Source organism: Culex pipiens, chromosome 2 (genome assembly GCF_016801865.2).
Source record: "Culex pipiens pallens isolate TS chromosome 2, TS_CPP_V2, whole genome shotgun sequence".
Classification (NCBI taxonomy): domain Eukaryota; kingdom Metazoa; phylum Arthropoda; class Insecta; order Diptera; family Culicidae; genus Culex; species Culex pipiens.
This window is the reverse complement of record NC_068938.1, coordinates 154,815,046-154,952,446: the sequence shown is the minus strand read 5'-3', so window position 1 is coordinate 154,952,446 and position 137,401 is coordinate 154,815,046. Positions and strand designations below refer to the sequence as shown.

The 137,401-nt window shown below is 40.4% G+C and overlaps 15 protein-coding genes and 1 long non-coding RNA gene across 22 annotated transcripts in view; 6 read left to right on the top strand and 10 right to left on the bottom strand.

The window, feature by feature from the left end:
- The window catches only part of LOC120425285 (uncharacterized), a 2,635-nt gene extending 849 nt beyond the window's left edge, over window positions 1-1,786 (bottom strand). The window contains exons 1-3 of the long non-coding RNA XR_008212241.1: window positions 1,714-1,786; window positions 1,479-1,645; window positions 1-1,418 (exon numbers count right to left, since the gene is read on the bottom strand). The exon at window positions 1-1,418 is cut by the window's left edge and continues 849 nt beyond it. This is a non-coding gene — a long non-coding RNA (uncharacterized LOC120425285). The remainder of the gene's footprint in view (window positions 1,419-1,478; window positions 1,646-1,713) is intronic.
- A 14,021-nt stretch (window positions 1,787-15,807) lies between these two features.
- On the top strand, window positions 15,808-19,079 carry LOC120425279 (protein regulator of cytokinesis 1-like). The gene is made up of 5 exons (XM_039589730.2): window positions 15,808-16,095; window positions 16,206-16,600; window positions 16,658-17,970; window positions 18,032-18,157; window positions 18,221-19,079. Exons 1-5 carry the CDS (start codon window positions 16,052-16,054, stop codon window positions 18,530-18,532), a joined length of 2,190 nt encoding a protein of 729 aa, XP_039445664.1. The 5' UTR covers window positions 15,808-16,051; the 3' UTR covers window positions 18,533-19,079.
- A 6,348-nt stretch (window positions 19,080-25,427) lies between these two features.
- On the bottom strand, window positions 25,428-26,451 carry LOC120425273 (oligoribonuclease, mitochondrial). 2 transcript variants are annotated; one of them, XM_039589721.2, is made up of 3 exons: window positions 26,329-26,451; window positions 26,198-26,267; window positions 25,428-26,108 (listed from the first exon to the last, which is right to left on the bottom strand). In XM_039589721.2, exons 2-3 carry the CDS (start codon window positions 26,244-26,246, stop codon window positions 25,513-25,515), a joined length of 645 nt encoding a protein of 214 aa, XP_039445655.1. In that variant the 5' UTR covers window positions 26,247-26,267; window positions 26,329-26,451; the 3' UTR covers window positions 25,428-25,512. The 2 variants fall into 2 exon arrangements, with proteins under 2 accessions (XP_039445655.1, XP_039445656.1); XM_039589722.2 differs by lacking the exon at window positions 26,198-26,267 and having other exon boundaries at window positions 26,329-26,449.
- A 251-nt stretch (window positions 26,452-26,702) lies between these two features.
- On the top strand, window positions 26,703-28,784 carry LOC120425281 (uncharacterized). Its single transcript, XM_039589732.2, has 3 exons — window positions 26,703-27,177; window positions 27,232-27,937; window positions 27,996-28,784. Exons 1-3 carry the CDS (start codon window positions 27,063-27,065, stop codon window positions 28,141-28,143), a joined length of 969 nt encoding a protein of 322 aa, XP_039445666.1. The 5' UTR covers window positions 26,703-27,062; the 3' UTR covers window positions 28,144-28,784.
- On the bottom strand, window positions 28,576-29,508 carry LOC120425282 (succinate dehydrogenase cytochrome b560 subunit, mitochondrial-like). Its single transcript, XM_039589733.2, has 3 exons — window positions 29,428-29,508; window positions 29,319-29,348; window positions 28,576-29,210 (listed from the first exon to the last, which is right to left on the bottom strand). The coding sequence occupies exons 2-3, from the start codon at window positions 29,336-29,338 to the stop codon at window positions 28,715-28,717; spliced, it is 516 nt and encodes a 171-aa protein (XP_039445667.1). The 5' UTR covers window positions 29,339-29,348; window positions 29,428-29,508; the 3' UTR covers window positions 28,576-28,714.
- Window positions 29,509-31,882: 2,374 nt separating this feature from the next.
- On the top strand, window positions 31,883-83,130 carry LOC120425283 (dnaJ homolog subfamily C member 11). Its single transcript, XM_039589735.2, has 9 exons — window positions 31,883-32,092; window positions 32,203-32,884; window positions 32,947-33,154; window positions 33,224-33,340; window positions 33,397-33,853; window positions 33,909-34,038; window positions 34,097-34,340; window positions 34,409-34,479; window positions 82,825-83,130. The coding sequence occupies exons 1-7, from the start codon at window positions 32,024-32,026 to the stop codon at window positions 34,117-34,119; spliced, it is 1,686 nt and encodes a 561-aa protein (XP_039445669.1). The 5' UTR covers window positions 31,883-32,023; the 3' UTR covers window positions 34,120-34,340; window positions 34,409-34,479; window positions 82,825-83,130.
- Window positions 39,887-41,289, bottom strand: LOC120425263 (GPI mannosyltransferase 1). Its single transcript, XM_039589707.2, has one exon. The coding sequence runs from the start codon at window positions 41,287-41,289 to the stop codon at window positions 39,952-39,954; it is 1,338 nt and encodes a 445-aa protein (XP_039445641.1). The 3' UTR covers window positions 39,887-39,951.
- LOC128092268 (uncharacterized) lies at window positions 41,360-41,691 on the bottom strand. Its single transcript, XM_052708885.1, has one exon. The coding sequence runs from the start codon at window positions 41,689-41,691 to the stop codon at window positions 41,494-41,496; it is 198 nt and encodes a 65-aa protein (XP_052564845.1). The 3' UTR covers window positions 41,360-41,493.
- Window positions 41,360-41,900, bottom strand: LOC120425268 (uncharacterized). Its single transcript, XM_039589712.2, has one exon. It carries the CDS (start codon window positions 41,898-41,900, stop codon window positions 41,703-41,705), a length of 198 nt encoding a protein of 65 aa, XP_039445646.2. The 3' UTR covers window positions 41,360-41,702.
- LOC120425266 (cx9C motif-containing protein 4) lies at window positions 41,360-42,557 on the bottom strand. The gene is made up of 3 exons (XM_039589710.2): window positions 42,407-42,557; window positions 42,218-42,291; window positions 41,360-42,093 (listed from the first exon to the last, which is right to left on the bottom strand). Exons 2-3 carry the CDS (start codon window positions 42,282-42,284, stop codon window positions 41,909-41,911), a joined length of 252 nt encoding a protein of 83 aa, XP_039445644.1. The 5' UTR covers window positions 42,285-42,291; window positions 42,407-42,557; the 3' UTR covers window positions 41,360-41,908.
- Window positions 44,315-47,594, top strand: LOC120425262 (zinc finger protein 583-like). The gene is made up of 2 exons (XM_039589706.2): window positions 44,315-45,749; window positions 45,808-47,594. The coding sequence occupies exons 1-2, from the start codon at window positions 44,376-44,378 to the stop codon at window positions 46,798-46,800; spliced, it is 2,367 nt and encodes a 788-aa protein (XP_039445640.1). The 5' UTR covers window positions 44,315-44,375; the 3' UTR covers window positions 46,801-47,594.
- LOC128092684 (uncharacterized) lies at window positions 48,247-48,755 on the bottom strand. Its single transcript, XM_052707027.1, has 3 exons — window positions 48,676-48,755; window positions 48,520-48,563; window positions 48,247-48,440 (listed from the first exon to the last, which is right to left on the bottom strand). The coding sequence occupies exons 1-3, from the start codon at window positions 48,753-48,755 to the stop codon at window positions 48,247-48,249; spliced, it is 318 nt and encodes a 105-aa protein (XP_052562987.1).
- LOC120425261 (dynein beta chain, ciliary) lies at window positions 55,600-92,452 on the bottom strand. Of its 3 annotated transcripts, none has more exons than XM_039589705.2 (32): window positions 92,272-92,452; window positions 75,856-75,986; window positions 75,341-75,796; window positions 75,105-75,257; window positions 71,186-71,359; window positions 71,071-71,108; window positions 70,354-70,869; window positions 70,034-70,299; window positions 69,528-69,979; window positions 69,113-69,473; window positions 67,841-69,050; window positions 67,507-67,779; window positions 66,873-66,902; window positions 66,412-66,750; window positions 64,884-66,082; window positions 64,577-64,825; window positions 64,318-64,519; window positions 63,552-64,264; window positions 62,641-63,383; window positions 62,045-62,478; window positions 61,615-61,976; window positions 61,401-61,557; window positions 60,000-61,349; window positions 59,775-59,944; window positions 59,218-59,715; window positions 59,082-59,160; window positions 58,417-59,019; window positions 58,042-58,358; window positions 56,560-57,976; window positions 56,336-56,484; window positions 56,024-56,156; window positions 55,600-55,966 (listed from the first exon to the last, which is right to left on the bottom strand). In XM_039589705.2, the coding sequence occupies exons 1-32, from the start codon at window positions 92,322-92,324 to the stop codon at window positions 55,805-55,807; spliced, it is 13,389 nt and encodes a 4,462-aa protein (XP_039445639.1). In that variant the 5' UTR covers window positions 92,325-92,452; the 3' UTR covers window positions 55,600-55,804. The 3 variants fall into 3 exon arrangements, with proteins under 3 accessions (XP_039445639.1, XP_039445637.1, XP_052564844.1); XM_039589703.2 differs by lacking the exon at window positions 92,272-92,452 and adding an exon at window positions 82,897-83,032; XM_052708884.1 differs by lacking the exons at window positions 66,873-66,902; window positions 92,272-92,452 and adding an exon at window positions 82,897-83,032.
- On the top strand, window positions 76,028-78,666 carry LOC120425264 (uncharacterized). The gene is made up of 3 exons (XM_039589708.2): window positions 76,028-76,974; window positions 77,029-77,489; window positions 77,550-78,666. Exons 1-3 carry the CDS (start codon window positions 76,734-76,736, stop codon window positions 78,042-78,044), a joined length of 1,197 nt encoding a protein of 398 aa, XP_039445642.1. The 5' UTR covers window positions 76,028-76,733; the 3' UTR covers window positions 78,045-78,666.
- Window positions 92,453-102,136: 9,684 nt separating the features above from the next.
- Window positions 102,137-103,236, top strand: LOC120425272 (uncharacterized). 3 transcript variants are annotated; one of them, XM_039589718.1, is made up of 5 exons: window positions 102,137-102,289; window positions 102,348-102,451; window positions 102,501-102,576; window positions 102,639-103,001; window positions 103,061-103,236. In XM_039589718.1, exons 1-5 carry the CDS (start codon window positions 102,188-102,190, stop codon window positions 103,139-103,141), a joined length of 726 nt encoding a protein of 241 aa, XP_039445652.1. In that variant the 5' UTR covers window positions 102,137-102,187; the 3' UTR covers window positions 103,142-103,236. The 3 variants fall into 3 exon arrangements, with proteins under 3 accessions (XP_039445652.1, XP_039445654.1, XP_039445653.1); XM_039589720.1 differs by lacking the exon at window positions 102,137-102,289 and having other exon boundaries at window positions 102,342-102,456; window positions 102,515-102,576; XM_039589719.2 differs by lacking the exon at window positions 102,137-102,289 and having other exon boundaries at window positions 102,369-102,456.
- Window positions 103,237-126,614: 23,378 nt separating this feature from the next.
- LOC120425270 (adenylate cyclase type 2) overlaps window positions 126,615-137,401 on the bottom strand; it is a 126,755-nt gene continuing 115,968 nt past the window's right edge. For both annotated transcript variants that reach the window (XM_052707252.1, XM_039589716.2), the window contains one exon: window positions 126,615-131,145. In XM_052707252.1, the coding sequence (XP_052563212.1) occupies window positions 131,014-131,145 (132 nt within the window). In that variant the 3' untranslated portion in view covers window positions 126,615-131,013. The remainder of the gene's footprint in view (window positions 131,146-137,401) is intronic.

Genomic DNA, 137,401 nt, shown 5'->3' with positions numbered 1-137,401 from the left:
TTAGATATTATTTTCAATTATTTCTGTTTTTTTTTTTATTTGAAATAAGAATATTTTACTTCCAAAATTTCTGGGGGGGCACAATGTATGGGCTGCCCCCCCAGCCAAATTTTAGGGGGGGCAAAAAGTGCTGTGCCCCCCCAAAGTCGGCGCCCCTGAAATATACTAAAATTAAAAAAATAAATTTTCAGAATTTTAGAATTGTCAAATTTTAGATTTTTCATATTTACAAATTTTTAATTTCAAATTGCAAAATCGTAAGATAACAAAATTTTCAACCTGTCTACTTTAAAAATTTCTAAGTTTGCAGTTTAACTAACTCAAAATTTCTTAATCTCACAAATTTTCATGTTGAAAAATTTCTAAGTTTACAAATCTCCAAATTGCAATTTAGAAATTGGAAATTTTCGAAATTCACAAATTAATCTATGTCCATGTTTCAAAATTATATTTGCAAAATTCCAACTTTACAAATTTCCTTATTTTCTATGCTCAAAATGCCTAAATTTTAAAATTTTCAAATAGCACAATTTTTTTTCAATTTGCAACTTTTCAATTTCCAACCTTTAGAATTTCAAATCTTTCAATTTAAAAATTTATTTTTTTTAGGTTTCCAAATTTGAAATTTTAAATTTTCTTAATTTCCAACAGTCAATATTCGTAAATTTCTAATTTTTAGATTTTTATCAAGTGTTGACTTGAAATGTATGATTTTATGCTACAAACAAATTAATCAAATCAAGTGTTTGAAATCAGAAGGAAAGCCTTTTTAAAACATTATCATGCATATTGCTATACAGACTTAAATATTTGTTTAAACATTAAATCAAAAGAAAAACTTTAAACATATAAGCACAGACATAAGTCTGTGATATAAGTATATGTAAATATAACAAACGAACAAAATCACTTACACTTGCGGCTCAGAGCAGCTGTTGTTGTACTGGTGAAGATAATTCGGCCAGTCATCTCTTAGACCAGCCGGTACCAAGTTTCTGGCCGCTCGTGAAGAATGCGATGGTCCATCGAAAGTCCGTAGAAGTCGAGGTGGATGCGCCCGACAGCGTTCGGAAAGAGTTCTCGCTGTACCTTCTAGGCCTTTGCTGGTCTGGGGCTATATGTCTGCGGTTAAGACACGGTTGCCATTGATGCACAGTAGATCAGCTTCTCATCATTGATGACATTGGCCTTCGGGGGACCATTTTGCTGCTGGTTGCCTCTGGTACGGAACGGGGTTGGAGATTTTAGTTGGAAACGATCCTCGCTGTTGCAGCAAATCCCGGTTTAGGTTCTTGGCGGCCGAATTCATTCAGGTTCCGTTGGCCTAAGCACTGTTCTGGTTTCCGCCCATCGGAGTTCCACTTCCGGATCCAGCTCTGACCTTGTCCAGCATCCGGCTCATACAAAATGGCTTGTGTCTAGAAATGGAGAGTTAATTTAATATATATTTTGATGAGGTTATATCTCCAGAGCACTACCGTCGATTCTATTCCGGAACACCAACAACCAGTGTAAATCCTCGATGTCCGCGCCTTTGTGAGCTGGGAGGTGGTTCAACTGACTGGTTCCAACGGTTTGTTGTGCAGCAGCTAGTCGATCAGTTCCCCCAAAAAGGCACTTCGATTTGTGGATAGTGCGGGAAAAACTGATGAAAACACGAAATAAACTGTTTTGGTGAATGATCCTAAACCTCAGAAACGCAGCGGAACTCACCAGTTCATTTTTTTCACAGCAAAAATGTTTTTTTCGAAAACCACATGGCGCAAATGAAAACAGGACCGAACAAGTTTTCCTGTTTATTTTTTCCTAACACTTTGACATTTGATTGCCAAAAATCAACAAGAAAACCGCTTCGGCGAAACGCGGCGAAATGTCATTGCAGTTCTGTCGTACACCAGCAGATGTCACTATTGTGCTAAAATGGCTCAAACGGAATCTAAACGGAGTCCAACCGGAGATTCCGTTTAGAAAATTTCGAAGCAATTTTCGAAGCGGAATTCGAAGCGGAATGAACCCGTCAAGCGGAGAACGGTTTGATTGGGTATGCTTTCAAAAGAAAGGGGGTCAAGAAACAGCTTTACGAACGGCAGAACAAAAGAGAGGGGACGTTTTCTTGGGGCTTTTTTCGCCCTCTCTGGCTTGCTTTCGCTACCGATGCATATCAGAATGTGCCGAATAAAATTTCGATTTTCTTTCGCTTCGACTGACAGGATAGAAGGTTGTTAAATTCAGTAAGTTGAACAATAGAGTTCTGACCTAAACCAAATTTTCAGATTTTGCTTTTTGGGTGTTTTTCAATACCCCTGACTCAAGGCGGTTTCAGAAACACCCAAAAAGCAAAAACTGGAAATTTGGTTTATTGGACCTTTAAAAAAAAAACTCCAGAGTTGATCAATGAAACCTAACATTTCAAAAGGGCACTTACACCCTTACCAAAAATCATGACTTTTTGAGTTCCAAATCCCACTTTTCATACGATTTTTTCAGTTTAACCCATATAACCATTTTTATGGCTGTAGTACCTGAACTCAAAAAATCGTATGAAAAGTGGGATTTGGGCGAGGATTTGGGACTCAAAAAATCATGATTTTTGGTAAGGGTGTAAGTTTTGTCCTAAAGCATTTGTCAATTTTTATGTACAACGATAAAAAAACTCGACTAAAGCCAAATTAGCCACCTTGTAAAAACTCCGCCATTCCAATCGCTAGGGTAGCAAATTGGGTCCTAAAATGAAGCTTAGATTGCTGATATTATTGTTTACAGCGATAAAACTTATTTTTCTGAGTACAATGACCCTTTGTACGACCACAAAGAGTTTAAAATGGATTTTTAAATCAATTTTGAAAAATTAATCTCGCGGTCCTTCTTGACAGAAAAGCTGCTACTTGACAGCTCGTTCCAAGGGGACCATAGTTAATCCATCGAAAAAAAGTTGTCTTGTCAAAAAAAAAATTTGCATTAAAATGAAAAAAAGTGATCAGAAATGGTTTTTAATCGTGTTTTTAAACGTTGTACATAAAAATTGACATAGGGCTTTAGTACCAAGGGGAAAACCACTCTCATCAAAGAGCCCTGGGCACCATCGGGCACGTTCTCGGGCACTTTCGGGCACCTTTGGGCACCTTCGGGCTCATATGGGCAAGTGTTCGGGCACATTTCTTTCAATGTGAAAATCCAAATCAAAATATCAAAGTTTTCAGGATTCTGTCCAAAACATTTTAAGTTTTAAGAAGTACTTTTCCTGGGTGCAAGCGCATTTGTTCATTTAAATGAGTTGTGTTCTAAACCATTGTATTTTTTCGTAAAATCATTATGTTAACATTGTTTAGATCATGTGTGTGTAATGAAAACATGGAAAATATTTATTCTTCAGCTGAGGAAAATCTTACAACAAATCTTCAAGATGAATTACTAATCTGGGCATTCTTATTCAAGATCAATTATGGAAACAAATTTTATGTATGTTCAAAGGAAAGTAATTTTAAACTATGACTTTATAATTATTTAACCCGCATATCTTTTCTAGATGCAGGAAAACAGCTCGGTCCTGAGGATCAATTGAAGCTAAATTTCCATATTTCTGAACTCGGCTTTGGAAGAGCTTCATTTTGAAATATGACTTTTTATTTGTACTTGAATAAAATTAATGGCAAATTTCTGATGTAGTTTTTTGTGGGAAAAATTAAAAAGAGTACGAACGAGGTTAGAGGTCTAGAAATTGTTTATGTCTCGTTACACCCTGTTGCGTTGCGAAAGCCTGTTAATTGGAACGGATTTCCGTTTCGGATTAGTGAAAATTAGAGAATTCATCACTAAACCATTATTAAAACAAGTTTTCTTTTATTTTCCATAAAATTTTATTGAATTGATAAATATCGATAGGTGATCATTTCGTCGAAATACCCAATAAACAGGGCGTATTTTTGGCCACATGGAACAACTCTTGAACCAGCCAGGGTCATCGCCGAGTTATTTGTAAACTTCCTTCGGGGGATTGGTTTCCTAGCTTCGAATATAATTACAAACTTTTCCAGTAAGTTTATTCCACGGTTTATTCCAAGTGTGTTTGGTTTTACGAGATTTATTCTATCTTTTTTCCTGAAAGGGCAAAGTACCTTATTAAATAACATTCTATAGTTTATTTAATGCTTCTTACCAACAAAGAAATGAACAAATTCCGCAGCACTAGAACTATAACGTCCAGAATAAAAAAACATGAAATTGATTTACTCGTTAACGCTGACAGGATTGTAAAACTATAAACAAATATTGTAACATGGTTGCTATGCACCGTCTTGTTTTTTTCTTGGCTTCAGGGCTCTATCGGGCACCTTCGGGCACATTTGGGCAACTTTAGGGCACAGCCTACTCGAGGGCAATGAGCAGAGTGGTTTTCCCCTTGTTTAGTACCCAATTGTCGCCGAAACAAATCCACCACGGGGAGCAAGTATGTTTTTTTTGCGTTTTTTGTCCTCGTTCGCCAAATTTGATCTCAAATTCTTCTGTAGAAGAAAAATCTGTAAAAAAAAAAATCTGCCATCAAATCCAAGATCAAATGCCATAACGCTATACCACAGAGTAATCCAGAGGACGCAGTCCGAACAAATGTCATCGAATTTTGTGGTTGCGTTACGGTTGCTGTTGTTGGATTTTCCTAAAGGTAGCATGCGTTATATTTTTTTTCAGGCGTTATGTTTTTGAACGGATATTTGAATTAAATCTAGTAGCCAATAATTAAAAATAATTTTCTGTCAAACTGACTTTCGTTTTGTTTAGCAAAAAAATATTCGACGGGCCGATCGTGAAAAAATGGGAAAGTGTCCTGTTTTGGTGAAGGAGACCTCGAACTGACCTCGTCTTTGGGCCATCGGAAAGTCGGCTTTGAAGAAGTGTCCTGTTTTTCTGAAGGAGGAAATCCGCCAAGTTCGGAATGCGAAGAAATGTTTATGTGTTTTTTTTTTGTGTATGTTTGAATATATTATGGCAAATAAAACTGTTATTGGCTATAAATTTAATTTATATAATGGAAGTTGTTCCTTATTTCAAATAAAAACCAAACGAAGGAAGTATAAAATACGAGGGGCATGTTTTTTGGGAGCTGCGGGGTTTTTGATAGCAAGAAAACTGTTTAAATCAGTAAACATTGGTCACATCAACTCCCCCTCCCCCCTCCAAGGCCGGGAACACAAATGCAATGTATCACAAATCAATAGAATTTGGAACTTCGAGCGATTGTACTTTTGAGAGTGGATTGAAAGATGGGCTGTGAATCGATAACTTAATTCACAACTCTGGTCATTAAACGTAAGCCAACACCTACTCGGAATTAATCTCTCGGTAGCATTTCAATCAAGCAATTAATCAGCCACTGGCGACGTACGCAAACCTGTGCAAGCCAACTTACCCATCTGCATGCATTCAGCGGTGTTTTTTCCTAGACGTTAAGACGTCCTGCGGCTCGGGAAACGCCTTATCCAATATTTACCGGAAAAACAGATAACAGTTCGAAAGCAACCTAAAAATTATGAATTTTCAACTGATTGAGTCGGATTGAGTAATGTTTTGAATGTCTGACAAGGAAAACTGTCATTGAAAAACGTAACGCCTCTGAAAATCCAGTGAACTAAGATAGCAAAGAAATAGCTTCTCATGCTAAGTTTTTCCTGAAAGGGGGATGTACCACGATGTACCGCGTAACGCAACCATAAATTAAATGCCAGTGCTCCCTCTGGATTACTCTGTGGCTATCGAGGTTTTTAAGCGAAGATGGCGTTCGAATGGTGAACGCCCGAAATGTCAAAATCACACAGTGGTACCAACATTACGGAACAAGTGTGCCATGGCATGACAGCCACATTATTTTTCTCAAGGTTTGTGCTACTGCGCGATTTTGACATTTCGGGCGTTCACCATTCGAACGCCATCTTCGCTTAAAAACCTGGATACAGCTCGAGCCCAGTCAAATCAATCCGAATCCTGAAACGGAATCTAATTAGAATCGTATACAAATTCCGTTTCAAACTCAACAACCGGTTCGAACACGGAACCGGTCAAGGGGAAAACCACTCTGCTCATTGCCCTCGAGTAGGCTGTGCCCTAAAGTTGCCCAAATGTGCCCGAAGGTGCCCGATAGAGCCCTGAAGCCAAGAAAAAAACAAGACGGTGCATAGCAACCATGTTACAATATTTGTTTATAGTTTTACAATCCTGTCAGCGTTAACGAGTAAATCAATTTCATGTTTTTTTATTCTGGACGTTATAGTTCTAGTGCTGCGGAATTTGTTCATTTCTTTGTTGGTAAGAAGCATTAAATAAACTATAGAATGTTATTTAATAAGGTACTTTGCCCTTTCAGGAAAAAAGATAGAATAAATCTCGTAAAACCAAACACACTTGGAATAAACCGTGGAATAAACTTACTGGAAAAGTTTGTAATTATATTCGAAGCTAGGAAACCAATCCCCCGAAGGAAGTTTACAAATAACTCGGCGATGACCCTGGCTGGTTCAAGAGTTGTTCCATGTGGCCAAAAATACGCCCTGTTTATTGGGTATTTCGACGAAATGATCACCTATCGATATTTATCAATTCAATAAAATTTTATGGAAAATAAAAGAAAACTTGTTTTAATAATGGTTTAATGATGAATTCTCTAATTTTCACTAATCCGAAACGGAAATCCGTTCCAATTAACAGGCTTTCGCAACGCAACAGGGTGTAACGCAACATAAACAATTTCTAGACCTCTAACCTCGTTCGTACTCTTTTTAATTTTTCCCACAAAAAAACTACATCAGAAATTTGCCATTAATTTTATTCAAGTACAAAAAAAGTCATATTTCAAAATGAAGCTCTTCCAAAGCCGAGTTCAGAAATCTGGAAATTTAGCTTCAATTGATCCTCAGGACCGAGTTGTTTTCCTGCATCTAGAAAAGATATGCGGGTTAAATATTTATAAAGTCATAGTTTAAAATTACTTTCCTTTGAACATACATAAAATTTGTTTCCATAATTGGTCTTTAATAAGAATGCCCAGATTAGTAATTCATCTTGAAGATTTGTTGTAAGATTTTCCTCAGCTGAAGAATAAATGTTTTCTTTCATTACACACACATGATCTAAACAATGTTAACATAATGATTTTACGAAAAAATACAATGGTTTAGAACACAAATCATTTAAATGAACAAATGCGCTTGCACCCAGGAAAAGTACTTCTGAAAACTTAAAATGTTTTGGACAGAATCCTGAATACTTTGATATTTTGATTTGGATTTTCACATTGAAAGAAATGTGCCCGAACACTTGCCCATATGAGCCCGAAGGTGCCCAAAGGTGCCCGAAAGTGCCCGAGAACGTGCCCGATGGTGCCCAGGGCTCTTTGATGAGAGTGGTTTTCCCCTTGGAACCGGTTGTTGCGTTTGAAACGGAATTTGTATACGATTCTAATTAGATTCCGTTTCAGAATTCGGATTGAGTTAACTGGGAGCTCGTTCATTGTTTGCATCAGGCATCAGGACACTGTGACGAGGAGTTCGTCATTTTTGTGTTAAATTATATTTTTCACTCGGCCTAGAAAGACTTTTTACTACTCGATTTGTTTTTGTTGATCTGCGAATCGCCTGGCATTGTTGCCAGGTATATTTTTATTGCACAAAAAGTGCAGAAAATCGTTGGCAACAATGTTTGCGGAGCATTCTGAAATGCTACTCAGAAAAATTAAGCTTCAGCTTGTGAACAATAATATCACCAACTCAAGCTTTTTTCCAATTGGGTCCTAGAATTATGTTTAGATTGCTGATAATATTGTCCACAACGATAAAGCTTTTTTTTTTTTTTAGTTCAATGACCCTTTGTATGACACACAATGTTAGAAATCGATTTTTAAACCTATGCAAAAAAATGAACCTCGCAGTCCTTCTTGACAGAAAAAGTCCTACTTGACAGCTCGTTCCAAGGAGATCATAGTTGATCCATCGAAAAAATGTTGTCTTGTCAATATTTTTTTTGCATTAAAATGAAACAAAGTGATAAGAAATGGTTTTCAGTCGTGTTTTTAACTGTTTTTTTTTTAATTTATTTTCTGTCATATTTCTAAACAAATTCCCAACATTTTTATGACACACATTCTTTTTTCAAAAGGTTCTATCAACATAGAAAACCCATGGCGCATAGGACCTTTTGAAACAGTACTCTAGAAGAGCCTCGAGAAGAGCATTATTGGTGTCAGGTTCAAGCTGAAAATCCCAAATAAGCCAATGAAAAAGAATTATGTTTCGGTTATTGCGCGTATTCCCGAAAAGGACACGCGGCATACCAGCCTCGAAACGACGCGCCGCACTTTCGACAAATGCGCGCTGTCAAATCCCATACTGTGCGTTTTGTTTTTGTTGATCTTCTTCTTCGAATTGCATGGCATTGTTGCCGGGAATGTTTTTTATTGCACCAAAAGTGCAGAAAATCGCTGGCAACAGTGTCTGCGGCACATTCTGAAATGCCGCGCGGCGTGTACCTTCGAGAGAAACGGACAATACACGAAGTATTGCGCGTATTCCCGAAAAAGACACGTCCCAAGTAACCAATCAGCATTAAATAAAGTCACTGTTTAGCATTAAAAGCGCTTTTACAGCTACAAGCAAATGCTTAAAAGTTTTGAAATCTGCACCAAATGCGCTTTTACAGCAGATTTGCTGCTGGTTTTGGACTTTATATTTCTGTTTTACAGCTGGGCCCCTACTGTTGTTGTTCCACCCCTGCAAAATGTCAAAAAAAAATCGGAGAGGCAAAAATTTTGCTCTCTTTCTCCGCCTTGCTCTTTCTCATCACGCTATTTTTGGTTTGTTTACTACCTTTACCGACTCAGCTGATCGAATTGCGATTTTTTTTGAATGAATTTGCGGTGTTGGAGATGCGATGCCAGATGCTAATGAAGTAGTCGTTGAAGCTTTCTTGTGGTTCCTGCGCCCTTGCCGTCACGCCTGTCTTGAGGTTAGGTCACAATAGTTGATTTCACAGCTACCAATGGTGCCAGTGTTGCTCTTTAATGCCAGTTATGTACCTATCACATGATCTCTTTCGGAAGAAGTTTCTTTCAAAACATTACACTAAATGCATTTATCAGATTCATAGTTGTTTATTTAGTTTAGTAGCATAAAATTGGTGAAAAACATTCGAATCGCTTATGTTTCCATTTTGAACCATCTTCCTCGAGGGTTTCCGGGATTCTACCGTCCTACTAGGCTGAATCAGAATGTCCCGGTTGCATTCAGAAAATAAAAATGCCATTTCTGTTAGATTCCTGCAGATTTTTCTTTCTTCTGCCGGATTTCACGGTCGCAGTGGTTCGTGAAACGTCGTTGCTTGCAATTCCTGTAATTTAAAAAAAATGCTGTTAGGATATTTTATTTTGAATGTATGTTACACTTACATAACCGGTGGACTCTGTCTCTCTTCTTTTCCTGCGTGTTGAATACTTGCAGAAATCAAAATCACAACTGCAAACGCTATCCGGCAGCAAAATAATTAAATATGTTTAAGAATTTGAAGATGGATGGCGAAGAGTGAGCGAGAACTTTGTTTGCAATCATCCTCTCTCTTTCACCTTCCTGTCAAAGTCATGACCGCGTTGCCAGTTTGATGAAAAACGACGACAGTGTTGCTAGTCGTTGCTGGTAATCAGCATCATTTCAGCATCACACAGAGCAATTCTTTTAGAGCTGATTAGCTCTGACATATGCTGTTTTATGGCTGATTTGCAATGAAATGCTTATTTCTTGCCGGTTTATGATTTCTAGTAATGCTGGATGGTTACTTGGGGTGGCATACCCAGCCCGGGAGCATGTTGACAGCTCCCATACAAACTGAGCGTACCCCGTTTTGTGGGCCCAGTGTGCCTAAGATGGCGGCCTTCGATATTATCTAGCCAAACTTTTGAAAATGGCGAATAGTTTAAATAAATATAGTTTTTGCTTTGTTTTGGTTTAAAATGACAAAATAAGCATTCTGGAATAATTTTCTTGAAAAACTTGTTTAGAGATACGCCACGTTCAAATATTAATCTAGAACAGTTGAAGTGAGCGTGCCACAAAAGCCGTTACGAAAAAAAAGTTTCCTATGAAAATTTTGAGTTGCGTATTTGGTGGACGGACTCCGACGAGGCCCACGTGCCATCTGTCGGTGAATACGCCCAACTCACGGAAACTGTCATCTTAGGGTCCGGTTGGGCATACCAGCCTTGAAACGACGCGCCGCACTTTCGGCAAATGCGCGTTGTCAAATCCCATACTGCGCGTTTTGTTTTTGTTGATCTTCTTCTTCAAATTGCATGGCATTGTTGCCGGGTATATTATTAGTGCACAAAAAGTTGAGAAAATCGTTGGCAACAGTGTCAGCGGCACATTCTGAAATGCCGCGCGGCGTGTACCTTCGAGAGAAATGGACAATAAAACCTTACGAGGGTTTCGGACATTTGAGCCTGGAATGTATGAGTGTGTGCATTAGGGTGTTTCAACCAAACAAAAAATTTCTCAGAATCAGGCAAACCGAGGTTTTCCTAGTAGAGGATACCCATAGGGACTCTCATGCCAAATATCAGCCCATTTGGTTGAGAATTGGCCTGTCCCCAGCGGTTTAAATTTAACATGTAAATTACTATGGGATTTTTATGCTTTTCGCTCAATCGTTCCTACAGGTCAGGGGACAACATAGATTCACTCGGAATAAAGACAGGTGTGTAGGGGATGGTCCAATGAACACAATTAGGCTTGTCCATTCTGTCCCCAAGGTGCGCATTGGATCGACGTCCGGTGTTTCCAGAATCAACAATTCACCCTTCAAAAGCATCGATTTTCCTTAGTATGCTATGACGGCTTTGTGTAAATCTCGACGCCACATATCAGACGGCGACCTCGTGGATAGGCATCGATTGCATTATTAATACAAAATCATCATTTTACCTTATTCAGAATAGTTGAAATTCATCCAGGAACATCAATAATTATAATTTTATTGCTTTAAAATATGTTTCTGAGCCAAAACATGAGTGCATGCTCTGCACGTGATCGCCGTCTGATCGGTCTGATGGTTGAACTTTTTGAAAAACCTTGGCAAGCTTCACAGCAACTGCACAGAAAGTTTAACTCCATGTTGCGATTTGACACTCGATTAAGTTATTTCTTAGTTCTTTACTGTCTGTTTCGTTGGTAATACTGCGAAATTGATATTAAAATTTGAAAATTGATTGAAAATCGTTAGTTTTAAATTTACAATTCAATTCAATTGGTGTTTATTAGAATTTAACAGTTCTGCTCCAGGATGTTACATTTGCAATTCAGAGATTTGGAGAACCTTTCAACTGAGATCAATTCATAAGCCTTTACAGGGAGGGTACATGTTTCTATGTTTAGATGTTGCTAGCTGCGTGCTCTTTTAGGGAAAATAAATTTTGAGAAAAAACCCTAGATCTATGTATGGCTTAAGACTAATATCACAGTTGTTGACGGAGGAGTGCTTCGATGAGCGGATTCGTTGACATCCCACAAGAAGTCCTGAAGGTTCTCGTTGCCTTTTCGATGCTTGCGTCGATGGTGTCGACGCCGGCCAGCTCGTGTAGATCGTCGGTCGGGTACCACGGGTCCAAGTTGTGCACCATCTTGAGCAGCTTGTTCTGCTTCACCTGGAGTCGCTTACGGTGCGATTTGGCGCAGTTGCCCCAGACCGCAGCAGCGTAGGTCAGCATTGGACGGATGATGCACTTGACCACGAGCGACTTGTTCTTAATACTCAGCTTCGACCGCCGATTAAGCAGGGAGTAGAGCGCCTTGGTGGAACGATCCACCTTCTCGATGATGTTGTTCACGTGCTTGTCGTACTTCAGCTTCTTGTCATGCACCACACCCAGGTACCTGACCTCGTCGTCCCACGACGCAGGCTGGCCGTTGACGCTGATCGATCTGCGGGGAAGGTGCCGAGCAGCACGCCTCCTGGTGAAGAAGATGGACTGGGTTTTCCCAGCGTTCAGCTTGATGCGCCACTTCCGCTGAAACTCCTCGAGGTTGTTCTGTGCCGCTTGTAGGTGGGTGACTACGATCTTCGGGTCCTTGTCCGATGCCAAGTATGCAGTGTCATCCGCAAAGAATGCGTACGACACTCCATCGATCATTGGCACGTCGGAGGTGAGGATGTTGTAGAGAGTCGGGCTCAGCACTGATCCTTGGGGCACGCCGAAGGGGATGTTGTGGACGGAAGAACGCTCGCCATTCACCATCACCGTAAACGACCGATTCGTCAGGAACGACTCGACGATCTTGACCAGGAACAGCTGGAGGTTTGAGCGGAAGAGCTTGTAGACCACGGCGTCCTGCCACACGGAGTCGTAGGCCTTTTCGACGTCGAGAAGGATCATGCCGGTCGATTTCCCCGCCAGGAAGCCGCGCTTCACCATCTCCGAGATACGGGCGAGTTGGTGCACCGTTGAGTGCCCCGGCTTGAAGCCGAACTGCTCGTGTGGGATGAGTTGCTCCGTCTCCAGGTGACGGTTTATCCGGGCGAGGATCACCCGTTCCAGGAGTTTGCTCAGGCTGCTCAAAAGGCTGATCGGGCGGTAGTTACCTGGATTGGTTATGTCCTTGTTCGCTTTTGGGATGGCGATCACGTTTGCGTGCTTCCAACGAGCCGGAAAGTAGCCCAAGTCAAGGCAAGCGTTAAAGATTTTGGTCAGGACGACCAACCCTTTTCTTGGCAGCTGCTTGAGGCACGTATTCCGGATTCCATCTTGCCCTGGAGACTTCATGTTTTTGAGCGTGCGGATGATCGCCTTGACCTCTTTCGGCTTAACAAGGGCGGCCGGAGGCACGGGAGGCGTTGTCGCTCGGATGTGGCCAAGCGCGTGCTCCACAGCGGCCGATGTTTCGGGATCACCTGGTTGCTCGTTGTTGTGTGCAGCGGCGAACGCACTCGCGAGCGCTTCGGCTTTCGCTGAAGGGCTCACTACGAGGTCTCCGTTGACGTTCAGCGGGGGGCTGTGCTTGACCGTGTTCCGGAGGTTGCGGGTAAGCTTCCAGAACTTGTTGCTGCCGTTGTCCAGCGTCCTTAGCAAGGAGCCGAAATTTTTGTAGCGGTGTTCGGCGCTTTTGGTGCTGATGACGTTGTTCAGGTGGGTCACCACCGCTCCGATGAGCGGGTCCCGTCTTCGGATGAACTGTCTACGCCGCACGTTCCTCAGCCGGATTAGCAGCTTCAGCTCGTCGGGAATGTCCTTCTTCTGAGGTAGGATCCTACGCGAAGGGACAGCGGCTTCCTCAGCAGCTTTGAGGATGGCGGTGAACTTGTCGATGGCGTCGTCGATTTTCTCCGAGCGATCTAGAGTGTTGATCCAGCTAGCGTTAAGGTCGACCTCCCGCTCGATCGAGCGAGCAAAAGTGCTCCAGTTCGCTCTGTCGAAGCATCGCACGAGTCTTCCAGCCGGGGCGACTGGAACATCAACGTCGATCGTAAAGGTGACCGGCAGATGGTCCGACGACAGTTCAACGTGCGTTATCGGCTTCGACATCTGCACCTGGTTGTTTGAGATGACCAGGTCCAACGTGGAAGGCCTCCCTCGTCCAGCGGGGCAGCGGGTGGGAGTATCCGGAGCATGTATGTAGATGTCCTTGGACTCGTACTCTTGGTGCAGGATTTGCCCTGCTTTGTTGGCCCTGGCACAGTTCCACATCCTATGTCGCGCGTTCAGGTCACCCACCAGGAAGAATGGCCCATCGATACTGCTGAGCTGGCGGATATCGCGTCGAAGCTGGCTGAGCGCTGCCCTGCGAGGAGAACCGGGGTAGTAGACGGCAAAGATGTTAACTGGTGCCGGGTCCGTCTTGACCGTGATCCCAACAGACTCGATTGCACGGGTCGAGGTTTCCAGCTTGGAGAAGTCGATGCCGTTTCGCACCAGAAGTGCCACTCCTCCCCCCCGGGTGGCCTCCGTCGATTCGCGATCCGCACGCACAATAGTGTAGTGCTCATGATACATCGAGTTTTTGAGCTGCAGCCAGGTCTCTGTGATTGCAGCGATATCAATCTGGTGAGTTTCAAGGAAGTGGAAAAATTCCACAACCTTGTTGCGGATGGAACGGCAGTTCCAATTCAACACCTTCAGCGAGCTAAGGTTGGCCATTATAAACAAATTTGATGATGAGCTCGCTGAGGGCGAGGAATTGCATGGCCTTCGATTGGCACTTCGAAAGCCTAGTGAAGAGTTCACTGGCTAGGCACATGAACTCCTCGACGGTGAACAAGGTTGACGACTCGGGCTGGCCCTGCACGGCTTGTGAGTACGAGACCCCAGGATTCGCGATGCTGCCGAGCAGCTGGCTCAAGTCACCACCCGGTGGCCTGGGAGCAGGCGCAGGAACTGCAGACACCTTCGGAAGGTTGCTTCTGCCGGCGGGACTCGTCTTCTTTTTGGCCTTCAAGTCCTGCAGGTACTTGAGGCGGGTGGGGCAACCCTTGTAGTTCGCTGTGTGGTTTTGGTTGCAGTTAGCACAACGGATTTGCGAGCGGTCGTCGTTGACCACAACGTCAGCACGCGCGGGGAGTGCGCATGCGGTCGTCTGGTGGCGCTCACCACACTTCACGCACTTGGCCTCCAGATGGCAGTTTCTCATCCCGTGGCCGTATTGCTGGCACCGGAAACACTGGACGACGTCCGACTTCTTCTTGGAGTAGTGCCTCCAACGGACGATCACGTTGAACAGCGCCTTGATTTGTTGCAGCTCCTGAAGTTTCACGGTTCCCTTCTCAAACTGCAGCAGGTACAGCGCGTAATCGCCGTGCTTCGATTTCCCCATCTGGCGTACACTTGTGGGACGAAGGAACACATCTTCGAGTTCCCGCCTGACGTCTTCTACCGGAAACACTGGTAAACCGGAAAGGACGATTTTCACCGGGGTTTCGTCACTGGTCCCGTGGGTGTAAAACTGGACATTTTCCTGCTTCAAAGTACTCACCACAGAAGTAAAGTGGGATTTAGTCGACACCCTGATCTGGATGTACCCTTTGTTTACCCGCAGGTGGTAATCGTCGGCGCCCAGCTGGGTTGTTGACATCAGTCGGTTAAGCGCTGGGACACTGGAACCGTGGACGAAGATTGGCGGACATCTCACCTTGGCGGACGCGGGAGGTACGTTTTTCACAACTTTACCGGTGGCATTACCACTAGCAGCACCATCACCAGCGGGCAAAATCTCACCAACGCCGCCATTGTTGACATCCTCCTGCTCGTCGCCGGAGATGTCGAAGTCCAGCATCTCGAACTGATTCGCCGTCGGGAATCCCCCGGAGGACCCCCCGGGTTGGGTCAGTGGCCGACGTTCGTTCAGCTGGTCCGAAATCGATGAGATACCACCGGTCGAATTTCTTCGGTGGCGTCTCGAAGATGGCGGCGTCATCACCTTTTCCTTCTGCTGTTTGCGGGCCTTCTTGTAGTCCACCCGCTGCAGGATCTGCGATGCACTGTCCCGGCCGGAATCGCCTTCGCCGGGCAGCGGCGGCGGCTTGGGCTGCTTTCGTTTCCCCAGGTTGCTGGTGAACACACCGGGAGCACCAATAAATTAACTTTTCGCGAGAGCTAGAATTTGACGACGATGTTTACGCGTCGACGGTGACAGCTCCAGTTTTAAATTTAATTTTATTCTTTTATGTAACGTAAATGCTTTATGCTTGCTTTACCCAAATCCCACCCCTGCGCCATTTTGTTCTGGCATGCACTCAATCGGGCAACACCACTTTTTCAAAAGCTCTCGCAGAAGCTTCCCCGAACCGGTTCGTCCAACGTCTTTTAACGTCGCGCTCTGCACATTTTTACCTGAAGGCAGTGAATTTTTTAAACGGTCGCCCAAAAAGTGAAATAATTTCGTAAAATCTTGCTGCAAATGTGATTTGCTTTGGGTGGAATCGACGCCGCGTAGTTTAGACCCCCGGGGGACAGTAGAATTGGAAGAAAGTTACGTGTTTTTGGGGCGGGTAGAGGAAGAGTGCTGTTTGGTGAAAAGTTGTCTGAATCTGGATGGATGCGTCCATTGTCGTGATGGAATCGTTGGAGGAAGTTGAGTGAGTGTTGTGGTGAAATCTTTGGGTTACTGCGATTAAAGGGAATCGCCGATTCCTGGAAGTGGCGTCGCGCGATTTGTTTATTTATGTTGAGATGTTTTGGTTTGCAGGCAAAATGTTATCGAGCAGGCGCACACAATCATGGTCGGTTCGGTGCGCCGGATGCGCGACCTTTGGGTGGAGATCTTCGACGAGCAGATCTGCCAGGACCACATGAGCCGGCTGCCGGAGCACATTCAAACGTTTTTCGACGAGGTGTACGAGGAGAGTGAGAATCGCAAAACGAAGATCCTGCAGACGATCGACGGGCTGCGGCGGGAGGCGGCCAATTTGAGGCGGCTGCTGAAAGAAGATACGGTTGATGGGGTGGACGAGCAGCCGGGGATGCCGCTGCACCTGGTGCAGATAACGCTGGATCGTAGTTTGGAGAAGATGCGCGAGAAGCTCAAACATCGCCACGAGCTGATTGAGGAGTACCTGTTTGAGCAGGAAACGCTGTGTGAAGGTATTTTTTGTTTGCGGATCTTTATTTTTATATCATTTAATATCATGACTCTTGCAGAACTCGGCGAAGACTTGCGCAACCTGCCGAAGGACCCACTGCCCTCGGAGGCCACCATGTGCGAGTTCCGCACGTACCTGGACAATTTGCGCGCGGAGAAGCTGCAGCGGTTCGACGACATAGCGACGATGCGCCGCGACATAAAGATCATGATGAACCACCTGGGGATCGTTCCGCAGACGGAGCGCGAGCAGGACCTGACCGAGGCGTTGAACTTTCCCCCGACGCGGGTGAATTTGCACGATCTGCGCTGTCTGCACGAGCAGGTCGGAGCGTGGTACGACGACCTGAAGGAGAACATTGACCGGGCGAGGGCAAAGCTGGCCAACTTGTGGAACGTGTTGGCGGTCAGTCCGTCGCACGTCAAGCGGTACGAGAAGTACAACGAGTACACTCAGGCGACCTACGACAAACTGTTTGCGGAGTTGGACCGGTGCGAAACGCTGCGTCGGGAGAACATTCAGAACTTTATCGAACAGACCCGGGTGGAGATCGTGCAATGGTGGGACAAGTGCCTAAAGTCGAACGAAGAGCGGTCCCGTTTTTCCACCTTTAAGAGCGAAGTTTACAACGAGGACTTGCTGACGCTGCACGAGATGGAGCTGAACGACTTGAAGGACTTTTACCGGACAAATGAGACGATTTTCGCGCTGGTTGAGCAGCGAAGAGAAATGTGGGACAAGATGATCCTGCTGGAGCAGAAGTCAAGCGACCCGTCCCGCTACAACAATCGCGGAGGAAAGTTGCTCGAGGAGGAGAAGGAACGCAAACGTATAAGTATTCAGCTGCCCAAGATCGAGACGCGACTGCTGGAGGCCTGCAAGCGGTACGAGGAGGAAAACAAGCGCAAGTTCACCGTGTTTGGCGAATCCATCGAAGAAATCATCCAGGAGCAGTGGAAAAAGCGCGAAGAGGGCAAGCTGATGGTTTCGAGCGCCCGCAAGAAGGCGAACATGGCCACTCCAACGGCGGCGAATCGAACTGCGGCACTCACGCGAACTCCGCGCACCGCCGAAACCATGCTCAAACACACCAGTATTGCGAGCCGCACCAAGCTAACGGTCGCGGCCAGCGAAAGCATGAAGCACTCCGCCAGCAAGCAGCTCTCGACGGCCGGCTTGAAGCGCAAAATGCCCTCACCCAAGGCCGGCGTGGTCAAGCGATCGCTGCTCAAAGACCTCAACAGTCCGCGGGCGTTCGCCAAGCCAAACGCCCCACCATCCGCCAGCAAGAACCGACTCATGCCGCCGAAATCCCCCGCCGGAAAGATCCCCACCATCAAGGTGTACGACACCAAGAACGGAACCAAGCGGGTAAGAATGCTCTTGCAAGTCCGATGACTTTGACTCTAATCTCTAACGTTTGCTCTTACAGCGCTCGCGGCGAAAGTCACAAAACAAACACCGTCGAAGCACCTCCAGACCCGTCCCGGAAATCCACGTCACGTCCAGCTCAAACTCCACGATCCAATCGGAATCAGTGTCCTACGAGCACTTTGAGGTAAGTTTCTTCACCCAACAATCTCCCCAAATCCATCCTAAAACTCAACCTCCCCCTTCGCAGAACTTCTTCGAGCAAAACACCCCGAACCGGTCCTCCCTCATGCCACCCGGTAGAGCTGCGGCGGCAGCTGCCGCAGCCATGGACGCACCCGGTCCATCGTCCCGGCGGATAACGTCCCGACGGAACGCCACCGCCAACAACAACAACCTGCACACGCTGATCAAAACCCCGTCCAAGGTGACGCTGCGCAATCCGGTGGCCTCGTCGACGATGCTCGCCACCACGATGCGGTCGCCGTCGGCCGTCGGCAATCTGACCGCCAGCGGCAAGAAGCTCATGGCGGCGTCCAAGAACTGCCCGATCATCTTCTAGGGGGGCGCAGAACTCACTTTTGTCTCGTTTAACGATCGGATTTTTTTTTTCTTCTAGAGAATCGGCAATATTTTGACCCCTTTTTTGTTGGCATTGTTTTTTTTTTTGTATCCTTTTAAGCTTTTTGTTGCGGATAAGCTCATCTCAAGGCAGGGCAGTAGAACCGCGCAAACCTTTTTCTGTTCTTTTCAATTATTTGTATTTTCGTTTATTTTTAAATAAAGTCGATCGAACCTTCCACCATCAATTCATACGAACACAGAGATATCAAACACGCTTATTTTTAGCAAAATTTTTGCGCGTCTCGTCGATACAAAACGTAAGCTCTCTCTCCCATTAGTTATTGATAAGCAACACTCACAAACATGCATTTAGTGATAAGATTGTTTCAAGATGTTTTAATAAAGAAAATAAAAATAACGCATTTCTTCCAGCTTGCAGAGTTGCTGTTTCGCGAAATAAAGAAAACTCTGCGCCTTTTGTACAAAGTCTGAGCAGTATGTTGGTTAAGTGCTATTAATAAATCGCAAAGTATAAATAAACAAATGTTTTTTACAGTTGTTATTAATTTCCGAAAAATTACAAAACTGGTTTCGCTGCTCTGATTTAATCTTTTCAGAAATTTGAGCAAATTATAATAAAAAAGTTGCTTTGTTTTAATCAGGATTTGAATTTAATTTGGAAAAGTCTTATGTGCAATGTTACACGAATTAGGTCCAATGTGCTAAGTCCTATGTGTAAAATTTGTCCTATGTAACGTGTCCTATGTGCACTCACAGGTCGTATGAAACAAATTGCTTCAGAAATCAGTTTAAACTAGACTTTTGATAATTCCCGTTAAGTACACATAAAACGCATCGATTTAGGTCCATTTTGGCGTTTTTAGAATTCAAAAATACTCAAACGTGTTTAAATGGGATTTAAAAATGTTACACAAAACTTCAACATGAAATTTCTCAGAATGAGGATTTTGCACATAGGACCTTTTGAAAATTTACTCTAGAAATAAAGATATTTCTCGAATCTAAATAAAATGCTCAAATCATTGCTCACAGCTACACTTACAGTTAATAAAGTTGGCTTCCCAACCACGGACGTAAACGTCAAGTGCCTGTATGTAGAAGGGGAAATATACCTTTTCTAATCAACACCTATCTTCGTCATATGGAGAGTTTGATGCTCGATTAAAGCTTCAAAACTACTATTTAGGCCGAGATTTAGGCTATAAACTCACCAGCAACAGCACCGCCTCGAGTAAGCACGCAAATTTATGCCATTTATTGGACAAAAAGATCAAATTTAATGCAAATTAATGCACTTTTGATCATAATTTCTATTTTGCGAGACCATTTCTCATCATTTTGGTGGCACACACACATCCACACGCAAGATGAGAGATTAACTGCTTAACGAAAGTCGCCATCAATATCTTTTCACTTGCGCTAACGATTTCAAAGCGCCGTACACGGCCGAAAAAGGCCAATAGAAAAGAAACAAATTGATTCCAGAAAAAATACAACTATGTAACTGAAGATTGTTTACCGCGTACCCGAACATTAAAGCAAGACGAAATTTGAACTGAACTTCAAAAGAACAAAAAACAGAAAAGGTTGTACACGGCATCCGAATACCATACAATGAAGAACTTGTAGAAATACTGCGAGAAGCCTAAAGGGTCACGCTTTGTTAATCTTTTGCAAAACGTGGTTTGAGTTTACCTCATTTTTGTGGCTCGATCGTGTGCTTCTCCCAAAACGCAACATCGTCGATTAGAGAAAAGTCTATTTAAATCTTTTCAAACCATTTTTAATAAGATAAGATTTCATTCAGTTTAAGTGCTGGTAGCTGCTGGTGGCCGTGGCGAGATTAAATCCCATCTCAAAGAGATACTGGAGCTTTAAAACCTTTGCTCGGATTCGCTTGCTATGTTGGCGCTTGAACAAGTTGCGAACATTGGTTAATTCTAAAAAAATAAAATTCGCAGAAAACAAGAACCACGAAAGAAAAACTACCCTGACTGACTAAGTGTCATGTGAAAAGGTTTAAAGCAGGCCATTGGATATTTCTTAATTTTGCAACAGTAACTGTTGTACTCACTAACCAGTGGAGTGCCGGAATCTTGCCAAGTGATTCAAATAGCGTGAGTCGGAACATGTTTATAATGTGATTTAATGTGGCAGTTGGTGTTTACGTCCGTGATTAGGAAGCCAGCTAAATTTACTTGAAAGCTATATAAGTCCTCGAAATCCAACCTTCGCATTATTATTTATCTACTAGAAAACTGAATGCCTTTGTGGATGAGTGCAAAGATTTTGCTATTATTTACATTCGAGAAATAATCGATATATTTTATTCAACCTTATAGTCAGCGTAAGTTTAAAATCTCAAGTGAAAACAATTCCTCTCGAAAAAATCCCAGAAGTGACCACTTTGTTGATTTCTTTCTGGCGTCAACGACGTCTTGCGTCTGACCAGCAAGATGAAGCCAGTATACTGCTATAGCATTTCATTCGTATTTAATTTGTACTTTTCATTTTAAGAAAAACATCTCAAACCTATCAAAGTCACCCCGGCAATGAGAAACTTTTATATTAAAAATCCATCCCTATAGGTAAGTATCTGATGATTTCTGTTCATGGAATTTTGAACAAGGAAATGAAATGAATACCACTTTTCAAAACATTACTCATCAAACTTTCAAGCAAACAAGATGAAGACATTAGTTAAGAAAAGAACAACTTAAACGTTGGAGAATTACGGAAAAAAAGTTCAGAAGGAACTGGTAAGTCGTCGGGCAGAAGGACGACCTCCTACGCCGCCAGGACCTCCTCCTAGCTTTGCCGGACGTTCTGGGCCGATGAGACCCGATCCCTCCGCAGCAGCGCAGAGACCACCTTCTAGAGTCGTTCCATCGTTTTTCTCGTACTATTCTTTTGGTAAGTCTGACAAAAAAAGTTTCCTTATTTACAAAAGGATTATTTTTTATAATCTTCTAGGACCATTGTATTATTAGTATTGTTCAGTGGCAAAAACACGCTTCTCAATCGTGTAAGGGTCATTCCACCTGAAGTGTGCAAGAAAAAATGCAAATTTGAAAATTACCATCTCCGATTCTGCTCAAATTTGGCAGAGCTGTTGAGACTATCAAAACATGCAAAAATCCCGAATTTCATCAAAATCGGACCACCCCCTCCATTTTTGTACCCTCCCAAAAAATCGACTTTTTGGCGATTTTTGAGCGAAACCCCTATCTTCAAACGACGATAACTCAGGAACCACAAATCTTAGAGGGTCGGTCTTAGACTCAATTTTGAAGGAAATTGGACGTAGAATCCATTTCCGTGATCAAAATTTAGATTAAAATATGTTTTCTACCTGTATTGCGCAATTGAAAACTTTAAATGGCCGTATCTCAAAACAGCCCTATTTATTTTTTGAATTTGATCTCACCATCGTATTCCCCGTCCGATTTTACATAAGAATCACTTATCGACAGAAAGGAATATGTTTCGTTCCAGAGATATCGAATTTTAAAGTTTTTAGTTTTTGAGATTACCTACATTAGCTTAATTCGCCACATATGCTAGAAGCACTCAGAAGCGCTGTTCAATAACTGCTACCTGGTTATTTATTGAATTAAGATTTCATCCCAAATAATCATTAGCAAATAAGGCAAAAATGTAATGTACACCACTGTAGGAAACTGCTGTATACGGTGAATTTGTGTGCTAGCCCACAGTACAAAGCAAGAACGACACGCAATACAGGGCAGAATGGAATTCCCGCAGAGCTAGCAGGAAATTGTAATTGATCTTGTAACTTAAGAAAAAGTGTACGATACATTATCGTGTTAAAAATTATGAATTAATATGAACCAAACTCTCGTGAAGCATGATTAAGGAGGAGGATTTCTGGAAAGTATAAAACTGGAAAAAGGTAAGAAAATCACAACGATTAATCTGATTTATTATCTAGTTGTGTTATTATTCAGTTGTGTTCATTTTGACACCGTCCGAACAATAATCTTTTTTTTGTTTGCCAATCATTTAGAAATCTTGGAAGACGATACAGCTGCTATCCACATTAGGGTGGGTACGTTTTTCAAAAAGTTCTCAGATTCAGTTTTAGTATGGTTCCCCTTGTAGGGCATGCCCGTAGGGACTTTCATGCCAAATATCAGCTCATTTGGTTGTAAACTGGCTGCGCGCATTAGGGTTAATGTTTACATGGGAATTACTATGGGAAATTGGAACTTTTTGTTCAAACGCTCCTACAGGTCTGGGAAAATCACGCGCCAACTTCTGGTGTGGTCAGGCCTGTGGGGAATAGTCTGGAGAACACTTTTCCCGAAGAGAGCATATGGATTCGTTGTCCCTAGACCTGGTGCATCGGCAAACAATCCGATGTCTCCAGAATCAACGGTTTTCCCTCAAAAAGCATAAAATTTTCCTTAGCATGCTATGAAAGCTTGATGAACACCGCGACGCCATACGTCAGACAGCTACCACGTGGGTGAGAAACGGCTGGAATATTCAATTGCAAACCTTCTTTTAACTAGAAAATGATCATTCCGAGCAATCCTGATATTATTTAGTCGAATTCAGAATCTTTGCATAGCAAATTTGTATTTTTTGCAAATATTTCAACCACGTGGTAGCTGTCTGACATAGGGCGTCGCGATGTTCATCAAGCTTTCATAGCATGCTAAGGAAAATTTGATGCTTTTTGAGTGAAAACCGTTGATTCCGGAGACATCGGATTGTTTGCCGATGCGCCAGGTCTAGGGACAACGAATCCATATGCTCTCTTCGGGAAAAGTGTTCTCCAGACCATTCCCCATAAGCCAGACCATACCAGAAGTTGGCGCGTGATTTTCCCAGACCTGTAGAAGCGTTTAAACAAAAAGTTCCAATTTCCCATAGTAATTCCCATGTAATCTTTAACCCTGATGCGCGCAGCCAGTTTACAACCAAATGAGCTGATATTTGGCATGAAAGTCCCTATGGGCATGCCCTAGAAGGGGAACCATACTAAAACTGAATCTGAGAACTTTTTGAAAAACGTACATGGCAAAAGCTCTAGAACCCATGAGAATTATTTCATCTACTACAGCCAGCTCTACATTTGTTCTCGTTTCAAATAAAAGAAGAAATAAAAGAAATAATTTGAGAAAGTGGGAAGAAATGAAAATAATAGAATAATGATAAATTTTCGAAAATTGTACTGTAAAAACTCTGTAGCATTTGCAAATAAATATAAAAAGTTCAAATTTTACTTATTATGGTTCAATGACACTGAGATCAGGAAAAATAGTGCATTAAATATTACCCAATAAATATTCCTTAAACAAAAAATAGATTGTTCAAGGTATTGATTATCTCAAAATCGTATAAAATTGAAAAAATAATTCATCTTACAGAACACCAGGTAGTTATTATTGATCAGCACGACTGAGTGCTTCTAGCAGATGCGGCGAGTGTAGATATTATAATTATAGGTAATTTCAAATACTTAAAACTTTAAAATTCGATATCTCTGGAACGAAAAATATTCCTTTCTGTCGATAAGTAATTCTTATGTAAAATCGGACGGGGAATACGATGGTGAGGTCAAATTTAAAAAATAAATAGGGCTGTTTTGAGATACGGCCATTTAAAGTTTTCAATTGCGCAATACAGGTAGACAACATATTGTCCGTTTCTCTCAAAGGTACACGCCGCGCGGCATTTCAGAATGTGCCGCAGACACTGTTGCCAGCGATTTTCTGCACGTTTGGTGCAATAAAAAGCATACCCGGCAACAATGCCATGCCATTCAAAGAAGAAGATCAACAAAAACAAAACGCGTAGTATGGGATTTGACAGCGCGCATTGGCCGAAAGTGCGGCGCGTCGTTTCGAGTCTGGTATGCCGCGTGTCTTTTTCGGGAAAACGCGCAATATTTTAATCTAAATTTTGATCACGGAAATGGATTCTACGTCCAATTTCCTTCAAAATTGAGTCTAAGACCGACCCTCTAAGATTTGTGGTTCCTGAGTCTTTTGAAGATAGGGGTTTCGCTCAAAAATCGCCAAAAAGTCGATTTTTTGGGAGGGTACAAAAATGGAGGGGGTGGTCCGATTTGGATGAAATTCGGGATTTTTGCATGTTTTGATATTCTCAACAGCTCTGCCAAATTTGAGCAGAATCGGAGATGGTAATTTTCAAATGGTGTTCCGCTTCAGGTGGAATGACCCGTAAGTCATGTTTCTAAACAAAACAGAGAACTAGGAATATAGAGCCGTATATGGTGGCAAATGCTTCCTTTTTTGCCACAAGTGACATCATTCCGGGTACCTCGAAGCAAAACATTACGATTATTCTCCGGTTCTAATTCTAGCCATTTTGTTTTACAAAAAATTTTCTAGCAGTTCTCCTGTAACGAATCGTGTACTAAAGAGAGATTAGATGAAGGTCTAACTGCTCTTTTTTTAATGCAAGTTTAATCCGTCATTCCATTTATTAAAAAAAAATAACAAGCTTTTTCGTCGACATCCGAAGTCAACGCTATAAAAAAGATGTTTCTTAGCGAATTTTAACACGACTGAAATAAACTGAAATAATCGCAAAACTAGCATCTGTTCAAATTTTAGGGTTCCGAATTCGCTTCTCTTTTTACTCTCTTGAGACCAGTGCAAAATCAACTGTGCAGTCATGAACACTGGAAATATGCTTCTATAATTAATGTGTTATAACCTCGGTTATAACTTATCCCAGAAGAAACAGTTGTGTTTTGTTCAGATAATAAACTTGTTTCCAGGTTTTCAAACAATTTAAAAATACAAATTAGACATGGTGTTCTGGACGAAATGTCGGATGTTTTGGGTGACTACGATTTTGTTACGACTGTTGTAGAAATTACCTTTATTAATCATTTCTAAATTATTTCGAGCATAAAATTTTTTTCCTACAATAAATTAACAAGCAAATCCCAACCCACGCTTAGCGACTTCCCTGAAACATGTACTGCTTGTAGTATTTAAGCTCCTTGATGCTCTCCTCAATGTCCTCCAACGCTCGATGCGCCAGCTTCTTGGGCGGCGCATGGCTAAAGATCGACCCGTTCCAGCGCTTGCACACCTCCTTGATCGTACTGACGTCCACTATCCGGTAGTGCAGGTAGTCGTTCAACCGGGGCATGTACCGGTTCAGAAACATCCGATCCATATAGATCGAATTTCCCGCCAGCGGGCACGCCTTCTCCGGGCAGTGTCGTTTGACGAAATCCAACACTTGCTGCTCGGCCTCCGCCAGGGTCACCTTTGAATCTGCGACCGCCTGGGTGAGCCCGGTTTTGGCGTGATTCACCTTGCACCACTCGTTCATCGCTTCCATGATCTGGGCTGGTTCGTGAATGACGATGTCCGGGCCACGCTCCAGTACGTCCAGGTTTTTGTTCGTTACGATGCAGGCGATCTCGATGATGCGGTCCGTTTCCACGTTGAGGCCCGTCATCTCGAGGTCGATCCAAACCAAGTTGTGCTGGGAGGGCGGTTTCGGGGGTGGTGACGCGGTGGACATTTTGATTCGGTGGGCAACTGAAATGGGGGAGGAGAGATTGAGTTTATTTGGTGGCTTGTTTCAGAATTTCTTCAGTAACAGCCAGGAAGGTTGAGCCAACACCTACTTATTCTGGTCTGGAAGCCCAGGATTTGTCTCAACGGAAGCCAGCCCATCCTCTAACGAACTCAACTAGGCTGGAAATTAGAGGACAAATCACAGGAAGCAAGCTTGTAATAATTATGGAAACATTCTTACCTTAAACTTTTAAAAGATTGACTAATTTTACTTTAAAAAACCTCTTCCAGAATTTTACCAAAAAATGCCGCAAAACTGAAGCCACCATGTGATAATACGCGACCGTCAGCACCAACCCCTTGCACTGACAGCGGTTTGTTATCAAACAGTACTGCCCCAGCGAGTTTCACCCCGCCTGGTCAACGTTCGTGCTCTATTCTAGTACCTCCCTCAACATTTTCAAATTTTCGAAGCAAACCTCAACCGTCTTGTCCCCCGCGCTCGCGTAAACGTCACTGTTTGACAGTTTCGAGATGCATCGTTTTTTTTTCCTCTTTCCATCAAAGCTGTGGTGCATTTTGTTTTCGTGCGTGCATTTTCGGTTGAGATTTTTACGGCTGGGTCTCACTTGAAAGCAGCCAAGCTTTGGAGGCAAATTTTCTTTGGGGGAGGTCGTTTGAGAAGTTTTACAGAGCAAGTCTTCCGTGACGATAGTCATTTTATGGTGTGAAGGTAGAAGTTTTGCTGAAGAATCTAGTGACGCTCGGTAGAGATATTTTTTTTTTGAAAATCAAAGTTTTCTGTTTACTTTTGTGCCAAACAAACAAAGTAAGCGTCTTCCGTGGAAGAGTAAACCAAACGAATCGGATTGTTTAGTTGAAGCGATTTCAACCGGAATAAATGAGCGAAACAATTGAAAGAAGAAGATTTTTAGCAGATTAAGGCCCCACAAAAGTCAATTTACAGAATTCAAGATGATGACCAGGAGAAAATCGATTCACGAATCCCTTGTGACACAACAAAATCAAAACAAGCAAAAAGAGGGACAGCCGGAAGTGGCGGACGGGAAGAAGACTCCCGGTCCAGGAAGTATGTTTTGTTGAACCATTTTGGTCTAGAGATTTTAATGAATTTAATTCGTAGAACAAATGCAACCCCGCAAGCGCATCAACCAGCGGCGAGTCTCGGAAGCTGCTCCGGGAACCCTTCAGAACGGCACTAATGGCCACCAAGCTCCCGTTAACGGGCTGGACGCCGACGACATCCCCAAGTTCAAGGGCTACCGCATCATCGAAATCGATCACTTCCTGCAGTGGTCCGCGTACTCGCAGTTTATGCACTCCAAGCACTGCCCCGGCGGATTGCTGAAACCGTACCAGGAGTACGTGAGCGGCTGCTACTCCACGTTCGCCATGAAGTGCAGCAAGTGTTCGGCCATCATCACGCGCTCCTCGGAGAACTACATCCACCACAACAAGCTAATGAACCGACTCGTCAAGGGCTCCGTCCAAATGGGCAAGGACTACGACGAAATGTCCAACTTTATGGAATCGCTCGAGGTCCCGTTCGTCACCAAGGACGAGTTCAGCTCAATCAAGTCCCAGATGCAGCTCAACTCCTCCCTGGACGATCAGTCCTCGCTGCAGAAGGCCGTCGAAGAGCTGGAGCGCGCGTCTATAGCGTCGAAGCGAAAGCGGCACGGCAGCTGCAAGTACCACTACGAAGTGCTGAAGGTCTACCTGAACAAAAAGATGCGCAAAATCGAGGAGAACCTGCAGCTCTCGGTGAACGACTCGGTGGCGCTGGCCGTCAACGCACACCTCAAAAACGTCTCCCACGTCCAGCTTGCGTGAGTTCTCTTCAAATCACAAAACTTCTCAAAAATCAACTGGATTTCACAATTTCAGCCCAACCAGTCCAAACAACGCCACGGCCGGCACGAGCGGCGCGTCCTCCCTCGCCGCCAGCCAAAGCAATCGCTTCGGGGCGGGCTTCTCCAATGGACCTCCCGCGACCACCAGCTCCTCGGGGAATCTCTTCATACAGCAGCCGTAATCTTTTACCCAGTCGAAACGCATATTTTTCTACACGATCTCCACAAAACAGTTCGATTAAGCATTTTTTGTACATATCGTCGAGATCTATTTTAAGCAAGTCGTAGCGAGTTTGAGAAGTTGTGCCACACAAATTATCGTTCAGCAAAACCAGCCAGTATTCCTAACCTAGAATATCGTATACTTCCTCAGGATTTGCTTCCCAAATATGATTAAATGTTAGACCGGACGCGTCGTTTTCAGATGAGAATTTAGGTTTAGAGACGTGTCCCGACTTTGCATAGTGAACGATGTCGTTGCATTTGTATTTTTTTTGCTTCTTTTTTTTTTAGAATGCGCGCGCGAGATTTCCTAGGATTAGCGCTTTGATGTTGTGTACAAACCACGATCGGAAGAGAGTTATTCAATAAAATATTGTGACAAAAAGCGAATATCAAGTTCGTAGAATCAAGTTTTATTAATCGTTCAACTCTGCCTCAAATAAATAGTAAATCTTCAATTTTTATGTACGACTCTTAGATCATGCTGCTTTAGAAGCCACTCCTCTCCCATCATCGCTTCGATTGCCTCGCTCACAGGAAGGTCAGCCCAGCGGCCAGCACGCCCGAAACCAGCAGCATCGTGTACCCGGTCGTGTACACCTCCTTGATGGACAGGAACTTGCCCAGATCCCAGAACAGATGGCGCACGCCGTTCACCGTGTGGTACGAGAACGGATAGGCCATCGTAAACTTGAGGGCCATCAGCGTCGGCGCGCTCAGTCCCTCCAGCATCGTCAGATAGTGGGTGGCGTCGTGGGGCATGGCCAGCGCACCCAGCCCCAGGGCGGTCGCGTAACCGGCCAGCGCCATTCCGGTCATACGGTGCGTAATCGAAAGGACCGCCGTCAGCTGGAACGAGTAAATGGTCAAGTGGGGCGACTGAGGCCGCTGGAGGCGCGCATTCCGGTCGTCGTGTGATTCCCCCGGGCGGTTATCGGCCTGGACCGTCTTCAGCACCACCGTGCGGGCGGCCAACATCGGCGAGGCGACATTCTGGCTCTGCAGCAGGGCCCGACGGCAAGCGGATCTGCGCGTTAACGAGTTCATAACAAATAAATTACATAATGAAATGTTCCAAAAATATTCCCCACCAAATTAAACCGCTCCAGCGCCCACTAAACCCCACAACAATTACCTCAAAATCAGTCCAGCCATTGTTCGATCGCTTTGGGGTGGAAAATGGAACGAAATTCGAGTGTTATTTGCTGCAAAATTCGATTTTATTGTTATTTTTCGCCACTCACACACCACACGGATACGTTTGCTCGCACAAAACGAAAACTCGAGCCGCGGAGTGACAGATCGATCGGGGTTTTTGCAAAAAATTGGCATTTCGAAGCAAATTCTAAGCACACTGGTTCGGGAAGTACTAGATTAGAATCTGGTAAAATATCAAGCAAAATAATGTAAATAGGCCAAAACCGAAGATTTAATACCCTATCCAGGTTTTTAAGTGAAAATGGCGTTCGAAATGGTGAAAGTCCGAAATGTCAAAAATCGCGCAGTAGCACCAACATTAGAAAAAAAATGTGGCTGTCATGCCATGCTACACTTTTTTCGTAATGTTGGTATCACCGCGTGATTTTGACATTTCGGGCGTTCAACATTCGAACGCCATTTTCGTTTAAAAACCTGGATTCGCACTACAGATTGTCAAGGTAAACAGATTTGTCGATGCAAAATAAATCGACACTGGCAACGTATGTTTTGCGCTTGCAACACTGCCAGTTTTGCTGGGCGGTTGGTGCAACCCTCTGGCACCACTGTAAATGGCTAGAACGTTTGACAGTCACCAAAACCTCGAAGAGCGTAGTATTAGTTGTTTATCGTGGGCTCTTCACTAATACGACTACGTGGGCTCTGTGAGTGTCGCAGTATTGGTGTTGTCTGTTTGTTTACACCAAATCTTCAAGAAACATCAGTTTTTGTGTGTGCAAATCTGTTACGAAAAATGGTGAGAACTGTTGCTTCCGATTGACCGGGAAGATTTGCCGGGTAGTAGTGGACCGGGGACTGGCCAATTCCCGCTGTTGATCCTTCCGAACAATTCGCTGCAATCTCCGGCAGGGAGTAACCGACCAAGTGCAGAAACATCCTGATTCCGGAGATTGTGGCGGAGTTGGTCTTTCCGAACATCCTTCGATAATCTTCTCCGAGGACTGGCCCACTCCCGCTGTCGACTCGCACAGGGAATCGAAGGAATCGCGTACTTGTGTAGAATCCGACCTTTTGTGGACTCACAAGAAGTTCATAGCGAAGTGGTCCGAACAAATAATTTGATTTGATTTAATTTGAACTTTGAACTTGCAAAAACCGTCTTCATCGCCACTTCGCGGGGCATTTATCCATACTCTCTGGCGGATAGTGTCCTTCGGGAACTTGTGTTTAGAAATCCGTCCCGAGTCGTTATTTTTTCATGGAAATCATTTCAATATTATGAGATTATGCCTTTTTTACCACGCGGTTTGCTTATTTTCAAATTATGACAGCAAATGCGTTCTTCATCTTCTTTGTTGTCTTCATGTTCGCGTCAAACATTTAGGTTTCATAAACATGGCTGTCGTAACAGAGGGCTGGGTTGAATTGAATCAATAAAAATTTAATGTTGTAAACTTGTCCGATACCGTACGAACTGTCACTTTTTACGCGGCGCTCACGCACACTATCAAAACAAACGTTTGGTAGTGTGTGTGAACTCCTTGTAAAAAGGGTGTCAACTAGGGTTGTCAAACTAAAACGTGACCCCGTTCGTTTGACAACAATTGGTGTGTGTGTACTTTTTGTCAAGAGTGACCGCGAAATTGGTTCTTCATGATTAATTACAAGATCCATTGTAAGCCCCAGGGCCCCGGCGATGACCTGATATGAGCTACCGAACAACATTGGCAATATGGCGTCGTTTGTTTACAAACATGAGATTGTTTGTGGACGAACTGAACAATTTACTTTTTTGTAATTAAATCTATAACCATTGTGCAATAACATTAAGTCTTACAAAACAGACAAAATTTTGTTAAGTTCTAGACTAGAATTTGTTTTATTATTATTTTTTCAATTTAAACCTCTTTTAACGCGATTCTGATCATGATTGCACATCAAATCATCGTGCCTTTAGTGTTTCTTTAGTTTTCACATCGATTCGCTGTAGATTCGTGTTTAAATTTTGAGTTTAGCATAAATTAAAATAAGTTGCAAAATTCCCAACTTCAGCCATGTGCAACAACTTCCACATCACCCATGCGGGAAACCGATAATGGGGTAATTCATGCGTTCCAAACTGTCAAAATTCCGAAACGTCATTGCCAATCTTCGGTTCGCTGCTTTTGTTCGTGTTTGAAGTTTCGGGCCGAGACTCTGGTAAGCCCTGTGTAGTCGTGAAAAGTGTCATTGTGCTGAGAAAACAGCAATTTAAGCCCAATTAGGACCCTATTTAACCCTTTCGAGCCTGAATTTAAAAAAAAATATTTTTTAATCTAATGATGGGAAAATGATTTTTAAGACCATACGAATATTATAGGCTAGTTTCGGAAATTTTCATTTTTGGGTCATATATGACCCATCAGGCTTGAAAGGGTTAAAACAAAATGATCTCGAGCGCTTTTCAAAACATATTCCAGTCCTGCTCCACTCTAATCTATTACTGCAGAAAATTCACCTGTCAGCTCACTGGGCTTTCCCACATTTTGACAGTTTCGAGCCGAAATCATTCAAAACACACCGTCGTCGACTTTGCCGCAGAGCTGGAAAAATATTGCTGAAATGTGAGCAGAGATTGCAAAGGTTTAAAAAGACGAAAAATTTTAAATTAATTGTGAAAATACGCCGGAAAAAGTTACCACCATGGATGACAACGATGAGCTCGAGTACGTGGAGGAGGATTACTACGCGTTCCTGAACGTGCCACGCAACGTAGGTTTGAGTTTTGGGGTTTTTCGGTTACGGTTCGGGGTTGTTTCGTAATCTAACCTTTTGGTTGCGTCAAAATTTGATTTGGGAATGTCCGTTTGTTTTGGTTGTAGGCTTCGCAGGAGGAGATTAGCGCCGCGTATCGGACGTTTAGCCGGATGTACCACCCTGACAAGCACCTTGATGTGGAGAATAAGGGCAAAGCCGAGGAGATGTTCAATCGGACGAAAAAGGCTTACGAGGTGCTGTCGGATCCGCACCAACGGGCAATTTATGATTCGCTGGGGAACAAGGGCCTCCAGACGGAGGGCTGGGAGTTGATCCACAGGACGCGGACACCGGCGGAGATTCGCGAGGAGTACGAGAGGCTTGCGAGGGAACGAGAGGAGCGGAGGATGCAGCAGAAGACGAACCCGCGGGGGAACATTACCGTTAACATAAATGCCACGGAGATCTTTAGCCGGTACGAGGATGAGTACGACGACGGGAGCCTGTTTCCGGCGATCGAGGTGTCGGGCATGAGCATGTCGCAGTCGATCGAGGCGCCGCTGTCGAGGACGGACACGGCGACGTTGTCGGGAAATTTGCAGCTTCAGAACGGGGTTGGTGGTGGGAACTTCCTGCTGTCGGGAAGGCGCCTCATCAACAAGGGCTGGTTTGAGGTGGATTGCGGCGCCGGCAGTGGGCCCGTGCTGGGGTTGAAGGGATCGAGGAACTTGACGAACCGGGTGTTTTTGAACGGCGGCACGACGGTTAACTTTAGACAGAATGCGATCATTCCCGGAATTGCTGGCAGTGAGTTGATCAAATTGAGTTGAAATTTAATACAAACTTAAAATTTACTTAATTTATTCTAGCGTTAGCCATTCAGCTCGACAAGCACACGGTGGGCTATTTGACGTACAACGCTGGTCTGCAGAGCTCGATGACGACCACGATTGAGCACAACACGGATCGGTACCACTGTAACGCGAGTGCCACGTTGGGCATTCCGCACTGCTACATCACTGCCAGTTACACACGCAAGCTAGTCGAGCAGCAGCTGAAGCTGCGTGTTGCGTTGAAGTGAGTAAAAATTTGTTTTTTTTTTTGTTTTTTTTTTAAATTGAATAATAAAATGAAATAATCTTTTAGAGGTGGAACGTTCGGCTTCCTCGCAGAGTACGGCGCGGAAAAGAAGGTCTCCAAGTACAGTTCCATTGTCGCAACGGTCAGCTGCGGCGTGCCAACCGGGGTCACCCTGAAAATCAAGTAAGTTTCACTAAATGTACTATTGAAGTTGAACTAAAATAAAATCGCTTTTGTAGAATCATTCGCTCCACGCAGACGTACCTGTTTCCGATCCACCTGAGCGAGGAAATTATCCCGGCGGCCGTCTTCTACGCCACGGTGACCCCCCTGCTAACGTACTTCATCCTCAAGAAGACGCTGATCGACCCGATGAACGAGGCCGCCAAGCAGCGCAACATCGAAAAGGTCAAGGAGACGAACCGGGCGCGGATGGCGGAGAAGCGTCGGGGCGCGGAGTCGGCCATCGCCCTGATGGGTGCCATGTACGAGCGGATCCGCACCGAGGAGCAACGGCGCCAGGGGTTGATCATCGTGGCCGCGCTGTACGGCAAGTTTGGACCGGACGAGAACGTGGCGGCCGAGCAACGCGACGAGATGGGCTTTATTCAGCACAATCCGAATGTGATTGACGTGAAGGTTCCGCTGCAGTGTTTGGTGAAGGACGCGCGGTTGAACGTGTACGGGAAGACGAAGGTAGATTTTTGGTAAATCATTTTGTGAATTAGTCAAACTAAGATTCTGCTTTCAGAGCGAACTGCCGGGCTTTTACGACCCGTGCTTCGGCGAGGACAAGCTGCTGCGCGTAGACTACGAGTTTCGGGGCCAGTCGTACAGCGTGACGGTGGCGGACAACGAAGACCTGTCGATACCGGCCAGTGGTGCGTGATTTGAATCTACTCTAAGAAATCGTCTAATAAAATCAGTTTCTCATTTCAGCAAACGGAACGGCTCAGAACTAAACCTAAATTAGCGCAAACCAGTTTCCAAAAATAAAACCTTGAGTGTCGCATGGCCGGGAATTGAGTCAACCAAAATAGGCAGTGCATTTTTGTTTTTTGCTTTTTTGGAAAGTAAACTATGAGGAAAATGGAGTTGTTTTAGTAGAAGAAACTCGACAAAGTAGTGTTGTTGGTGCCGAAAGAAATAGAAATGTTATATGACGAACATCGTTTTCCAGTGTGTAAGATTATTTGCGTTTGGAAATTGTGAAAGAGAGACCTAAATTGTTATTAATTTCTTTAATTCTAGAGTCACCAGGAAAATATTCCTGTGGAGCTGTATCACAACGTTGTGGAGCTTCGATGTTTTGCTGTTAATCGGTAAGTCAAACACATTTTTTTTACTAGATCTGATCAGATTTAAAATTTACACGGTTTGCGGATGAAAAGAAACAAAACTTCAAATATTACAGAGCGTTTTTTATTTGAGAGGGTGAATGATTACATATTCAGCATTCGTTTTCATGAAAACATTTTTTAAACACATTTAACCATGGCAGCATTGCTGAAAAGCGAAATTATTTATTAATATATTTTAAAACGAGTCCTTACCATGAACAACCTATCCAAGTCCACCTGGCGCAGGTCGATACACCCAGATATCAATTTCATCAAAATGATGCAGCCCCTAATATATAAAATTTGGGTCATAACCTCTCTTCCCTCAGTGAGATTTCCGAAAACATTGTTTGCAAACTAGACAAGACTCACACCTAGAGCGTCCTCACTAAATAATCCCGGAATGTTCCGTTTTTTTGGAAATTTCCCAGAAAAATAAAAACTAAAAACTAAAATCTAAAAACTTCATACTTCAAACTTAAAAACTTAGAACATAGAACTTTAAACTTAAAACTATTACGGCAATTTTCCACGACAGCATTTCTCCGGTCGCTTTTTTTGCTGACCATTATGGTGATGTACGCCATGTTAGGGTGGTCCAAGAAATGGCAATTTTCGTCGATTGTCGATAGGGTGGTCCAAAAAAAGGGAATTTTCGTGGATTTTTGCAAAAACCACATTCTCCGCGTCATTTCAACCGGTTTCAGCTGCCTTGTATGCTGATGAAAGGTTATTAGATTGGCTTCTAAGGAAAAATAGTTCAAAGGTTCAAAAGACTAACCTGACATTTGAAAAGGTCGTATGAAAACTTAAAATGCTTAAAATTTTGTTAACATATCAAAAATGGTGAAGTTGTAATAACACGATTCTCAGATATGCTTTATTCAAAATAAAAACTAAGCTTTTTGACGCGCGTTGCGCAGAAATGAGAAAATGACGAAAAATAGAAAAATGCAACTAATTTTACTAAAACAGAGATAACTATAAAATTTAAGCGATGACCTTTACTTTTTTGGGTACTAAAATGTCCGTAATTGAAAGACGCAACTTTTTGATTTATGGTCAAGTGAAATAATTTTCAGAAATTTTATTTATTCAGATTTTATAACCCTCTAACGCCGTGGTTACTCCAGAGCACCACGAATTGTTGTCTTCAAAATTGAATTTCTCTGCAACCATGCATTTTTTAAACTTGGTTCAACTTTCATTAGTTTATACACTCAAACCCCGATGGTTTGACAACAACTGTTGTTAAACAAACGGGGTCACTTTTTAGTTCGACATCCCTTTTACACGGAGTTCACACACACACTACCAAACGTTTGTTTTGAAAGTGTTCGTGAGCGCCGTGTAAAAAGTGACAGTTTGTCACTTTTTAGTTTGACTTTGGCCAACCAACGGGGTACAAACTAAAAAAGTGTCAAACGAAATAGTGACCAACCATCGGGGGTTGAGTGTATACAATGTTAACTTATAACCATTAAAAACCAAAACAAATCTCGATTTTGCTTTGGGCGGGAAAGGGTTAACGAAGATGGCCTTACGAATGTTGCACGACCGAAATGTCAAAACCACGCAGTGATGCCAACATTACAAAAATGCCATGGCATGACAGCTACACTTTTTTTTTTTCTAATGTTGGTACTACTGCGCGATTTTGACATTTCGGGCGGCCGCTAGCTTCTGCTCCTTCTACTCGACCGGTTGTCCCGCGGACTTGATGGTTTCGACGCGATGGAAAAGGATAGATAAACGGCGTTGAATGTCGCTCTTCTCCCAAAAGAATCTACCTCACGGCACGGAATCGACACTAAAACCAAGAGTTTATTCCGTCGAATTTGTCAGTGTCAGCGTTCAAATGTCAATGTCAAAATTCGTTACGTCGTTCATGAAGATCAAGTTGATGATTGAGAAATTCTGAGTAACTTGAGTGGCTCAATTTAACTCAATGTTATTCAAAATTTCTCAAAATCCCTCACTGTCTTACCCCTTGGTGTGCACCATTCGTAACGCCATCTTCGCTTAAAAATCTGGATTATTTAAAATGTTTTGGCCCGTGTTTCACATGAAATTAACATAAAGATGTTTGTACTGAAGAATGCACTCTTGTAAGTCTTGGCTAATTTGTAAACACAGTTTATCAGAAATGGAATACAATCCTTTCTATACCTGTTTTAATTCAATAACTTACATCGTCTATTATCACCACGGGAAAGGCTGAAACGGTCACAAATGTCACAACCAAGCAAATTAAGAAAATTTGTGTTTTCGGTGTATTCATGTTATAAGCAATACTGCCTGAATTTTTGTGAGCAAACTTTATATAGACGATAAAGTTTGCTTATCGGCAAGGTGTCTTGTGAAGTCGAGAAATTGAAAAAAATCCCGGAAATATCAATTAACGGCAAATACTTGTTTAGCTTGATATTATTTTTGTATTAACATTTTTGGGATTTACATAAAAAAAAATAAAGAAATATTCATAAAAGTGAATGTCTAGAGTTTTTTTTAAAAAGGTCCAGTAAACCAAATTTTCAGTTTTTGCTTTTTGGGTGTTTTTTACCCCTGACTCAAGGCGGTTTCAAAAACACCCAAAAAGCTAAAACTGGAAATTTGGTTTATTGGACCTTTTTAAAAAAATACTCCAGATCAGTGTTGTAAATGAGTGATAAAAAAGCTATCAATAGATTATCTCTGCACCAAAAATATCCGAGAGTATAGCTGCCGTCACTATAGAGTTATCTACGTGCGCATGTATTGCGTGTACGTACACAAAAAAGTGAGGTTAAAATTTGTACCAGCCAGCAAAACAAATGGTGTGCTAGTATGCGTGAGATCGGGCTTAGATAGCTCTATAGCTTGTGAGATCTCTTCTTGTGTCTTGTGATTCCCAGCGATGGCATTCTCTCTCTATCACTCCTCCCCTTTTCCACGACTATGCGCTCTCACCGCTGAGTCTCTCAATCTCTCAGAAAACTGCAATGAGAGAACGCGAGATGGCAATTAGGAGCCGACCACGCATGACGTCCCGTTAAACTGCGTTTGCGTAATTGGTTTTGTTTCGGCTTTTGTGGTTAAACGCTTTTGCGGTAGGATGATCGTGGAAGCAGGAATGAGAGAGAAAAGGAAAATGTCAATCGCGAGTGTGTAAACACGAAAACGTGTTCGGCTATTTTCGGCGCAGAGAGATTCAATAAGGAAAGTAGAGCAGTTGTATTTGAGGCATGAATATTCAGGCGGGATAATTGTAGTTGCTGAGAGCTGATATTTTGATATTTTAACAACCCTGCTCCAGATGTTTTCAAAATACGACAAACAGTAACGATTAAGAACTTTAAAGTTGGATTGCCACCCTGCCTATCGGCTTAAACATTATGCCCGTTATAAACTGCATTTAGCACACTTTAGGAGGTATTTATTACTGCAAACTTTGTTTAGAAACAAGTGAGAGCAGTTCTATAGATTTTCGCAAATAGGTATGTAAATATATGAAAATGTGTAACTTGTGATCTTGTCTGATCGATTTGGTGTCTTGCACAAAGGGCAGGTCGTCAATACAAAAGAAAAGCCACGATTTGTTTATTCAACTCAAGTCACTAAAAGTTTCACTTAATTAAGTGTATGATTTTCATGTCATTAGCTTAACAATTCAGTTTGATCAAAACAGCCATATTTACCCTACTTTGGATAGAACACACGGGACATTTTTTTGAGATTACATTTATTTAACAAATCACTTTGAACCTAAGCAGCATCTCATTTTCTACGCAATCCGCAGGTTGGATGAAAAATGCACTTTTGATCCTGAAATTTTTAAGCCAAATCGTTTGCAACTTTCGTGGAACTAAAAAAAAGGTTTAAACTTACATCTTCTAGCGGTGCCTCCGGAAAGGCAGCAGTGAACACGGCCAGAAATGCCACCACCAGACCGATTAGGACAACGAATGATTTCATGTTTCGGTAGGCCCTGGTAATGTTTTGGGGATTTGTTTTCCTAAGCTTCTTTTATACTTCAAGACTTTGACTAATTCCGAGCAAATCTTTGCTAATTTCTGCTCAAATCAAGTTAATTTCCGTGGACAAATGGCATTTTACACAGTTTGATTTTGAAGGAAAAATTTTGGATGGTTTAATTTAAAAGTATACGCCACTTAACTAAAAATTACAAAACTAATGGTGGATGACCTGCTAGAACTTATTTCAGTAGATGGTGCCACCTCAAGCAGAAAACATTTATCGATGCCAATAGAGTTATCTACGTGCGCATGTATTGCGTGTTTGTACACGAAGGGTTTTTAGGTTAAAATTTGTACCCGCCAGCAAAAACAAATGGTAAGCTAGTGTGCGTGAGATCGGGCTTAGATAGCTCTATGCCATCAGAGTAACTTTGCTATGGAAAGGACTAGTTGAATCGCGTTTCATCCCTGCCACGCGAGGAAAAGGTGATTTTGGCGGATTGCAGACTACATTTCTAGAGATTTTTTTGAAAAGGTCCTATAAACATATGAAACACAATAGCTTCTAGGACCTTTAAAAAAACTCATGTTTATGTGAGTGAGTTATCTAAGCCCGAGCTCACGCACACTAGCACCCCATTTGTTTTGCTGGCGGGTACAAAATTTAACCTCAATCTTTTTCGTGTACGTACACGCAATACATGCGCACGTAGATAACTCTGTTATCGCAGTCCAGGTTGAGTTCATAATTGGAAATAGAACCAATTCTCAACCTTATTTTTAATGCTGTGGGCCGTTTTCATAGTCCTTTTCACAGGGATAAGGGAAATTCTTCAACGGTTTCCTTGGGAAAGTTTCGCTTGGAGTTGGATGGGTTTTGGGATGGTAAATGTACTTATAGGTTATCTACAACCACTTAGCTTAGAAAATTGTACTTAGCTTAGGCATTTGAATGAATGTAAATGCATCCGATCTTCTTCAATGGAAAAGTAATGAAATTAGAAACTTGACGCTTGTACTGGAAAATCTCAACGGTAACGGTGAGTTGACGTTTCTATATCAAAGGTAAACAAACAACTGCATAGCAACGTACATCAGCCCAGCAAATTTTCTAAGTTGATTGTAGATGACGGCCATAAGTTACGTACTTTTTTAAAGTAACTTATCAATTTTACTTTGCTTAGATGTGCTAAGCTAAGTGGTAGTGGATAGCCCACAAGGAGGCGTGGCGAATGGTTACGACCGTTTGCACTGTTGTTCAAATTCTTCGCGTGTTTAACCAGTTAACCACGACTATGAAGTGAAGACACTTGTTGAATCGTGTTGAATCTTAAGATTAATAATTCGCCGACGTGCCCTCCGAGCAGCAATGCTATGGCAAAATGTCAATTCAATCTAAAAAAGGTAATTTCTCTAAAAAACTAAACAAAAACTTTAAGTCAAAAGTGCAAATTTTATTGGTTACGAAATCTATGTACAACCATTCCATCAAAAAGCTTCACTCGATCTTATAATTATAACTCACATCATAGTTTGCCACCAGCATCTGCAGCGTCAGTATATTAGAGAAGAAAAATACCACACTCTGGATCCAGATGAACTCGAACGTGTTCCAGCCTTTGAACTCGAGCAGATAGGCCGGCAGGAGCCATCCCCCTTGCGCGATGAACCACATGACGGGGATGAAGACCGCCTTGCGCAGGCCCATGTTGCGAAAGTTCTTCACGCTGAGCGGCAGCAGCGAGAGGAACCACACAAAGTACTGGGACGTGACGACCGGGTTGTACGTGACCATGACGAAGGCGATGGCAAACAGGGCAAAGCCCAGGGTTTGGCGGTGCTTTCCGTAGCGGAGGGTGACCATGAGGATGAGGATGAGTTGGGGGAGGAAGGTGAGGATCTTTTCGATGAGGGTTGGCGAGAAGTTGGAGCCGAGATATTGCAGGTAGAAGTAGAGGGAGAAGTTGTGACGGGTGTCCTTGCGGATGAGGTGGTAGAGGGTGGACTCGTAGAGGAACTGGTAGCCGTAGAGGTAGTAGAAGAAGGCGGTCGTGGTGGCCAGGGAGAGGCACGTTCCGATGACTAGAGCGAGCTGTTGGGCGCTGGGGAGCAGGATTGCACGGAGGTAGTCCTTGACGGTGGTGAGCGGTTTGTCCAGGGTTGCCAGGTAGAATGCTAGGCAGAATCCTATGGGGTAGAGGCGGAAGTGGATTGCGAGGCCTAGCAGCAGTCCTGCGGTGAAGTGCTGGGTGAACGTTTGTTCGTTACGAAGCAGGAAGAAGAGGGATAGCAGGACTAGCGAGCAGGATACGCAGTCGCCGTTGCCTCGGGTCGCGATCACCATCGTGAGCGGGTTGTACAGCCAAAAGTACGCGCTCAGCTCGGCCATCCGGATGTACTTTGGTGGCAGTGTTTCGTTGCTGTTGTTCAGGATCTCGTTCTTGCGCTTTATCAGGTATTTGTTGCGATTGTTGAGCGTTTCCAGCTTGAGAAGCTTCTTCTCAATCGAGATCTTGTTCCCGCGGTAGCAGTTGAGCAGGATCCACTTGATGAGGACCCCGATCAGAATGTCAAACAGCGAGAAGAGAAACTTGCCGAAACTTCGATGCAGTAGTACGTTTGGCAGCACCAAATAGGCCAGCAGTGGCGTGTAGCGGTACGTGTGCCTCTTGAAAGGCGAATCCAAGCTGAGTACGTGCGCAGCTCCGTCGGTGACCACTCGGTAATCGATGTCCGTGTACTGCACATCCGACAAGCTGTCCTGAACTTCGCCATAGTAAACCAGGAATATTCGGATGGTGATGCTCGCGATGAGATGCTTCGTAAAGGTCATCATGGTTGAAATGCTTTGGTAATGATCTACAAAATGAACGCGCTATCGCTAAGTGAAAACCCAAACCCAAACGTGAAGATACTTACATATTTAAGTTTATTACAATGATAAGTTGTTAGTAGATTGCTTCCTTTCGTTTTCCCCACCGAAACTGTTAGTCTAAATATCGTTCACTATTCACTAAAACGCATTGTCCACAAAACAATTTCACAGCTTCGTGCCCATTTCCCGGGCGGCCTTCTGCAAACACAGCTGAAACTGCTGAAACTCCTTCTCGCACACCCGATGGGCCACGTTCAAATCCGTGGTTACACACGTGGCGTACGCGGCGGCCGCCACCGAACACTTGGCCAACAGCACCGGATAGTTGCGCAATCTCTGGTTCGCCTTCCGCACCGATTCCATCCTCCTCCACTTCACTTGGGCCCAATCCGGAACGACCGAAGCTCGCGTTTGTTCGGGTTCTCCTCCGCGATGAACGCGTCGTACAGGGGCTTCGAGAAGAAGACCAACAGGGCCGACACGGTCAAGGCCGACGACCAAACGCGCGGATTGCGCTGGAACCAGTTACGCTTGGGAACGAGAACGCGCCGCCGGGGATCGTAGTTGATCATCACCGCCGCTACTCCTGCTGTTGCTGCTTCTTTTGCTGTTGTTCCCGTTCGCGATCGGCGGCTTCCTTGTCCGCCAGATAGTCACGGTCCAGCTTGATTCCGGAACAACACAGCGATACCTGGTGCCACTTTAGACAGCACTGGCGCATAGCCTCCAGCACATCGTAGCAGCGCGTTTCGTCGAATTTGTGTTCTGAAAAATAAATTACGTTAGTCGCGAATGGTCCCCTGGTTTGCTAAACAAGCCGGCTAGGTTAGGTTACGTAAGTTTTTGTGGAGATTTCTCTTGGGTTTGGAAATGATACGGACTCACGTACCTTTTAGACAGGTTTGGATTCTGCAGGCCGAAACTTTACACGGATCTTTGGACTTCTTGCTGGACATCAATAGCCTGGAAGGAAGGATACAGTTTAAAGGGCGGAGCACTTGTTCATACATTTCGCAGCAATTACTGCTTGTAAGAACGTTCTGAAACTTCTAAAACTATCAAACTTGCTAAGGCTTACCTTTCGCATTAGTTTGTACGGAAAAATGTAGCCTTTGAATAATTTTCATTCGATTTTTCACCAATTTGTCACTAAAGCACTTCTGATGTTGACAAAACGAAAGTTGCACCTGAATGCTGCGAATGTGACAGCTGTTGTGAGTGATTCAGCGCAGCAGGCCGGTTTGTCGGAGCGGTTTCCCACCCAAAAGGGGAGAGTGGCTAATAAAATTTGGCAAAAAACAAGAGGGCATTTAAAAAATAAAAATAAATAAAATATAATAAATAATTAAAGTCTAGAAATATAAAAATTTAAATTACAAGCCAAGAAATTGACAAACAGGCATTTTTTTGTAATTTAAAAATGCATTTTTTGCTACAAATATTTTTTCAGAAGTCATATAAAATTAATAATTTAAGGTGCCTTACTTATGTTTCCACTCGGAAAAGATAAAAAAATTGCTTCGTTTTAAGGTTATTGTGTTCGGTCAGGCATGTAAATATTTTGTTTTTGAGTATTAAAATGAAGAAATATCACCCTTGCAAATTATTTTCGAATAGCAGACAAACTTACAAAAATTTTATTTTGTCAGTGTATATGTCTCCGAATCCAACTCCGGATTCTGGAGATTTATTGACGCTCTCAGCTTCCAGCTCCCACTCCCAGCTCTCTAAAAAAACAAAAATCCAATCAAATGTCTCAAAATGGATTAGGATCAAAAAGATTGAGATATTGGTACTAGAAAATTAAAGTCTGTTTGGATGAGACTTCAAAAACATCAATTTCTATATTATATAAAACTTTTCAAAAATCGAAAAACTAGAAATATTCAGTTAACGTGAAGACTTCCATCATTGTCATGATTTTACGTTCAAGATTTTTTCCTTCAACAAGTTGTTTAGAATATCTATGTACCTTACACATGCTGATTCCTTTTGGTAACGATTATCGCATTCCTTGTAAAGTTATGGAAACCGTCATTAATCAATGATTGCCAACTAGGACGTCAATGAATGTGCCACAAAATTATATAAATTTTGAAGCACATTTGATTTAGATCAAAAATTCTTTCAGTGGCTTCAAGAAGGCAACAACTGGCACATGCTGATTCCTTTTGGTGCAGAAATTCGTTAAATTGAATTAAATACAGAATATTTTATAGTGATGATCAATTTTCTTCGAAAATGATCAACGGCTTCACCTTAAAGTGGCTATATCTTACGGTGCACTTGATCAAAAAATCCGCGAAGAACTTTTCGAGTAAGATTTTTAGTTTCCATTTTTTTCCTTCAAAAAATCATTACTCGGCGGCAACATTTTTGTTCATACTTTCCTAAAACCAGCGAAAGAAGGCATCATCATCAAAAGAAAACAAAATTGACGCTCAGCAAGAAAAAAAGGAAGGGTCCAGAAATAGTAAATGGAAATGAAAAAATTAATCACTGCTTCTACCAACAACACAAAGAATCCCATTTTTTGATTGATACATTCTGAATCAAGATTTGAATGTTTTTCTAAAACAAACATGGTCACCGAATAGTCGATCGGGAATGATGCCTTTCAGCTGTGAACTTGCTATGAACGATATCATTCCCGATCAGCCATGTTTGTTTTAGAAAATCATGAAAAATTTATTCAGAATGCATCAATAAAAAATAATTGGCAACGTATTGTTTGTAGAAGCGTTTTTTAACCGCTATTATTTTTTTTTTCAATTAACTATTTCTGAGCATTATGTCTACAAACATGAAAAAAAAACATTATTCGGTGGTTCTAAGATTATGAATCTGAAAAAAAAAACATTTAAAAATTATTTTCTAAGGAATTTTATTTCCCAAAGAATCGGCCTCAATTTAACTCTTATGGCAACACGGCTAAAACACAAAACAAAAAACAGGTACAACAATATTGACACTTCGATGTTGTTTGTAAACAAGTTCAGTTTCTACAACCGACTTCAAGTCGAAAGCACTCTAGCAAAGCTGCTCCAATGGGCCGCAAGTGTTGTGTTCCGGATTGTAACTCCAACTACGATGCCATCCGGCGCAAGGGACAGTCGGCCATCAGTACGTTCAAGTTCCCCGTGGACCAGGAGCTGCGCGAGCGTTGGATACGGGCGGTCAACCGAGAGGAGGGATGGCAACCGGGCAGTACGGCCAGCATCTGCATTAATCATTTTCAGCCGGAGGACATTGTGCGGTACGATAAACCGGCCAAGCTGAAACAGGACGCCGTTCCGACGATTTTTGGAACCGTGCTGCGGAAGGAAGGCGAACCGCTGATAAAAAGAGGGAGGCCGAAGAAGAAGAATGTGGTGGAACGTGAACCTGAGGTGGAAGAAGAAACGTTGGAATCGGAGCACGAATGTGTGGAGTATTTGGAGGATGAGTATTTGAAACCGGTTGAGCTGTTGGAAGAGCTGATACTGGATTTTGAGGCATTCCAGAGGACGATTGAGGCGAAAGGAGCTTATGAAAATTGGCACCATCATCGTAAAGGAGACGTGATACATTTCTACAGTATTCTGGATGAGCAAGCAGAGCAAGCGATTGCTATTGAAAATAGCATCAAAATCTTTAAAGACATGAAAATGAACCTATTCCTGAAAGGAGTAATACAAACTGAAGAATCGTTGAAATGGATTCTGGGACAGGAAGTCAAGTTGTGTCGTTGGTCACAGTTTGAAACAATACTTCAAAAGTATAATCCACAATCCTATTGTTCGAGGAGTGTTGAAGATGATGTTGAAGAAGATGCATCACAAACAGAGCTCCGTATTGATGACGAGCAGGATGCAGGAGGCGATCATTCTCGTGTTGCAAGAAAAGAGGTGCTACAGATTGAAATAGTAGATTCCCTAGTGCCTTCAGAACAAATTGAATTTTTAACAGTTGAACCAAAGAACGGCTCGATTGATATTGAAACCAGCTCGAACGTTAGGCGAAATCCATTGAAGACAAAGAACGAGCGGATGTTTACCCGAGAAGATCGGGTAGAACGAAAAAATGTCCGGGAAACGGTACGAGCCCTCAAGAGAGCTAAACATAGGTGCTTCATATGTGAGAAGGAACATGAAAGTCTGGCAGCTTTCGAACAACACCTGCCAGATCACATTGATATGTTGCCGTACAATTGCGAACGATGCGTTACGCAGGACGTGACCATCAGGACGCTGGCTGCTTTGAACAAGCACTTTTTCATGCACTTGAAACCGCTCAAGTGCCGGGTTTGTGATGTGAGATTCTCGAATTATGGAACGAGATTGTTGCACGAGCAGAACAGTCATGAGGACAGCGGTCCAATATCGTGTGAGGTTTGTGGGAAAGTTCTGCGATCAAGGCGTGGATATCAACACCACTTCAAGGTAGGTTAAATAAGAGTTAAATGCAATAACAATTACTTAACATGAATCTTAAATTCAGATGCACAGCGATCCGGACTCAATGAAGTGTAAACTATGCGAAAAGCTGCTCTCCTCAAGCTACGAATTGAAGCTGCACATGCGAGTACATACAAAAGAAAAGCCAAATAAATGTTCGTTCTGCCCGGCATCGTTCAACAGAGTGTCCAACCTGATCGAACACAAACGACGGTTTCACTGCAAGGAACGACCATTCGTTTGCGGAGTCTGCCAGCTCGGCTTCCGGTCAAACGCAGAGCTCAAACGGCACGAGCTGACTCACGATGCAGACAAGGCCGAGATCAAAACGCTCCGGAAGCCAGTGACGGCCGTTTCAACTAGTGACGGAAGGAAGGACTATCACTGCAAGGTTTGTGACACGACATTACCATCGGCCACCAGCTATCATTCCCACATGAGGAAGCACCGGAAACGGTTTCAGTGTAGCTATTGTGGCCTTCAAGTGGGTCAGCTGCGGGATTTTATTGATCACGAAAATACGCATACAGGAAATCGTCCCTACGAGTGTAAGATTTGCTCGAAAAAGTTCAAGACATCCTCCACGTACTACGGCCATCTGGCGGTGCACTCGTCCCAGAAGCGTTTCGCCTGCGAGGTATGCAACCGGCGGTTTACTCGACTCCGACACATGGTTCTCCACGCCAAGACACACTCCGCTGCGACAAACGAGAAGCCCTATTCATGTACCACGTGTGGCAAAACGTACTCCGATCGGAATTCGTTCAAAAGACACGTTTATTTGCATCTCGAGGAAGATGGCGCATCCAAACAAGAGGAACAAAAACGGATAGAGACGGCGACGGTACAGGTTCCCCAGGAAGTTCGGTTGGTTCCGGAAGGTGCTACGTTTACGTTGGCGGGCGCTATTACCGAGCAAGTTCACCAGTTGCCACAAATCATACAGACGGCCGATGGTCGGGAAGCGATTTTGTTGAGCGCTGAAATGCTCAATCCACAGAATATTATCATACTGCAGCAGCCGATTGGTAGTTAGTGTTAACATAGAAATAAACGTAACAGAGCAATTCTCTCAGATTTCGGTCATTCAATTTTTTCCGGCTGAAACTTTTTTGGTGCCTTCGATATGCCCAAAGAAGCCATTTTGCATCATTAATTTGCCCATATAAATTTCCATACAAATTTGGCAACTGTCCATACAAAATTGATATACACACAAAGAAAAAATACTCTAAATTCAAAAACGATCGTTCGTTGGATTAAAAGTTCGCGTTGGTGAATATTCGTAGAAAGTTCAAACTTTTTAATTTAAAAGTTGGAAAGTTGTTGATACTACCATGCATTTCGCAATTCGCAATTTTCAGTGTAAGAACGGGCCTTGACCGATCTTATGCACCAGGTTCCCGACGAACACGCACTGCCCTTACACCTACATCTCACCCTTGCTCTGAGTCAGTACGAGCAACACACTAGAACACGCTTTGAGTGTTCGTGCCAGGCATGCACACCTTCTTTTCCGGTTACGCATTTTAACTCGGCCGGGGGTGGTACATTAGGTAGGGTTTGATGTAAGTATAAGCGCCTAACCATTTATAGTGTGTCTATCAATTTTCATTAAAGCAAAAACTGTTTTATTTTAGTTTGAATTCAAAAACTAATTGTTATTTTACTGTGTATTGTTTTCTCCTGAAATCTTCCCTATTGTTGAGTCTGTTTATCTGTTGCTATTTCTTTTGTCGCGGTGTTTTGTTACAATTTTTGGTCCTAAGCATGTTATAAAAGTTTACCAAAAATACAATAGTAATATTTGTGTTAATTCTTTAACCATTCCATAAATTGAGTAAGGGCTCAAACCTCATTTGTTTGAAAAAAACGGGTGAAGATTGAAAACAATAGACATTAAAAGAGAGTTTATTTTATAAAAAATCCAGTAACAATAGTAAGAGAATGATGAGCTCGATGATGAGCGTATTTTGAAGAATAAATATGAGAAGCTAGATGTATTAGATGTAAAATTAGACAATAGGTAATAAATAGAGATACAAAACAAGCTTAGATTATAGTAATGATAATTTATAGGACAGATAAAGAATTATTCAAATAAATAAATTCGCAATAAAATAAAAAAAAGAGATTAGGCGAATGATAAATAGACTTGATATTACTAGTACATTAAAGAAAAGTATATTTTAAGGAAAAAAAAAAAAAAAAACAAACAAACAAAACAAAGTCTGTTACAGCAGTAACTACCATGCATCTCTGGAACAAAATCGTTGTATCGGTAAAAGTTTTTTGCTTTTAATTTTAGAAGAAACTTTTTATGGCATGAATAAATAACATTTAACATTACAGTGATGATTTTCGAAAAATGTGATGGATTTTATTTCAATATTTTATTATTAAAACAGCTGCTTCCGTTTTTTTTGTATTCAAAACATCTGCTTATGGTAGGCTAACTTCCGCGTCCAAGCTGAACCGATTCTTACGGTACGCCATCGGTCACGTCCGAAGGCCCCATGCTGAGCAGGTTACGGATGGACGTTTCGTTGGGCAGCAACATCGCGGCCTTCATTTTGGAGCGCGACTGCGTTGTAGAGAACAGGGTGGTCTCGTTGCCGGTCATCATCAGGACAGGCTTGGAGGAGTTGGCCGGGAAGGGAAGTCGACTTTTTCCGGCTGGGAAGTAAAGCGCCTGAACGGATAGTTCCCGATCACTTCGTCCTCCTTCGAGAATGACACAGATGTTCCAACTCGCCGTCAAAGTTCATCCCGCTGAAGCTGCGTTTTGGGCGGTAGTTGCTGAAAGAGTTTGAAAGTAAATGAAATTGGTGAGACACTGAGCACATTCGCAATACCGGTGACTTCTTCGGTCACCTTTTCGGACTCTTTCGGAGTACGTCAACTCCAGGACTTGCAGCTTTCGTACAGACGGTCCATCCAGAACTGGTGCAAACTGTTCTTCTGGATCGTCAGGTAATAATCGTCAAACATGTCCCGCAACGAGAAATGGATGCGGACCCTCAGGACATCCCACACTGTCCCGTCATCACTTCCGGCACATAATGCTGCTGATGGTCGTAAACCGCCGGCACCGAGTGCAACATCCGCGCTGACCACCTCCGATTATGGTGCTTCTCGTCGTTTCCCTCTTCCGTCGGATCCTTCACCTCACCGTTAAAATTTACTTTATCGTACTTGTTCGAAAAGCGGATGTAAATCTGCTTCAGCTTCAACTTCGTCCACCTGGCCACCACCACTGAATACAACCGGTGCAAATCCACATCCCGACCTCCGATCTTCGGCAACCGCATAAACTGCGTACTACAAAAAAACAAACAAAATTAATCACAAACGCCACCAAACACCCAAGCTTCCTTCTTACCAACTCCGGTCGTGAAACAGCTGCAGGTCCTGCAGGAAGCTGGCCTTGTCCTTTTTCGAAAACCAGCTTTCCCCCCGACCTCGTCCCGCACCGGCACCACCCACCTTCCGCTGCTGCTGTTTTGGCTCACAAAGGTGTCCGCGTCCGACTCCTGGCTGTGGCCGCGTCCGGATTTGATTCGCTTCGTGGACAACTCACTCACCACCGGCACTACCAAAATGTTTGTTTACATTTTGTACTTAGGAGTACACGGTTACACGAAAACGACGAAATGAAAGAAATTATGTATAGTCGAATTGAAAGTAAAAACTTTTAAATCAGTTAGCAATCAGATTTCCAAAAACTGTAGCAGTAAAAGTTTTCATATTCAAAACAAGAAAAAAAAACTTTAAATTGAGCAAATTTTGTCCACTTTTTATTTCAACAGTAAGTTACTTTTGCCATTACAGTAATATTTTTTTGTGTGTATGAAAATTCAAAAATCTGTATCTTTTGAAGGAATTTTTTGATCGATTTGGTGTTTTCGGCAAAGTTGTAGGTATGAATTAGGAATACACTGAAATAAAAATGATACACGGTTAAAAAAAATTTGGTGATTTTTAATTTAACTTTTTGTCACTTAAATTTGATTTGCAAAAAACACTATTTTTATAGCTAAGTTAGAGCCATTTACCTTTACCTAAAACTTTTTTGAAAATAGTCGCAGTTTTCCAGTCTTTTTAAATTATTGCACATGTTTGCCCACTTTTGAAAAAAAAATTTTGAAGAGCTGAGAAAATTCTCTATATTTTGCTTTTTTGAACTTTATTGATAGGACCTCTAGTTGCTGAGATATTGCCATGCAATGGTTTCAAAAGCAGGAAAACTGATGTCTAGCAAAACATTGTAATAGAGCCCAAGCCGGAGTGTAAACAGTGCCCATTACAATGTTTTTTTATTTTTTTTATTTTTTCATTTTTTCAAATCAGGACTAACATTTCAAAAGGGCCAAACATTTAATATGTTAGTCTCGATTGGAATGTTAGTCTCGATTTGAAAATTTTGAAAATGTTGTCAGTCGAACAATACAATAGTTTTAATAAAGCAGTCAATCGATTACTTAAGAATCAAAAGAACTTAACTATTATTCAGTTTCCTTTCAACCATCTTGGACGAATCCTCTCCAGGTTTTACAACTCTTTCTTAAGAAATTTGGTGGGTCTGAAAAGGACAAAAACCATGATTTTTTGGTACCCATATTGCCTCAACCATATGGTTTGGTAAATGTCCCCCCGGGAGAACTGTCCCCCAAGGCTCCGGCCACTCTAGGCTATGGCCAATACTGTCAACATGGCCAATGGCCATGCCTGTTAGTTTATCCAGATTTTTAAGCGAAGATGGCGTTCAAATTGTGAACGCCCGAAATGTCAAAGTCATGCAGTGGTACCAACATTACGAAAAAAGTTTGCCATGGCATGACAGCATCATTTTTTTCTAATGTTGGTGCTACTGAGCGATTCTGACATTTCGGACGTTCACAATTCAAACTCCATCTTCGCTTAAAAACCTGGATAAGTATCGCACCCCACACGACATGTTGCTACTTCCACGCAACAGAAAACTTTTGCGTTGCAGACATCATCTCTGCTTGGGGCGTAAGATTCAAGCACCTAGAATGTCACGCCGAGTGCATGTGATGGCAACGCACGAAATCTTCAAAAATGTTGTATTGACACCGCCCATAGAGCTTTTAGAAAAAGTTCTTTGTCATAACTCTCCCGTTTAAACTGTAGCCAGCACGACTAAAGGTCTCATTCGACCAGTGAGACCCGAACCTCCTTCACCACTCTCACCATCACCCAAAGCTCCTTCGTCAGTTCCAGCGGCAAGTTCAACGTAGATTTTTGTCCAGTCTAGATTGCATGCCGGAAACCTGGAAGCATTTCTCGCAGATTACTGTTTTGGCAATGGTGAGCATGTTGTTCTTTTCCATGTCTATCTCTGCCATTCTTCGTCACGAAAATTTTGCTGTAGCACGCATATGAAACGGATAACGCAGTTTTTTTTTCATTTCGGTGGCATACGACATAAGCGTTTGGCGGACTCCGGTATAAATACTACTTCAAGTGCCAAAACTCCGTCTGGAGACGTAGTACGACTTGTCTCCACCTGTTATATTGGTACCATACCAACCTCGTGTTGACGTTCCGTTGTCCTGACTTTCATCCATTGGCCATGTAGTTCAACTAGAAACAACAGCTGATTAAAGTTCACCACCACCACCAGTTGGCCACCTGCAGAACTGTAAAACGATTTGTTTTGTCCCCAATGTTCATCTTCGATGCCGATGTTGAAAGCGTCCATGATGAATCGGCACAAAAGGTTCTCATTATGCACTAACTGGAATTCTAGCGCATTTTGTTGTCTTTCGAAATGCAGTAGAGTTGTGTCCGGAAGCATGCTGGAATCCCGTTCAGGTCGTTGAGAATCGTGCTCGTATGGGATGTATAAAAACTGATCTTGAATTTCGTTGACAGTTTTTGGGCAAATACAATCAGCTTTGACACGCGGCACTTGGTTGGTAGAAAACCAAACAATGTCGTTTCCGCCAAAATAACCAGTCTGTAACCTCTACAACCAGATCACTATCTATTGTTCAACAGTTGTTCTTGCACGAAGTGATTTGTTTACCTTTTTTCGGCACCCTCCGCAAACTTCAATCCATAAAAAACCGCTGTCGGATCTTTTTCGGGAGTTTAAACAGTTTAAAAGTTTGTTAGTTTGAAAGTTTAAATGTTTAAATGTTGTAAAGTTTTAACACAGTAAAGCGGTATACGCACTTCGGAAGGAACCGGTCAAGAAAAAAATCAAATGGGCAGCAGCGGCAGCGCAAGCAAGTCAGAGAGGGTGAAGAAAGGCCCCAAGAAATCTCCTTTGTTCTGCTGTTCGTAAAGCTGTTTCTTGACCGCTTTCCTTCCGATCTGCATACTAGCCTTAACGCTCAACGCATGTTCAACTTACAGGGACGCCCAAGCCTCGCAAAAAAGTTGGAACGGTATTACGAAATTCAAGCGGAAGTATACATTTTCTTATTTTTTTTGGAACCATTTTTTGAAAAATGCTCTAAAAAAATAGAGAAACTCAATTTATTATCAAGATTTATTTCTGATAATATTGGTTTCTGAAGCAACTGGAAATAGACCTAGCTTAATGAAAATATGACCGAGCCACGTAGCCCAGTGGTAACGCTTCCGCCTCGTAAGCGGTAGATCGGGGTTCAAATCCCGGCTCGGACCAACACAACTGGTGATCTTTTCTCTTCTGGAATCGATTGCTTAGTAAAGGGAAGGTAGTGTATCGTCACAAACTGGACCTTATCACGACACCTTAGGGAGGCGAATTATGGAATGTTAACATTAACCTTAACATGTTAACATTAAGTTGAGAATGCAACTGCCACTGAATCCGCTTTGTAAATGCCGGCCCCGATACTCGTCAAGGGTCCCAAGCAACACACTTTGTCAGATAAACGTATTTCCTCACTTGTTGTATAACCGAACGGCCTCGTTACCACAACTTGTTCTACAACTCCTGTGCATTGGAAAAAGCGCACTTTTTTCTGTTGTATAACTTGCCAGAATAAGATGCAAGTTATCAGAGTAAGTTGTACAAATGTATCTGACAACACTGTGCTAGCTAACAAGAGATTCAACGAAAAAAGGGGGCGTGGTTAACGGCTGTGCTGTCAAATCAAAGCGCACGCTGAAAAGGAAAGATAGATTGAAAACAGTTGTCTAACCGTTACCCAACTTACACGTAAACAAACAGTTCTTATCAGAATTTCAATCAACGACGAAGCCAATATGAATAGTATCTCTGACTATTTTGGTACGCTTGTTTCTGCCCGATTTATTTAGAAAAAAAAATGAAATTGCATGAAAAAAAAATAAAATAATATTTTCGCGCTCTCTAACTGCGATTCATGTGAAACCTTCTTCATGGCGAACTATTAGATTTTCATTTTTTTTTTTTTTGATGAACTTCGTCTTTCCCAAGATTCGATCCGATGACTTTGACGACTTCTTGTTATCTCCAGGCAGGTCCAGGCGCGCTTCCACATCTCTCCACGAGGCTTCATAGTAAACAAGCTGGCCTAAACGTCAATAAGAAGGCTGCTGTCAGCTTTGTTATACAGCAGTGAGCTATATAACTTAACTCCAGAAAAGGCTGTCATTGGAAATAAAGTTATATAAGTTTGTTTCAAGTCAGTTTTTATAACTCCATTATGTAACTTTGTTATAACAAACCGTTTCAACTGTCATTTCGATTACCGTACCACGGAGTAACATTGAAAATTGGTGTGATTTTAATTTGTTGTTTTCTCTATCATGAATTCCGTAAGCGGATATTTTTTGTAGCTTTTACCGGAGATATTTTTATAAATAATCGGTCAACAATTAAAATTATTGCAATCTTCGATAAATAAACATTATTGATACTCTAAAAACCTCACGTACAAATTTACACCACCTTACAACACGCAATGTCAAGTTGAATATGTTTGTTGAATATCAGTTATATAACCTATTCTCCGATAACATTTGTGCAACAAAGCGAGAAAACCTAAGGTTATTTATAGAATGGTTGGCCACGCCCATTTTTCAGAAGATGCCGTCACATGACAATGTTAGATAAGCAGTGAAACAAACAGTGCAATATTATTCTTATTCAACAAACTGTTTTCGAGGAAAACAATGCAGATGAGGGAACAGCATCATGGCATATCAGGATTTTGACGTTTAATTACAGCTCATAAAAAGCGTTTTCGACTGAAATCAAGTGATAAATACCCTAAATGGTAGTGAGCAAGCAAGTTTCTATCGAAGGTGTTCCAAAATAAGTTGTTTAAACAGTGTAAATCAGCAAATTGGATGGAACCCTCCAAATAGGTGAGAATTTTTCCCATGTTGTGTTTTGTTGGAAAAGAGTGAAGTTGACTGTGTTTTAACACTTTTGTGGCACAAAACACGATAGTTACACAAGTCAGTTATACAAGCAGTGAAACAAACTGTTATTTAAGTTATGTTCAGATTTTTTCTCGTATGTTTATCAAAAACAATTGTTTAACTATTATTCAACAGTCGACAAGTTATGAGTGCTACTTGGGGTGTTCCCCTCAGGAACTGGGAAAGATTTACTTTTAATGAAAATAATCTTTTACAATTCAGGTAAGCTTTTTGAAGAATAATTGGATACAGAATAAAGAATACGAATAGTTTACGTTTTTGTTTACCATGATTAAATTAGATGAAAATTGAATTGGTTTCATTAAATATTTCAAATAGGTTTTTGCAAGAACAATTACTTCAATTCGTTAAAAAAAATCAATTTAAAGTAAAAGAATTATGAAGCACTGGTGCAACAGAAGGTTAACTTTGTATTGTTTAAGAGGTGCCCGAAAAATGCAAACATGGTTGAATAACTTGCTCTAAATATTTAAAAACATTGAGTTGTTTGAAGTAAAACAAACACGAGAAGTTAGATTTTTAAGGAAAAACTTAACTTGGTTTAAAGAAGTTATTTGTTATGAAAAAAAAAAAAAAAAATCTGAATGATTTATTCGTTTCAACTTAATGTGTCAAACCATACTTTCTCAAACTGGTCACAGAGGTAAGTTTTAAAGAAATTTAAGATTGCGGAGTACGGATTCATTTTACTTACTGTCCAAACACTTTGATGAAAAAATACTTTTCAACAAAAATACAAGAGATCATTTTTTGATTTATTGTATGATTTGAGCTTAAACAATTAGAAAAATATACATTTTCTTGTAGTTGTATGAATTTTTACATGCAGTCAAGCTATTAGTTGATCTTTACACTTATTTTAACCATTAAAGTCGCTGTTCTATTCAATTTTGGTGCAAAATATGATTCAGAACTAAGATCAGAGCAATCTTCAATAATTTTAAAATTTGGTTGAAAATTTCCCGTTTCCCGGGAAAATGGCGCTCTAATGATTTGTAAGAATGTCTAGGTGATCCTAAAGTTTTGCAGAACTTGATTTGAACAAATCTGTAATTTCGACCGAAAACATCGTTCCAACTTTTTGTAAACAAATGCCCCCGCGGAATTGTTGGCAAATTTTGTTTTACCAACACGCAAAAAAAAACGTTGGAACGTTGTTTTTTATATCACAAAAATTACAGATTTGATCAGATTGAGTTCTGTAAAGTTCGAGGATCATCTAGACATCCCAACAAATCACTAGAATAAAAGAATTGTCCCGATTGCTCGAGTTATCCTCATGAATCAGCGAGGTGAATTTATCGTTCAAACTTTTTTGTGGGCTTGGGAGTTGGAATGTTAACAACTACTTCAAAGTTGTAGAGTTTAATTTATATCTTTGAACAAAACAGATAGCAATGATGGAAGTCGTCATCTTAAAAGGAAATAAAACTTCATCACATTGTACTTGCAGTGAAAAATGGGTGCAATTTATTTCAAAATGAAGCGATGAAGACGATATTACTAGCTTAAAGTATGGTTATTTATTACACATTTACATCAAGAACAAGAAGAATTTGGTGCTATTAGAATAGTTTTGCAAACGTAACATATTTTTGCTAGCTTATGTTTTTAAAACAAATCCTAAAATATTATAGAATAGAGTAGAATTTTTAAACTTGTAACAATAGTGCTGCGCCGGCTAGGGTCCATTTGGCCGGTTTGTCTTTGGTTTTCAGGTTGAACGTCCAGATGTAGGTCGGTCCTCGGGTTCTCGTTTTGTACACCGGACATTCGTACATGTTGCGTAGATCTTGTTTGTCTTGGGTGAGAGCCTGTAAGAAACAGGTTTTGAGCAGTTAGCTGACACTAAGGAGTTTGCCGAAAATTACCCTGATGTTAATCACGGGCATTTGCGGGTATAGTTCTTTTAGCTTAGATTCCATAATAATTCCCTGCTGCACATCCCAGCGGGCTCCTTCCATGAAGATACCGTGCACGTATGCGCCTTCACGTGGTCCAGCTCTGTAACAAAAATCACATTTTAGATCTTGTGTGATGACGAAGTCAAAAAAGCATTTGAAACAGCTCGTGAAACTTCCAAAGCCAATCTTAAGAAATCTCAAGAACCACATCTCGCGAGACGAATTGCAACCCGTAAAAGCAGATAGGTCACTTAAGGTAATGTGGATGCTGATGCATACGTGAAGTCATCCTTCTGCTTTTTGGTTACATCACAGTGCAGGCACATCTTGTCCAGGGGAAGTTCGTTCTTTCGCGCCGTCGACTGCATGATGGCAGTCAGCAGCGATTGCGGGTTGAAGAATCCGGCCAGCCAAACCGAGATGGGAAGCTGGAATGTAAGAATGAGAGGAGAAGAATTAAACTTTTCCTTGAGTATTCAAGGTAGTGTTTCACGACAGCTTACGACAAAGTCGGCCGACCAGGTTTCCAGTTCTCGTAGCCTGAGCAGCAAATCTACGAACCAGGCGGCGAGGCCTAGCAGCGAGGGATAGGCTCGCGACGACCAGCTGGTGGGGACTTGGTCCAAGAATAGCGAATTTTCCAGTTCTTCCATGTCTGACGTGATCGTCAGCTCACCCTTCATACCGAGATCCAATTCCTTCAGACTCCTTTTTAACTCGCCCGTCAGGTAGTTCATGCGTTCGCACTCCTGGAACGCTACCACGACGTACGGCGTTCGTTCTTCAACTTTGCCCATGATTTCGGCCATGTTGAACTCTTCCGGTAGTTTCTCCACGATCTCGTCCAGTACTTGCTTGACCTTGTCTTCGCGCGTCACGGTCGTTCCCGAGCCGGCTCCTGCGTCTCGTGGTTGCATCTCGAACACGGTTCGGAACAGATTCTCCGAGGTTGTGGTTAGGAAGCCGATTTCTGCATTCGGGTGCAATCCGTACAGGTACGGAGACTCTGGAGGCATTGCATCGTCTATGTAGGCATGATACCCAGCATAGTCAGTATTCGGGGGAGCGGCGAATCCCGGAGCCAGGAACAGTTCACCATCGACTAGATCCGGTTGCATCAGTTCTTCCAGGTAGGTGATACAGGTTCGGCGGTCCCAATCGTCGGTAATATGTCCACCGTACATAATTTCACCAAACAGGTAGCGAAGATCTTCCCACGGAACCTTGGTGTTTGCTTCGAGATAGTTGTACAAAACCGACACGGAAATATTCAAGTCGCCTACGTTGAACGGATACGTCTTGTTCCAGCCCTGGGGTCCGAACTTGCGACGTTCGGCAACCACGGCGTGGAAGTAACACAACGAGAAGAGAATCACTTTGAACTCTGCTTCCTTGCCGCACATCTCCAGCGTTTCCTGGGTAAAGTTGTCGAGCGCCTTGTGGATGTTCGCTTGCATTCCAGTTGGTGGTTCGTTGGTAATTTTGATGGACGATTCCAGGATACCTTGTGGGATGATATGTGCCGAGGCCGTTGCAGCAGGTTCGGCACTCATAAACACGCGGTAGTTTTCGTGGGATCCTTCCGAGTAGTATTCGAGCTTCTTCTCCAGCGATGGCAGCCATTTCTTAACCAAATGGATGTTCTGCAAAATAACCCAGTGTCCCGAGGTTGCTGCCTTGTCCATAGCTGATTCGGCGACCACTTCCTGGCCCTGCCCTAGCGATACATTATAAAAGTTTCCATTATCCAAAGAGTACCCAAGCTGTTTGCCCAGGGCTTCCACATCCTTTAACGGATTCACGCCCGGCGATAGGATGAAGAAGATCGGCGTCGAAGGGCTGGTTTCCTCGAACGACTTGGCGAACTCCATGGTGCGGTTCTCCACGTATCTCGCGCCGAGCTTTTCCTCGATAAAGTCTCTGGTGATAAACAAAACGGACATTTAAACAAGTATTACCCTTACAATTCAAGCAATCCCGCTCACGTCATGGCGTAGGTCATCCTGTCCGGTCTCAACGCTCGCATCATACACAGCCGCTGCAGTGCCGTCTTGTTCTTCCACTCTTGTGGGAACTTTTCCTTCTCCGGACATTCGGACTCTATCAGTTTCTTCCACCGCTTCGAAGACGTCTCAATATCCCGATCAAGATTACGGAATTCGTCTTTAGAAGCCAAACTACAAATGCCACCCCAGGCTGTATTGGTTAGAAAATCGACCGGTGAGGTAACGTGTGGTTTGATAGGGAAACGTAGTAGGAAGTCCACTTCTGCCGGGGTAATTTCTTCGTTCATTAGTAAGATCTGAAAGTAAAGCAGTTGTGTTTGGTCAAAAGGGTCGGAAGCGCGCAAAGTCTAATACCTGAAACGTCATTTGCGACATGAAAATCAGCTTGTCGCACTCGAAAAGACCTCGAGTGGTGTACTGGAAAACTGAGAAAGAGATGCAATCGATAAGGTTCACCACCCGCTGGGCAACGGTGTCGGCGGGATCTGCGCGGGAAATCGCCTTCTGGAACACCACACTGAACGCCTTCAACGAAAACTGGTAGATCGGATTAATCGTGTTGAGATCGTTCAAAATGAAGTAGAGCAAACTGGCGCGTGCCGCCGCCGGGCGATAGTACTCGCGTGCTTCATCGATCTCCTTAGATGTAACCTTAGCTTCAGTGACTTTCTCCTCGATCTCAGCGGCTGTTTTCTTGGTGGTTTCAAGATTCTCAACCAGCGCTGTATCGCCCAGGATATTTCCACCAGCTGAGGAAAGACGCGAAAGGAGGTCGTCTTCGAGACGTTTGAGCATGATCTTGAAATCATTCTGCTGCTTCGTCAAGTCGGCCTTCAGCTCCTCCAGGTCGGGACGTTCGGCTTTGACCACCTCGGCTAGCAACTGGTCCTCGAGACCGTCTCTGGTTACGGTAAAGTTGATCAGCGTTGTTTGGGCTTGCATTTCCGGTTTGTAGTGCTGAAATTGGTAGTGCATTTTAGCAAAAGTTGGTTAACGTCACTTTTTAGAACATATCCTACCGGGTTAGCCAGCTTGGTGTGAAGAATCAAACGGAAGCGATGGTTGTACTCCACCTCCTTGTCACCAATCTTGATGGCTCTGAAAGGTATCGATTCCGGTTAGACCAAAAGCAGCCCTACCCTAGCAACTACTCACTTTCCCTTCTTGATCAGGTTCCTACCCAGCAGTGGATCCAACACCGGGTCGACGTTCTCGCCAATATTCTCAATCAGCACGGTACATCCCTTCGCCAGGGCCTTCTCGAGCACCTCCAGGTATCCCTTGGACCCCAAGCGAATGATCTTCAGGACGTCGCCGTACTTTTGCTTGATCCACTTGATGCCCTGCAGCTGCGGGTCGATCATCAGCGGCCACCGGTCCGAGTTGGACAGGATCGTGGCGTTCTCGATGGACATCCGATCGCTGGGCAGACCCTCGTTCTGCCACGTCGCAATCTGCGTGTCGTCTGTGAGTAGTTTCAGTGGGTCGATGTTGTCCGTGATGGCGATGCCTGGTTCCAGCGCTCGCAGGAACGGCAGCCACATTTTGTTCAGCAAATCCATCCGGAACTGCTTGGTGAAGCAGCCCACGTAGGAGATGAATGCGGTTACGAGCAGGATATCTCCCGGCAGGGTGGTCGCTTGCTGCATGAATCTGAAAAGGATTTACGTACATGGGGTTGGTTGATCTGTTGTTGCAACAAACAAAATTACTCTGCCACTGCTTCTGCCCAGCGAACATTCTCGCTGGCCAGGCCACCCACAAGCCGGTTGGCAAGCTGGATGGTGGCTTGCGTTGCGTCCGCTTCCTGCTGGCAACGGATTTTGTCGGCTATGGCTTTCTCAAAGTCGGCCGTCAGTGTTGCTAGTTGTTCCTCGAGGGACTAGACAATGGTATACCGGTTAGATTTTTTAAGGGGACACAAGCTAGATACTTACGGCAACTTTCCGCTTGATCATGGCAAGTTTGTCCTGTGACGCGCACAGCTCGGCGTTGGCCGCAGCCAGGGCACGTCTTTTCGGTTCGACGTCACAGTATACGTCGTAGAACTTGATAATGTTGATAACCCAGGCACAAAGACCGGCAGCGGCTCCCGATTTGGTGCGCACAAACTCGGGATCGAACTCGGTGTCCTTTAGGTATGGTTGAATGGCCTTTATGATCTCCGGGTGGATGTGTTCCTTGTCGTAGTTGACGAGCATGTCCAGAAAGCCGTCCACTTTGGCCATGGTTATTTTGGCCGCTTTCCAGCTGCGATCTTTGGGAATTTTCCCGTTCGGAGCGAGTAGAACCATAACGGCAGCCGTCACGTTGGTCACGGCACCAGGAGGCGAACCGAACGACTTCAACTCGGTTAGATTGGCCTTGTTGAGGGTGTTCAAAGCTTCCTGGGCCGCAAGCAGTGCAGGTTCTGCCTTCACAAGATCTTCCTCGCAGTCGCGTTGCTTCTTGGCGACCTCCTGGGCGATGACGGCCACTTTTTGCTCCTCTTCGTCGGCAATGGCTTTCTCAGTTTGGACCTTTTCCGTCTCCACTCCGACCATTTCGATGAGTGCATCAGCAGCATCGTTTTTCTCCTTTAGTTCGATCTCTTGCACGGCTAGTTTCTGTTTCAGGCTAGCGACTTGATCCGCTGTGGTACGTAGCTTCTCTAAACCATTTTCAAGACGTTCCACTTTCTGTCTCAAGTCTCCGTGCTTGTCCTTCAACAGCTTGTCGTACAGACTGATCTGCTCCAAGTAGGACTTGGGCGTTGTGTAGTTGTAGCGACGCTCGTTTTGCAAGTATATTTTTGACATGGAGTTGACCGAGGTGTGTACATAAGCCATGAACCGTGCGATCGAGTCTCTGCAATCGTTCGGAAGGATTGTTAACTCTTGTAGAAAACGCAACGACACGGACATCAAAGCTTCCTGCGGCCACTCGTGGAACCAATTGATCTGCGTGCAGGTAATTATCGCAGGGAACTTGCGCGATCGAACGCGGAGTGTCACTCCAACGGGGGAGAAACATAGCACGACTTTAAGCTGGCGTCGCACTCGGTCGATGAAGAACTTCCAGCAGTTCTCGCGGGTGTCGACCAAACCGGCTCCTTTCACCTCGTTGCGCACCCCGGAGATGATGTTCTCCACCTCGTCGTCCGGGAAGAGATCCGCAATCTCGCCCGACGACAGCAGATCGTTGATGATCACCAGGAAGCTCTCGTTGGACACCTGGGCGTCGGTCATCAGGAACATGATGCCGACGTTTTTCATCCCCGCCTTTAGGTACAATCCGGAGAGCTCATTCTAGGAGAAAATTTCAGCTTAGGAACTCTAACTCAAAAGTAACGGTTATACCTTCAGATCCGCCACACTGTAGCCTTTTTTAAGTTGAATCTGAGCCACTTCCAAGCTGGAGATGAAGGCCGCCAGTCGGCTCAGAGACTGCTTGCCACTGCCTCCGACACCAACGAGCAGGGCACTTCCACGAGGTGATTCCAGAATTCGATTGATTCTTGAAAGAAGCGCCCATTACAATATGCAGTGTATAGAAATACTCGCTACCACAAACCTGCACACGTGCATCATAGCATCCTCGAACAGAACCAGATTCATCGCCGCGATCAGATCGTTGTAGGACATCATAGCCTCCTGCAGCAGCTTGGTCAGCACACCCCAGTCCGAAATGGGCATGTACTTGGGCTCTCCGATACCGCCCGCAAAGTGGCAGTAAATGTTCGGTTTGTCAAACACGATCGACTCGTCGATTTCCTCGAACGACTTCTTGACCAGGTCGTTCTGCATCTTGGTGAAGCTGTCAATATCCTTGTCGTCGAGCAGCTTGTCGCCGTACACCCGCTGTGTTTCGTGCAACCACAGCCTTATAAAGTCACTCGAAGTCGTCAGACAATCGTTGGTGCTGAACAGCAGCCCCTGCGAAGATTGAGGTAGAAGTAGTTACGGCCTGTATTGATGCGCTCGTGTCAGCGATCGAGCGATACCTGGAACACGTTGGTCAGGTCGCGCAGATTGAAGACGTAGTGAAACTTGATGGCCGTCGGGAGAAACACTTGTGCCACTTTAGAGTGCAGAGCCAAACTTGCTGCGACAATATTTTGTGATATTTTAGTTACAGCTATGTTGAACTTCTGTTCAGCGTTCGCAAAGTGCTGAAGAAGGATCGAATGATAGATGGTGGTAACGGCCTCCGAGCCTGGGAAACTGACCGCGAACACGCAAAAGTGTCGCTGCAGTCGGGGATTGATCGTAAAACTGCCCGAGGTTGGGTTCATGCAACTGACGTACTGGCAGTTGTGAATATCTTTCAGGGTCAGTTTGTTCCGATCGTACCAATGGGTGTAATCCATGTGCTGTCGAATCAGGGTGTGGGGTTGAACGGTACCGTAAGCGTCGACCTCAGGCATGTTCATATCATCTTGGAGGGAGGGTAGAGGAAAGATTACACGTTTGAGGTTAAGTGCCATTGGGTTGAAGGTCGTCAAGCCGCGAAGCCAAAAGGGGAGAATGGATCAGACTGACCCGTTCCGTCTTGTGGTCTTTGGGCTGTCGGACCAATCAGCCTGCAATGGGATACTACCTATGAAGTAAATAAGGGTTTTGCTGCCAGGAGGACCATAGTTACGACCCGCTTTCTTTTCTAATGGTTTCTCCATAACTTTTTGAAGCATCTCAGAAGTTGTATAGAAATTAAAGGGGATGTTAGCAATGGCAAAGTTTTCATTCAGACTGCCTAGTTTTTCATTGACCACGACCGTCTTTCCGCAACCGGCGATGCCGACGAGCATCACCGGGTTGCCACGTTCCATCAGCAGGTCGAGGAAGAAGCGCAAACGGATGGACTCCGAGGTGTGCACCAGTACCGCTTGCAGCGGTTGGTCACAGTCCATCTCGAACTTGGGCAGAATCTCCGTCCACGGCGTCCAGTGTTTGGTTTCGGTGTCGATGAAGTAATCGAACACCGTCCCGGTGGGGGGAAATTTAACGGTCTTGAACTCGTTGACCCACCACTTACTGAACTCCACGCGGTAGTCAATGGCCGCGTCTTGGAACATAGCTGAACCGAACGCCCAAACGCACGAGAACACAAAATATAGGTCATGCCACTCCTTCGGACAATCAGCGGGAGTATTGATTGGGATCAGTAGACACTCCAATAAGTGACACAGCATTTGGATGTGTGCCATCTCGGCGATCGGGGTGATCTTCTTGAAGCGCGTCCGGATGTTGTCCAGACAGGCCGGGATGTACTTGTCGAACAGGATGACCAGGTTGGACTTTTCCGCCGGAATCGTACGCGTCTCGATCCAGCTGGTTACGTATCTGCGAAAGGGAATCGAGTTATCGACTGCCAATGCAATGAGGTGACCACACCCAAACGAAAGAATCCTAACACTCTGACAAGTAATTCAGGTAATTCAGTATTCTTTTCAATTTGGGTGCAGGGAACTCAACGGAATGCCTGCTGAATTAGTGTTTTTCTAAGCTTACGGATTCCAGCCCAAATCCTGCGGGTTGATGTACAAAATACCGGCGCGTGATACCGTGGCCGGCGTAGCTGTGCGCAGGTTGGAAATCTCAAAAATCAATCGCATCAAAGGTGTGAGCGCGATGCGTTCGTTTGACGCCAGCGTCAGCACCTTATTGTCATCCATTACGGTGTTCAAACTCTCAATCCACATGGGGTCAATGTCACCATCGAGGATAATCCATTTTGGGTTGTCCCCCGGTAGATTGGCCTGCTCACGCATGATCACGGAGAATAAACCGTCTTTCCACTCGCGGGTCGCCGGATTGATGATTCCAAACAGCTCGTCGTTGGTAACCGCTTTCGGGTTGAGATCGTTGAAGACCGGTTTCTTCTTGATGTTCTGGTAGGTTTTGTACAGTGTTTTCCAAACTTGGGTTTTGCCCGTACCGGCGTTGCCAACGATGAAAACCGAGTGCCGCACCTCGAGCAGTTCCTCCAGCTGTACGACCTTTAGGATAAAGTTGTCCTCTGGTTGCAGCGCAAGATCCAGCGTGGCTTGCTTGACCGTCTTTTCAAACTCCATGTCGCGCTTTCGGGGGACGTCGAGCGCCGGGAATAGATCACCGATCAAACCCATAAACACAGGCATGTCATCTGTCACAATTTTGGGAATGTTGAAATCACGCAGCGCTCTCATCAGCACTTCCTCTTCCGGGCGTCCGGGATCGCCACGCTACAAGTAAAGTTAGTAATTTGAGCGGTTAGTCCGCGACTTGGTGAGCTTACCTTCAGCGAACCGGCGACGACCAGCACCGATTTGATGGCACGCAGACCCCAATCGTAGTGATCCTGCTTCGAGAGCAGCTCCTTGCACAGCGTGTACAGAGTGATGAACTTGCGGGCCAGTACGCGGGCGTCCTGGAAACCTTCCGCTACCAACATGATCTCGCAAATGAGCTCAAAATCGGGAACCACCATAGCGCACGGTCTGAAAGGAGGAATCTAGAGTAGTTACGTAGGTAAGGACCGCTCCAAAACGACATACCTGAAAAGAGCCTTAAGATTCTCCGGCAACTCGGTACGACCAGCGTAGCCGGGGTTCATGGTGATGAAGATGCCCACCGTTGGGACGCACGCGATTATCTCGCCCATAAAGTCAAAAGTGTCCTTTTTGTCGCGTATGGCATCCTGAACGGATTTGACCTGTACAGCAACGACGGACAGCACCTCGACGGAAATGCGGTTGAACTCGTCGAAGCAACCCCAGGCACCGGTCTGGGCTAGTCCTTTGTATCTACAAATAGACAAATATTATATATTTTCGATATTATATACGACTTATACGATATTACATATTTCCGCAAGATTTGTAGTCCATTTGCTCGCTGCAGTTGAACACGTACACCATGATGCCGAGGGCACGGCCCAAATCTTTGGTGGTTTCGGTTTTGCCCGTACCAGCCGGTCCAGCGGGACCTCCACCCATGACCAGATGCAGGGACTGCGTTAGCGTAATGTAGCATCGATCGGTCAGTGGAGTGATCACCAGACGGGGTGTGTTTCCCAGATATTCGTGGCTATAGACGAACTGGGCATCGCAGATGTTGGCGAAACAGTCCTTCTCAACGTCGTCCCAACGGTGGCGCAACTGCGACTGCCACTGGAAAGCGGAGGCAGTCTCGACCTTCGATTGAATCAGCTTGCTGACGACGTCACGCGAGTGTACGTCAATGGTACAAATGGTCATGATCTTTTGACGATCGCCTCTCGTCAGTTCGCCTAGCAGCAGCGTTATAAGTGTGCTGAGTTGGGAAATTTGTTTCTTGTAGTAATCTTTGATGGCGTTGTCGTAGCCTTCCTCTAGTCGACTGAAGGCGATGTTCACCTCAGTGGACCACCAGATTTGAGTTCCGCACAGGGATACCTGCGCTGGATAGTCGAACAGCCAGTGTTCTCGCTGTTTTTCCTCGTACGCTACGACGGCGTCGGCGATGTAACTTCGCAGTGAACTTCGCATCGAGTTCTGCACCTGGTTGAGCCAAACCTCGACGGCTCCGGTGCATCCACAAATCTCGAAGAACTTGACGTACTCGGTATCTTTCGCGATCATTCCGAGCGATTGCTTCACCTTTCCATCGTCTTCTGATTGGAACTTCAACTTGGCGATCGAATCGAACAGTTTGGTCAGATGCTTGCAGACCACTTCGGGCCTGTTACCGTTGCTGAGGATGTCCAGCAGATCGGCGGATGAGACAAAGTAAAAGCGAGGGAAGTACAGTCGTTTCGTCTCCAGATACTCGGCCAAAGCTTTCTCGCAGAGAGTCAGCTGGCCCTGGAGACCATCGAGTTTCTCGACGAGACCATCGCGGTTGGTCGCGTGAATAACGTTCGATGTTTTGGACATTTCTTCCATCATCACCTTGAAGTCAGTGTCGATCTGATCGAAGCGGGCCGAATCGATGGGTAACTGTTTACGGATGTCCTCTGAGCTCATGAAGATGGACTCCAGGTGGGTCCAGGTGCGCTGCACCTCGAACCAAACGGTTATCACCTGGAACGAATCAACGGTATGTAACGATCTATTCACTTACACAACTCGACATTTTTTGAAGTTGATGTTTCAGATTCGTCAAGTTATGATAGATTTGGGCTCTCGGAACATGCTCCGATAGACAGAGTTTAATTTTAATAAATTTCCTGCAAATAAATAAAATTGTAAATTTTTGGTATAAATGGTATGGTACAATAAAAAGGAATTCTGTCGATTAGAGCATGTTGCGGGTGTCCAAATCTACCATACCTTGACGAAACTGAAGCTTTTACTGAAATCAACTGAAAAAAAATGTCGAGTTTATTATCCACAGAGCCGTATCAGCTTACATTATCGGCGGTTGTAAGCTGCTTCTGCCAAGAAGAAACTTCCTCAAGAAAGTGGGCCACGAACTTGGACGTCATCAAGTTCTGCAGCACGACCTGGTTCTCCTCCAGCGTTTCGATAAGCTCCTCGGACGCCTTGAGCAGCGAGCAGCCGGTGCGGGCGTGAATCTCGTGCTCGAACTCCATGATCGACCAGGTCGTGTTCAGGTCGCGCAGGATCTTCTCCATGGACATTTCCTTGACGGCTTTGTCCACGATGTTCTTGACCTCCTCCTCGCACTCGTGCAGGTTCAGCGCGAGCAGGTCCGACAGGGTGGTGTTTTTATCCATTATGAATTGAACCTAAAACCGGGAGATTGATTAGGGGGCGGGGGGACTAGCTGAGTTCGATACGATTCTCTCAAAATTCAAACATATCCACGGAGAACGAGAAAGCTTATTTACACAGCACAGAACCAACTTACGGTAATCTCGGGCGGCAGATTAGCTAAACTCTGGAAGGTAGATAACAATATGTACAGGTTTAGCCATGGACACGTGTATTTACAATGGTTTTAACAATCAAGTGAGAGTTTGGTTTCGGAAGATTAAAGAGAAGAAGAAAACAAAACATTGAACATTATATACAAAGCAGTATGAAGAAAAGTAATCAACGAAACAAATAAAATAAAAACAAGGAAATGAAAATATTCCACACATTAAGTGCACGAGACGGTTGGACAACAGCGTGGCATGTAAACGGAATAAGCCAAGACGGGACTAGATGTGCATTTACGGTATAACAACCGAGGAGGGGGTAATCAAATAAGTAATTGTTTTTCACTCTGATGTGTTCGCGTGAGCAAGAACCGTTTGATTTGCATGTGATTTGGAAAAGACTTCCGGTTGTTTACTTGTTACGTTTAACCACGTGGCGGTGCTGTTGCGAGTAAGCGTCTATATCGTACATCTGCAATGTGCGGAATACTTTCAAAAACTCGTGCACGTCGTTCGCAGCTCGTAAACAGTTGAAGGGATTCGTCGCGGGAATCGCCCTCGATTGTCGCGATTTGCGGAAAAATTGAATGATTAAAATCAAATCGTTTCCAATATAAAAACCTTCGTCGACGACATCAGCTGATTCCAGTGGCGCTCGCGGATGGCTGGATTCTGCAGCTCGCCGACGGCTCGCAGCGACGTCAGCATGTTCTTGACGGTCGCCTCCAGCGTCATGTAGGTGTCCCAGGAGCGCATCTCCTTGTCCAGCAGGCGGATGTCCTTGGCGAACTTTTTGCACTCAATGTCCATGTTTTCGACGTCCACCTTGCGCCACGGGGTCGTCTTCCAGTCCTCGATGCTGGTGCGTACGATGAACACGTAGTCCCAGAGTTGCTGGAAAGGGGGAGGATTTTGTATTGGGAGGACTGTTTCAAAGGGGGAGAATTCGGCTTACCTTGAGCATTTTCATCTCTTTACGGCATTGGCGGAGCAGTTTAAACTCGGGAACCGGCACTTCGAAAAGACTGCCGGACTCCTGGATGATGGACATGTCCCGTTCGAGTCGTTCAATGTCTCCGTTGATACGGTTCAGTAGGATGTAGGGTTCGGCGTTTTCGTACTTGAAGAAATCGTACGTGCGGAAAATGTCCCGGAACAGAGCAATGTGCAGATCGAATGCGGCTATCTTGTTGCGGATGCCAACGACTTCGTTCGCCTGCAGCGGTGCAACCTGCTGCTTAACAGTGAGTGCAATCTTCTTGGTATTGGCCCACTGTTCAGGTAGTTCCTGCAGATACACATTGACCTCCTCGGGGATGTCCATGTCGTAGTACTTGAGGAGCTCGATGGTCTCCTTCATGGGTTCGAACATTTCGTCGGTGGTGGCGGTGCGCTCCTTGACGTGGAACAGGTAGGCCATTATGTTGACCAGTCCGTCGTAATCACCTTCCTTCACCACTTGCAGAAGTCCTTCGTCGGCCTTGCGGATAAAGTTGCCCAGATCCGTCAGGCTGTACGTCACATTTGTAACTAAATGGTCCTTGAACATGTTACCCCATTTTCTGACAATGTTCAGTAGAGATTGCCTGAATGGTCTAACATCAACCTGAAACCAAGCGTTAAAAATCTGGAAGGGTTCAATCTTCTCGATCTCCAGGTATAGCGCTTCGTAGTGGTCAATTTGCTCACGGAACGCTTCTATGGTGGGTGGACAAGGCTGCGGTGCTTCCGGATCCTTGTTCGCAATCAGCTCTAGCTCGTCCATCTCCAGCTGTCGACCGTACTCCAAAAATATCTCCATGCTGTATTCACGATCCTCGAGCCACAAATAGCTGTAGCGTTCAAAGTCTCCGCAAAATTGGGCTGCTTCTTGGATAACCTTATCCACGCCCTGCAGCACTTCTATCTTCATCTCCTGTATGTCAGTTATGTTCATAATTTTCTGCTCGTAAGTCTCGCCAGCACTTTTCAGCAGCCGTGGAATCAACGAGGACATGTGCGTAATATCGTCTACCAGTGCGGCCAGTAAAAAGTTGAACCCATTCGGATCCGTGGGATTAAGCGATGGAACAAACATTAACTCTGGCTCTAGAAGCTCTAGCCTAGACTCAAACAACGGTGCTAGATTATTGCCAGGATCCATGTTCTCAACAAGGTATCCCATGCTGGAATTGAAATTGGTATTAAAATTCATCCTCAAGCAAACCCCCCAATGCCGCATCATCACCTAATTCCAATCATAAACAGTAAGCTCTCGTGTATGATGTTGTCGACAAACACGACGTACTTGACCCAGTTCGGGTCGTCCTGCTTGTCCTGCATCTCGAACAGATGCATGTTCGCCTCCAACAGTTGGTGCACTTTGGTGGCCGCCGACTCGAGTTCGGCGTACCGTTTGCTCTTGCGATCGTTGCGCTCGTCCAAACAGAGGACGGTGTCCTTTTTCGAGTCCTTCCGCTCGAAAAGGGGCGCCTTGGCCCATAGAGACATCAGCGCACGAATCTCCTTCAGGTTGTTCTGGATACTGTTCATGCGCTGCTGAAGCTGATCAACGGGCTGGCGAATCTTCATCATGTACTCGGTGACATCTGAAACGACAAAACCGTTCGCTCAATCCTTCACCCAAAACCACCTTACGCAACCTTCCGAGTTCCACGTCAGCTCGTCCGTTGCGCGCTCCAGCAGCTCGTCGATCATCTTGATCTCGCCCTTGATGAGTTCCAGCTCAACTGCGGTGCAGTTGCGCCGGATCTTGTTGTACCACTCGATCGTTTTCTCCAAGTTCAGAGTGTACGACCGAAAGATGTTGCTTTTTTCGGAGAATTCCAGACCGCGCTCCGGAATTTCCGCAATTTCCATCAGCCGTAGATAATGAACTTCCCGAAGGATCGAGAAAAGATCGGGGCTGAAGTTCAGCACCAGCTCGGAGCTGTTGCGCTTCCGCACGATCAACGGTTTGTCCAGATTTTCCTCGATCGTGGACTCGACCGTGACGGCCCACTTGTCGAAGATGGACTTTTCAAACTCTTTGAGCTTTCGGATCAGCTCGTTGTAGCGAACTACCAGCGAGCTACCCTCCTCGGATTGGACCACCCTGAAATGAGATCGTATGAGCTGAGGTTCTTTTATTCAAGATTAGGGAACCTACGGATGCTGCAGAGTTTGGAACTGCTTGATGGGCGTCGTAATACGGTTCGTCAGCTGCAGTACCCAACGAATACATGCCGTCACTGGGGGAGCACTGCGGTCGACAAAGATGTGCCCATCCTTGCGGTAGTGCTCCATCTGCATTTCGTAAATGTCCTCGCAGGTACTCAGCTCCTCGTCGATCATGTACAAAATTTGGCGATACTTTCCGGTGAATTCTTCACGGATCTTGGGCCGATCCAGCACCGTTCCGACGATGCTGATCAACTGCAATTTAGAACAATTGTAAAGTAAGTCTGATCTTCAGATCCTCCCCCTCACCTTGAAGACGCTCTCCAGGTTGTGACAGTCGTCGAAGGCCTGGCACAGAATCGCCGCCAGCTTCAGGTCCAGCTCCAGGATGCGATCCTGGAACTTGACAAAGTCCTCCTTGAACGTGGGATCGTCCGGATCCAGCACGTCGTACGTCTTGGACGCAAACACCGAGAAGCACTGGTTGAACTCCACCGAGACGCCCGTGATCCGGGCGCTCAGGGCGCGCCCCTTGAGGCCTCCGATTTCAACCTTCTCAAGCTTTAAAAACTCGATCACCGTATTAAAGAACCACTGGATGGTGAACAGTCGTTCGAGAAACGCATTGAATCGTTCAAAGACCGCGTTCGGGTGGAAAGTCCAGTTGACCACAGGGCGGTCTTTAAAAAACGGAGCGATGTTATCCTTGTACTCGTCGTACACGGTACGGAAGTACTTGAGAATTTGAATCGACAGCGAAATGCGCTGCATGGCCTCATCGATGTCGCTGTGGAAGATCGAGGACGGGTCCAGGAAGCGTTTTGCCTGTGGTGAGAGACTTAATTATGTAACATATAACTAAATTCTATTACTAAAAAGCAGATTGCATTGCATAATCATATGTAGACAATGCTGCAAATAGAAATTATACATTTGCACTATTTGAGCTGCAACGGAAGGTAGAATCAATATTACTGTTACCGTAAAAAAAACCTAGCTCCAATCTAGCATGAAACGATATCCTACCTGTTGTATAATCAAGTTACAAATTTGTCTTAGCAATACTGCAATGAAACAAAAGATAACTTACTTAATATCACCCCGGTCTCAAAATCAACCCCCTCCAAATCCCAACTCTTACCAATTAATTTAGCAGAGTGACAGTAGTACATGGAGTTGGACCAGATGAGACAAACGACGTGCATTAACGGTTTGAGCAAAACTTTGCTCTCGGAAAATTCGGTGTCCTCCAGTTGCTGGAAGTGGCGCGTCAGCGGGTTCAGGTACAGTGTGATGTCCCGTGCTTCGGCCAGTGCTGGAAGAGAAAGATGGGGAAGGGGAGGAAGAGTTTGGGGGACAAAGTTTGGTTACATGTACACTCGAAGAAGGTTTTCGACTTTCGTTGAAATTTTCCTACCGATAGCAGCTGGTTTACCTGAGTTGAGTTTCGAGTTGGACTTACCATTGATATTGATAGAAAATATGCGGACCAAATTGACATTACAGCCGTGAATTTAATTTAAATCTTCACAAAATTTAATTTGTGAATTTGGAATTTTATGTTACGTTTAAAAATAATGTTTAATCAAAATAAAAAACTAACTTAATCCACCTATGTGGTTGGTGCCTTCCTCACTTTTTATCAACATTTGGTGATATGATGGGGTTGGACACAAATTCCATATATTTCTCAATAAAAAAAGTACACAAATGTCACTTAAGCGGTCAAAACTTGAAACTGAGCATTGTCAGATCTTCAATGTTTTGGACTCATGGGAAAAACTCATTACCTATAGGTTATAACCAACGATGAGTCGGATGATGGAACCGGACATAGCATAGGCATTAAAAAATGTACATAAATATCAATTAAGTGGTCATATTTCAAGAAAGGGTTGCCAGATCTTCAATGTTTTGTACTCATTGGAAAGGTCTTTCGATTACCTAAACATCGATGGGTCGGATGATGAATCCGGACATAGTTTACATACATTTAAGTGAGATCCGGCTTCAAAAAAGATCATAATTATCACTTAAGTGGTTATAACTTGAGACAGGGTTGCCAGATCTTCAATGTTTTGTACTCATTGAAAAGGTCTTTTGATAACCTAGCCAACGATGGGTCGGATAATGGATCCGGACATAGTTTACATACATTTAAGTGAGATCTGGCTTCAAAAATGTACATAAATATCACTTAAGTGGTCATATCTCGAGACAGGGTTGCCAGATCTTTAATGTTTTGCACTCATTTGAAAGGTCTTTTAATAACGTAACCAACGATGGGTTGGATAATGGATTCGGACATAGTTTACATACATTTAAGTGAGATCCGGCTTCAAAAATGTACATAAATATCACTTAAGTGGTCATATCTCGAGACAGGGTTGCCAGATCTTCAATGTTTTGGACTCATTGGAAAGGTATTTTGATTACCTAACCAACTATGGGTCGGATGATGGATCCGGACATAGTTTACATACATTTAAGTGAGATCCTGCTTCAAAAATGTACATAAATATCACTAAAGTGGTCATAACATGAGACAGGGTTGCCAGATCTTCAATGTTATAGACTCATTGGAAAGGTCTTTTGATTACTTAACCAACGATGGGTCGGATAATGGATCCCGACATAGTTTACATACATTTAAGTGAGATCCGGTTTCAAAAATGTACATAAATATCACTTAAGTGGTCATATCTCGAGACAGGGTTGCCAGATCGTCAATGTTTTGGACTCATTGGAAAGGTCTTTCGATTATCTAACCAACGATGGGTCGGGTGATGGGTCTGGACATAGTTTACATGCATTTTAGTGAGATCTGATTCGCAACTCTGACACTTTTTTCTACGTAACTTTTGAACTACTTATCGGATCTTCAAACAATTCAATAGTGCAGTATGGGGTACCAAACCGGATCGAATGCAACTTGTTTGACTCAAATCGAATCAGCCAGTGCCGAGAAAACTTGGCAAAAATTTTGAGTACCAAGGGGAATACGCACACACATACACACACATACACAGACATTTGTTCAGTTTTCGATTCTGAGTCGATAGGTATACATGAATATAAGTCTTTGACCTGTTTTTCAAAAGTTCATTTTTAGAGCAGAATTATAGCCTTACCTCAGTAAGGAAGGCAAAAACGAAATTAAAAAAAAATCTTCGATATTATATATTTTTTAGGTTTTGGTTTCCATCTCAAATTATTTTTTTTCTGAAAGCATGAGGGTTGTTTTACAACCTGTATGGATTTTGATAATAATCTTATTTTATATTTTTCAGTCATCTTTTCCATTTTTTGCTATTTCATCATTAGTTTTAAGTTGGAATAAAATGCGTTAAATCATAGTGAGGAACGTAACTAAATTTCTGCATATACTTACACTACTCGACAAAACAAAACTTGTGTCAAGGGATTCACAATATCTCATCGGTTCCTCAGAGAAAAGGCATCCCCGAATCCGATGCAATCGACAGAATTTGATTTTATGTCCACGCGGACTGACGAGAAGTAGGTAAATTTTTTAACATAAAAAATCGAACAATTTAAAAAAAAAACATGCGCCTCCTCCCAATTATATGAGCCATCTACAAGAATATGGAAGCGCCTGGTGCATTGCCATTTCCTTTAAGCACAACGGAAACAACCAATACAAATGTATAAAAAAAATGTCAAGTTCTCGGGGGGTCCACAGCTAGCATTTTTTGTACGATTATAAAAAATAAATAGGCTCAAAAAAAGTTGGAACGGTAACTTCAACTCACTAGTTCTCGGGCTTAACTCAAGCAATCAAGATGATTCTTCTTTCCAGTGATTTGTTAGGATGTTTAGATGATTCTAGAACATTGCAGAACTTAATTTGATCAAATTTGTAATTTTTGCGATCAAAAACATCGTGCCAACTTTTTTTTTCGCGTGTAAAAAAAATTCGCCGAAAATTCCGCGGAGGCAGTCGTTTTAAAAAAGGTGGAACGCTGTTTTCGTTCGCAGAAATTACAGATTTGTTCAAATTAAGCTCTGCAAAGTTCTAGAATCATCTAGACATCCTAACAAATCACTGGAAAGAAGAATCATCTTGATTGGTTGAGTTAGGTCCGAAAACCAGCGAGTTGAAGTTACCGTTCCACCTTTTTTGGGAGGCTTGGGCGTCCGTGTAAGTTGGACATGCGTTGGGCGTTCCAGTGTTAAGTTAGTTTTTATCATTCATTACGATTTCTTCTTTTTGCAACCTGTCGCATTTTTTTGCTTTGTTTTCAACATACAACAACAACATTATTTTGAAATGTATAGAATTTTATTTGTATGAAAAATTAATGTTTGTTTAGCATAATATTCCTCCAAATTTGGCTGGAGACGCATGGTGCTTTATGTCCCATTAAAATACCGAGTTCCGATTTTGTTTCCAAAGATTATACCTCAGAATCCTGTTAGTGGTTAATTGACCAGTTTTAGATATGTTACATAAATCATTCTGAAAAAAATCTGCAAAGCGGGTTCAGTGGCTTTTTCCTAACTTAATGCAAACATGTTAAGGTTAATGTTAACATTTCAAAGGTCGCATTCCCTAAGGTTTCGTGATAAGTTCCAGCTTTCCCTTTTGTAAATGTAGGACCTTCTACATTTGAAATCACTGAATACAATATTTCACGAATAAATGAAAGTAGCTAGTACAAAATAAAAATTAAAAAATATTAAAAATTATTTAAAATTCAGGTGAAAAGTCACTGATTGTGATTGGACACTCAATATTATTTTTTAACTGAATAAATGTGCATGGAAAAGAAAATCTGAATAAATATAAATTCATAATAAAGTGCTGGTTTAAAAATAATTATATATGGTTAGTTAACCTAAAAATGCGTAGTCGTTTGTAAAGGTGCGATTTCGACCCAAATAATGAGAAACTTTTTTCAAAAACAATTTCGACATGTTTTTTAAAGTGTGGTAGTTATTGAAATAGTTATTCACGAGTACTCGCACTCAATTCCTACACCCAGTTCCGGCGCAGTCCTGCAACTTCCGTACAACGCAAGAGCCTTTCCGAAACTCACCTGTAACTACGTTCTTGAAGAGTGTCTTAAAACAAGGGTAGTAAGCACTGTCGGTGAATTCAAGAATGAGTGCCATGCTGCGGATACGCTCGTGGCGCAGCTGTTCGTAGATATAGGTGAGATTTTTGAGACGGTTGTTCCAAAAGTTGATTTCTGAATGGGGAAAAATGCATCAATTTGGGTTTGAAACTTTTCCAGGGACTTAGCAGCAGAGAGGGGGGCCGACGAATACCCACCGACGGACGGTACCGGATTTTGGCCCCCGTTGAAGGCGTTCGAACTGGTCTCGAGCATAACGTCGTTCACCTGGGTGGCCCACTTGATAACAACGCCCTCGATCGCACTCTTGAGGTAGAGATTGATCGAGCATTCCGCGTTGACAACCAGCTCTTTGGCGGTTTGCACACATTTATCAACTCCGACGGGCATTGGTAGAACGGTCTGTCCACTAACTTGACCCTGGACTTGATAGACGGTACTCTTGAGGCTGTGAACCTGCTTTTGGACGTCTTGCGCGACCATTTCTGGCCATCCCTCGTGGTTGTCCGGATTGGACAGCAGCGGGACGAAGATCTCGTCGACGAGACAGGACAGCTGGTCGATCGTACGGGTGGCCAAATCACCGACCACGAGACAATCCTTGCAACCTTCGCGGGGTACCTCGATGGTGTTCTTCTTGACGAAATAAACTCCTGCAACGACAATCGACAATGAGTAGTGCTCTAGGAAATCCCCCTTCTACGATAATTACCTTTGTTCTTGAGCGCCGCAATGGGAAAACTCACGATGGGAATTAATTGTGCCGAGGGGGTAAGAATGATGATCAAAACCAGTGACGAGTGATTATCAAAGAACTCCTTCATAACTGCTTTGTGCTCCTCTCTGCAAACGCGACCAGAAGAGAAAGGATTCATTTCACCACAGATAATGACACCATTTCTTAACAGTTCAAAGCGTTCCGCACTGTCTTACTCTTATAGCTACTCTACTTTAATACTTTACCGAGCAATTCTCTGTGGTCTTGAAGAAAAGGACGTGTTTAGCTAATGCTTTGAATGTGTTTTTTTGCCATTACTAACAGCATTCGATCTTTCCAATTCAAACAAATGTCTAAATAGTTCTATGATTTAAATCAGTGGTACGAACAGGAAAAATATTATCATCACTTCACTATTTGAACTATGAACTCTGGAATGACGAAAAAAGCACTTTTCCTATCAATTTCGAACAAAATTCAAATAAATTACCAAGATTCATCGATTCTCATAAAAAATAGGGTGGTATTAAGTATTATCAAATCTCGGGTCCAATATTATTCAACGATACTGAAGATCATGGATAAAATCATGGCAGATAAAAAATGCTGCCTTTACAATGCAATTTTTGTAAACATTTGTTCCGGTCAATCTAAATGCAAATCGAAAATATCTGTTTCGATTAAGCAAAAAGTGTGAAAGAAACTGAATAGTGAAGTGCATCTTTAATGGAGATGATCTCGTTTGTTTCTCCAAACCATTATCGAACTGAATGTTGTTCAATTATTTGCCTTATGCAAATTGATTTGGCGTTTTTTTCCAGTACAGTATATAAACTGCAGTGTCTGAGCGCAAATTCAGAACAGGTAAAGTCATGGATTTGATTGGTGTTCTTAGGAAGTTTGCTCTTATAATCGTTTTTTGGCCCAATTATTATGCGATAAATGCCACTTCGGTTATCATTGCCAAGTATACGTGTGCGATTGCAGTAACGGACTTGAAAGATTCAAAGTATGGAATTATTTTGGAACCAAAAGCTTTGAAATTGAAAGCACCCACTAAAGGGGTTTTTAATTGGAAGGACAAGGAACTAATCTACATCGGTTGTGGCAATGGTAAATATGAACGCTGCATGTATCTTTTTTTCAAATGACAATTTTATTTAATAGCAATACAGACGATTCAATGCAGCAGCAAAATCAAGGCTCAAGACTTTGTTTGTAAAGAAAAACCACCGATTGTTAATTACATAAAAACCAAACAATCTTGCGCGCAAACGGGTTATCTATACAAAATCGGGTTCACGGTCAAATCCGATTTCATCCCGTATTATGATGTTTGCTACAACGATAAGGACTGTTCGGTGATCTACACGAATCATCAGCTCTTGGGTGGTTCATTCAACAAATACGGGAAAGTGCCTCGAGTAGAGAAGGAGTTTACTTCGTTTAGTTGCAAGATCAACTACCACGATCTGTACACGCAGGAAAATCAGCGAAATAATCCCAGAATTAAGTTGACCAAGGACAAATACCTCCAAAGGGGGCATCTTTTCCCAGACCGTGATGCTCCCGTTTACACGTGGAAACTGGCCACGTATTTGTACGGTAACTGTGCCCCAGAGTGGAGTGTAGGCTTCTTTTTGGATATTTAAATTATGTTTGATATTCACAAATGTTTTCCATTTTAGACCATCAACTCTCGTGGTAACTGGTACAAGTTAGAGGAAATGGTTTCCGAGTTCGCAATTGACAAAACAAAAACATTTGATATCTATGACGGAGTTTTGTACAACCCATTCCAGAAAAACAAAATTTATTTGAATCAAGCAGGAGCTAAAATAGAAGTTCCTCAATGGTTTTGGAAAGTCGTCATAAACAGAAACAAAGGCGTTGTTCCTGGATTAGCTGGAAGGAATGTCGAAGAGGAAATGATATTTTTCGTGTACAATGACCCGTACAGTTCGCCAGCTGACACATTTTGTGTTCAAAACAAAAACAACAACAACATGAATAATTGTGAAAATTACTCTTGGCACTTTGATGATGACGTAGTGAGGGGAAAGACTCACTGTTGCCTGCACAAAGATTTGAAACGTGGCACGCTGCCCAAAGAGGTTATGGATGCTTTTGGGTCTAACATGAACGGACTGTACTACTTGGATAAGAGACCGAGAAACGGATAATGAGAAAAACATTTTGACCAAAGGAAAAGATTTCTGTTTGAATTAAGAGCTAAATTACTTGAAGGCAGATTCGGTTAAATTATTTCTATTATCGAAAATATTTGTTACACTTTCTAAACCAATGAAAAGAGAAAAATTACATTAATAAATAATAAATGATTCGGACCGCGTAATGATACATTTCTGTATGATTTATAACAATAATTGTGCATTTATTCATAAATTTACATCTTTATCAAACATTTTTTTCTGGATTGTTGCAATATCAGGTTAAGGGGTTACATACATGTATATCGACAAAAAGTCGGAGGTTAGTATGAGCACACACTTCACCTTTTTTAATTCTTTTTTCAGGGCATTAAAATATACATTTTCACCTACTAACAAATCAAATTTGAAGACATTTGGTTGCACCATTGCCGAGATATAGCAATTTCAAGTTAACAATTTCAAAAAACGGGTGTCACGATATCTCAACACTGTCTTGACCAAATAGGCTAAAAATTTTGGTGAAGACTCGTTAAACCAGTCCTGTGTGCATGACAAGGCCCGATTTTCAAAAAGTTTATTTAAAAAAAAGATAAAAATATTTTTGCGTTTTTCATGAAAAAAAAAACCAAAAGTTTTTCATTTTTGTATTTTTCTAAAAAGCAAATTCTGAAAATTGGGCTTCGTCATGCACACGGGATACATCTTGAAAGTATTCACCTCAAATTTCAGTCAATTTGGTCCTTCCCATCTCGAGATATCGTGGCACCCGTAAATCAACTCGGGGTTTAGAGAAAAACGCCAACAAAGTTTGACAGCCCGCTTTGCACATGGCAAAATTTTTGCTTAAATCGTCTCTTACTCAGTTTAATCATGAAATATCTTCATGAAACTTTCAGGAGTGATTAAAAATCATCCTTTGAGTGGATTTAACAAGTATTCTGTAATTTAAAATTTTGTGATTTTCTACATGCATGTAACCCCTTAACAATATCATAAGGAGATGGAGAAAAATCCCTTTTATTCTAGCAATGCACAAGCCACAACAAACGCCTAAATGGTGAACAAAAAAAGAAAAAGAAACTTTTAAAGCACACGAATACTGGTTTAAAGAATGTTCCAAATATTCACTTTTTCAAAAAAAAATTCTATATATAATTCTAATGACTCGTGGAGAAAATATGCTTAACCCTTATGTATTCTTTATGTATCGTTTTTATTTGTTTTGTTTGTTCTATAACTTTGAAAATAGATACACTCTAAAAAGTTGCCCTTCAAAGTTACAAAAAACACGTTATTTTAAAAAGTTTACTGTGTGTGGTCGTACCGTAATCAGGAATTATATCTTAGAGCAAAGTTTCACGGAAATCGAAAAATCGGTCGAGAAAACTGCTGTGTGAGTTGGCGGAAAATGACCCATATGTTAAAACAAGATGTCTCTTAATTTTTAAAGTTTTTGTGAATTTTACTAGATCTATGCAAATACGGACTATTTGTTATTTTTAATACTATTAATTAACCTAAAATGTCTAAAAAGCACTAGTACTATTATCTGCTGTGATAAATATAGCTATTCGTGTTTTGACCTGAAGCACCATTTGTTTATTATTGTCCATTTTGATAGAAATTTGAAAATGATGTTGTCATGATTTTTTTTTTGCAAAATTACATGTTTCGAAAAATTATATTGCTTAGCCATGAATAAGTCCATAATCTGACTTTTCTCTGTACTTTGCACAAATTACAAGTTCTGGATATCAAAAAGTGCTAGATTGTTTTTTTTTATGTTGACTATTTCGAACAAATAATTTATATTTTGTCTGTTTGTTTGACTGTAAAACATGGATTAAATTGATTATATCTCGATATTTTTTTTATTACGTCCTATACTGCCGCTCTAATCTAGTCTGTCCCATATGTATTTTGGTCATTTTTGAGACAAACATAGCAAAAGCATTGTTTTTACATGTACTTTGCGCCAATTTAATAAAAAAATGATGTTTGTTCTGAAAACTCCAAAATAAAAATCACTTTCGTGCTGTCCCATATGCAAAATAAATGCAAGTCAGTTCCTTCTAAAGAAATGTCTCATAAATCGATTGAATTAACGTGAACCCATTTAAATTTCAAGGACTATGTTTCTATGAACCCGCAGAACTTAAAAAAGATTATTAGTAGTTCATATCTGGAGTTTTTTTTTGAAAAGGTCCAATAAACCAAATTTCCAGTTTTTGCTTTTTGGGTGTTTTTAGAACCGCCTTGAGTCAGGGGTATTGAAAAACACCCAAAAAGCAAAAACTGAAAATTTGGTTTATTGATCCTTTTCAAAAAAAAACTCCAGATATCTGCAAGAATATTTATAAATTTTGATGCGTAATATTTAAAACCATTTGTGCTTTTTTCATGCAAGGGACAACCACGACTCAATAGTAAACAAGTAACTACATACCATTATGAGTAATATTCCATAAAATAAGTTCTATTCAATCATGAATGAATTGCACTGGTCATAGTTCTGGAAAAGGCTCTACTTCCAGTAAACGTAGATTGTGGATCACTAAATTTCAACGGTCTAGACGTTGAGACACGCACTCAAATATCTCTTGTCTCGTTTAGTCTCATTTATGATTACATTTTCATAGTTATGAACTTCACTATAAATGAATGAATCTGAAATAAACATAAAATAACGTAATTTTATATTATTTGTGAAAATTACTTGGAAATTACTTAAACAAACCTTGAAATGACAGTTTAACTTCTTGTGAAAATGTTCAAGCCTACCTTGATATCATTGACTGACTAGCCTTTATTTATAGAATAATAAAGGCAAGTCAGTTCTAGTATGAAAATACACTAAAACCCCGGTTTACGCTCAGGCGTTACGCTTTGTATTTCGTCGATTTCTCTGGAACGACGCAATATTTTTGCAATCTTTTTAAAGCGATTTATAGGTCTTGTGCAGATCTACAAATTGCTTTCAAAAGAATGTAAAAACATTACACTGTTTTCGAGAAATCAACCAAACAAAAAGCGAAACGCCTGCGCGTAAACGGGGGTTTTAGTGTAACACAAATTTATCTCTGAATTTTAAGTTTTATGATACAAATTTATGTTAGAAATATTTGTTGAACTAATATTGAAATAATTGTATAAAAATTTAGCAAAAAATGTTGATTGGAAATGTGAAAAATGGTGCAACATTTTTTGGCCTTCTCACGGCGTTATCTCAGCATCCACTTTTTACATATGGGACGGACTAGATTAGAGCGGCAGTATAAACAAATGTAAAAATTGAGAGTATCCCGCTTACTCCGATGGGCATGGACATAAAAGGTGTGAAAGGTTTACATTTGTAAAACAAAATCGAGATATTTTGCAAATATTTTGTTTTCGAATGAATTATGTATGGCCTACTAGTCATTAACAATAAATAAATATTTATTTAGAGTTTTATTTGTCTCGACATTTTTGCGTATCCCGAGCCTGGGTAAATAACAAGGGAAATGCGTAATGATACCTTTCTCTGGTATCAATACCAAATTTTGGTATTCCTGGACACTTTAAAATTTGTCTTAAGGATTATGCAAGAGCAAAATGTGGTATCATACCAATTAAAGGTATTGTTTTGATATTGCAAAATTGCAATGGCCGAACACCATTTTTTATTATTCTTATGGTATTACAGTATTTTATCAAATTCCTCTGAAACTATGGGAAAATTTTAACCAATTTTGACAAAATAATTAATTTTGCGCGAAGACGATGTCTCAAAGTGAATGCTTTCATTGAAAACCGCAAATTTCAAACTTGATTTTAAACATTTTTGATATACCCCCTAAAGAAATGACTTGAAATTGTGGAAAATTGTCCAAGTCAGGATGCCACATTGTGGTATTATTTTGGTATTGAGCTGTTTCATGTAATTCCTCTGAAACTATGGGAATTTTTTTCATAAATTTTGTCGAGATAATCAATTTTGCGCTAAAATGGCTTGAAACCCAAAAATGTTGAAGCTGATTTATTTTTTTTCAAATACCCACAAAGATTTTTTTTAAATCGTTGAAATTTCTCTAAGAGAAATAATTTTGGTAAATTTCAATCCAGTTTCATTTTAATAACACTTATTTTTCAATCTTGTTATTTTTCAGAAGCTTCAAGAACTTCAAGCAAAGGCCGTTTATCAATGACAAATGCATTCGATGTGATAAAAAATATCACTAAGAACAACATGAAATCAGCGGATGAGTAGATTTGGCTTTTGCATATGGATCATTTCCGTTTTTCACCAACTGTAACTACTGCACTAAAAATAGTATGAAAATACCAAATTTTGGTATTACTTGTGCTAATACCAGCGACCTAAATGTGATCTTAGTTGCCCAGTAAAAGATGGTAAAATACCATGAAATCATACCAAAATCATGTGTGTGGAAGACCACAGGAATACCAAAATCTGATTTTCCAAGTAAGCGGGAATACCTAAAAGTATAACCATGGCAATACCAACTTGGTATTGAAATGGTGTTAATTTGAGGTATTATTTTACCCTTGGAATAACATGGTTTGGTATTGTTGTGCCCTTCCACATACTTGACTTTGGTATGATTTTCTGGTATTTTACCATCTATTCCTGGGCAACCAAGGGCACATTTTGGTCCCTGTTATTTGCCCAAGTAATACCAAAATTTGGTATTCCCGTGTTATTTACCCCTGCTCGGGATAGTCAAACATTAGAATAGTATGGAAATGTGTGTGCTAGAAAAAATCATGGAAAACGTCTTTTTCTCAGATTTCCCAGAGAATTGCTCTACTACTGTAACAAGAAATGTAGGAAAGATTTTCGCGAGAGAGGGCTCCTTACAGCGTGACTAAACGGTGCCATTTTTCCGGCTTCAGCTTGAGCGTTTTTTGCACAAACGACCCGAGAAACTCGAACCGGGGATCCGAGTTGCTGCTTCCACTGGCTCCCTCCATGGTGCTGCTGCTGCTAGTGGGGGTGTCTTAGAGCTAGGACAACTACCACGACGACGGTGCGAAAATCTGGTGGCTTATTTATTAGCTGCTATTAACCTGTTTGGTGGTGTGTTTTTGTACTGCGGAATTAAAGGGAGAGAAGCAATAAAACACGAAACTATTAGTCATCGGGGCGCATTCATCTTTGATTTGTTTTGAGAAAAGTCTTGCGAAGAAAAAGCATGTTCTAAAACGCGTAATGACATTTAAATATAACAACGGTTATGGTTTCATCCTAATGTAGTCATATTTATTTTTTCAAGGTAACGTATTGTCATCGTGAAATTGTAATGAACTATTTGAATTACCGTAAACCGGGGTGACTTTGATAGGATTTCAATTTGCTTTTAGAATATTTTCCAACAGGTAAGATTTTTCTCAAGATTATTATTTTTAAAACATGTACTGGGGTAGGCCACACAAAGTCCATGCACTATTTTGGAAAAAATGTTTTTTCAATAGTGTTTAGAAAAATAGTTACGTTAAAAATTCTTTGTTTTAATTCCGGGGTGACTTTGATAATCATAGTTTTTCTTGTTAAAATCATATTTAAGATGTTCAAACTTTATTTGTACGCTAAATGTACCATCACTAAAGTAGCTGATATAGTTTGTAAGAAAAAAAATCAATGTTTATGTTAAGTTAACTAAGTTTATAAGCTTTTTAACAAAATACATATAAATTTTAGGTAAAATTGTTAAAAAGTTGAAATTTTGCCTGAAATTTGTTAAAACTAGTTTTGTTAATAAAATTATCGATTTATATTGCATTTTATACTGAATTCGAAGCACGAATCACAAGTTTTCACATTTTACATGAAATTTGTTCAACTGAAATTGCCTATAAATTTGGAGATTTTTTTTAATTGTGTTTCAAAAACACATATTATTTATTATTTACAAACTTATTTAACCTTCTCCTAGTGGAAAATTGTCCAAAGAATCCGAAAATACATTCCGTTTTACGATTAAAAATCATGTTCATTGAGAAAATCATGACACTTTGAGAAGTTTAAAATAATGACTTCCATGAACCTTTTCTTAGCTATAGTTAACTAACTTTATAAACCTTTAAAAAAATTATGAAAAGTTCTTCTTGAGGTACTTCGAACACTTCTCTACCACGGTCAGTATGTTTCTGAACCATTCCTTACGTATTTTAATTGTTCTCTTCATTTTACAGGAAAATCGCAAACCTATCAAAGTCACCCCGGCTATCAAAGTCACCCCGTTTTACGGTATAAAAAAATGAATTACCGTCAGTCGAGGTAAAATTTAGTAAACATTGCAACAACATTTCTTGTCCAACATTGTAGCATGCCAATACGATTAATCATATAAAAGTTTTTGTCAATAAAACTTTCCTTTATGCCGTGAAACTCCGTCTGTTTTCACACGCAACTCATCAAACAACCTCCAAACATACTGTACGCCTGGTTTGAATTCATACCAAGCAAATGTTTGGCAGCGAAAGTACAATCAATTTACACACATCCGATTGTAACTCAAACAGAAACATCCGCTCATTCTTTTTTCGCTCCTCAAATTAATGGCTCCAACAGGTGGCTGTTTGGTGCGGCTTTTCACCATTTGGGGACCACGACTGGTAGGTGTGTGTGTGTGTGTTTGTTAATGACGTCGCGACGACCTGGGAAAAAGGCTATAATCACGGTCATTGGTGTGATAGTGTATAAAAGGGGGAAAACCCCATTCGATTTCCATATTGAATGAATGAACGAATTGAGCTGCCAACAATTGGGGATGGGTGGTAGCAGTTTCGGTTCACTGATTAATGATGAGGATGACAGTAATTGGGTGGACCAGTTTGGTTACCCTTTCGATCAACATTAGCGTCAATTGGCACGAAAGAAAGAAAAGTTGAATCGATTGTTGTGTACAATGTAGCATGTTAAAGTTTAGGATTCAATTTCATAAACTCTCAATAGAGTTAAATATATTATATGGGATATAACAGCACTTTTTGCCTTCCTCACTGAGGAAAGGCTTTAAAATCACTCGAAAAATAAACTTCTCCAATAGACCTGTTAGATCTGCATTTATATTTATTGACTCAAAATCAAATTCTGAAGAAATGTGTGTGCTTGTGTGGGGATTAGGGTTGGTACGTTTTTTAAAAAGTTCTCCGATCAAGTTTTAGTATGGTTTCTCTTGTAGGGGTGCATTTGGTTGTAAACTGGTTGCGTGCATCAGGGTTAAACTTTACATGGAAATTACTATGGAAAATTTGGATTTTTTGTTCAAACGCTCCTACAGTAAAAAAAAGTAAATCTTTCCCAGTTTCTGAGAGGAACACCCTTGAAGAGTATTGGGGCCGGCATTTACAAAGCGATGTTTTTCAGTGGCAATTTCATTCTCAACTTAATGTTAACATGATAATGTTAACATTCCATAGGTTGCCTCCCTAAGGTGTCGTGATAAGGTCCAGCTTGTGACGATACACTACCTTCCCTTTACTAAGCAATCGATTCCAGAAGGGAAAAAGATCACCAGTTGTGTTGGTCCGAGCCGGGATTTGAACCCCGATCTACCGCTTACGAGGCGTAAGCGTTACCACTGGGCTACGTAGCTGGGTCAAACGCTCCTACAGGTCTGGGAAAATCAAGCGCCAACTTGTGGTATGGTCAGGCCGAAGAGGAACGAAGCAGATGGATTCGTTGTACCTAGAGCTGGCGCATCGACAAAACATCCGATGTCTCCGGAATTAACGGTTTTGTCAGGCATATGTCAGGCATATGTCAGGCAGCTACCTCGTGGATGAGAAACGGCTGGAATATTTGGTTTCAATCCGCCCTTGCACTATAGGGAATGATCATTTCGAGCAATCCTGATAATATTTAGTCGTATTTTAAATCTTCACATAGGAAATTTGTGTGTTGTTGCAAATATTTGAACCACGTGGTAGCTACTTGGCATATTGCGTCGCGGTGGTCATCAAGCTTTCATAGGGGCACAACCATAAACCATGTGAGCAATTCTCTACCAAAACCGGAAATGGATTTTATTTGTAATTTTTTGATTTGGCTCAAACTTTGTGGGGGCCTTCCCTATGACCAAAGAAGCTATTTTGTGTTATTGGTTCACCCATACAAGTCTCCATACAATGTTGGCTGCTGTCCATACAAAAATGGTACGTAAATATTCAAACAGCTGTAACTTTTGAGTGAATTTTCTGATCAATTTGGCGTCTTCGGCAAAGTTGTAGGTATTGTTGAGTACTATTGAGAAAAAATAGGTACACGGAAAATTGCAGATTTTTTAATCAACTTTTTTTTTCACAAAAACTCAATTTCCCAAAATACGTATTTTTTGATTTTCGATATTTTTTGATATGTTTTTCTGCCGTTCTACGCATAATTGTCCCATGTTCAAAAAAGGACAACTGTGAAAAACGCGATTGAAATTTTTCGATCGATTTCTGTGTTTCTACGCATAATTGTCCCGTGGGTCCCTATGCGCCCCATAATTCCCTAATCACCCCGGTTAACATTTTATCACCCTTATTTGTAATCCTCTTGCAGATAAATAGGTAAACAAGATAAAATGCTTTGTAAAACTCATGATTTCGTGTTAGAAAATACTTGGTGGGACAATTATGCGTAGAAGTTCAACGATGGGACAAACAAACTTGGTGTTCTTTTCAATGATGTTCTTAACAAAGTACTAGATTTTATGTGTTTTTCGGAAAACATACGTAAAACTCAACTTAAATGTGATAAAAAGTCAGAATCGTCCAAAAATGACATGGGACAATTATGCGTAGAACGGCAGTTTAGGGGACAAAAATCCGCAACTTTTGAGCTACAGAGAAACATGGTAAAAAAAATCTTCCGCCATGTTATGAATTTTTGAAAAATGCTTAATAGTAGTTTATGCAACAAGTTGCAAAAAGAGGATTTTTTCAGCACGAGTCGTACATTTATCCAACGAGGTTCACCGAGTTGGATAAATACGAAGAGTGCTGAAAAAATCAAGTTTTGCAACGAGTTCCATACAACATTTTTTGCAATTCCAAAAAAATACACACTGAGTGAAATTTTATGTCAATTTTTCATGTATTTTGTCAATAAATCATTTAAATCAAAACAATGTTGAAAAGTGTTACTTTTCGAAACAAGTGCTGAAAAGTTCAACTTTTCAGCACCCATTTGAGTGCTGAAAAGTAGAACTTTTCAGCATTTATTTTGAAAAGTGTTGCTATTCGATTCTGTTATTTTTGGTACAGAAAAGTAGGCTATTTCGTCGTTCAAGATTGACAGGAAAAGTAAATAGTTTCACGACGGAATTGCAAAAAAAAAATTTTTGAATGTAAAATTGAATTAACAATCGAAAAGTACTTCACATATTTTCAAGATATAGCCACCGAATGTTTGATTTTAGCGAAATATTTGCAGTTTTTTGATTTTTAAAAATAGTGACCATGAGTAACCATTTCTACAAATATTTTTTAAAGTTCAGAAAATTTACTATAAAATTGTCTAAGAGACATTGAAGAAGACATTGTACTTCTAGTTGTTAAGCGGCTTAAAGAAATAGAAACAGGAAAATTGAAGTTTTCGAAGTCTCACCCAAACAGCCCACCATTTTCTAATGTCGATATCTCAGCAACTTATGGTCTGATTTTCAATGTTAAAGCATGAAACATTCGTGAAATTTTCCGAACTATTTGAAAAAAATATTTTAAAATTTTTAAATTAAGGCTAACATTTTAAAAGAGTCAAATATTGAATATTACGCCCAATTGCAATGCACATAGCTTAGGAATTTGAATCAATGGAAATCAATCTGATCTTCTACAATGTAAAAGTAATCGAATTAGAAATTTGACGTATTGTTTGGAAAATTTCAAAATCTACGGGAAGTTGACGTTTCCATAGCAATGGTAAAAAACAACTGCATAGCAGCGTATATCAGCCCAGCAAGTTTTCTAAGTAATTTGCGTACTTTTCTAAGTAATCTTTTTCACTTTTGATTCGTGCTTTCAATTCAGTTTAAAATGCAATATGAATTGATAGTTGTATGAACAAAACTAGTTTAAAGAATTTGAGGCATAATTATTACTTTTAACAAATTTTCCCTAAAGTTTATGTTTTTATTTTTTTTAAAGTTTATTAACTTAGTTAACTAAAGCGACCTTAGTGCGTTTGACTTAAAAATAAAATTTGAACGCTTTATATCTGATTATAACTTGGGTGCTGAAAAGTGGTTCGCAAAACGGCCTCAATTTTGAACTGTCAAAGTGGAACCAATTTACTGTTCGCCAAAAGTAGAGAGTATTGTTATCGATAATTAATTTTTTTTCGCAAGAATGAAAAAATAGTTGCTTTTGAGGAACTGGAGTTGTAGTCAAGAGAGTTGAAGGTGAGATCGTCATTTTTTATAATTATGAATGGATGTTATTTATGGAATCAATCCATCCAGTAGCTGTCTTTATTGTTGGAATCCGTTTGAAAATCTATTGGTTTAATGAAAATCTTCTCTGTTTGTTGGATAAGCTTATCTAGAATTAGTGATGTTTTTTTGCTGGACCTGGAATAGCTACAGGTTGGCTGCAGTGAATTTATCTGCGACATTGCAGAATGCCACTCTCGCCGCAGTTCTTCGTAACCCGTAAAAAAGAAAAACCTCATCTAACCAATCGAAACTTGAAAACACACACACTTTTCCAGCAAAACATGTCAAAAACTAGGCAAAATAAAACACATACTACTGATTATAAAACAGCTCATTTACCAGCAAGAAAAAAGTCATGCTTATGCTTAAAGAGCCTCCTTCTTTGTACACAGAAAAAAAATGATGGTAATATTCATCAGGAAATGGTGACAGATTTTGTGGCAAAAAAATGTGTAATATAATATAGTCTTCCCGAAACGCGCGCACGCCGTACACCCCGTACAAGTTTTCAGTGCAGATGAACCTCAAACACACCAGGCTACCATGTTCGAGTTCTCCCCGCACGGCGCACTCATGTTTACACGCGGTGTAAACACGCGGTGCACACCTCGGGTACAACGCCGTGCGAGCGAAAAGCGTATAAAGAGACGAAAAAATGACTGCTTCTCACTCTCTCTATGGCAAACACTGTAGCGTGACTGCAGCGGAGAATGAAACACCACTTTACAGCAGAGGGAGCGTGAGGGAAATATTTTTGTCTTTTTTTGCGTCGTCGGCCTGCACGGGGTTTGTACCCGAGGTGCAAGGTTCGGTTTAAACTTGAGGTTCGTGTACGGGTACAGCCTATACACGGCAGAGTTTAGGTTTGCTTGTACGCGTGCACACGCGGTGCTGGTGTTTGATCGAGTACAGAAAACAGAGAACGCGGTTGAACGCGGTGCACGGGAATCACTGGTAATATTACATCAGGAACTGGTGAATTTTCATCAGTTTCTGATGAATATTCATCAGGTTCACATTTTTACACATTTTTTGAGTAATATTACTCCAAAAATAGGTAATACATATTCAACCTTCCAAATGTTCAACATTCCAAAATTCAACTTTTTTTTTCTGTGTAGATGTACACAAAATGGGACCATTCGAAAATCACGTCACGCGTTCTCTCTATTCATCACCCAGTTTATAACAAGAATAAATATGACTATCAAAATTCTGGAAAATGCAGCGTTATCAGTGCATAATTGTCAAAGGGAGCGCGTGGTCGTAAAAAATATTCGGAGTGGCGAGTGATTTTTTTTGTGTGTGCCTTTTGTTTCGCATTTTTGTCGTGTATTGTGTGCTGCGAGGAGAAAATTACCCTCTGAAAATGCAGCGTCATCAGTGCATAATTGGCAAAGGGAGCGCGTGGTCGTAAAAAATATTCGGAGTGAAAAGTGATTTCTTTTGTGATTTTCAAAGCCCTTCCTATATCATCTTTGATCGGAAGGCATGGCGTCGGGTGGATTGTGTTTAAATGTTTCGAATAAGGTTTTATTTTTTGCGATGAAAAAGCCATTTCTATATAATGAACGAAAGACGCACTGACATTTTGGATCGTTGAGTTAATAGTGGAGCAAAATAACTGTGTGTGAGTGAGTTTGTGTGTTAATTAGAAAAACCTTCCCATAGCATCGTTGCTCGGAAGGCTCGCCGACGGGTCTGTTATGAAAGTCCTCCCCATAGCGTCGTAGCTCGGGAGGCATCGAAAAGTCAATACCTTATCCTACTAACCCAAAAAAAAAAAAAAATTAATCACGTGATGCTTGAAGGAGATGCGGTGGATTCAACGGTCTCAAGCGGTATCAACAAGTATACAGCGAAAAACTATGTGCTTGATGAGTCTGCAACTTCAAATATCGGACTAACATTCCTCCCTTTCGTTGAACTGCAGGCTTCTTGGGAGGGCGCCGGTATTGACTAATAAAGTCGGGGTCTTCAGGGGTTAAACAGTGAACGGATGGTTGGCTCCCACTGATCATTTTTGATTCATTGTTTAACTTCAGCTGATCTGTCAATAACGGAGTAGCAGCTCATTGGCAGTCAACCATGCTCATGCTCATGCTCATGCTCATGCTCAAATATGACTATCAAAATAAGCACTGGAATTGAAATCTCAACGCAACTACGCAACTATTTTTTACACATTATTGAAAAACTATTTGCCAAAATTAGTGCTCAACAGTTGGAAAATATTCCAAAACTAAATTTAAATTCTATCATTTTTACCTCGGTTTACGATACTTAAAAATCGCCAAAAAGTCGATTTTTTTTGGAAAGGTACATAAATGGAGGGGTTGGTCCGATTTGGATGAAATTCAGAATTCTTGCATGTTTTGCCCTGCCAAATTTGAGCAGGATCGGAGAAGGTAATTTTCTAATGTTGTTCCGCTTCAGATGGCATGACACATATTTTATCACAAAATGTGTACTCTTTTTTACATACTATATATTTGAGAAGCAAAAAATTATATCGGCTGGAGTAATTTGTGCAACTGATCTCTTTCGATTTTATAGAACATTTATTCTGGACGTCACATAAACCTATAGAAATTTGTACATTTGTACAAAGCCTGATTTTTTGAGCTTTTTTTTCTGAAATACAGAGATGAGATTTATTTTATGGATTCACAAATTAGGACCGGCACAAGTGGTCAACACTATTTTTAGAGGTATTTTTCGACTATTTTACAGATAATGAGATAACACATTCAAATTCAAGAATTTAATTTCAAACAGTTAGCTTGCGCCATAAACTGCTTGTATCCAAATTTTGACCATTTCCAAAATTTATTTCCAGCGATATAGCCATATTAGTGTTTTACGACTTATTAACCCTATTTTTCTTATACAATTTTTGGTTTCATAGAGATTCATATAAAAAAAAACATAAAGTTCGAAGTTCCGGTTCGTTCTCGCCATTTATATCCTTCAGAAATGTAGTTTTAATTTGAACGATTAGATTTGATTTGATTTGAATTAAGTTCTGTATACAATTTTCCGTGTTTATGTGAATGTATTTCAGCTAGAAATTGTTGTATCCGTTTCGTATTTTTATTTGCATTGTGAAGCAAATCATATCATATCAATAAACCGTTCCAGTTACAGCTCCTCCATAAAGAAAGCAAACACAGCACTCTGCAAGCCGATTAATCGGAACAAACAAAGTCCTGCCAGCGCTTTGTGGCACACGACATCGAAAACTTTGGCTCGCGCCACCATCATGCAACATCTGCCTGCAAACAAACATTGCCAATTTATGTTGGGTTCGCGTGCGCAACCGACTGACTCGTGGCACGCAAACTGATATCGGCCCCAAAAAGTTGGTCGAGTTTGTCAATCAAGCTTTATAAAAATAAATAAATCGATCCGATCCCCAGCCGAGCGACGTTTTGAAGGTTGACTCTTTTTGCGACTTAGGTTTGCGAGGCCGCCATCTTGAAAAATGGAAAATTTTGTGAAAATTTCGGATTTTTTGCAGTATTTGTGATATTTTGTTATTTTTTCGGATGTTTTAGTGAAATAATCCAATATCTCGAGCTGATGAGCGATAATCCAATGGTGTGAGTAATCCAATTTGAGGGTAATCCAAGGTATAATCCAATTTATCGAAATAATCCAGGGTATTCGACATATGTGATATTTTCTTGTGGTTTTGTTAATCTTTCTTCGTCATTTAACTGATTCTAAAGTTTTCCGTTACAATTTCCCGCTTTTTCAACGTTTTTCAGACTATTGCGCATTAAGGGTGTTACGTAACCCACATGAAATACCTAAGAAATACGGTTTTCAACAAGATTAACGATACTTTGGTAACACTTTGCATTATTCTACGCTATATCACAATAGTTTTATCACTTTTGAGTAACTTCAGAAGATTTTTCCTGTTTTTCAAAGCCCGCGACCGAACCCGGCACGGGTCTGTTCCGATTAAAATCTGTCCGAAGACTGTTCGCCAAACTTGCACGAAGTGACATCGCAGGGGCTTTCGCGTGCGGGACTTTATTTATGAACATTATTTTTCATAAATAAAAGCTCCGGTATCTATGGCAGTGATATAGTTCCGTTTCGTTCTGTCCCACGGATTCGCGTTCGGGAAGACTTTAGCGTTACCAGATGTCGAGCGAGGGGAAACGTACAGTTTTGCACGTCGAAATTTAACGAGATTTAGTTTTAGTCTGTTTTTTTTTCTTGTGAGCAAAACAGTTCCAGGAATATAGTCAGAAACCGATTGATACACGTACTTGCCCGATTACTGTAAACATTTTTATTTTGGATCTCGGGATAATCATTTTCAAACAAATTTCGTGACACTTCACAGAACGGTCAGCCAAGCAAAACGTGTTTGTTATTATGTAAACACATTGCACAATGGTCCAGATCGGAAAATTGACTGGAAAATTGATTTTCCGAAAAATGATGAAGCTTTGGAGGTGTCTTCAGAAGAGCTGTTGCAACTTTTGGTTTAGTTGAAAATTAGAGTGGTTCATGATAAGGGCGATTTTGAAAATTTAACTTTTCAGGATATATTTTTGTTGCTGGGCTTGACAATCCAAGCAACTTTGTCAAAGACACCAACATTTTATCTTGCAATCTAGGCCTTCTACGAGCAAATTGAACAAATCTTCAAAAATCAGTTTTTTGAAAGTAGCAATTCAGGGTTAAGTTTTTGAGAAAAGTGAGGTTGAAGGCATTTTTAGAGCTCTAAGAAACAAACATTTTTATTTTTTGACAGGTAGATTTGGACTTAAAGGTCAAAAGTTACAGCCATGTTAAGGTAAAAATATGCAAGCTTAAATATCTAAAAAAGCGCAGGCCGAATAGTAAGCGCCATGCTGCACCCGAAACAGGAGATTTAGCACTACAAACGCGTAAAATTCTAAGGGGTGTTTTTTTTTAAACTCGAGATATCTTCATTTGAAAATGTCTAATTTTCAAGGGAAAAGTGTATGGGACCACCCTAACGAAATTTCAAAATTGTCCAACTATATGTTTTTCCGTGTAATTTTTCCCGCTGAATCTGCCCGCAGAATTGAGCCAAAGTGTCAAAATACCGATTTTTTGGGTTACTATGATAATTTTACAAACATTGGTTTTACCCCTCCGGAAATTTTCACGTCAAAAAAATATTTTTTTGTTTTGCTTTTTTTAATCTTCTCCGTATTGACGGCATTGAACAAAACAAAAATTCTCATTGGTATGAATAAATGCATCTTATAGGAAAATTTTTGCTCAAAATTTTCGTCTACATCCGAAACTTTTCATGTTTGGAAGAATTTGAGAACTGAGCCCAATGATTTCCTCAACTACTTTTTTTTTGGGACGCGCTATTAGACACTCAATAATATTTTGTTTGATTTTTTTTTTTGAAAAAATCAAAATAAAGCCAAAAAGTAAAAACCTTATAAAATCCGATTGGTATGATTATGAAACAATTTTTCGAAGAATATTAATATTAGCATTACTTGTATGGATGGACTTTGAAGGATGGGTGGAGTTAGGAGTGAGTGCTTAACCTGCCAAACATACGAGAATTTCTGGTACATTGTTCATCTTTGAAAACTCACAGATAATTTTTGGAAAGTAAAGTAGTAGTAGAAGTGAAATCAAAATTCCGCGCGATAATCCAAAAATTGAGTCTTTTCAAATCCGTTTCGAAAATACCTACTTTCTCTGTCATCCTAAAGTGACGAAATGGCCCACATTTCGGCATAACAAATAGTTTTAATAAGACTTATTAGTTTCGGAAAGTAATAATTTTTGACACTGCTTGATTTTTAATTGATGAATGTCAACCTAGAGGGGGAAAAGCAAAAATCCTATTAAAAAGAGTTTTTCGAAATTGTGAAATAAAATTGTATGCAACTCGTTCCAACTCTTTAGAACAACTCGTGCTAGAAAAAAAATGTTATAGCTTGTTACATAAACTAATATTTTGAGTTTCTTTCTGCCAATTTTGATGGAATTGATTTGTATAGCTGTGTGAAACAGCGGGTTAATCCCCGAGTGAATTCGAATCTTGGTATCTTACGATTGATTGCGCACTTTATTCGGTAACGAGTGAGTGATTTATGATCTTTGGATTGAAATTATGGACACTTGTTTATATATTTTTATTTGGTAACGCAAAATTAGGGTTGAGATATTAGGATGTGACAAAAATGACTTTTTGGTGGGTTTGCTCCGGAGGTGGGTTTGCTTGATTGGACGTAACAGGAGCTGGCGCTTTGCATTTGAATTTTAAATAGGATTTAACCGATGAAAAAAGTTTTTTTTTCAAAAATGTTACTTTTTGAGGCATTTTGGCCACTAATGCGTTTATTTTTAAAATCATTGGCGTGTATGCCAGATCCTTGCGTAGCTTTTTGTATATATAACATTGAAATCTGGAGCACCTTGGAGCAAAGTTTGGCATTTTTTTTCGAAAAATCGGCCCCGGCAAAAAAGATATGCGTCACGCCTCGCGACGCCCTAGACGCCATTTGATTTTGCTGGGATAAATTTTTCGAAAAAAAAATGCCAAACTTTGAAGGTCTGAACCGAGCTCCACGGTGCTCAAAATTTCAATGTTATATATACCGAAAGATGCGCAAGGATCTGGCCTATACGCCAATGATGTTGAAAATATACGCTTCAGTGGCCAAAATGCCTTAAAAAGTGACATTTTTGAAAAAAAAATAATCTTTTTTTACGGGTTAAATCCCATTTAAAATTCAAATGCAAAGCGCCAGCTCCTGTTACGTCCAATCGAGCTCATATTTTGGATTTGGGCTTAGTATGCCCACCGGAACAAACTTTTGAATGCCCGCCAAAAAGTCATTTTTGTTACACTCTAGTGAGATATGTTTATTTTTTAAAGTTCAAGTATTTGAAGTGCAACCCGTATACTGAAGATTAAATAATTTTATTACCTATTTCAATGAAATGGTTCACGTTTTCAAAATAATCTTCATAATTACTAGTATTATTTTCAACGCAAGAATTTCCTTGCCAATCAACTTCGAACATATATAAAAAAAATTTTGATAAGATTTGCTAAACTTAAATTGTTTTTTTATTTGTTTTTTTAACACATATACATTTTGTAAAAAAAGTATTTACACCCCTTGGGCACTATGCACATTTTGTGATGAAACATGTAAACAATTTAAAGTTTGACAGGAACCTAGTACTACGTTTTGTTTAGAAACTCATGCCAAACATTTTGCTACAAAAAGCTCATGAAAAGATGATTTCTATAAAAAGTTATATAACAAATACTATTACGAAAATAAAATAGGTGCAAAAAAAGTTTGTACACCTTACGAAAAATTAACATAAATAATGTTATTTGTTGACAAATCACTATAAATCCAGTCTCCCAACTCCAAATAGGCATCCTTGACTGATTAAAAAAATAATTTGGATTGAATATAAAGTTTACTGACTACTTAGTATAAAAGTTTATATAACTCTGGAAATTCTATATAAAACTTATCTAAACTTAATTTTGCAAACTTTTAATTCAACTAAATGTCTATATATTACCATAGAATTGCTAAATAAACATTTTGGAGTGGGTATAACACCGTTTTGGGGGTATTTGTATCGATAGAATAGATTTTTCGTTGGAATTTCGTACCAACCCGGAATAACGTCGTAGGAAAATCCGCCGGCATCCGAACCGGTGCACGATTCACAAGTCAACCTATGTGGAATCGGAAAGGGCATAAGATTTCCGATCTTTTGATACCCATACATCTAGGTTTTCTTAAAAACCTACGTTTTTAAATACCTGGGCAAAAAGTAAGTTTGATCCACGAGAACAAAAATTACGAAATTCCATACATTTTTGGCAGGTTGCTCAAACGAAACCATAACAACGTTTTTGCTTAGGTATTTAAAAACGTGGGTTTTATAGAAAACCTGGATGTATGGGTATCAAAAGATCGGAAATTTTATGCCCTTTCTGATGCCAGATAGGTTGACTTGTGAATTGTGGACCGGTTCAGATGTCGGCGGATTTTCCGACGACTTAATTCCGGGTTGGTACGAAATTCCAACGAAAAATCTATTCTATCGATACAAATACCCCCAAAACGGTGTTATACCCACTCCAAAATGTTTATTTAGCAATTCTATGGTTATATATAGACATTTAGTTGGATTAAAAGTTTGCAAAATTAAGTTTAGATAAGTTTTATGTAGAATTTCCAGAGTTATATAAACTTTTATACTAAGTAGTTAGTAAATTTTATATTCAATCCAAATTATTTTTTTAATCAGTCAAGGATGCCTATTTGGAGTTGGGAGACTGGATTTATGGTGATTTGTCAACAAATAACATTATTTATGTTAATTTTTCGAAAGGTGTCAAAACTTTTTTTGCACCTTTTTTATTTTCGTAATAGTATTTGTTATATAACTTTTTATAGAAATCATCTTTTCATGAGCTTTTTGTAGCAAAATGTTTGGCATGAGTTTCTGAACAAAACGTAGTACTAGGTTCCTGTCAACATTAAATTGTTTAGATGTTTCATCACAATATGTGCATAGTGCCCAAGGGGTGTAAATACTTTTTTTACATACTGTAAAAAATCAAAAATTTTATGTAAAAAAATGTCTGGTAACACTAGCGAATATCCCCAACATTTTCAGTGCAGCAACAGCAGTGATATCGGTCGAGTGGCTCGCGTTTGTTTAGTCGATGTCGTCAGCCTTGAGCTGTTGCATGGAGTTGTGATGGAAAGGCGCAAAGTTCCTCCCGCCCAAATATTTCGACCGAGTTGCAACCTGAGGGGGCGCTACGTTTCCATTTCGTTCCGTTTGCCCGCTGTTCTGGTCCCTCCCGGAAGGGTTATGAATGAAAAGCGCGCAATAACTTTTGCTTTCGCATTGCTGGTTTTCGGTTTTTGTGACCTGCATTCCAAAGTTTTCGCCTACCTGTTCAACAAGTGGCCGGAATGCCACTGGGGTTGAGCAGCGAAAGAGGAACTTGTTTTTTTTTTTTGCATGACAAGCTGGAAAATTTACCTTGCTGGAGGTTATTAGATTTGTTACCCATGACAGAATTGCATGACTGGGATTTTCCTTCCGGATGAAAAATGTCTTGGCTCAATAATGTCTTTCATTTAATTCATTTGATTAATTAGCGTAATTGCTTTACGATTTGCAACAAGCATGGAATTTATTGAATGTTTTCAACAATTTTTACAAATATCAATGTAAAAATCAATTGTCAGAATCGATGGAAATATGATATCAATTTAATCTGTCTTCCCTAGTTAATTCCAGCTCGACAGTCTTCATTTTTCATTGTTTATATTTATCTCTGCAAACAGGCCCACCTGTAATGAACTGCATTGAACGGTAGATGGAAAATGGAATAATAATAGGGCCAGTAATTGCTTTCATCACATGGCTGCACGGTGCCGCATCATCCCACCTGGGTTTCAAAGTTCCAAAAACAAGTGGTTCAATTTCCTCGTTCATTAGTTTTGGAAATTGAATTTCAGCAGTTGCTTGGTGTTTCTCTTCAATTATACCACGGACATCGTTAAAATCTTTTCAATAGCCTTTTATTTTACTGTCTTGGTCTTGGCCAGAATTGATTAAAGAAAAATTGAACTCTACAAATAGTGCATTTTACGCTCAATTTTAAGACGCTTACCGGTTCCGCCCAACTTGAGGCAAATTTTCCTCTACAATGATGCTGATTTGATAGTTTTCGCATATTGTTGGAAACTTTATCGTTACATTTGTTTCCACTATACCGTGGTAAGAATGGCAAACTTTGTGACGCCAGTTTACTGCACACAATCGGAAGGACCTCCGAGAGAATGGGCAAGTTTTTGCTAAATTTGAAGCACTACTACAAAGCTCTGCTCTGATGGTACACCGAGTGCTGGCAGTAAAACTTTTAGCATCGTTCATGCTCTGATTGCGATTGTGATAGCAGCAGCAGCAGCAGATGCTTTCGAGGGAGAGAACCATCTTGTCCTTTCATCCATTATTTACTTGAGTTGAAGGGAACGATTGCTTGCAACAATGATGCAACGAAAAGCTCGAATCATGTGGAGTTGTTTATTGCTGGGAGGGAACTTATTAGATTTGCATTCAGCTGTATTATGGATTTATTTTGAAGCAAGATTTCAATTCAATTATCAGAAAATTAAATAATCAAAAGTTTTGCAACAAAAATTTATAAATAATTCCCTGAAACAAAACTAAATAATCTGAAAAATTTTGATGGTTGATTGACTAAAAACTTAGATTTTTTACCCGAGTTCGGTAAAGTTTACCGATTACTCAACTGCTGGACAGTTCCGTATACTGAAAATGAAAACTTACCGAAATTCTGTATTGAAGTTTGTTATTGTTCATCTTACAACCGATTTTTGTATTATTCTGTTCATTTTGACAGATGGTTTACCGATCTAAACTGCTTTTTCAACTACTGAATTCGGTGAGTAAATCTGTGTATTATATTATTAAATGCATTTTCTTAATATTTCATCGCCACCACGTGGCCATCAGATTTGTAATTTTCAACCGCCGTAGATTTTTCTCCATTCAAAATTTCAACTTTTTGTATGTAGCGTTGTTTTTGGCCAGACGGGGGAACAGTTGTGGCTGAATGGTTACGATGTTCGCTTTGTAAGCGAATGGTACTGGGTTCGATTCCCATTTGCTCCCAACGAGAAAGCTCTGGACTCATTGGAATTGGCGACACAGAATTCATCCAATAAGAGATGAGAAGAATTGAAAAGCTTTCCTATTAGAAATGTGAACACACGATGAATTCGAACAACAATGCAAACGGTCGTAACCACTCGCCTAGGGTGGCTCCTTAGACCATTTACCTTCCCAAAAAAACCGTCCAACTCCAAGCAAAATATGCTTGGGGACACCTTAGTGATTTGCCCTTGAAATAAAAAAAAATATATAGAAATTGTTGTAAAAAGTTATGGTTTCAAAAATTTAAAGAATGAAGTGTTTTGCAATCATTTGTTTCAAAAATATCTAAGAATTGACATAAGTTTTATTGTTTCGAAATTTCATAAAAAATCAAAACATTTTTAAACGGGTCCAAACATACTAAATATGATTATCAATGCAGAAAATGCATTTTAGTTTGATTTCAGTTGATAAGACGTCTATTTTCATGGAAATTTTGAAGTATTTTGAAAATATTTTTTTTACCCCTGATTTTTCGGACTAATTTAAAGGGGGGGGGAGACCTATAATTTGAAAAATATTTGCATCGGCCGTATAGGAATTTTTTCGGATCACTTTGAAATATTTTTACGGAAATGGTCTTTGGCATAGTCACCTTAAATAAAAACAAGATTGAAAAGTATTTTGGCTGTATTTTGAAAACAGAAAACTTTTTCAAAATTTGTGTAAGGTTAACAATTTTGTCAACAAATTAAGGTGCAAGAAAAAACCAAATAAAATATTAAATGGGTTGTTCTCCGCCAACGCACATAATAGTCGCCCCGATTCCTTTTCAATTTTCGTTAAACTTTGCTTTTAGGGGTAATTTTGGTCCCTGATCGTGAATCCGAGGTCCATTTTTCGATATCCGATTTTTGGCGTACCTACTCAAAATTCCAAAAATCGCATTTTTCATAAAAAAATAGAAAAATTCGTCGTTACTCAACTGTCAAAAATCGTGAGACATGTAATTTTATGAGAAATTTAATGTTATTTTCGAATTTGAAAAAAAAAAAAACTTTTTAAAACTACGTTGAAGGGTTATTTTTTAGAGTTTAACAATGTTCTACAAAGTTGTACTGCAAACATAAACAAAAAAAAAAAAGGATTTATAAAAGTAAGGGGTTTGAATGTACTCTTCACGAGTTATCATAATTTTTCAATTTTTCTTTTGAAAAATTGATGTTATTCATTGTTGACCAGGATTCCAAATTTCCAACCCCTAAAATCAAACACATGTTTTTGAAATTATATTTTTCTATAAGTTGTGACTTATGGGCCGAATTTCCATGACACCAAATATCCAGCTCTTCACGGTTTCGAGCTACAAATCACTGAAAAACGTGCCATAGTAAAAAAATTACATTGGTGGTATCGCCCCACCATCACGGATTCGTGATTAGGGACCAAAACTACAAAAATTAAATATCACGAAAATCGAAGAGGGGTCGGGGCAACTTTTTCAGATTTCGCGGGGTTGCTGGAGAATTACCCAAATTACAATACTCAACCTTTTCAAAAAACATTGAAACAACAAGTATGACACACAAAACGATTTTTTCGAGGTTTTGTGTGTTCTTATTTGGATGTTTCCATGAATTTCTTATGTTAAAAGAAGCCATTTTGTATCATTAAACTTTTCCATACAAATCTCCATACAATCGCGGGCTTGTGATACACAATGGGCATGTTAATATACGCAAATCTGTAACATGAGAAGGGATTTTCTGATCGATCTGGTGTCTTTGACTAATTGTTTGGTTATGACCAGGATTTCTGATATTAATAATTATACAAAATAAAAATCAGAATTAAGCCCAACATTTTGAACATAAATGTGTTAGTCCTTTCGAAATGGTTTCTCCTAATATTAAAAAAAATAAATAAATATTTTTTTAACATTGAAAAACAAAAGAATAGTTTCCCAAATAGGGCTTATTAGAAGAAATTGAAGAAAAAAGATCTAAAAATTTCAATTGTTATAGACTGTATTTATTTCAGCAATTAGCATTTTGATAAGCAAAGACAAAAAAGGAAAATTATTGGAAATTTTCTCAACGTTTCAAAAAAAAAATTAATGTAGGGGTATTTTCAAATTCCAAAAATAAAACAGTCAATAGTTGCAGAAAATGTTGGCCCCGGTCTAACCTAGAGGTTAGGTCGTTAGCTCAGTCCAGGTGTAGGAGTCGTCTCCCTGGGTCCTGCCTCGGTGGAGTCGCTGGTAGGCAGTTGGACTAACAATCCAAAGGTCGTCAGTTCGAATCTCGGGGTGGATGGAAGCTTAGGTGTAAAAAGAGGTTTGCAATTGCCTCAACAATCAAGCCTAGTTTCGAGTAGGAATCTCGTAATCGAGAACGCCAAGGCAATGCTGTAGAGCGAATAATTTGATTTTGATTTTTTGAAATCGATCAGAGATAATGAATCGTAAACACAAATCGATGTTCAAATTTTTCGATTTCTTGTCAAAATAAACCCAAAAACAAAAACTGCTGTAGTAGCTGTAGTTGAGCAAAGCGTGGGAACTTTAAAATAGGAACGCGTATCCTCCTTTTTCCGATAGCATCAAACAAGATTCGAAGCCTTTTTTCATCCAATTTTCATTTTTCTCGCAGAGACCAGGTGGACTCCCATCGCCACCTACCAGAGGAAATCAAAGTTTCCCCCTTGCTGGCGATCGGAATGTTGATTTAGGACTGAGAAAAGTTTTCCGGGGGGTTTTCATCGTTGTGTGAGTGTGTTCCTATAGGTAAACAGGATTTGGGAAAGCTTTGCGAAAAAAGGGGGTTAATGTCAACGGAATTTTTTGTGGTTCCGGGGGGCTCTGTGGGATTTTTGCTCTATCCTTATTGACAGTGTTTATTTTATTTGCTTTCGAATGTAAGCTAATGTAAGGTTGGTTGGATTCCTTTGAGATGGAATTTTGGGATTGTTTTGGAATGTTTGTGGTTGGCAAAATGCTTTTAGAAGATTGACTTGGTTGGAGCGTAGTAACCCATGGCTTTGGACAAAATGTCAGCTGTGGACGGTATCAAGCATGAACTTCAAGAATTGAAAGAGAGCTTAAATCAAGCAGAATGCGAAAATCTCAGACTGAAGGCTTGTTTATTATAAGTTTTGTGTGAAATATGCTGAAATTTGATTTTTATTTAAATAGGAATTACTTAAAGAGATGGCTCTGGCTAAGCAAACTCTCGCAAATGAGTTGTGGGGAGCTCAATCAGAGAATGCGAAACTAACGAAAAAGCTTAGCAAGCAAAAGTAGGGTTAGAACATTTATATGAATAGCTTTTTTATAATGCTTTGCCAGACATATATTTACAGTTCACGCTAAAACGCAATCCATCGAGATGAATCGAATAGGAAAAACGCTCGAAGGATTACAGGTTGTTTAACAATGCATTTCCCGCCAAGTGCACATGTTCTAGTTTTAATTCTCCCCGCGCAGAACTCGTTACGAACGTCCAACCGGCAGATGGCTCGTCACATGCAGCGCTGCTCCAGCGTCCGGTCCCGGCTGGGGACGATTTTCCTGCGGATGTGGTCGACCAAGCAGTGGCACCTGGGCGACCGGAACCGGTACCAGCGGATGTGCCTTCAGTTTGCCGAGTACGTGCGGGAACAGAACCGCTACCTGCAGGCAACGGTCGACGCCAAGCTCAGCGTCGAGAGCATTGCCAGCTGCCACCGGCAGTATCTGAACCTGTTGACACGATGCTCACAGTTGCTGCACGAGAATATGGGTCTGCGGTTGCTGGCGGTTCGAGACGAGTCGTCCGGTAGCATTCGGTCGAGGCTATCCATGCAACAGGTGGTTTGGATCTTCTGTTAATTTTTGATGAAATTACTCATTTGTTTTCCTTTTTTAAGAGCGTTGACTCTAATCCTGACGGAATTGATTCTGGAAATGACTCAAAAATTCTTGTAAAGAAGCGTTCCAGCTCTATTTAGATGTAACAGTATCCACTTTTCTATTGTGAATCATGTTAGTTATCTTGCACCACAGTACCGAACGAAGCAAATACACACGAAATAGATGGAGTTTATTTGGCAGTCAACATTATTACGTACAAACAGAGTACATGTAAATTAGTGTCCTAATCAGAGCGGAAAGTTTCCCGTACACCAGCAGCGAATGAGAGGCGAAAACTTTTGCCACATTTTCCTTTCGTCATGGAACCGGCGAAAAGTGCCTGTGGGTGGTTGCTTACCATGAAATATTGTGCGGCGCGTGTGTCTGTGTGTGTGTGTGTGTGGTATAGTTCCAGATGATACACGCAACGCCAATGTTGCTGGTGGAGCTTTGAGCAGAACACATTCCGGTATACTGTACAGCTTGCCACTGGGAAAGCCACTAATGATGAACTTTACTAACTCAATTTCCAGCATGTTGTTTTTACTGGGCGCATATTAATTGAACGGTTTCATGGATACTTTGAGGAGCACTCGTGAGCGGCTTTTTTGAAGTAGCTTAAACAAGACATTTGGGGAAACTTCCAAAACTAGTCAGACAAAAAAACAAATGAGACAAATTGAGAATATAACTAGGAATAAAACCAAGATGTACTTAATATAACCTAAGAGTAATTCTCTCCTAATGAGCAAATTTATTGTTTTTTTTTTTATGTGGATGAAACTTTGTTCTTTTTCAATGACCAAAGAAGACATATTTGACAAAAATGTTATTACAGGATGATCGAAGCAAACCGTGCCCGGGATCGGACACGACATTTTTGACGCTGTCATTTTCAACGTTTTAATTATTTCCGAATTTGTAAAGTTTCTTGAAATACAGAGTTCTCATTTCTTTCTTGTTTTTTTTTATACGACTTTCAGGAGGAGTTGTTAGCAGAAACAAGAAGGACAGGAGCTGAAGTGTTCCTGTAGTTCGTCCGGCCTGTTACAAATTACGTGTCGTGCGGTACCAGGACTGCTGCCGGAAATTCTGCTGATCAAGACAGAAAATCAAGAAAGGGGAACAACTACACACAAAAAAATATTTCCAAATGTTACATCATCTATGATGTAACACTTTTGCACGTCATTAAACATTTAATTTTAAATGCAATTTGATGTAAATTTGTTACGAATTATGCGTAAAAACATGATTTTACCTGTGATTCAACCGTTTACGTCGAAACTCAAGTCTACATCAACTGAGTGTGCATGTGATTCATTTTTTCCGTGTCGAGCAAATTCACATATTTTTTTCTGTGAATATACGCGGTAGGGTGCTTATTAATTTCTCGTCGCTCCAAACCTTTAGTGACGTGATGGGAGCAAGGACGTCTATACGATCCCGCTACAAATTTCCGGTGCTTGGGGAGGGAAGAGGGTAACCATTTTGATCTATGCGCCGGTATTTGTAGCACTAAAATTTGTGCAACAAAACTTATGCACATGGGTGTACAGATTACGGAGTAAAAGATGATCGAATTGTTTACCTAGCACTCATTCGATTCCAGGACTTGCGGGTATAGAGATCATACATACACACATACTACATGTACTTACAAAAATGTTATTACAGTACATGTTCGGTAACTGGACTGCTTTTTAACTAGGCTGTAGCCCACTTAAAAAGCAGACACACGTCAAAAAGGGGTCAAAGATGAAACAATCAAGTGAAATAAATAAAAAAAAAATTTTGTTTTTGTGAAATTTCATGTCACAACTAAAGGGAACTTGAAAAAAATGTTCTGAACACATTTTTTTTTTAATTTTTAAAGGTAACTTTTATTTTTACACTCAACTTAGACATTGGTGATCCCCTCGGCATTTTCCGTTCAGCCCGGATTTTCTTATCGGTTTAATGTCCTTAGATGTGGATTTCTCAGAAAAAATAGATACAGATACAGAAAAAAGACAATTAATTTAATTCGAATTTTGAAATAACAGCAAAAAATTAACAGTGTAAAATAACCATTTAAAAAAAATCTTGTTCTGGATTTCTGTCCATTATTCAAGAAACGGCGTTAATACACTTTTGTCAAAATTTAGATTTTTGCTTCTTATGGAAGAAAGAAATTTTGAAGGCCTGTACCGAGCTCCAGGTTGCTCAAAACTTCAATGTTATATATACCTAAATATGGCGTCCAATTTTCCCGGGTTTTGAATTTCCCGGGATAGGGGAAAATACTTTTGAATTCCCGGGAATTACCGGGATCCCGGGAAATTTTTGAAACAGTCATAAAATCTATGTTTTCATGTTATTGGTTTTTTTTTTTCTCTAATTTATTATTTTTTTTATTAGGTCCTCTTCGGTACCGAGACCTGGTTAGGACCGGGGATCAAATACACAAAATAAAAAATAATATCAAAAAATAAATACACTGCGGCAGGAGTAAATCCGCACCGAACTTGCAGGACATGGGGCCGACCACCCTTTCCCTGTCCGAGCGGGTCTTGTAACTCCTCAGCCGCGCAGTTAGCTCGTAGAACATCTTCCATAGCTCCCCGAGGAACATCTTCCACAACTCCTCCGTGTTGTAAAGCACCTCGTCTCCTTTCGCCTGGGGTTGGCCACCGGCACCAGGGCCAGTGTTTCCTTGACTGCTTCCTGCATCAGCTTCGGATTGTGGGTCTGTCTTCTTCAGCTTATCCGAAATCGGAACCGGAACCGGCAGCGGAGGGAAATCCGCCGCAGAGAACGACGGTACCACCGGACTCTGTATGTTCTTCTTCCAAGCTGGCGGCTTCGGCTTGGACGCCTGCTGCCTCGACTGGATGAACTGCGGATGTTTGGGGCAACTACGGTCCAGACCCTCGTGAGATCCAGATTAGTTAGCCCACTTTTTGGGTTGAGCTACTTCGACTTTACACTATTCCGTTTTGTGGAATCGCCCACAGTTGTTGCATCGGCTTTTGAGATAACAATTCTTGGCTCCATGTCCCAGGCGGAGGCAATTCCTGCACTGGGTCACGTTGGGTTGCTTATTCCGGTAAGCCTCCCATCGGACGATGACTGGTCCCATTTTCTTCATTGCACTCAGCTTCTTGAGGTTCGTGTGCTCCTTGGGAAAGAAGACAATGTAAAGGGTTTCACCCACAGTGGACTTTTCCTTCCGCTTGATGGGCTTCACATCCAAAACATCAAGGTTATGATCCTTCTTGAGTCGATCCTTGATAATCTCCACATCCACTTCTGGGAGTCCTCGCAGTACGACCCGGTGGGATCGTTCGCTTCGTCGATCGTGCGTGTAGAATTGCACTTTGTACTGAAGCAGCAACTTTCGAACGGTGTTAAATTCCTCCACGGAAAAACACGTCACTTTTATTCCGCTCCGGGTCAGCTTGTACTCCGGTTTTACTTTGCAAAGGGTCATTAAATCCAGAAATCTGTTAAAGCCCAAGTTCGTTACCACCAGAGTTGGTTGCTTTTGTTAACCGGCAGATTTTCTGGGTTCTGGAACCGCCGGGGCGTCTCCTCCTCCTGCTGCACCGACATTGTTGTTGTTTTTGTCGTCCGCTAGCGCGCTGATTTTGTGGCTGTTGTGCGCTGTCTTCTCAACTTTTTCTCCTACGATGACGATTCCAGTGACCTCGCTAGACTTCTTCCGCTTCCGATTCCCGCGGACGGGACGAAACTCTTCTTCCTCGGAGGATTCCTCCACCTCCATCTGTCAAAAACTTACAAGCACGCGAGATGACAACACGAGCTAAACACGTCTTAACTTGTCGCTGGCTGGCGACTGAGTCACATGTTATTGGTTATGTTTTCAAACTTGAAACCATAGAATTTGCACAAAAATATTAATTGGTGATAATCTACACTTCAATCAAAACAAGGACAACTGTTTTTATGTAGCTCAAAAGAATATAAAAAAAATAACCTGTGTTGTGCTTTGGATTTTAAACTAACCACAATTTTAAATACATTGTGATTCAAATTTAATGTCTTTTATAAATATATGTATTTCTTTTATTTATTGTTGTATATGACGTGAAAAGCGTGAATAGGCTTTAAATTTCATGATTTATATAAAACATATTTAAAAAAATATTTTCGAATTACGACTTCCAGCTGGGGAAAATCGACACTACAGTCGGAATAGATACAGGAGATACAGGAGCAATAAATTTGAAAATTGGTGTCTTGATTGTTTAGTTCTGTTCCTGATGTAATAAAGTCAATCAAAACATGATGCAAAAATGGCATTAACAGCTGTCTTAATTCTATGAAAAATAAATTTATATGATATTTTTTCAAATTCAAAATCATAAACATACGCAAATATAATGCCAAGTCCATTAACAATATATAATATTAAAAACAATATATTTAAAGCGCTAGGCATTAGTACACCCACCGGAACAAGCCACTGAATGCCCGCCAAAACACCTTAAAATGTATGCAAACAGAGGATATTTAGGCCGTTGAATTTTATTTTACAAAGTTTATGTCATCCCCTCTTCAAAGACGCCCCTCCCCAACTCTTCTTTCAAAAGGTTACGTGATGATTGATGAGCTCCTACAATTACAACTCTTTTTCATTGAAATACTGAAACCAATGCTGCCTCAACTCTCTGATATTATAAATAGCATTGAATCTCAAAAGAATTCGAATCAAATCAAACTAAAACTGCAAATAAAGATAGAAGCAAAAACCTCGAAGGGACTCAAAGCCACAAACTTTCATTGACCCTTTTTTGCTATATCTTTCTGAAATCCTGTTTACCCAACACCATTGACAAAACCGGACAAAACTTTTCTCGACCCTAAATAAACATTCCAATAGCCAGCCCTAGGAGAACTTTGATTTTCCCCGGAAGGTGGTCGGAGTCCACCTGGAATTTAGTACTTTTGATTGCTATTTTTTAAGTTCAATGCTCTAGATTGTTTGAAAAGATATTTTGAAATTGAGAATATTTATTCCTTCCTGTTTCTGTTCACCCAAAATTCTAAGAGAGAAATCTTCGAATTCTACAAATCAACATTCCGACTAAAATTGTTGCCACAACCTACCTCTCACTTGGATCTTCCTTACCAAGCCACATTGTGGCTTGTGGTTAGCCTTTTAACTTTGTGCCACATTGATCTACTGAATACATTGGCATGACATTGAATTATCACCACATTATTGATTTCAATTATCGGATTCAACAGTCATTTATTGACCTTGATTTGAGCAGTTGTTTATCTCAGAATAAATTGATATTTACCTTGAAGAGAAGTGGTCATTCCTTCATGAATAACAAATTTCCGGTAAAACGAATACCATTTGCTCATCTGATGCTAACGATTCGTGATTGCTAATGCTTCTTTTGGTCCGATAAATTGAATCCCCCCCCCCCCCCCGCCCCCCCCAGGACATGTATACTGGGCTTTCGTCAGGAGAGCAAAGACGATTTGTCGAAATCCGATTAGAGTACCGTAATCTGGGGTGAATCGGGACTACAGTCTGAATAGGGACAGCAGTTTTTAGAGCACTTAAAGCTTTTAAATTTGAAAATTGATGTACACATTTTGTTGGCCTGAGTCTGTTCTAACCGAAACCATCATGAAAAATCCAAATATTGTGCTCCAACATGGTTAAAACTGCTGTCCCAATTCGCCCCATTTGTCCCAATTGACCCCAGTTTACGGTACCGGAAGTGACAAAGCAGAAATAGATGAAGTTACTGCCATGGGGGGAAAGCCATCCTGCTTATCGTGAGGATTTCTCCGAAGCTTGGTCAAATGGGTAAACATCAGGTGGATTGCAGCAACAAGACAAAGTATCGGCTTAACGTTCAGAGAATCCCTAGTCTCCCATACGAAAGTAAATGGCTAGTAATTGCCTGGGTGCCTGTCCTAACCCTTTGCACCTTGTTGATTGCTATCCTAAGGTGTACTCATCACAGTTATAGGTAATTGTCGGTAAAAGTAAACAACCACAGTGTTTCCAAAAAGAAATGACGAAGAAAATAGCAAAGTTTGTTGCAAGTAGGTAATTGTTGTCATAGAAATTTTAGCAATCAAAGAAAATCTAAAACAAATTGTGGAAATAATTAAAAAATGTTTAATCTCAGGCTATGAAATACCATGTGCCAATGACGAATGCCCCTTTGATGACCACTGACTGCTGCTAACTACGTCGTGTTGAACCATATGTAAGACGAAAGACTAAACCCAATCTCACAGGCATTGAAGCCAATAATGGGATTATATTAGAACGTGATCAGAGTGCTGTAGAAATGAGATTTATCTACCAGAACATAGGCCCATGCCATGAATGGAACTGGACCTGGTTTACATGAGGGGAATGTGATATGTCTACATTGCTATATTTGTCGGGCAATCGATATGAATAATGGGTAGGTATTGAAAGGATAATTGAAGTTGAAGTCGAAAGGTCAGACGTAAACCGTCGCGTCAACGTTGAACCTTCACTTAAGATCCTGAAACTTCTGCACTGGTCAGATGAGCAAAAAAGGCAATCTTCAAGCTAAGCGGAAATTAAATATCACACCAAGAGTAAAAACTTCCCTCGTTTACGGATTCAAAATATTCAATTGTGATGCACCAACCAGGAAGATGGCTGCAACATCGGAGGAGCGGGCAAAAGTTTCCATTTCCGAGCCACTTCCTCCCGGGTTTTTTGGCCGGTGGAGAACACGTGACTCCGCAAGGCGCACGGTGAACACAAATACGCAAAATTGGCAAATTTATGCACAATCCATTTGCATAAAAGCCCAGATTTGCATCGCGCGCTGTTGGTTTTTCAACTTCAGGAGCCAACCCACCCAGTTTATTTACATTTTCCAACTTCTGCGGGGCAGGTATTATTTGACGCTTTTCTGTTTTTTTTACCTGCCACCCCAGCCCTGATGGCTTGGCTTTGGTAAACTTTACCATCGTCAAGTTCTATTAAAATTCAAATTTACGCTCGTTCATTTCACTTTTCGTCACACCGTTGAACGTTGTACGTACGTACCGCCTTGGTCGACCAACGGCCAAATGTCCTGGCTGTGCCAATGACTTTGTACATACCTAGGAACCTGCTTGTATCCCTTTACATTTTCTTCAGCGGAAGCCAGGAAAACTGAACAGCAGCATTGTTCGTTGGGGTGAAAATGTTCTATAAAATTTTGATTCAACTTATTTTAATAAAACAGTGTAATCCCAACTAAATTGAAATGGAGTAATTCTGACGCCAAAGATAAGAACCTATTTAACTAACAGTACGGATATCTCAAAACATTTACAATACAAAACCACATCTAAACTTCTTTTTGATAGAATCGTGATCACTTCTATTGATTGACACTACCTACATTTAAAGAAAATCAATTAGGGGGGTAATTTGGGGTAATTTGAACACTCTAAGGAAATTGCTCTGTCACAGGCTATGGACACATTTTAAAGGAATGTGGATGGCACAAGGGGATGAACTCTTGCATATTCGATGTAAGAATATCATATATGTTGATAAGAAAAAAGTTTTATCGCAAAAATGTACAACTGTCCAAATCACCCCAAACTTTTGTGTTGAGGTAAATTGAACACTCCTGTTGGATAAATTGAACATACTTTGTGGGGTACTTTGGTCATACCTGGATTATCTTCATACCTACAAATTACCGTACACATTTTGTGAGGTAATTTGGACACATTGTGAAAACTTGAATATTTGATTTTGACTTTGTTTTTATAACAGGGGAGGGGGGGGGGATTATCTCACTACATGCAGCTTGACCGCAGCCATCACAAGCTGTCAATTACGGCACCAGAACAAAAGGGAACTGTCATTTACGGCACCAAAACAAAGCCAGAACAAAAGAACAGCTGTTCATTACGGAACCAAAACAAATCAACTGCGCACTGTAAAAAAGTACAAAAACTGCTGGCATAAAATGGAAACTGATTATTTTTCTCAGGTAAAATTATACCGAAATTCAAGTTTTAAAGGTAGTGTATGTTTTTGTTGTGATTTTTCTCAATTTATGTGCAAAATAAACTACTAAAGTTGGGATCCGTAAGAACACATCTGGCCGATAGCCTCATTTAATGTTTACTTTTATTACAGTAAATCAGAGTTTATTTTATGAAAAAAATTAAATATAAAAAAACATCATTCTGCGTGTATCCTCCAGAGCAAGCAGCAGTTTAGTGCTCAGTGCTCTAGAAGTTTTTTCGAATTTTCCGCCGCAATCGACCGTGATTACCCGCGAGTTTGCTCCACCAGCATGCCGAAGGCCGGCCGTGGCCGTGGCAGTTCGAGTGCGGCCTCGAAAAACCCGCGAAGTTCGTCTACCGGCCGAGTGCAAAAAGGTAAACAAAACAACGCCGCCGCATCGTCCGCCATCGCGCAGGGGAGCGTGTGCGCTGATGGTTTCAATCCGGAGTTATTGCACGCTAATTACCGTGTCCAGGATCGCAGCCCTATAAGAAGCAGACTCCGCTCAGGTACTTCCGGCAATCTGTCGACCGGTGGCGCATCAACATCCGCCAACATTCCCACCAGTAACAAGTTCGCGAGACTGAGTGACGAGGAAACCAACAACAACAACACCGACGGTAGCAGCACTACCGACGACGACGACGATGATCGACGTGCACGCAAAAAAGGTAGTACGACAAAAAAAGATAATTCTCCGAAGGAACGGCGACCACCTCCAATTTTTGTTTTGGATACGTTGGCGGACGATGTTGACGAGTTTCTGGAAGGCCTCCAATATAGTCTGAAAATTGGAAAATCGAATGTACAAGTGATTACTTTCAACAAAAAGAATTTCGACCTGGTGGTGAAAGAACTGAAGTGTAGCAACTTCAAGTTCTACACATTCGATCCAGTTGAGAAGACCGCGGTTAAGGTAGTCCTGCAGGGCTACCAAGACCGCCCAATCGCCGACCTGAAGGAACACCTCTCGGGTGCCGGAATAACGCCACGGGAGATAAAAGTGCTCTCGCGCAAGACAACAGTCACAGGTACGCACACTCTGTACCTGTTGTACTTCGACCGCGGCACCGTCAAAATCCAAGACCTGCGACGGACTAAGGCGTTGGACGGTTTTTGGGTAAACTGGCGGTTTTACTCCAAAAACCCAATGGACGTAGCGCAATGCCACCGTTGCCAGAAGTTCGGCCACGGCTCGCGGAACTGCAACCTCCCGCCCCGCTGCGTGAAGTGCGGTGAAACACACCTCTCGGAGAAGTGTGCACTGCCGTGCAAGGCGGACTTGGGGGACAACGCAGAGCACACCAAGGCGCGCATTAAGTGCGCCAACTGTGACGGCAACCATACCGGTAATTACCGCGGATGCGTCGCGCGCAAGGCGTACCTCGAGGAGCAGGAAAAGAGGAAGAAGAAAGCAGCAGCATCCCACCCTTCTCAGCGGAATACGAGAGCAACCGTTCCTGCAGCTGGACAGCGTACGGTTCCAGCGGACAACTCAGCGTTCCCTCCTGGATGGGGGCGATCGTTCGCCAGCGTGGTCGCTGCCGGTAGCGGCGATGCGGCCCAGCAAGAAGTAACCGGAGAAGATCTCTTCACCTTGCCGGAGTTTTTTGCTCTAGCGGGTGAGATGATGACGCGGTTCCGGACCTGCCGTAACAAGGCGGAGCAATTTCTGGCCCTCGGGGAGCTAATGATTAAGCATATCTACAATAGATAAAAAAAACTGTGATCTAGTTTAAGCTTTTTCTATTTCTATCCCCTTTCCTTTGCAATTTCAGTAAGTTTTTTCTAATTTTTTTCTTACTTTTGTTAATCTCTTAGTCATAAGCAATAATCGTTCCAAAATGGATTGAGATTTAATACACAGCTGAAAGGAACTCCAAAACTCTGTAATGTACTGCGAATGAACTGATTGTAACATGATTATTCACTAATAAAACCGAATTGAATTGAATTGAATTGAATTAAAAAAACATTATTTTTGCTTTTTGCGCGTTTTTGTGTTAAAACGATTTTAAACACATGTTTGGTTAAAATTTTAAATTTTTACACATTTTCCAACAACATTTATGACGTGTCACAAGTGTGCACAATCATTTTGATGATAAATTGGTCTATTTCACAAGTGTGTATTGCGATATCCAGGAAACGGAAGCTAGTTTTCAAAATCGGGTTAAAGCATCTTGTAGTGTTTGTTAACAGTATGGCAAAACGTCATCATTAACTCATTTTCGATCAAAATGGTCAATGTCACAAGAGCTGACGACATGCTGTTGATAAGGGAAACACCACTAGATCGCTGAAGTCTATAATCAGTAGTGCTGAAAGGATATTACGGTTCTGTTGCAACGAGTGGTCTCTCATGCTCATGCCCAATTTTCATTGCTGCTTTAATTTTCTTAGTATTTCGAATTTTCAATAAGTTCCAAAAAAGCATCAAATCTTTAAATGTCATTTTGTTTTACATTTTTCGAAAACCAATAATGATTGAGAATCAACTGTACGGGTATATAATAGGATGTAACAAAAAAATTTGGCGGGCATTCAGGGGTTTGTTCGGGTGGGCATACTGAACCCAAATCCCAAATATGAAATGCATTTGAATTGGAAATAGGATTCAACCCGTAAAAAGTTTTTTTTTTCAAAAATGTCAATTTGGCCTTTTTTCGGAAAATCGGCCCCGGCAAAATCAAATAGCGTTTCGGGCGTCGCGAGGTGCGACGCGTAACTTTTTTGCTGGGGCCGATTAAAAAAAAATGCCAAACATTGAAGGTCTGTACCGAGCTCCAGACCAAAAGATCCACAACCATTGAGTGGCTTATATTGCCAAATGACCATCTCATAGTCATCAAACTTTTGTGGCCAATACGGCAAAGGCGCGGTTCGATATGTCAAAGGTCTTGGGTTCGAGTCTCGATATCGGTACTTTTTTTTTGGTTGATGAACTGTTTTGAAAATGAACCCATGAGAATAACGCCAATCTCGCCAATTTCGGGATTTATCTTCTGTGTCCGTTCACACTTTATTCTCTCGGATGGCGCTGCCCAACTGTGGGTGTATTTATCAGGATTCGAAATAAATTTAAATTGTTTGTTACAAAAATATTTAAAAATCAGTGTTTTACAAAAAGTTATGCGGAAATGCAAAATTCTCTAAAACATTCTGAAATTATTCCAACTTACCTTACCACTTCTGTTCACACCAACTTAAACCTAAGTTGGAGAAAAGTCCAAACCATAAGGAAAACAAACTCGTCTGGAAGAAGATACCAACTTTAAAGTTAAGGAGTGTTCATAATGAATTCATTATAAAAACTCATCTGGAGACGACCACGTCAAACGCTTGGCCTTCATTTTGCGGGTGACACAGCACGGGGAAGTTATTGGTGCTGATTGAAATTAGTTATGAGGAAAATTGCTTTTGAATTAGTTTTTTTTTGTGATGCACTTTAATCCTTTGAACCAATGGTGAATTGTTGACTTGAGAGGAAGATTATAATTAATATCCAGGTTGATTAAAAGATTTTTTAGAGGAGTTGTGGACAGACTAGTCGAAAAATTCAAAATAAATAAAAGAAAACGATTTTATTTTTCCCCGATAAGTTAGCTGATTCATAACAATATTATATTACCAACATTAAAACAAGCTAATTTTATCAAAGCCACATTAAATAGCACCAATGCAAAGCGCGTAAACTTCAAGCTTTATCCGATGGATTTTCCGACTCTCCACTGCGCTTTTCAACCCAGCAATGTTGAGAGCTAACTTTGGTTTGGTTTGGTTTGGCTTGGCACAAGCAAACAACCAGAGCTAGCAGTGCTTTGCCAAACAAGTGGCAGCTGCCTTTCTGGCTGACCCTGGTTGGTTAGGAGTTGTCCATAGGCGACGTAGATTAATATTTTGAATTAGATTTTTTTCCTGGCCATGGAAAAGATAAAAATACCAATAGTTAAAATGAAACGCTTTTTCCAACGTAGGTTATGCATGACCCCTTTCCAGCTTCTCGTAGATCCTTTTTTGTGGCACTTAACGAAAAAAAACCCCGTAAAAATGATAGCCGCATTGTGTGGGAAGTTGATTGCCGAGGTTGGATATTACTTTCTCGCACTAAACCTTCCATTTTATGACCCGCAACTGTCCGTGCATCTCTACAATAGAAGAAAGGGTTTAAAAGCAGACCTTAAGTGTCCTGCGGACGAGCACCAGTTTGGTGGGCTGTCATCGTAAGGCACTCCCACGCGTCCTTTTTAAAGATGCAACGTAGGTGGTCCAATCTATCCAGTTTCAAGCTAAAGGAGCAAATAAATCAACAAAATTTTCTCTATTAGCTTTCGAAACGATCCGATGCAACGAATTTGAAGCGACTTTTGCGGTTCAAGTCACGCACAGACGTTCATTTGTTAAGGTAATATTATCAGCCAATCGAGATCGTTGTGACCGTTGTGACCCCCAAAAGTCCTCAAATTCTCGCAGAGGCCACAAAGTTCATCACTTTTTCATGTTTCAAGTCCTTTCACTTCGTCGCAATTTGCATGTATTCCATATTCAAATTGATTCTTCACGTCAGTCACGGGACGCGGATCGGGAAAATAGAAAAAAAACCTCCTGTACAAGGGAAAGAGCTGAAAGGCGGCTGGAAAACATTTTCAATAAAGTTTCAATAAAGCGGTAGACCACATCAGCGTCAGCATCCGCCAAGTAGACGCGTAGACAAACTCTGGGAGAAGAATCTCCGAATGATTTGGAGTAGCAACAGTGAAGAATGTTCGTGTGGTTTTAACTCACATTCACCTACTCAAAATAGAACTTTCTCGAGCAGTCGCACAAAATTCTTCTCGTAACCATTATTAAATAACTTAGCCATCGTAGCACTCAATCCGGATAAGTTGAACATTCCGTGATGTAAAAAGTTAACTTTAGGGTAGTCCCTGAGTTAACAAGCCGTCTAAGGGCACCCTAGCCTGCCGTGGAAAGTGCCCTCACCCTAAGCAGTCAGTGAAGAAAGCCAGGGCAAACGCTATTTGGCAGAATAATTGGATCACTTTCATATTCTGCCTCTTCCGTACTTCATATCCTGGGGCTTGTGTTCTCTTCGCATTCATACGCAGATGTACCTGTTTTTGTGATGCTCCCATCGCGCAAGTACTATTTTGGGACCATCCATAAACCACGTGGACACTTTTTTGGAAATCTCAACCCCCCCCCCCTTCGTGGACAATTGTCCATACAAAAAAAATCTTTTTGTATGGACCGTGGACAATCGCCATACCCCCCCCCCCCCCTAAGTTGTCCACGTGGTTTATGGATGGTCCCTTTACAGAATTTGGAAATTATTCGTCTATTTTCGATCGACATTTGCAGCTTGTAGCTTTTTTCTAACAGTAAATTTTGTTTAAAAAATGTTATTAATGAAATTGAAACGTGGAAGTGTAATTTTTCATTTACATGACAATGATCCGACATATTTAACGCCACCTTTTGCCGGGGTTTTGAAATTTTTGCTTTTCCCCATACATTTTTCGGATTTTTTCCATACAAACTTCAATGCTCAAAAGCGACCCATAACCCTTAACCGATTTAGCTCAAAATTGGCACAGACAATTTTACCTTAAAAATCGAGCCAGGGGGGTAGCTCTTCTTGTCGCCCTAGTTTCGATACAATTTTGCGGGCTGGTCATATAAAATGGGAACGTAAATATTCAAAAATCTATAACTTTAAAGAAATTTTCTTATCGATTGGTGTCTTCAGAAAAGTTGTAGGTATCATGTATTTCATAGAAATAATAGGTAAATGGTTTTTTTTTTGCCGATTTTTAAGTAAACTTTAACAAAAAACCTATTTCACAAAATCTGTTTTTTTATTTGTTTTAGGGGACAAAAAACCAAAACTTTTGAGCCAGAGAGAAGCATGGGAATTGGTTGTGCAGTGTTATGATTTTTCTAAATGGTGTTTTTTTGGAAAAATGAAAAAAAAGTCAGTACATTTTTTTATATCAGTTTGTAAAACACAATCAAATTTGCATTCAAAAAATACTTAACTGATTTAAAGTGTACCGTTTTCAAGACAAACCCCTTAAATTTTAATTTTAGCTGAAAAATTTCCGAACGATATTTTTAATAGTCGAAAAACGGAAATTTTTCAGCTAAAATCAAACTTAGAGTCAACACATCTTGAAAATTGTGCACTTTATCAAGAAACTTTTAAAAAGTGCGTACCCTTAAACATATAAAAAAAACAAAAATAAAAAAATGGGAAATTGAATTATTGAACAGAAAAGTTAATTGAGCAATTCTCTACGAAATCGGTCTTTTTTCTTAAATTTTAATTTTTGTATTTTTTAATCCGACTTAAACTTTTTTGGTGTCTTCGGTATGCCCAAAGAAGCCATTTTGCATCATTAGTTTGTCCATATAATTTTCCATACAAATTTGGCAGCTGGCCATACAAAAACGATGTATGAAAATTCAAAAATCTGTATCTTTTGAAGGAATTTTTTGATCGAGTTGGTGTCTTCGGCAAAGTTGTAGGTATGGATACGGACTACACTGGAAAAAAATGATACACGGTAAAAAAATGGGGATTTTTTAATTTAAATTTTTATCACTAAAACTTGATTTGCAAAAAAACACTATTTTTAATTTTTTTTATTTTTTGATATGTTTTAAAGGGCATAAAATGCCAACTTTTCAGAAATTTCCAGGTTGTGCAAAAAATCATTGACCGAGTTATAATTTTTTTAATCAATACTGATTTTTTCAAAAAATCGAAATTTTGGTAGCAAAAATTTTTCAAATTATTTTTTGATGTAAAATTGATTTTGCAATCAAAAAGTACTTCAGTGAAATTTTGATAGAGTGCACCGTTTTCAAGCTATAGCCATATTAAGGTGACTTTTTTGAAAATAGTCGCAGTTTTTCATTTTTTTTTAAATTAGTGCACATGTTTGCCCACTTTTGAAAAAAATATTTTTGAAAAGCTGAGAACATTCTCTATATTTTGCTTCTTCGGACTTTGTTGATACGACCTTTAGTTGCTGAGATATTGCAATGCAAAGGTTTAAAAACAGGAAAATTGATGTTTTCTAAGTCTCACCCAAACAGCCCACCATTTTTCGATGTCGATATCTCAGCAACTTATGGTCCGATTTTCAATGTTAAAATATGAAACATATGTGAAATTTTCCGATCTTTTCGAAAACAATATTTTCAATCAAGACTAACATTTTAAAAGGGCGTAATATTGAATGTTTGGCCCTTTTGAAATGTTAGTCTTGATTTGAAAATTTTGAAAATATTGTTTTCGAAAAGATCGGAAAATTTCACATATGTTTCATATTTTAACATTGAAAATCGGACCATAAGTTGCTGAGATATCAACATCGAAAAATGGTGGGCTGTTTGGGTGAGACTTAGAAAACATCAATTTTCCTGTTTTTAAACCTTTGCATTGCAATATCTCAGCAACTAAAGGTCGTATCAACAAAGTCCCAAGAAGCAAAATATAGAGTATTTTCTCAGCTTTTCAAAAATATTTTTTTCAAAAGTGTGCAAACATGTGCACTAATTAAAAAAAATGAAAAACTGCGACTATTTTGAAAAAAGTTACATAAAAATGGCTATAACTTGAAAACGGTGCACTTTACCAAAATTTCACTTTGGTACTTTTTGATTGCAAATTCAATTTTACATCAAAAAATAAAGTTGAAAAATTTTTGTGACCAAAATTTCGATTTTTTGAAAAAATCAGTATTGATTAAAAAATTCATAACTCGGTCAATGATTTTTTGGACAACCTGGAAATTTTTGAAAAGTTGGCATTTTATGTCCTCTAAAACATATCAAAAAATAAAAAAATTAAAAATAGTGTTTTTTTGCAAATCAAGTTTTAGTGATAAAAAGTTGAATAAAAAAAATCACCATTTTTTTTACCGTGTATCATTTTTTTCCAGTGTAGTCCGTATCCATACCTACAACTTTGTCGAAGACACCAACTCGATCAAAAAATTCCTTCAAAAGATACAGATTTTTGAATTTTCATACATCGTTTTTGTATGGCCAGCTGCCAAATTTGTATGGAAAATTATATGGACAAACTAATGATGCAAAATGGCTTCTTTGGGCATACCGAAGACACCAAAAAAGTTTCAGTCGGATTAAAAAATACAAAAAAAAATCGAATGACCGAAATCCTAGAGAACTGCTCAATTTAGAAATCGGCAAAAAAATCCTTTGTCTTATTTTTGAATAGTTCATCAATCACTACAACTTTGCCGAAGACAACAAATCGATAAGAAAATTCCTTTGAAAGTTACAGATTTTCAAATATTTACGTACCATTTTTGTATGGACCTTTTATGGTTTCTTTGGTCAAAAAAAAGGTATACTAAGTTTGAGCCAAATGATGCTTATGATTTTTTGATCGATTTGGTGTCTTCGGCTAAGGTTTAGATTATAATTTGGACAGTTCAGAAGTAACACTCGAAAAAAAAACAAAATTCTTTATATAACTTTAAAATCTAGTTCAAGAGAAAAGTATTTCAAAAATATAAAAAACGTGGTAAATTTTTTTAAAAGAAATTATCGTGAAAAACAAAATCTTATTTTAAATCGAAAATTACACTGTATTTTTTTGAGTAGTGCACCGTTTTGTAGTTCTAGTCACTTTATCATTTTTCGCTTAAAAAATAAATTCTTCATGAAAGAAAGCCTCCTGAAATCCTGAAAAAAATTCTACAACTTTCTCTCTAAAATTTTGAAAATCGTACAACAAGTTTCTGAGATATAGCCTTACAAAGAATTCAAATCGATTAAAATGGGTTTTTTCTAAGTGTTACTCAATTAGGCTGTAATTTTCAACTCGAAAACTATTTGATTTTTAGTGTTTAAAAAAACTTAGGTCGTTGCAATTTTTTTTCCAAGTTTTTGACCCCCCGAAAACCAAGAGGCAATTTTTTTTTTTCTAAAAAACATGATAATTTTTATGGAAAAAGAAGTCTCTAAAAATCCTTTTCCTGCATTGATAACTATATTTAACATGTTTGGGCTCTTTTAAAGATATTTTGCCCTTTATGAAATTACAATTAAAAAACTTTTTTCTCGGAATAATACAATTTTCTTCAATACTTAGAAATTTTGGAAACTTATGATTGCAAAACAACTCGACAGGTGTATAATGCATTTTAAAACACTTTTTTGAATTCAAATGTTGAAAACTTGGCCTTTAATTATGTTTTTTTACATTTTTCAAAAAATGTTTGCAACGGCCATATGAAAAGTGTTGTGATCTCTTCAATAAAAATAATTTTAAGATTTGGTCTGAAAAATGAAATGAGGAAAATTGCCTATTTTTAAATGTCAAAAAGCTTCTAGATGTTCTGCCTGGTGAAAAATCTTAGTTTATAAAATTTAAACAAAAAAATTGCGTCAAAAGATCACTCCGCAGCACCCAGTGAAAAATGCCTCCCCATCGCGTGGACCGTACTGAGGCTACTGTGCTCAGAATAAAAATACGACCGAGCACGGTTAGCCTCACTGGCAGCGTGTGTCTTGCCAGGACCAGTCGATTCCCGCGGGGCAAATGATGTTAGACATCAGCCGGCGCGTCGACTTTTTATGATGCTGAAATCAAAAGAAAGTGGTCTTCCCACATAAAACGTTCAAACATGATCCACTTATGCTCCGAAGTCCTTAATATTTAAGGGTACAGTTACTTGTTTGCGCGCAACCACCTAATATCTCTTTCAAGTGACTTCTTATTGTTAGCTGGTTTGTGATTCAATTTAATTTTAAAAATTTGTTATTTGATTTGAAACCTTCCATTTCTTCAATTTTCAAACTGTTTTAGTGGAGTCGCAGGGTATTTGAAACACTCTCGGTACAAATGTTTGTACGGAACAAAGAAATACTTTTTCTATTGATGCTAAATGACACGTAGACGTTGTGGTACAACCTGCGTGACCACCAGATGATTGCACGTTTGTGGAACATTATGCCTCGCGGGTTGCAGTAAGTGACACAAAGTCTAGCGGTTCCGTCCGGAATACCAATGAGGACATCCTGCCAGCGGGGGTTGTCCCAAGAAAATATATACGGACCGACGGACCATCATAACAGGAGGCAAACAGAATCCAGATCAGGATGATTGGATTAACCTTCATCAGCCAGCTTTGGTTACCCCTAGGGCGACTCTAGATCAGTTTTCTGTCGATGGGAAATAAAGGTGGGTGAGCTGCGAAACCAGTTTTCAAGCTTTCGTAAGATATTACGTCAGTTATCAGAACTCACGTGGAAAACTTAATCAGAACAACAAAAAAAAATTTCATTGAAAAACATGAGCCACACGTCACACTATGGTTTGCCCAATTTTTGGAAGGAGTCAGTCACACGCAAACTTTGGCTTCGTTTAAATGTCACTCAACGTTGGAGGGCTAATGAAGTGGAAACATTCCCGCGTTGATTGCTGTATAGATCCCAATCATCAGATACATCCATGGCGTCACTTGAATTAACGGAGAAGAGAAGGAACAACAACAGGTACGAACAAACCTCACCTCTCCAATTTTCAAGAATTTCATGTCTGATTGATTCCGAAACGGCGTGTCGCTAGGGCAAATTAAACTTCGATAGCGTGTTAGAAAGATGCCTTTTAAGAGTCATGTTTGGAGTGTGCTACTATGTGTTACGTGCCTTAGATTTGGGGATGGATTTCCACGAAACGTGTTACCGCTGCTGAATGTGAAGTAAATTTGCATCCTTCAAGCTAAGCACATCCGATCTATCTGGTGTTTGCTTTACTCAATGGAATTTCCCTTCCTGGAAAAACCTACTCGCGTTCGGAGAAATTCGTTTTTGAGGGCAGCCATAAAATGCTATGGAAATTATTTCATTTGATGAAAATTTTGGTGTTTACTTTCATTTTTCAAATCAATTTCCATTAAAAAGGGTTTTGTTTGGAAAGTGTGCCCTTGTTTAGAATTTAAGAGCGAGTCCACGAGCAAAGTATACCCATCTCGCATACACCTCACCGATCTGCCTGAAATTTTCAGGGGTTGTTTGTACATATAAAACTAGCATCTGGCCAAAATATGAGCACTCTAGGTCAACGGGAAGTGGGGCAAATCGGGACACAAAGTTTGATGGTTCAAAAACGTGAAAAATCTTAAAACGGCTATAACTTAGGCAAAATTCAAAATGCATCTGAAAGGGCTTAGAAAATGCAACAAAATGCAGGAAAAAGCATCCCAATTGGTTGAATCTAATGGGAGTTATTGGCATTTTAGTGAAAAAATAGCATAATTTTCAAACTCAAATAAAAAAAAGTTCCATCCAGATATCGACTCGCTTCGACCTGCAGCTTGTAAAGGACATCTGGGACTACCATCTAAGACTGAGAACGCTTTGGGTAAGGCAGTTTAACATATTTAATAAACAATTTTACTTTTAGTGAATTTTTGGGTTGTAAATTTTTGCTCGGAGGACCCATCGTTGGTAATCAAAAGACCTTTCCAACGAGCCCAGAAGATTGAAGATCTGACAACCCTATCAAGAGTTATAAGTACTTTAGTGTTTTCAATACACTTTTTTGAGGCTGGATCTCAGATATATTGATAAAACAAAGTGTTATTTATTCACTTTTTTGAAGCTGTGTAGCGTATTCACTTTTATGAATGCAAGAAAGGCACCAATCACCTAAAGGTGGATTAAGTATTTTGGTATAAAAATATTCGAAAATGTTTATCCTGACAAGGAATATTTTTGGGTCGCTTTGTGTCTTTTTCAACGTTACTGATTAGGACTGCCTTAAAAAAATCAACACGGTAAAAACTTTTCTAATTTTTTTAAATTATTTATTTATTATTTCTAGACTTTTTTTTAAAAGGTCCTTAAACTATTGTGTTTCATACAGTATGTAAAAAAAGTATTTACACCCCTTGGGCACATTTTGTGATGAAACATGTAAAAAAATTAAAGTTTGGCAGGAACCTAGTACTACGTTTTGTTCAAAAACTCATGCCAAACATTTTGCTAATCTAATCTAATCTAATCGAACACAAGCGCAGCCAGTCCGAAGAAAGCATCCTGGAAGAACTTGTGGTTAGATTACGCCCCAAGTTCTTTCTTGTCAATATTAATTATTGCAGTACACTTGAGTAACCCCGAAGACGTATTGCAAAAATTAAAGCGGCCAGGCCTACTGCGTTGCATTAACCGCAGAGACAGATTCTGTGAACGGAGCACATTTCACAGAATCAACAGGGGAGGAAGGATGCGTGGACATACCGTACCAAACGCTCCGGATCAGTTGTGGTTGGGTGTGTTAGTGTAATTTTGGCAAATAATAATATTTTTATGGAGTGAGGGCGAGAGGGGGCGGAGGGGGGGGGGGAGGAAATTGGGTTTGGAGAAATGGAAGGGTTATAGGAATATATCATTTAATTAATAGAATATAATATTGCTTATTGCGAGATAAAATCACGTTTCTCCTTCGCTGGGAGTGACAGGAGATTATTGCCGCCTAACTACCGCAGTGTAAAAATCAGCAAGTTGAACTGAAATTCTGCGTTGATTTGGCTGTCAACTTGGTTTGTTTTGAATATTTTCCAAAAAGTCAGCTGAAAACTCAAGGCAACCTTTGACAACAGCCAAAAATTTGTTCTGCGGTTGTCATGCGGCTGTCATGCGACCATTATCTTGCGGTCATATCACCGCGCGTGAACTCTAATTATTAACGCCCGCAATAATATCGTATTTATAAGGGAAAAATCATCTGTTAAATAATGATTAATGAAAAGGAATGATCTCACCAAATTAGGATTCTTCATCTCAAGCTATCAAAAAATGCCACTTGATTCGCAATACTTTTGAGACTTCTGGACTCTGGAGCTAATGACGGACGGTAAATTCTAGCTGCTGGAAGAGCATCTGGGACAGGAACGATGGCATCTTCATGATTACAACCAACTGATGGACTGGTGATCCTGCCGTTCTTTCCTTTCAACTTGGTCGAGCATATTTGGCAATCACTGGTACTTGCCATCACGAAAAATGTGGACCGAATCTTCGTAGTTTAACACGAAAGGAAGTAAATCGTTTTAAGGGAATTAATCGGGAAACGCAAGAGCTGTCACAATTTTTAGCACCGTAAAATTTTCACATCCGATCTCGCGCACGGCTACTTCGATCTTATCAGACAATATCGATCATCAAAAACTCATGCCAAACATTTTGCTACAAAAAACTCATGAAAAGATGATTTCTATAAAAAGTTATATAACAAATACTATTACGAAAATAAAAAAGGTGCAAAACAAGTTTGTACACCTTTCGAAAAATTAACAAAAATAATGTTATTTGTTGACAAATCACCATAAATCCAGTCTCCCAACTCCAAATAGGCATCCTTGACTGATTAAAAAAATAATTTTGATTGAATATAAAGTTTACTAACTACTTAGTATAAATGTTTATAAAACTCTGAAAATTCTATATAAAACTTATTTAAACTTAATTTTGCAAACTTTTAATTCAACTAAATGTCAATTTATTACCATAGAATTGCCAAATAAACATTTTGGAGTGGGTATAACACCGTTTTGGGGGTATTTGTATCGATAGAATAGAGTTTTCGTTGGAATTTTGTACCAACCCGGAATTACGTCGTAGGAAAATCTGCCGGCATCCGAACCAGTCCACGATTCACAAGTCAACCTATGTGGAATCGGAAAGGGCATAAAATTTCCAATCTTTTGATACCCAAACATCTTGGTTTTCTTTAAAACCTACGTTTTTAAATATTAAATTATTATTTAAATTGATTTATCACTTTTCGTTACTGAAAGTAAAAATGCCAAAATACGTTTACCAACTAGGCCGTTTCGTAGCTCGAGAATGACAGACAATAAAACATGAAATTTTGCTCTCTTCGAAAAAAATTTGAAAACTTGACCAACATTTTAAAAGTTGAAATGTAAATTTTCAAAATATGTTTTTCGAAGAGAATTCTTAGAGAAAATATTAGAAATGTTTTATTTTCAACAGTGAAAATCGGACCATTTGTTGCTGAGATACAAACGCACTTTTTCAAAAAAAAATATAACTTGGTGGCAAAATTTTGGTCTGTACGTACTAGGGTGGTCCAAATCTGGGCTTACTCGGAGCAATTCCCTGAAATCATAAATTGACAAATAACTAGGCTAATTTCCAAATTTTATTTCATTCTGTCCACGGAAACCCCTTCCTCTAATCGCTTTGTACAACCAAACGGCGATCGCATGATTGTGATGAATGGCTGCATGGAATTTTTCAGAATCTGCATGAAAACTGTCCTCAAGATTAAAACTTGAAAACACACACAATTTTACAGCAAAAATGTAAAAAAACTAAATAAAAAAACATAAAACAGCTCATGCTGTTTTTTGCTTGTGCTTGACCAGCCTTCTACTTTGTAGATGTAAACAAAGTGGGATCATTTGAAAATCACGTTACGCATTCTCTCTATTCATCACCCAGGTTCAACAGAGTCACTAATCATAGGAAAAAATGATACGAATATTAGGAAATTGTTGAGAAAATGCATGGACAAAGTTTCATCCAATTATAAAAATATAATGAAAAGTCAATTTGTGGGTAAAAACCTTAAACATTTTTTTATGTTATTTATTTTATTTACGTAATTTTGATATGTGTTTTATAAAACTCGACCAAATAAAATCATCACAACCAATTCGGGACAGCAATATTTACATCGCAAAAGGTTCACCAAAGAGTATCCCTTCTCTCTGGGTTCACCATGGACGGCTGCTGGTTGGTAAACTAAAGTACGTGCTCGCACTGGACCAGTTTGTGGCCGGATGAATGGGTAGCTCGTCTCGTCGGCCCCAGACTGACGGCCTCGGTGACCTGTGGAACCGCGCCACCCAGATGATGGTGGAAATTTCCTTTGTGGCCTCTCGTCTCTATTCAATGTGTTCTTTTTCACCCAGGACTACGAACTCGGAAACGTGTGTGTGCAAACATCTACTGGGGGCGAATGTGGGTGGGACGGCTCTTTTATGTTGCATTCGCAGTGTTGAAGAGGGCCATTTTGCTCCTCAGGGGTGAAAGAAGCAAAAGTACACAATGGATTGTTGTTGATGTTGGAAGGACTGGAGTTGGTTTGTTGTTTGCCTTCCTGCCTTTCTGTGGGACTTGGGAGGACCTTCTGTTGGCCGCGCCGACATCACGAGGACGGAAGTGAATTTATGTCTATCACATCTGTGGAGGGGAAATTTCGCTGCCTCACATTAATCTAGGTTAGTAACGCATTGAAGGGGTCGATTTAATGTGGCTTGTGATATTTTATGGGACAACTCAAAGTTATGTATGTGATGACTGTAATTATTAAGGTGCGTGAAATGTGGGGTTGATAATGAAACCCTCAAATTAAAGTTGTTTGTTTCTTGATGTTCAGAAATCAGTTTAACTGTTGTTGTTGAATAGTAATAAGTTCATTTGATTGATTAAATTATGGAAGTTCTGTTTTGTTTATTTTTAACCAAAACTCGAGGTTGATTTTTCAATTGACGTTTTTCTTTATTTTTCTACAGCAGCTTTGCCACTTATTTATTGTACGACAAGATTTGGAAAAAAATAAATAATATAAAACACTAGAATCTTAACTGGCTCCTATCTTTGCCTTTGATTGTTAGGTTTATTTGTTGTTGTTTCATTTCTTGATGTTTTGGTTTACTTTGCTGTTTTGTTTGTTACACACTGTTTTTTTCATACATTTTTCATGCAGCTACATTATTTAGCATTTGTTGTTAATCCTTACAAAAGTCCGTGTCCTTCTTTTCATTCAACACTTTGTTTTATTTTTGAGTATGTGTCTGAGTGTTTCTTCTCTGTAGGTACTCTTGAGTTGGGGGAAGGGTGAAAGTTACGCTAGTAGAAATGCTTGCTCTGGGATGCTCTGGGTGGGAAAAAGTTACTCTTCACTGATGATTATGATGGCGATCTTAACCGCGGCGCTGTACTGCACAACACAGGTAAGGTAGATTTTTGTGGTTTGCTAGGCAGGTGTGTGTGGCAAAAAGGGTGGGTGTCTTTGTGTGCAAAAGCAGATTCTGCTCAGGGGGGCCAACACCTGGGGCCTCGGTCCTGGGTGAGTCCTGGCTGTTTGTGTTGTGTACTTGCTGTACCTGTTTGTTTTCGTCACTTTCTTTCTCCTCGTGCTCGTTACAGTGTCACACTTAAAGTGAGTACAAATTTCTTCACCGTTGACGATTGTGTCTTCAAACATTTTTGTTTTTCTAGCTTAAGAGTGCTTGTACTTTGCACGAAAATAATGAACGGTTCCATTTTGTCTATTTTTTGCCCACACTCTTGACATGCAAACACGCTCGACGTATACTTAATAGGTCATCTTGGATTTTTTAACGTTATGGAAGTTGTCTCTTACTGCAAATGTGATCGCTCTTTCGTACTCATGATGTTCATTTCCTCAACTTATGATTTGTTTTTTTTTTCGATAGAAAAATACTGACTGTGAGTCAGGTAATTGTTGCAAAACTGAAATAAATCAAAAAATTTTCAAAGTGTCTCAATACTATTTTTAAAGGTAAGCCAATGGAAATTCAACGGCTGATTTTTTTTTGTATTTACAACACATGAATAATTTGTTAAATTCGATTTATTCGAATTAAAAATATTTTTCTCTAAAATCAACTGTTAATGATAAGTAACTCGATATTTTTAATTGCTAAATCAATAAATTCGGAATCTCTAGCAAAAAGCTCACGTTTTTGGACATGTTTCACAGATGAAGCTATTTCGAAGTATCGCAGCAGGTCAATATGGAGAGGCATGGTTGTTTTTGAGACAAGACTGAAATCGATCAACCATGTCGAATAAAGTTATGCTCCAAACAAGATGTAGGATTAAACACGGGTGCTTTTCCCCCAAACTCCGGCAATTTGTTTTATTTGTATTTGTTGATTCAACTAAAACTTTGAAGGGGGCTTCCCCAAAGACCAAAATTTTCAAATATTACCCTATTGAAATGTTAGTCTTGACTTCAAATATTTGTAGATATTTTTTCGAAGAGATTAGAAAATTATAATCTATGCGAAATTTACTGAACCTTTCGGGACAAATATTTTAAAATGTGGGCACTCATGAAATTTTTTCTATACAGTCTAGACACAATTTTCCGAAGGTTTGTATTGGACTTTGGATAATAAAATCAAGAGAAACATATTTGTCTCTTATTTTTTTCTTGTTCAATTCAATTCAATTCGGTTGTATTAGTGAATAATCGTGTTACAATTTGTTCATTCGCAGTACATAACAGAGTTTTGGAGTTCCGTTCAGCTGTGTGTTAAATATCAATCCATTTTGGAACGATTATTACTTATTACTAAGAAATTACCAAGAGTAAAAAAAAATTTGGAAAAAAACTTACTGAAATTTTTATTCTTGTTCTGCGGCCCGATTTAAGTCAAATTTGAAGGCCAACCTTTCAAATCAAATAAAATTTGCATTTTTTTTTCATTATTTCATCATCGCCATTTTGGCCGCCATCTTGAATTTAAACATTCTAAATCACTTTAGAGTAATTAAGGGGCCATACTTAAGCTCGACAGTAAAAAAATAATCAAACATCGAAAAAAATGTGATTCAATTAACCGATGTGAAATTTTGCCAAATCCTTCGGATAATCGAGTCTAAACTGTAGCTAAAATCAAATTTTAAGTGGCTTTATCTTGAAAATAGCATACTTAATCAAAAAAATTGTTAAGCACTTTTCAATTGCAAATTTGATTCATTTTTTTTTAAAGTAAGATCATTATTTATTCAAAAAACACCATTCAAAAATATCATATTCTTTTTTTAAAAATGGCTTGTTTTTTTAAAATATCAAAAATATTGACAAAAACATAATTGAAATATTTTTTAAAAGCAAAATCAAATTTTCAATCAAAAAGATATTTTTTTTTTTGTAAAATGTGCCGTTCTCAAGTAATAGCTACTTTTGAGTATTTATTTTCGATTACTTTTCGTGTTTTGCATTTTTAAAATACTTGTTGAAAGTAAACCATATTCAAATTTTTTGAATGGCTTAGAAAATTTCCTTTAATGTGGAGCTTCAAAATTAGAGCAATGAATTTCTTTAAGTGTCTGATTTTCATTGTTAAAAATGGGAACTATTGTGAAATTTTTTGATCTTTGCAATGCAATAAAAATAAATTTGAAACCCAAACAGGGATGGAATAATCGCAAAAAATCAATTTCGCTTGCGAACTTTCTTCACCTTCTTGTCTGCCTGTGTAGATCAATCGAACCACGCACTGGACTCACAATCCAGAGGTCGCCGGTTCGAATCCCGAGGCGGACGCAAATAAATTCTAAGTGTAAATATAGGTTTTCGGTGCCCTCTCCCCGTGCCATACCTTCACACTCAGGAGACCCGGGAGGCGGAGTCTTGTCGCAAAAAGAACGATACACGCCTGTGGATCCGTTGACGAAACCGCAAGGTTTAAGAGGGCCACATAATAAGGTGTTACGTCGATTCCGTACTTTCTTCACCCGCGAAAGAGAGAGGAGGCAAATCACGCAAAATAAAATCGCTCCCGAACTTCTCCAAGAAAATCAATCTGTTGATGATTTTTTGTAAATTTCCTTGTCAGCACCACTTTAAAATATTTATTTCACTTTGTTTACACACATTGCCCATCTACAAAATGTGAAAGGTCATATTTGGACGTGTGACGTTACACTTGCAAATGTAGTAGTGAAAAAGATGTTCCGCCGAATAATCAAGATGATAATTTTTTTAGATTCCTTTTACCGATCTTTCGTGCGCGAGAGAGAAGAGCCATGCTCCCTTTGGATTTTTTCTCTTGATGAACGTCCAATGATTTTCTTTTGATGATGATTATTCCATCGCTGAACCCAAATATTTTTTTTAAAAGATCTACAAATTGATAATTTGTCTTTGTTACCTTTTATACCATATTTGTAAAAATTGTAAAAATACATTCTTTATAATAACTAATTGTGGAGTCATTTTAATTAATGGTGGGGCCGAAAAATTGAAGATCGCATTTAATACATCCAGAAAAAAATCGCTGTGTCATTCTGAGAAAAAAAATCTACGGATTTATTTCTAATGCTCAGAAACATAAAGTCAACAAAAACCTTAGTTTTGTTCAGCCCAAAGATTGATTACAACCAGGTCCACAGGCCTACTCACTGTTTGAATTTAGCCAATCAGGAAAGCCATTCAGACATTGTGCCAACATATCAGCAAAGTCCAGAGATTATGTTTGAGTTAGCAACACACCGTAATTGTATTACAATCATACTTCCCATATTTGGAAGGTTGAGAATTCCTTGAAATAGTGCAGTCTTGATTGAAGAATCGCAAACGTTTTAATAGTTCACGGAACGTTTGTGCATCACCACATAAACTGACTCCGACAAATTGATCGATGATTATGTTGAGAAAAGGAACATCTTCATGCACACGTGTGCCCACACACACATACATCCACACAACCGCATTCTTTGTTTGCATATCATCAGAAATTACACGTATTGCTGCCGCCGGAAGGACGCTCTCAATTTCTGAGTGGTGTATCAAGCAAAAGGTTGGAAGTGCTATGTTGGATCTTAAATTTTGATGTGAAGTTTATTTTCTGTTAAATTATGGCAGGTTTTTAAGACTAAGTTGTTACAATTTGTCTAAACACTTTTCTTTAGAACAAAATTTACAGAAATTAACAGGAATGACGTCATTAGCACTTCCAACCCTAACCTCAATTCCATCACATCATGTTGCCTTGCTTCTCTTTCTGTTTCACCACTCATCGTAATAAATCTATCTCACTCACTTATTGTTTCCGGTCGCACTACAACACGTTGCGCTGCCCTACTGACACACACACACTACACACTGGATCCGTTCTAGATCTTGTCGTCGAAGGGGGTCTTGACGAAGTACGTCGTCAGGATGCCCTTTCCCTTCACCGGGATGGGGCCTCGGCACTCGCACGAATATCCGGCCGCCATCAGCACCTTCGCCGTGTTCTCGGTGGTCTGTAGGAAGATAGAGACAAAGAGAGGGATAAAAGATGATAATGTTGTGTGAGGATAGTAAGTAGAACAACGGGAAACGGAAGGTCATTAAAGGTGGAGTAATTATTGAAAATTGTTTACTTCAAGAGAAATCTAGAGTACCGTCGAAACGAAACGAAACTATTGGCACTACACCCCCCGGGGCATGGCCTTCCTCTAACGTGGGATTTCTGCTCCAGCGCCTCTGACGAGACAGGAGAAACCGGGACCGACGTTTTACTTCACCATCCGATAGAAGCTCAGTGGATAAGGCGGGAATCGAACCCGCGTCTCTTGCATCATCGGGATCGGCAGCCGAAGCCGCTACCCCTGCGCCACGAGTACCGTCGTCTGAACCGAATTGGGACAGCAGTTAAAGCAATGTTGAGACCTAATTTTAAATAAAAAAATGTATTTTTGAAGTGGTTTCGGTGAGACCAGAGCAACAAAATGTGTTCATTCATTCCCAAATTTGAAGCTTTTAAGTGCTCTAAAACGTGTTGTCCCTGTTCAAACTGTAGTCCCGATTCGCCCCAGTTGACGGTACTTGTGGTTCAAAAAAAGAAAAAAATGTGTTGGGTTTATTATTCATTATCTTCTCTAATGCAAATTTGTGCAAGAATTCAAATTCATGAGAAGGCTTAAAAATTAATTAGATGAATAATGCTGATTCATATCAGTCTCCTGAAAATTATTTCGAGCATTATGCTAAATTTTCTTAAACGTGCATTTGATGCAGTAAATGATTGAAGTTGAATTCTTTCTCTTTTATTTTAAACATTATAATCTATGTGTGAAAAAAATAAGAGTGTATTTTTTACATGAAGTTTGAACAGAATCAGAATTATTGTTGGGCTTAAATTTAATACTTTCTTTTTTGCTCGATGTCCTTATTATAAGTTGTCTAGAATACCCTTAGTTTTAATTATGCATCATGGATTAATTTTCTTTGTGATTCGAATATTTGAATAGCAGACTCATCCGAAGTTTCGATTATCCGAAGTTTTATGGTTTCAAAAGAAATTTTAAATCAAAATTGAAAAAAAATCTCAATATCAAATCAGAGACTTAAGATTGGTTAAATTTAATTGGTACAAGTTCATTTTCTGTATAATTTTTAGATTTAAAATTCTTAGACAACGCTAGAGGGTCATTTCTGAGCTCAAAGATCCCTTAGAATAAAATGAAATTTGTTTTTTTTGTAATTAGAAGTAAAACTTTCCGAGTGCTTTGGATGATAGTTTTGAAAGTTCTACTAAATTACGAAAAATAGCCTATTTGTAAGCGAATTCGACCCTACACGCGAGCTTGACATTTTTGTTACTTATTGTAAAATAGTATTACTCAAGAACTCTTATTTTAAATGTTTATTCGAGGGACACTGTTGGTCACTGTATAGTTTCTAAATTGTCATTTCTGGTTAAAAAGTAGTTTTTTAATAAAATTTATGTATGCTTTAAAATTTCAAAATATTGCCATCTTTTTTTCAATGTATGTGGTTATTGAGAAGTTTTTTACTTTTCTTTTAAGCCTCTGAATAATGTCTATAAAGTTTTATAAATACCTGATGATATGTCAATTTCATCTTTAATAAACTCTCATAATCAAAAAAAGAAAACCTTTACCAAACTTGTAAACCTTTGTAAAGTTTTGTCAGAAACACAACGTGTACACGTACGATGCTGATGTTAAATTTTTGGAATAAAATATGAAGACCTACTTGATTTTGCAATTTGAGCAGTTCTCTAGCTTTTCTAATTTTTTACGAATAACATTTTGAAAGGGTTTGAAACTTATGTATGTCTTTTTGAAATGTTAATCGTGTTCTTGAATACCAAGATATCGTTGATTGAACACTTAAGGCTAACTTTGTTGCAATTAGAAATATTTTAACTGAATGTATTTCTGATGCAATAATGTTTATTCATTTGAAAAAATTATAGATTTTTTTTTTGCACTTCAAACTATGTTGTTTGAACTATTTACCTACTTCAATTTTCACGAAGTTTCATCATTCTTTGATATGGGTAATTCTCTACCAACTCACACGAAATCGGGAAAAGTTGCCCCGACCCCTCTTCGATTTGCGTGAAACTTTGTCCTAAGGGGTAACTTTTGTCCCTGATCACAAATCCGAGGTCCGTTTTTTGATATCTCGTGACGGAGGGGCGGTACGACCCCTTCCATTTTTGAACATGCGAAAAAAGAGGTGTTTTTCAATAATTTGCAGCCTGAAACGGTGATGAGATAGAAATTTGGTGTCAAAGGGACTTTTATGTAAAATTAGACGCCCGATTTGATGGCGTACTCAGAATTCCGAAAAAACGTATTTTTCATCGAAAAAATCACTAAAAAAGTTTTAAAAATTCTCCCATTTTCCGTTAATCGACTGTAAAATTTTTTTGAACATGTCATTTTATGTTTTTTTTAATAACGAAAAATTAAATGTTCTTTTCGAATCTACATTGACCCAGAAGGGTCATTTTTTCATTTAGAACATTTTTTTTCATTTTAAAATTTCGTGTTTTTTCTAACTTTGCAGGATTATTATTTAGAGTGTAACAATGTTCTACAAAGTTGTAGAACAGACAATTACAAAAATTTTGATATATAGACATAAGGGGTTTGCTAATAAACATCACGAGTTATCGCGATTTTACGAAAAAAAGTTTTGAAAAAGTTACTTTTTGCGTTTCTCTTTGTTTCGTCGTCCGTGTCTGTCGCGGGTGACCATGAACGGCCATGATCGATGACGACCAACTTTTTCAAAACTTTTTTTCGTAAAATCGCGATAACTCGTGATGTTGATAAGCAAACCCCTTATGTCTATATATTAAAATTTTTGTAATTGTCTGCTCTACAACTTTGTAGAACATTGTTACACTCTAAAAAATAACCCTGCAAAGTTAGAAAAAACACGAAATTTTAAAATGAAAAATTTTGTTCTAAATGAAAAAATGACCCTTCTGGGTCAATGTAGATTCGAAAAGTACATTAAATTTCCCATAAAATGACATGTTCCAAATTTTTTTACAGTCAAGTAACGGAAAATGGGAGAATTTTTAAACCTTTTTTAGTGTTTTTTTCGATGAAAAATACTTTTATCGGAATTCTGAGTACGCCATCAAATCGGGTGTCTAATTTTACATAAAAGTCCCTTTGACACCAAATTTCTATCTCATCACTGTTTATGGCTGCAAATTATTGAAAAACACCTCTTTTTCACATGTTCAAAAATGGAAGGGGTCGTACCACCTCTCCGTCACGAGATATCAAAAAACGGACCTCGGATTTGTGATCAGGGACAAAAGTTACCCCTTAGGACAAAGTTTCACGCAAATCGAAGAGGGGTCGGGGCAACTGCTGTGTGAGTTGGCGGAGTATTACTCATATACCATAACTCAGTTTCTAAAGATCAGATTATCAATGCACCAATGTGTCGAAAAATCGATTTTTGGTCATATTTTGGGTTTCCATGTAATTTTATCATTTAAACCCAAAATATGACCTAAAACCAATTTTTCGACAATTTGGGTCAATTCTGAGGACAGATTCAGATTCAGCGGCCAAAATTGCATGGAAAAACTTATATTTGGACAATTTTAGAAATTCGTTAGGGTGGTCCGACTTTGTCAAATGGCGATATCTCGAGTTTGAAGAAAAACACCCCTGAAATTTTTTCAGCGTTTGTAGTGCTGGATCTCCTTTTTCAAATGCAACCTGGCGCTTAAAATTTGGCTTGTGCCTTTTCGAGATATTTAATTTTTAAATTTGCATCGTTTTTACTCTAAAATTGCTGTAACTTTTGACCCTTAAGTCCAAATTGACTTGTCAAGAAATAAAAATGTTTGTTTTTTAGAGCTCTAAAAGTACCCCTTTTCTCTAACACTTAACCCTGAATTGCCACGTTCAAAAAACTGATTTTTTAAGGTTTGCTCAGATGCTTTCTATAAATTTGGTCGTAGAAGGCGTAGATTACGAGATAAAATTTTGGTGCCTTCGACAAAGTTGCTTGGATTGGCAAGCCCAACAACTTTCTACAAGACAAAAAATATCCCAAAAATATTCCTGAAAAGTTAGATTTTCAAAATCACCCTAATAGTGAGCCACCCTAATTTCCAACCAAACCAAAAGTTGCCCCTTTCCATATGGAACAACTCTTCTGAAGACACCAAAGCTGCAAAACTTCATCATTTTACGGAAAATCCTTTTTCCGCCTAATTTTGGGATCTGGACCACTGTGCAATGTATAAAAACAGGAGAGATTTTTTTTTAAAGAATTCTCAAAAATAATTTTTTTTTAATATGTTTGCCTTGAAAATAGTGCAGTAATTCAAAATTTCACAAAAGTATTGCTTATTGTGGGATAAAATCACGTTTCTCCTTCCCTGTGAGTGACAGGAGATTATAGCCGGCCAACTACCGCGGTGTTAAAATCAGCAAGTTGAACTGAAATTCTACTTTGCTTTGGCTGTCAACTTGATTTGTTTTGAATATATTTCTAAATAAAAGAAGGGTTGCTCTTATTTTGATAAAAATCGAGATTCTTGCTTGTTTTGCTTGTTTAAACGGTCCCTTCGAAATCGATCGAATTGATCAGAAAAAAGTGGATTTTTATGTCACGATTAAGGTGGACTAATCCACATTTCAAAATAAATGTGACAACAACATGATCTAATCTAATCTAATCTAATCTAATCGAACACAAGCGCAGCCAGTCCGAAGAAAGCATCCTGGAAGAACTTTTGGTTAGATTACGCCCCAAGTCCTTTCTTGTCAATATTAATGATTGCATTACATCCGAGTAACCCCGAACATGTATTGCAAAAATTAAAGCGGCCAGGCCTACTGCGTTGCATTAACCGCAGAGACAGATTCTGAGAACGGATCACATTTCACAGAATCAACAGGGGAGGAAGGATGCGTGGACATACCGTACCAAACGCTCCGAATGAGTTGTGGTTGGGTGTGTAAGTGTAAATTTGGCAAGTAATTATTAATATTTTAGGAGGGGGAAGAGGGAGGAGAGGGGGGGGGGGGGTGGAATTTGGATGAGGGACATGGAGGATGGGGTGGGGTAGGAAGGATATTTCATTTGATAAATAGAATATAATATGAATTATCTAGCAAAAAAAAAACGTATGGAAAGATCTCACCAAGGGTCTCCAATGCATTCGACAAACCGAATATACATCGAATACGATGCTGTTGCTTCACTATTTGTGAACAACTTCTGGCCTTGTCGGAACGGCTGGAACTAAACGGAAATCCTTTCCGTTACACCACACAAAAAAAAATCTCGCAGAGCTTCACTTTTGTCTTCAGCATGTAGATTCACTTACAGCACAAACAAATCCGAGAAAAAAAACATCAGAAACTTTCTTGGAGTTGCCAATGAAAAAAAACTCTAAACCGAAGAAAAACGTCAAATTTTCGGCACCGAACAAATTTCACGTCCGATCTCGCGCATGGCTACTTCGATCCAAAATAAATGTGACAACAACATGAAAAAATTAACAAGTATTGAATTCTGTTAAATGGCTTTTTATTTTTCGTGGAAGAATGACTCCGTTTTAGGTTGCATAATATACGTGCTTTAAGTTTCCAACCACTTGTTGAAAGGTCCCTATCCACAACGACCTGTTACAACAACGGTGGAAAAAGGTACAATGTGCCCTGGCGTCAGCTGTCTGTTAATTAGAAAGTACTCTGCTTCTTTTGCTATCTTCTTTGCCATAAAAAAGGGCACGAACAAACAACAAAAATCATTTGTACTTCACTTGTGTTGTACTCGCTGCTACCAAAATGGATTTTTAAGTCGTTTCAAAAGCAGTACAATTTGTCAAAATGTTGGTCGTTGTACCGCCCGCCCGCAAACTCGCAAGTCGTTTACTCGCAAAGTTACGACGACCGCAACCAAGCAGATGGAGCACGGCCGGCGCAGATGCTGGCAGCTTCCTTCCGGGGTAGCACCCAGATGGAAGTTTAAGATTAAGAATTATGTCTGTGCGAAGAAAGCGCGCAAGAACTTTTTCATTTGCCGTGGGATAAATTTGCGCGATAATTTACAAGATTGCGGATTGTAGCCCGAGGGGTCTAAGTACATGGCGTCGTTCAATTGTTACCAGCGCGATGAGTGTATGCCTTTTGAGGTTGTAGAGTTTGTTGGCTTGCGGGATTTTGTTACACAAGTGGTTTGTGTGTCTTGTTTAGAACTTGATCAACACACTGGAGTGCG

Coding starts and splice junctions, on each gene's coding strand:
- LOC120425279 (XM_039589730.2), top strand. CDS start 16,052: ATGGATGCGTCCATTGTCGTGATGGAATCGTTGGAGGAAGTTGA. Junction 16,096..16,205: donor GAATCGTTGGAGGAAGTTGA/GTGAGTGTTGTG, acceptor TTTGGTTTGCAG/GCAAAATGTTATCGAGCAGG. Junction 17,971..18,031: donor CCAAGAACGGAACCAAGCGG/GTAAGAATGCTC, acceptor TTGCTCTTACAG/CGCTCGCGGCGAAAGTCACA.
- LOC120425273 (XM_039589721.2), bottom strand. CDS start 26,246: ATGGGCTGGCTTCCGTTGAGACAAATCCTGGGCTTCCAGACCAGAATA. Junction 26,109..26,197: donor GGGCTTCCAGACCAGAATAA/GTAGGTGTTGGC, acceptor CCCCCATTTCAG/TTGCCCACCGAATCAAAATG.
- LOC120425281 (XM_039589732.2), top strand. CDS start 27,063: ATGATGACCAGGAGAAAATCGATTCACGAATCCCTTGTGACACAACAA. Junction 27,178..27,231: donor GAAGACTCCCGGTCCAGGAA/GTATGTTTTGTT, acceptor TTTAATTCGTAG/AACAAATGCAACCCCGCAAG. Junction 27,938..27,995: donor GTCTCCCACGTCCAGCTTGC/GTGAGTTCTCTT, acceptor TCACAATTTCAG/CCCAACCAGTCCAAACAACG.
- LOC120425282 (XM_039589733.2), bottom strand. CDS start 29,338: ATGGCTGGACTGATTTTGAG. Junction 29,211..29,318: donor ATGGCTGGACTGATTTTGAG/GTAATTGTTGTG, acceptor GTTAACGCGCAG/ATCCGCTTGCCGTCGGGCCC.
- LOC120425283 (XM_039589735.2), top strand. CDS start 32,024: ATGGATGACAACGATGAGCTCGAGTACGTGGAGGAGGATTACTACGCG. Junction 32,885..32,946: donor CATTCCCGGAATTGCTGGCA/GTGAGTTGATCA, acceptor AATTTATTCTAG/CGTTAGCCATTCAGCTCGAC. Junction 33,155..33,223: donor AAGCTGCGTGTTGCGTTGAA/GTGAGTAAAAAT, acceptor ATAATCTTTTAG/AGGTGGAACGTTCGGCTTCC.
- LOC120425263 (XM_039589707.2), bottom strand. CDS start 41,289: ATGATGACCTTTACGAAGCATCTCATCGCGAGCATCACCATCCGAATA.
- LOC128092268 (XM_052708885.1), bottom strand. CDS start 41,691: ATGGAATCGGTGCGGAAGGCGAACCAGAGATTGCGCAACTATCCGGTG.
- LOC120425268 (XM_039589712.2), bottom strand. CDS start 41,900: ATGATCAACTACGATCCCCGGCGGCGCGTTCTCGTTCCCAAGCGTAAC.
- LOC120425266 (XM_039589710.2), bottom strand. CDS start 42,284: ATGTCCAGCAAGAAGTCCAAAGATCCGTGTAAAGTTTCGGCCTGCAGA. Junction 42,094..42,217: donor AATCCAAACCTGTCTAAAAG/GTACGTGAGTCC, acceptor TTTATTTTTCAG/AACACAAATTCGACGAAACG.
- LOC120425262 (XM_039589706.2), top strand. CDS start 44,376: ATGGGCCGCAAGTGTTGTGTTCCGGATTGTAACTCCAACTACGATGCC. Junction 45,750..45,807: donor GATATCAACACCACTTCAAG/GTAGGTTAAATA, acceptor TCTTAAATTCAG/ATGCACAGCGATCCGGACTC.
- LOC128092684 (XM_052707027.1), bottom strand. CDS start 48,755: ATGTTTGACGATTATTACCTGACGATCCAGAAGAACAGTTTGCACCAG. Junction 48,564..48,675: donor CGTCTGTACGAAAGCTGCAA/GTCCTGGAGTTG, acceptor AAACTCTTTCAG/CAACTACCGCCCAAAACGCA. Junction 48,441..48,519: donor CAGCGGGATGAACTTTGACG/GCGAGTTGGAAC, acceptor TTTACTTCCCAG/CCGGAAAAAGTCGACTTCCC.
- LOC120425264 (XM_039589708.2), top strand. CDS start 76,734: ATGGATTTGATTGGTGTTCTTAGGAAGTTTGCTCTTATAATCGTTTTT. Junction 76,975..77,028: donor CTACATCGGTTGTGGCAATG/GTAAATATGAAC, acceptor TTTATTTAATAG/CAATACAGACGATTCAATGC. Junction 77,490..77,549: donor ACTGTGCCCCAGAGTGGAGT/GTAGGCTTCTTT, acceptor TTTCCATTTTAG/ACCATCAACTCTCGTGGTAA.
- LOC120425261 (XM_039589703.2), bottom strand. CDS start 83,009: ATGGAGGGAGCCAGTGGAAGCAGCAACTCGGATCCCCGGTTCGAGTTT. Junction 66,083..66,411: donor AGCTTACAACCGCCGATAAT/GTAAGCTGATAC, acceptor GATTCGTTCCAG/GTGATAACCGTTTGGTTCGA. Junction 62,479..62,640: donor AACCCTTATTTACTTCATAG/GTAGTATCCCAT, acceptor CCTCCCTCCAAG/ATGATATGAACATGCCTGAG.
- LOC120425272 (XM_039589718.1), top strand. CDS start 102,188: ATGGCTTTGGACAAAATGTCAGCTGTGGACGGTATCAAGCATGAACTT. Junction 102,452..102,500: donor AAAAAGCTTAGCAAGCAAAA/GTAGGGTTAGAA, acceptor ATGCTTTGCCAG/ACATATATTTACAGTTCACG. Junction 102,577..102,638: donor AAACGCTCGAAGGATTACAG/GTTGTTTAACAA, acceptor CTCCCCGCGCAG/AACTCGTTACGAACGTCCAA.